At 39.5% G+C, this 130421-nt stretch overlaps 4 protein-coding genes across 6 annotated transcripts; 3 read left to right on the forward strand and 1 right to left on the reverse strand.

The window, feature by feature from the left end:
* The first annotated feature begins 32488 nt into the window (after positions 1–32488).
* Positions 32489–38368, forward strand: pex10 (peroxisomal biogenesis factor 10). Its single transcript, XM_030056761.1, has 6 exons — positions 32489–32866; positions 34544–34624; positions 34856–35268; positions 36298–36470; positions 37409–37544; positions 37919–38368. The coding sequence occupies exons 1-6, from the start codon at positions 32755–32757 to the stop codon at positions 37985–37987; spliced, it is 984 nt and encodes a 327-aa protein (XP_029912621.1). The 5' UTR covers positions 32489–32754; the 3' UTR covers positions 37988–38368.
* Positions 38369–45178: 6810 nt separating this feature from the next.
* On the forward strand, positions 45179–71162 carry dennd2da (DENN/MADD domain containing 2Da). 2 transcript variants are annotated; one of them, XM_030056777.1, is made up of 17 exons: positions 45179–45342; positions 47221–47290; positions 47687–47779; positions 47933–48010; positions 58328–58375; positions 59028–59123; positions 60523–60695; positions 61156–61268; positions 62039–62108; positions 62196–62273; positions 64836–64976; positions 67742–67890; positions 68208–68379; positions 68892–68942; positions 69052–69133; positions 69296–69541; positions 70783–71162. In XM_030056777.1, exons 1-17 carry the CDS (start codon positions 45286–45288, stop codon positions 70830–70832), a joined length of 1767 nt encoding a protein of 588 aa, XP_029912637.1. In that variant the 5' UTR covers positions 45179–45285; the 3' UTR covers positions 70833–71162. The 2 variants fall into 2 exon arrangements, with proteins under 2 accessions (XP_029912637.1, XP_029912638.1); XM_030056778.1 differs by lacking the exons at positions 45179–45342; positions 47221–47290; positions 47687–47779; positions 47933–48010 and adding an exon at positions 53021–53290.
* Positions 71163–73480: 2318 nt separating this feature from the next.
* On the reverse strand, positions 73481–87790 carry dram2a (DNA-damage regulated autophagy modulator 2a). Its single transcript, XM_030056059.1, has 7 exons — positions 87660–87790; positions 85467–85534; positions 82750–82892; positions 81633–81810; positions 80256–80338; positions 80018–80110; positions 73481–74320 (listed from the first exon to the last, which is right to left on the reverse strand). The coding sequence occupies exons 1-7, from the start codon at positions 87788–87790 to the stop codon at positions 74198–74200; spliced, it is 819 nt and encodes a 272-aa protein (XP_029911919.1). The 3' UTR covers positions 73481–74197.
* Positions 87791–91504: 3714 nt separating this feature from the next.
* stk38a (serine/threonine kinase 38a) lies at positions 91505–120172 on the forward strand. Of its 2 annotated transcripts, none has more exons than XM_030055795.1 (14): positions 91505–91627; positions 98274–98410; positions 100760–100811; positions 101254–101376; positions 104101–104184; positions 107772–107895; positions 109107–109261; positions 110002–110113; positions 110400–110461; positions 112470–112587; positions 113620–113743; positions 114046–114141; positions 114568–114662; positions 114749–120172. In XM_030055795.1, the coding sequence occupies exons 2-14, from the start codon at positions 98280–98282 to the stop codon at positions 114886–114888; spliced, it is 1416 nt and encodes a 471-aa protein (XP_029911655.1). In that variant the 5' UTR covers positions 91505–91627; positions 98274–98279; the 3' UTR covers positions 114889–120172. The 2 variants fall into 2 exon arrangements, with proteins under 2 accessions (XP_029911655.1, XP_029911656.1); XM_030055796.1 differs by having other exon boundaries at positions 110002–110104.
* The last annotated feature ends 10249 nt before the right edge of the window (positions 120173–130421 follow it).

Here is a 130421-nt window from a genome sequence, read left to right on the forward strand (position 1 = left end):
TTTTTTTTTTTTTTAGGACCCAAGTAATCAAGCTACTCATGTTTCCTTGATTGCTTTCACGTTGTGCTTCATGTACCTCACAAATAAGCTTTGATGCAATCCAATAGATGAGGGAAGGACATTGATTGGGTCGCTGATTTTATTAGCTATGGCTTTGATTGAGCAGCCACATGTAACCAGTGTAAGGAGGGGGAAGAGAAGCATTAAGGAATATTGATTTATTCAACAAAGTGGCAAGGAGACTTTGCACTTGCACAAGCACAGACAGACAGACACATCCTCATTTTTAGCTCCACTCAGCAGCCACTGTCAACATAATTCATTTCAAATTCTTTCAAATTCTTCAAATTCTTTCCCTGCTGATTTATTATTATTATTGTTGTTGTTACTTTTCTTCTTCAGAAAAAAAATCACAAATTCCCATGAGATGATAAATGGTAGAGACATGAAATTTTGCCAATTTGTTTGGGAATTGTGTGCAAATGCTACCCAAGAAATCTGACCCCAGTTGGCCTGATGGGGAGCTATAATTAAATGTTAATATTTTGGCCTTTAAAAATTCATAAGTCTTACGCCATAAGTTCAATTTACACAAAATTTGGTAGAGACATCCACGAATCCTCACTCTATATATTTGCCTCAAGAACAAGATCCGCCATATTGGATTTTAAGCCATTTTGAATTTTTTGAAAATCATATAACATAAGTACACATAAGTACCCAAAACATACACTGAAAGTTCAATTCCAATGGACCACTAGAGGGCACTATAAATGCAAAAAAATGGGTGTGTCATAAGACAAATCAGATTATAAGTCAGAAATTGTTTGCCCTATCGCCACAAAACCTAGCTATAAATTTTAAAAAGTGCATAATACAAATATGACTATAAATCAGATATAGTTTTTCCAGTCGTTACAGGATACAGGAACTTGCAGGATATATCCACATCAGTGCTTGAAACATACCCTGAAAATTTCATTCAAACTGATAAATAGGGGGTGCAGTAAACATACAAATTAGGCATGGCATAACACAAATCAGATTATAAATCAGAAGTTGTTTGTCCAGTCATTACAAAACTAGCAGGATATGCCCACATCAGTTTTTATGGCTTGTGGCTATACCTTTTTACTCTCCTCATTATCCTTTATTTTCCTCACTCATAGTTTCACTCACTAGCTTTCAAATCAGCTTTCAAATCTCAACTTTTTCATTACTCTGTGGCTTTTCTATGCTATCTCTGCAATTGTCTGTACTGTTCATCACAAGTCTGATATGGACAGGATCACAATTGCAGGGTAGCAGAATATTAGTCATGGTGCTGTTATTTTACTCATCACACTAGGAATTTTTTCCACATCTGGAATGTTGGTTTGTGTGTAAAAAAAAGAGTTGGTCATTGAGAAACATTTGTGCAGATTTTACTCTGCTGATCTTGTATCCAAATAATGTGCTAAAATAATTTAATATGTTCAGTAGTGGAGGAAGAGAAAGTGAGATATTGTGAGTAAATAATTCAATGTCATCTGCATACAAGGAGATGTATCAGTGTTAAGTATTGTGGACTGGCTTGTGAAAAAGAGAGCATTAAGCTCCAGGGATAATGCAAAGAGTGACAGAGAGCGTGATCATCCCTGGTGAGACCACAGATAGTTACTCTACTCCCAACAAGGATGCATTGTCTGTAACCATGGAGACAGACCTTCAAAGGCTAGTAAATACTTGGGATGAGCCAACTGGTGTAACAAAACGAGTATGTGGTACAGATATTGTATGTGCTGTCATCCGATTATTCTGGGCTTGCATGCTGCCAGGGAATATTCTCTGTTGCCTTGTCCACAGCCACATGTGTGTGTGGGTGTGCATGCACGCAGAAACACACACACACACACACACACACACACACAAGGGTAGAAGAGCCTATTCGATTCATGCAGTCACATTCTGTAGTTGTAGGCACATAAAGGCAGTGGTGCAGCTGAGATCAAATGACTTTCCTCTGCTCATGTGGCAGATGTTGCACATCCTGTCCAGCCCAGAGGAAATAACTGCAGATAACCCTACATCTATCCTTTTTTCTTTCTTTCTCTCTCTCTCTCTCTCTGTCTGGCTTGCTTACCGTCTTTGTTATTCTCTTGCTGTTTTTTATATTTTGTTTAGCTTTACAGAAAATCAGGCCAAGTACAGTCTTGTTGCAACATTCAACCATCCTTCGGCTGCCAGAGCAAAGGTAGTTGTGGCTCAATTTACATCAGTTGATCCTGACATTCAGTTGACTGTCCCATCATTAAAATTCCTTCTTGTCTGATTCATGCTGTTACTTGACACCAGCCAAGGTTATTAGTGGTTATTAATGAGCAAGTACACCCGTATCTGTGTCTATATCTGCTAAACCAACAAAATTTTCTGTATCTGTATTGGGTAAACCTGAAAAATAGCCTCATAATTTAGTCTGATATCAATGTTGCTGACCACAACTGATTTCTGTTTTAATCAATCAATTAATCAGTCAGTCAGTCAGTCAGTCAGTCAATCAACCAGTTAATCAAAACAGTATCTTTTTTTTGCACTGATACTTGTGAACACAATATTATTTATAAATAGTAGTGAAACCTGCAACCAACCAAGTTGTACTGGAAATAAAATGCATTAGGTTTGGAGTTTACTTTCTTTCTTCCTTTCTTGCATACATGTATTCAAGACAACACACAATAGAAAACTCAAGCAATCTACTTCTGTCTCTGTTGTGGCTACTGCTCCTCTGATGGAGTGATACAGGAAGTACAGAAGTTACTGGATCTTTATGTATGTGGATACCAAGAAAAATATAGTTATCATCTATGTGCACTCTGTAGTTTTATGGGGATTTTAGTTTGGGAAAGTAACACTTGTGATGTTAAAATGTGTTTGTGTGGATTAAGAAGGTTATATTAAGAATATTAGCTGGGGGGAAGTCCACCTGAATGGCAGGAGGCTAACAGTTAGCATTTGGAGCATCCAGCCAGTATCCAGCACCCAGTAACAATGAGAGGAAGAGAGCACCACTACTGTCCTACAGAACAGCTGGGGTGGGGAGGTGAGAACCTAATATATTTTTTTTCAAAATGGGTGGACTATCCCCTTAATATCTCTCATATACCTGGGTCCCTGAGTGTCAGAAGAGTCTGAGGGTGAAGAACATGTGTTTTGTGATAAGAATCCCCAAATTCCTATTTGCTACACATCCATGCACTTCATCATACATGATTGCATGTAATGAGTGTTGTGCATTACAAATGGTCACATTTATAATGCACACATGGTCTCACATGGTCTCATCAAACTAATCACTTGTGTGTGTGTGTGTGTGTGTGTGTGTGTGTGTGTGTAGTCATCTGTCTGTATAAAAATATGATTCACCCCACCCATTCCCAAAGGACATCTCCCCTTACATTTCCTCTCATTACGTGTCCAAGGTAATTAGCGTCAATAGCACCTCTGGCTTGCTCCAGTGAAAGTACTGTCATTCACCAACTGCCACATGCTAAGCTAATGAATAATACAGCACAGTGTAATAGTAAAATATTCTTGTGTGTGCACTATATGAAACAGGTGGTGGTCTGGTGTGAGCCCAGATGGAGGTGACATGGATGTATAATGAAGATGATATGTACAGTTGAGCAGCATGTTGGGAGTTTGGTAGATGCAATAAAGATACAACATGAGTGGCTCCAGGGAAATTTGAAAGAGCCACAGTGAAGAGGAGTGCTGTTGTAAGGTTAGGAGAGGGGTTGAGGTGTGCACTGTTTGAATGAATGCAGATTTCACCTCTTTCCACATTTATCTCCCATTTACCAGCACTAACTTACATAACCAAGCTATTTTCATGAATGTTTTCAAATATGGGATTTTCAAGACCAATGCTTGTTCTGATATTTGTCGATACAATAAATTTGATAGCTAATGTTTTGACCAATCTTCAGTATCATCAACTCTGACAAATTTCTTGAATAAAAACTGAGAAAAATTGGTGTCTCCACCACAGTGCTTGTAACAACATTTATGGAACAATGAAACACGCACACCCCTCACCACTGCAGATATAAGATTGCATTAGTGAATTATCAGAGAATTCATTAAAGGGATAATTCATCCACTTTGAAACACTTGATAAAAATTTGTTGTTTAACAGTGTAGCATGTAAAACTAGTTACATGCACTGATCTACGGAAGTAATTTTTTTTTTTTTTTTTTTTTTTTTTGGAGTATCTGTACTTGAGCATTGTTGTAATAATTTTTTTTAGCAACTTGCAACTTTTACTCCTACAGTGCAAAGACAAATATTGTATTTTTGACTCCACTACATTTCTATCAGGGTTGTTGTTATGTGTTACTTTTAACCAGAGCTTTGAAGTCAGCTGTTGATTTTTTTTTTCTTTTCTAAAATGTGATTGGCTACGCACTATGTTCATTACAAGTGAGAACCCAATCACAGCACTCGTGAATTGGGTTTGATGTAAAAGCAGAAATACATCATCCACCTCTGTGAACAACCCCATTTCCTAACAATTACATTCCCATAGAACTAAACTGCAATCTTAATCACATTTAGAGGGAAACATCTTTTGTCATGGATTACATTTGTTTCTGACATATCATGAATATGTTTCTAATCAACATATCTTGTTCCAAAGCTGCATTCTCAACTACGTTTCTGATATTTGGTAAGATGGACTGCATTTCTACAGTGCTTTTCGAGTCTAGCAACAACTCAAAGCACTTTAATCTGCCTCACATTCACACACTGATGCTACCAATGCAAGGTCCAAGCTGCCCATCAGGGGCAGTTAGGGGTTCCATGTCTTGTTCAAGGACATGCTCGCTGGAGGAGCTGGGGATCAAACCAGGAACCTTCCATTTACCAGACGACTGCACTACCTCCTGAGCCACACAGCCCCACACAACTCCTCATGTTCTTGACATGACTACAAGAGCCCCCTGCACAGCCCCCGAGTCCCCATCCATCACCATCACCATAATGCATGGTGAAAAAAAACCCACTCATACTAGATTTAAGATATTTTGATACTTTAGAGCCCTCTGATAATTTTTATACTATTTCATACTATTTGAAGATCCACTGAACATACACACACACACACACACACACACACACACACACACACACACACGCAAAGTTTTCTTAATCCTTTTTATCATTTCCAGTTAGAAAAAAAATAAAAATAAAAATAAAGGCACAATTCTGTGTCTCATCTTAACCCAATTAACCATGTCCATGCACGCTCCATCATCTTCTCATCACAATACAGATCAAACAGCAAGGCACTGAGTTCATTAACCCCAGACCTCTTTAACTTTGACTAATGGGAGGGAAGTCTGAGATACGAATGGGAGTGCATCCCTCAGGAAATCAGCTCTCCATCACGGCGAGCCCAGTGCCAAAGCAGAAGACAGGACGACTTAATTAAGGCTCTCACATTTACGTAAAATGTTGAGTAGTTCTGAGCAGAGCCAAGCCCTTGCTACTCTGCATGATTCTGATGAGGATTTATAGAGCTAGAGCTGCACTGCCCCCTGCTGGTGTATGGACTGTAGGAATGTAGTGGAGCAGAAGGCAATCCAGCAGCTTCCTTACATTGTTACTTGCAGTGGTTCTGGTTAGATTGATATGGGGCCAATGTTGGTCTTTAATGAAGGCTTTGATATAGTCAGTGTGGTCTATCTCAGCAGAATAACAACAACAATAATAATGTTATTATCTTAATCATTATTATTATTATTATTGTTATTATTATTATTATTATTGTTGTTATTATTATTAGCAGCAGCAGCAGCAGTAGTAGTAGTAGTAGTACAATAATTGTTATTATTATTATTACTGTTGTTATTATTAGTAGTAGTAACTTTATTTGCACAGCACCTTTCATCTGTAAACTGCAGCTCAAAGTCAGTCTCAAGTATTGCATTAAAAACATAACACTGAGAGAAAACAGCAATATAAAATGTTTAATTAATGAAAGAAAAAGGAAAAAACAAAATAAATGATTTAGAATAAATAGAATAAATAAATGGAAATAATAATAGAAAAAAATCCAATAAAAAGCAGAGTAATGTGAAAAAACATAGATAAAAATGTAGATTAACTAGCACTGTGTTTAAATGGAGAATTTTGGGTGTTTCATGGTGTAAGTTATCTCCATCCTGGCAAGAGCCAAATTGTGGGTGTATCAATTAATAGGCCACCCTTTTTGTAATTTTTGTAATTTAAAAAAAAAAAAAAAAAAAATCAAAATGTAAAAACGTGTAAAAAGTGTCACTGAGATTTCCAACTCTTTATGTTTTAGTCATGTTTGGATCTGAGTTTACAATGTTAAAAGGTAAAAATGACAGCTGTTTACAAAAAGCAATTGTTTATCCCTCTCATATATCCAGTGGCCTACTAGTAAGAGGATATATTATCTTTCAGAGGATGATTATCATTACAGCCATTATTATCAACAGAAGTCAGCTGACTGATCCAAAGTCCTGCTCCCCAGAGCGCGAACTCAGCCAATCACTGGCCCATGAACAAACACCACTTCTGCTCCACAGATGTAAATGAAGTTTCTGTAGATGTTGAGATGTTTTCAGGGGTTTCTGCTGTTGCTTTTTAAAAATACATGGTGAAACATTGTGCCTGGGATCCATGCAACAGAGATACACGGCATCCCAGCAGACTGAACAAAACTAAAACCCAAGCAGGAATGGGCCACATGCCCCCTCTGAACACAACTATGTGTCCGACAACATGACCAAATGAATATTAATTAAGATTAACGCACAGTTTGCACCCAGGTGAGTTATTGTGTTGGATTCATAAAATGTCACTTTCTTGATCAAACTAGAGGTTGACGTTACAGTTGGAGGCCAACTTTCCTTACAAAGTGGTTTCCTGGACAACTAGTCTGTGCCATATCATTGGTCCCACAGACCATTATTCTGAAACCCAAGAGTCTGAAAAATGCCCCATTGGGCCGAAAGCTCATTAGCCCAATGGTCTATTATTCCAAAAACAAAGTCTCAATGCTCCAAAGGCCCATTGCTTCGTAGGCCCATTGCTCCACAAATACACACTCTGGAGCTGTTGGAGTTCAGTAACTGCCGGTGTTATACTGTGTTTTGCATCCCTGCTGAGAAATCCATTCACCCCTTTACCCTAACCCATCCTAACATGCAGCACTCACCAACACACCCACAGAATGAAAGTGACCGAAAAAAAAAAAAAAAATATTTCAAACAGTTGAACAGTTACATGTCATCCAGATTATTATATTATGGATGATGTTATTGGGATGGGGCTATTCCCTCTTGCATTGGGACTCGCATAATATTTGTGCTTCAAGTTTTGTTTCAAGTTTTTCTAACTTTAAACTCTGCATATAGCTTTCCATGCAAATGAATAACATTCTGGAGGTCTCCTCATTAAATTGGGAACCTTTATCCCAGAATATATATACCAGTTATCACTTAATTTCACCTTCTCTGTGGCTGAACATATCAACCTTGTCTGACCCAGCAGCAGTTTAGCTTATGCTTTTAGTGTCCTTATAACAGCCTATCCTCCTGTCATAAAAACTACATTATTATTATAATGTAAACTGTGAAGTTATGGCATAAATGTAGGTTTGAGCCTGGAAGGGAGGAGAAATCTCAAATGTACTAAGAATAAGGTGGGTAGAATTTGCATGCCCCCACTGCATTGCCTATGCAACAATCCCAAGATAAAGCAAAATATCATTTTCATGTCTTTCCATGTGTTTTTCTTCCTCCCAAATACACACACACACACACACACACACACACACACACACACACAGCCAGAGATGCAGCATATGGCTTCTAATTGCCTTTGCAAGCTCATGAGACTCATCTTGCTTGGAAAGCTGAAATCAGTCTACAAATGGGAACGTGGGATTTAGGTAAACACAGCTTTTGTTCTCCAGCCGTTCCTCACTCCCACTCTTTGATTCTCTACATCCACCGAGAAGTCCTTGCTGGTTGGAACATGCCATTTAGCAGGTCTGCAATGCTTCATAATTCAGAGGAATTCCAAGTGCTAAGCCGCCTGATGTTCATAATAAATAAATTGTGTTCATAATAATAAATTGTGTAGAGTAGGTGGGACTAGTGATTAAGGGGCTAATTCCAGGTAACCTGCTGAGGCCTTGTTGCAGAATATCTTCTGCTGCATACTGTATGAGTCACATGGACTACTGTAGCTTAATCTGGCAACTGTTGCAGAGCACGTCGCCAAATGTGTGAGTGAGAAGTTGATGTTCAATTGGGATTTTTTTATATGTAAAGTTACCTTTAGGGCAGCAGCCAGACTTCCTCTCCCCCACAAAATCCTCCTTCAAAATAACAATATCTCCAAAATAAGTCTGACAGTATTATGTATTGGAACTGGTTCTCTTGGTGGGCCCAGCCCAGGGTAGACCAGCAGGCAATGTGGGAGCAGTGGCGGATACAGAACATGGCTAATGGGTGGGCCTAAAAAATTCTGGATGGGCCTGTTATTTCATTTTGTTTATTTTTTTAGATAGACATGCATAAAATGATATGATGAAAGAAAAAAAAACCTCTCGGTAAACGAGCCGAGAGGTTGTAAACGAGCATAAAATAAACGTTGGAAAAAGGACATTAAAACATTTATTTAGTTAGTTCGTTATTTTTTGGTCTTGAATCTGATAGGGTGGGCAAGCTGTCAATCTGGGTCGGCCTACGCCCATCCAGGCCCACCCGTAGATCCGCCTCAGTGTGGGAGTACAGAAAATGGGGGAAAAAAATCTCTAATGTCCCTTGTACAGGGATGAGGTTATATTTGAGGCAGAGAGCTGGCTTCATGAAAGAGATTACTACCACAACTGTCATACATTGTTTATCAAATGATTCCCCTTCCGGAAGTTTCCTTGGTTGAACAGGTCTATAGTGTAGTAAATACTGATTTTGAAAAGTTTGTAAAGTTTGTAAAGTTTTGTGACTGTTCTTCTGCTATGTGCAGTACTGTTTTTTTTTTTACTTTTTTTTTTTTTCACCCCAAAGCAATTACGCTTTGGGCACTCAAATGGCCAGCAGCAGCCATAAGCATGATAATGTGGCTGAAACATGCCTTTCCTTCAAGTTTTCAGCGCACACAAAAAAAACTCAAAACTCCCACACTGCAGATGCTTTCTAAGCCACCCATGGAGCCAATCAAATCATTCCCTCTGGCAAGACCCTGATTTGCCCTCAGCATTCTGAATAAATACCCATAATCCTTATCTGTAAAAGAGTGTGCCTAGAGGAGTAAATGCAAGTTCTAGTAAGGTATGTCGCAGGTGCACCAAACACATAGGACAACATAGATGTTGAGAGGTTAGAAAGTGATCCAACAAACAAACAAACAAGTAAATAAATAAAGGGGAAAAATATTAGTTGTTTATGTAGAAGAAAAAAATGCCAAAATAAAAAATTAGTAAATAAATGACTCACTAAATAAACTAAAATGCAAATAAATGTAGACATAAATAAATCTATAGGTGATATGTGGCAAAGTCATATTTATGCATTTAATTAGTATTTATATATTTCCTTATTTATTCATTTCTGTATTTATTTAATTCCCTTTTATTTCTGTATTTATTTATTTACACAATTTTGGTGATGACTGCTTCTGAATAAGAATTAGAGATGTGAGAGGTGAGAAATGCTTTGATGAACTGGGTTAAACTGTATATCTCAATCCAAAACCCACCACTCCATAACCTGACGCACACACCAGCACCCAGCGAGTGAAGGAGCACACCGAGCAGGAGAACGAGAGAGCTGATCACGTTTTCTATCAAATTTATCCTGTGGTGCCATATTAGAATTAAATTGTTTTCATTATTACTCACAACTGTGTTATTCTAAACTGCATGTCTTAAACAGAGGGAACACAGCATGTTGCTCTCCAGAGTAACCAGAGAGATGTCCCTCAGCAGAGTGCATACCTCCACCAACACTATGCAGCTCTCAACATGTGACATTTCCATATCACACAGAAGACCAAATTAACTTTTAATCTATTCTCACTTTTCATACTTTTAATTGAGGGTAATATTTTCTGTTAAATAAATTCAAACATTAAACAGTTATGTGTGTATGTGTATGTGTATGTGTGTGTGTGTGTGTGTGTGTGTGTGTGTGTGTGCGCGCGGTTGATTTAGGGAGCGTTTCTGTGCCAGGCCACGCCCACTACCATGTCCCATTTTGACCAGTCATCATGAAAATGGGATGTGTGACAGCTTCAGCGCTACAAGTGAAACCACAAAGCACCCAGCACAGCATATAACTCCACCAATGCACCTGTGAAGATATGCCAGTTACTCATGTTGGGTATTCACCAACGCTAGGCACCCCCACTGCCACAGCCCCCTTTGGCCAGTTGGTGTGAAAAGTTAATCAGGTCTTCTTTGCCCATGACCAACCTTTCTGCAAAGTTTCATGCAAATCTGTTTATAATGAGAGACAACCTGAGAAACAAACAGACATAGACAACGGGGCGAGAGCATCAGCCCTGTCCAGCTCCACTGGCAGAGGCGATGATGATGTGTGACAGGTGCAGGCAGACTGGAGGGAAGTTCCTCCCTGTAACCAGATGCTGTGGCCATTCCCCAGTCTGCCCTCATCTAGTGTGATTGCATCACTCACACTGAATCTTGCTCTAGTTTAAATGCTTGCTATATTTTAAATTGGAGTGTCATTTGTTTAGGCAGTATGAGAGTGTGAGACTGAACCTGAAAGTGTGAGTCTCATGCCAAAAGCGTGAGAGCTGGCAACTCTGCACTTAGACAGAACCATTTGCAACCAAGACGTGTGAGTTTTGTACTGTGAGGGCCCTGTCACAGGAAGCTGTGGCAAAGAGCTCAGTTTCCTATCACTAAAGCCAGCAGTGAGGTTGTGCAAGGTATAGTTACAAATGATGGCTATCAACATTTTGCTGAAAAATACTAAACCTGTCCTTTAAGCAACAATATCCACAGCTATCCTTGGATTGGATGAGCCTACATCCTTCAAATCTCACACTCAAGTTTGACAGATATGGCTTCTAAAGGCCAGTAGGGATATTTTCACATCAAAACTAAATATACTATAGATAGATAGATAGATAGATAGATAGATAGATAGATAGATAGATAGATAGATAGATAGATAGATAGACACATTTTTTTCCAGGGTGAAAAACCCCTAGAAACAAAAATTCAGCCATGGGACATTAAATGTGTCCTCTGAAACCCAGCAAAATATATGTTCATTAACTTTGATGAAGTATTAACTTCATCATATTGATCATATCTGTTTTTCCTTAAAAAAGCAAGTATCAGCTCCAGATACCAGTCCAACCCCAGTGCTGTTATGGTGGCTGTAGTACACAATTTGTCATGTACCAACTTTTGTTATTTGGCTGCAAAGTATTTACAGTTACTTACAAGTGAAGAGTTATCTACTGCCACCTTGAGCATCAACACAGCAACCTAATCTTAACTCAGAGAGTTGGCCTGCGCAGTGAACTGGTCATGACAGAGGAAAGGACTGAGCAAACTGTCCTGAAAAAGCCAACATTTCCCTATGTACAGGTCTTAAGCTGCATATACACAAGCAGATCTTGCATACACCAATACATATGCTTTATTGTCATTTTTTAGTAATGACACACACACACACACACACACACACCCAGAGGATGCGCCAGTAAACACTTACCAACATGAATGACGTTGGCAGACAGGAAGTGGCAGCAGGGAAGGCTGGCTGTGCTCACAAAAGAGTCACCATCTGTCAGCACCGTAATCCTGGACTTTAGCGATGGGTTGGGGGAGTCAGTTACCATGGCAGTTCTAGCGGTGCCAGATTCCATGACTGATAATGTAAAATGATGAACAAGTAGAGGGTGTTTGTATAATTCCAACAGCTTTGCAAACCTCAGTTACAGCCCTCACACACCAAAAAGCTTTTCAGTGCAGTCCAATCCAAAAATTCAAATGCAAACAGGGATAAAAATAAAGAAATGTGATAAACTGTTCAAAATGTTCAGAATTTTTTTTTTCACTGATGGAAACAGATGAGGTGAGGGGGGATGGGTCTAAACATCCAGACAGAGTTGCCAAAAAGTTCCAAAAATTATAATTCAGTGGTGGTGGGAAGCTGCAGGGGTCCTTTCAGCAGAGCTGGCAGCCTCAACACATGTGGTTTCCCAGTGGCTCCGTGTCCCAGTTGAAAACAATGTTCCTCACAAGCAGGACAACACGTATAGAAACTACAGTCCAATCCAGTAATTAAAAGTAACCAAAACTAAAAAAAAAAAAAAAAAAAAAAGTTGGTGGTTCTGGGTCCTGGTTTGAAACCAAAGGCAGTCATATACAGGCCAAGATCACCTAAAGAAGAAGAAATAAGAAGTTATATGCATACATACATGCATATATATGGGGGGGGGGGGGGGGGGGGGGTTGTATAGGTCCACATGGTGGTGAAATATCCTCATTAGTTTGTCTGTGCTCCCCTGTGCTGCTAATCCACAATATTCAAAAACAGTTCCCAAAATAACACTTTTAGCACATAAATGAATGTGAACAAATCAGATTATGTTAATTTAAGAAAGAATATGTCCCAGTACCCATTTTTACATGATATTGCAATTATTTGTGGATGTACAATTTGGTGTTTTTTGTTTTTTGTTTTTTCTAGACTACTATGCCGAAGTTTCCTGCAGATGCTACCTGCTCCAATTTCCAATCCAAACAGGAAAATAACACAAAAAAAGCTGTGTAATTCCCTCAAAAATGGGTACCAGGACTTGTTTTTAGTATTTGCATAATCTGGTTTGTGTTGTTTCATGTGTTAAAAGTGTTAATTTGGGAACTGTTTTGCAGTGAATGGAGAGTAGAAGTCTGGATTAGCAGCCCAGAGGAGCACAGAGCAGTTAAAGAGGATATTTCACAACCATTGGAGAGGAGGAGAAAAGGCCTGACAACAGCAATGTGGCTGATGCCAGCCTAGGGCTGGGCGATATGGACCAAAAGTCATATCCCGATATATTTTGGCTGAATATCGATATACGATATATATCCCGATATTTTTTCCGCAATGTGAGAGCAAATGTTCAGTTAAGTCAAAGCCAAATATGACATGACGGGGCTGGAGCCTTTTCGGATTGTGGATGGCTTGTGGCTGAGGCTTCTGCAGTGTTCCTGGTAGTATCTGGGGGGCAGGAGCTGCTACAGGAACGTCCTCTCGCTCGGCCCTCTCACCTGCCGTGTCTCCACTGAGAGGGCCGAGTAGGAGGAAGGTTCCTGTAAAGTCAACGGGCAGTTGCGCGACCAAGACCGGGGCATCAAAATGCGTGTTGTTAAAAAAGCCTGTTGTTAGCGTTAGCTAACATCCGCTAAAACTAACGTTAGCGCCCCTAAAAATGCCGACTAAAAGCAGAGCCTGTCTACGACGAGCCTTGCCACTCTCCATGAACCCCCATTGTATCAAACTTGGTTGCAGTTCCACCGTAATTCCACTGGGGGTGATCGCGGGCGAGTGCAGAATGAATGGGGTTCTATGGAGCTAAACGGCTAAATTTGTCTCTTACTCCTGTTTATGCTTGAAAAATCGCAAATACTGTTGTAGTTTCTGAAAGTCCAGTATGGATTATAGGTTAAAAGTGAAATTAGCGAGAACTTATATCCTTTCAGTTTCCTACAGTTTGGGCTGTTGTTGGCCATAACACGCTAGCATTTGCTAATGAATGCTGATTGGTCAGTGACGGACTTGCGGCTGTTTACGACGAGGGATCCCACTTGATGGCACCTGAAGACCAAGAGAAACGGGAAACACCACTCTTAAGGAGGACTTTTCCATCAAAGCTGATATTTGTGTACAGAGAATGTCTAATATAGCACAGACGGGCTCTCTGAGTGTCTCCGTCTGCTCTCCGGAGACGGGCTCTGGAAATCGCCGTAAAGCAGCACCTCTCAATGTGTGACGTCATCACACTTTTTGAACGGCTTTTTAGAACAGATAGGTGAACTTAAAAAATCCAATATTCAGCTGAGTGTATTTTTTAGCCCCCCCTTTTGAAAACAGTATTCAAATTACTTGACAAAAAATTATTTCCAGAGAAAAGTGGATTTTTAGGGGTGTGTCCCCATAGACTCCCATTCATTCTGCACTCGCCCGCGAGCGCCCTCACATGGACAGAGACGTGTTTCCAAGAACCGGAAGTTAGACGAGAGTGGCACTTCTCCCTGTATTAGAGATTCTCTGCTAAAAGTGTGTTGTTAGTGTTAGCTAACGTTAGATAGCACATTAGCGTTAGCTTGGTAGTGTTGGCCGTGTTGCTAGGGGCGCCTAGCGCCCGGCTGTTTGCTTTCTGTTGACAGCACATCGCGCCGTGAGTAAATCCAATCAGCACCAAGTAAACCCCAAGCCCCACCCGGGAGTTTTTCGGGGCTGCTCAGAGTCCCTACCCCGAGGCGGGGCCGTTTTTAGCCCCTGTAAAAGTTAAGGAACTCTCTCCTTCGGGGTAGTTCCTGCGGTGGAGACACGCGACAGCGGCCCCAGCCCCATGAAATTACTCCGAGAGTGCCGGAGTGTTTGTTCCTGCCCCGCCCCTCCTCTGTGCACGACAGAGGAGGGGCGGGGGCGCGCGGAGCAGTGCAGAGAGCTCCAGGTCAGCAGCGCAGCAGAGCAAGGATCACAGCGCAAATTTGAACTATATCGATATATGCGATATAGTCTGATTCCATATCACATTTAAAAATATATCGATATGATTTTTATATCGATATATCGCCCAGCCCTATGCCAGCCAGTGCTGTACCTAGATTGGCACTTGCTGTACCAATCTAGTTACAGCAAGCACAGACAACTGTAATCTGGCTTCTTTTTCTTGATCCACTTGTTCTTAAGCCAGAACCGGAGCTTACAGAATACAGAGAAAACTGAACCATTGTCACTGACTGCTTGAAGACAGAAAAAGAGTGCTTTGGTCATCGGGGGCAGCGCTGAGCACTTGCTGAACAGAGTAGAATATATAGCGGCCAGTGGGGATTAATGCTATAAAACGATCATCACAGTTGATACTGTTATTGTCACACAGCCCTGTATTTATAATGACGACATAATAATAAACTGAAATCAGTGGTTGTAAAATGATGTGAATGTCAGATGATTTCCACCAGCACTGAGGCTCTGTGCTGCTGACTTGTTGAATAAAATGAAACATTTCTTTCCTAAATGGTTCCAGATTTTATCAATCTAAACACACAGAAATGTGGATCTTCCTAACCAGCGTCTGCTCATTTTCAGGGCACCCCTAAGGTACACAGGGGAGAACAAAATAGATGAGTGAAAAAAAAGAGAAACAATTTTGCATCTGGTCTATTTGATTTTTCCGCTACGCGCATGAGTGGGGACCCTGATAGCAAAAGCATTTAGATCACGTGATGCTAAATCTCTCCACTGAAAGCTAAAAAAATTAAAATAAGTATATTTATTCATGCATATGTGCATGGAGGCCCAGGGGACATGAAACATGTGTGATAGAGAAGCTAGCCACAATATTACTTGCCAGCTTTATTTTATTTTGTCCTCCACATTCTGGATGTTGATAACAGGAACACGATTATAAAAAGTACTTTGAGTAAAACTATCTTACATGTACCCTCAGTGATCATATATGCATTTTAGTTTGTGAAAACAACACTACTGAAGTGATTTTAAACCTTCTGGTTATGGCGGTTATTTTTCAGAGTGTTAGCTGGGGGGAAGTCCACCTCAGTGGCAGGAGGCTAACAGTTAGCATTTGGAGCATCCAGCCAGTATCCAGCACTCAGTAACAATGAGAGGAAGACAACACCACTACTGTCAAGCATGACAGCTGGGGGGGAAGAAAAACCTATGGTATCCCTTTAAAAGATTCAGATTGTGTAAAAATGCAAAGCAGCAGGTTGAGGCAAGTGTAAAGGGATAATGAAGAGAGAATATAGAGAGCAGTGGCAAAATATATATGCTAGTGCCTAATTTAAGTGATTGAAAGATCATGTACTAATAATGTAAAGAGTTAAGAGACTCCGAGGCATTACTGTGTAGCACTTTTTTAGAAAATCTTTGGCTGTGCACATTACAGTCGACAGAAAATGCCGCATGACTCCGACGCTCACTTCACCTCCTCTGCCTAAGCTTCCATTGTTTACCTACCTGGTCGGCGTCTGTCACATATCCCACAGACATTGGCGCGTGTGACGATTACTTCTCAGCTTCAAAGGTCCCTTTTAAATCAGCCTCTAAAGTTGAAGGCTTTAGGATTACATGTATGTATGTATAACGTGCCACCCAGCTACAAGGAATGAACAGCGTGTGTGTTACGTGAAGAGGCAGAGTGAGGTTAGGTGGAAGTGGTGGGCCGGCAGGACATGTCAGGAACTGTTGTTTAAAGGTTGGCCGTCATGATGCCTAAGCAGCAGGCCTGGGCATGCTGCTGTTCCCGTCACACACTCCACCTGGACAAAGGGAGAGGTGTATGGTAGGGCTGGGGGTTGAGTGTGTGACTACACAACTGGAATGTCAAGTAATGATCCCAACACCAACAATGCGCCTCGAGTCTTTTGCCCCTTCATTTCTGTGAAACGCAGAGATTTCTCCACAGCAAAGAGCAAGCGGCTCTGTGGTTCCAGTCACTCAGTCACTCCCACAGAACAAATGGCAAAATCAATACATTTATTCTTTAAAATATATAATAAATCCAAACCATGTTTTTCGCATATAAATAGCGACTGGTGGAGGATGGGGTCTGCTTTCCAGAATATTTCTGGATTTTCTATGTTTTTCTATTATTTTATATATTTATGTCTATATCACCATATATTAATGATTATGATTTATGATTGCCCTAAAATTTTATGCTTGTTAGGTCTCAAAAACCCAATTTTAAACCATCATTAAGCACTAAAACTCCCTATTCAAGCCCAGACTAACAAAAGTGTCCTCGTCTCTTATTCAGTGGTAGAAGAAACACTGGCATACACTGAATTAAAAAAAAAAAAAAAAGACACAGTAAACAAATAAAGTCATTCATATGCCAAGACACTTTCATGCCAGTGTTCCAGTCTGTTTTGATGAATCTGTGATCAAGGAGGAACTTCCATCACATCAGATGTGAACAACACAACTGGCTGATATCTGATGTTTATTCAAAGGCCATAACCAGCAGACCAATCCATGTGCAATGCTGATGATTCCAGCTTAGCTTCAAAATGAGACAGCTACTATATGAGTAATCCGGCAGCTCGTTTCTGCTTCTCTCATGAGCTTGCCGGCATGTAAGTAAATCTAAATGAAATTAGCTCTTATCAAATTACTCCTGATGTGATGATCATTTTGTGAAAATAGTGGCCTCATTACTAGTTCAGCAACAGCTTTGTGCTCCACCCCGTGTGCTGGGGCTACCTTTATCATGACCAGATCTTGAACTTGACTATAATCAAAGGTAATTACACTAAACTGAAACAAAAAACAAGTTCCTGAAGGCAGTAACATTTAACTGTATGAGGTTAACAGCCATTTTATTGTTAAATAGAGCGAGTTACAGACAAGCCCAGACATGGTAATGCACTATCTTCTGTTTCACAACACACTCCCTGACGAGAAACACCGAAGGCAAGCAAAAAGCCTGTCACATTAGCTGTGTGAATGAAATACGGCGAGGCGTGGACGCAGTGGGAGAAAGACATTACATCAGGCGGATCGCAGTGACTTGACCTCACTGCCGTAAAAGAGTGTGGATTGTAAGGAGCACAAGTCAACGCTCATGACTAAAAACTACAGCGCTGCAAATGACGGCGTTAGTAATGCATTAGCAGCGGTGCTGTCAGGTAGTGAGTCAGTGTCTTTCAGTGCTGTGGAGAGTGTGTGAGAGCCTTGTGGTTTGGACTGCTGTGTGTTGTGACTAGCTGCTCCCACTGAGGCAGCTAAATGAGGGCAGTCAATCTCCTGTAGACATGGCTGCTTTTTGTGTGAATGACATAGTCTGAGTGTGTGTCAGAGAGAGATAGTCGGAGAGAGAAAGTGAGTAGAGACAAGCATTCATGCCATACACACACTTACTATAAGTTGCTTTTGACAAAAGCCTCTGCCAAATAACATTAAAGGGATAGTTCAACTGTTTTGAAAAATGTGATATTATGACACTTTCCCCTAGCTGTTCTGTAGGACAGTAGTGGTGCTCTCTTCCTCTTGTTGTTACTGAGTGCTGGATACTGGCTGGATGCTCCAAATGCTAACTGTTAGCCTCCTGCCATTGAGAGGGACATTCTGAAATTCCAAAATGGGTGAACTATCGATTTAATATAATGTAATACGTAGGGCTCTAGTTTCCCGGCGTAGCACAGGGTGGCGCAGTGAGGCGAACCCCGTGCAGAGCTGGTTTCGAGCAGCGCAACCCGAGGGCCACACGGTTTGGTTGTTTGGCAGACCGAGGTGAACTGAGATGGGAGTGGCGGTGCAGCAGGGGGAGGTGTCGACAGATTCAGCTTGGCGCAGTGACAGTTTCGTGCCAAAAGGCTTCGCCGAGGTGCGCTCAAAGCTCGCCATCTGAAACCACGTCTACTTTCAGTGCAAGGTGGAGCGCAGCTGGTGTAGTGGAAGTTTGGCTGACCAGCGTGCAGTGCACACACGTCACCAAAAACTCACAATCAGCACAAACGGTGCCAATCTCCTTTGATCTGACATCAGTTGTGACGGGACAGTTGATATGGAGATAAATTTATGTGCTGATTGAGATAGTAACATTGAATAGTGGTTTTGTGGGTATTTATTGCATTGTTAATGTGCCTGACATTCTGGAAACCTGCCTGTGAGGTTTTGGTGATGTGTTCACACTGCGTGCCGGTCAGCCAAACCTCCACTACACCGGCTCCACTCCGCCTGCGGCCGTAGACCTCCATGACAATTGTGTAAACTTTCATTACGTCTTCGCACAGCACATTTTAAAGGCGAGGACAGGGGCTCATTTGATTGGTTTAAAGTGAATCGGCTGTGTCAAACCCACTCCACGCCTTCTCTCCTCCCTTGCGCCGGTAGGAGGGATGGCAGAGTACTTGCGCCACCGAGCACGGCGTGCCAAACTTGCAAAATCCACCTGGCCACACCCAGTTGGCGAAGCGCAGCTGTGCTGTGCCCCTGCCTTGCCTAGTCTGCGAAACTAGAGCCCATAGACATATATGCAGGTATTGGTGCATTATAGTGTGTGCAACTAGATTTTCTCAACTTTAGAGCTCATATTTATGTATTATTATATTGTACATGTTTTCACCGTAAATAATTGCTATTTACATCAGGCAGATTGTGGTCTATAGTTAGACTGTTCCAATCAAAGACATTAAGTTTAAATTGCTATTGGTGATTATTTAATATTGTATGACATCTTCGCAATCTAAATCATGAATAGTTATTACAGATATGGGCAAATATATACAATTGTAAAGTACATGTTTAGCTAAATAAGATATATCTGTAGTTAATATAGAAACTGAGAAAAAGAATGTGCTCTCAAGTAAATACTCATGTGTTTGTGTCTTTGTCTTTGTGTGTGCATGCGCATCAAGAGAGCTTGTGCACATACAGTATCATTGTCAGTAGCCAGATGTTGCAGGCCACTGCACATAGGAAAACCAACACAATGCCGGCCTGTGACTGCCTGCTTGACAGAGCACACTCACCCTGAGGTCCATGCAGTCGAGGCTTTCACCAGTACTACACTGGAGTCTAACAACAGCATGTAATTATAGGCTTAGGCTTGAGGCAAGTTCAGTCAAAGTAAATATAATAAAACAGCTTCCTGTTATTCAGCAAAGCATCACCACCTCAACATTAACAGACATCAAAGACTAATTTTAGACTTTTTATACAAGGACTAATTTCATACTTTGATCATTTTCTGCCCAGAGTAACTTTTCATCTGACTGTTTTTTTTTTGTTTTTTTTTTGCCAATGAGAGGTAACAAAATTACCAATTTATATAGATATAACAACACATAAAAAACAGTGTCTTCAGTGTCATTCACTAATAAGTCCTGCAGCCTGTCTTGGCCAAGACACCCTTGTTAAAGAGATTTCTTTTTTTATCTGAATGAGTCTTTCCAGGTTAAATAAAGGTTAAATAAAATATTTAAAAATATGATGGTTTTCTCCATTACTCGTGGATCCATATATTCATCTCAGTATATTCATCTCAATCCTAACCCATTCCCAAATACATCAGGTGAATCTTGTCATGGAAATACCAGAAGCTGTCTGTCATCTCCTCTCTGTGCAGTGGGCACTTATCTGCATTGTGCACCATTGCATCAAGGCACATGAAAATAGGGCCCATAAGACTGTTTTATGGTTATAAGACAAGTGTCAACAGAGGTCTTACAAAAATATCAGGTGATATTGAATCATCTACGCTCAAACAAAGTATCAGAGTATCAGTCTGTGGCACACGGAGCCAGGGTAGAGAAAGTGCTTCCCCCCAGGAGTTATTTTACTTACCTCATCAATATTATATTTCCATTCAACCCAAAAAAAACATCAGTCACCCAGCTGTTTCCATTTACATTCCAACAACGGAACGACGGTACTCTCATCCAACCAAGGAAAATGGACAACAATAACAGCATCTGACCTTACAAATCTTTGAGAGGGACATGATGATACGTTTTTCTGTCTTTCAAACATCATTTTTGGTTTCCCGGTGGCTCACTATGTAAAGCGCATACCACTTCTTCTAGATCAGGTCCTGCTGCATGTCATCCCCTCTCTCTGGCCTCTTATGTCTCTTTCCACTGTGACTGTCTAATAAAAAAGAAACACATATGGTGTCTGGTTTCATGGCATTTCCTATACACATCAGTTGAAAAACCATGCGAACAAGGAAAAAAATTAGTTGTATCAGGCAATGGAAATTTCACATTGACCACACATGTATGCAAAGGTCAGAGTTGAGCAAACGTGAACTCTGATCTTTGCCAATTGGCACATCCAACCAATAGCACCAATAGAAACACATCTCTCCTTGGCTGTCAAAACAATGGAGTTGTCATGGTCTAGATCAGTGGTCCCCAACCACCAGTCCGCGGCCCAATGCTGGTTCCCAAGACATTCCAGACCAGGCCATGCAGCATGGAAAAAAAAAAAAAAAAAACACTCGCCTGCACAAGAACTTAATAAGCTGAGACTATGCAACAGGCTATGGTCATTGTTTTATGTTCTGCACAGCCTATATGCACGCAGTTGTTAGATCACGTGTAATTTAGTGCCTGACTGTAACTTTTTCTCTCATCACACCCACATGTAGCCTTATATCGCTGCTGTACAGCCCAGTTCATCTCAGTTGACTCAGTCTTGGAGAGCGATTCACCGTTAGAGAAGAGAACGTGAGCATAAAAAAAAGTTATGAGCCAAAAGCAAACCTCCTTGGAGAGTTTTTTGGAAGGGGTAAGCAATTATCCAACCAAACCAAATACACAGCCTCAATGTTGGTGGAAATCTTCTGAAATTGCCTTCATTTTACACCCACAGATTTCACATCAGCTTATAATTATGTTCCCATTATAAAATTATTGATCAATATTGATCAATATTTGGAATGAAATGTACTGATCATTTTATAGAATTTAGCCCCATTGACCATCCAATATTCTACTCTGTTTAGCAAGTGCTCAACACTGCTCCCGATGGACAAAAGACTGTACTGCACTCTTTTTTTCTATCTCACAGCAGTCAGTGATCGTGGTTCAGCTTTCTTTCTCTACAGGCTTTGCTAAAATTCTCCACTGAAACTCAGAAAGAAGTGAGAGAATGAATGAATGAATGAATGAAGGCTTTATTTCGAACATGGAAAAAAATGGAAACAATGATCTGACAGCATATTCATGCATATGTGTATAATATCCAGTGAAAAAGTCTCATTACAATCAATTGGACTATGTATGTATGTGTTCTACAGTAAATATGGAATCTGTCAAACTGCATCATGTCCACTGCATCAGAGGAGGATGACACTGACAGTAGATTAAAAAAAGACATTGGCAAATTGTCTATGTCTAAAATGAGAGTTTACAAAGTACAGAGAGAGAGAAATGATCTGTAGGCCTAATCTTACCTCAATCAGTATAACGTCTTATCAGTCCAACTAGTTTCAGTTTTATAGCTTATGCACACAGAAATGTGTTTCATTCAAAAAATTCCATTCTGTTGAACAAATACATGTACAGCCACACACACTTCCAATAGCAGCAACAAGAACCCAGTTTTCAGTTGGATTACATTGTTTTCAGTCTTGCAGGCCTTGTCCCAGGTAAAGTGCTAGGTTTCACTGCCAGTAAATCCCCTTTGACAGAGCTGAAAGAAGCTGAAAACCAACACCCTGCTGGAAAACAGGCAACCACAAAGAGTTTCAGAACCGGCTTTTCCCATCAAACCATGCTCTCTTTCATAGGCAGCAGGGTTAGGTGATACAGCTGATCAGCAGCAAGTCACTGAGTTAGCTTGTTGGAGTAGTGTGTGGACTGCAGAGGAGTCAAAAAGTTACAAATACAAACACAAACAGACAGACCCACACACACACTCACTGACTCTACACAGATGAAAAATGTTGAGACAAAATAAGAGCATTTGCTGGCCCTGCTTTTCTTTGTAATAAAGCCAAGCGTGTGTGTGTGTGTGTGTGTGTGTGTGTGTGTGTGTGCTACAGTTTTCTCATAATATTGACTTTATCAAATTTGAAGAGAACAGTATTCTCTAGCAGCATTTACCAGCTGAAAGCAGTATTGTCTTTGACATTTGAAAGAGCTTCCAGAATGGGTGTTTCCTGCTCGATACATCAGTGAAAAGACTGAACATGAGAGCGAGAGCAAAAGGGAAACTGGAAAGGTAGGCAGTGTTCAGTCCAACCTACTTGAAGGTGAGCAAACTGAAAATGTTCAGGGCTTACATACATGGACAAAATCTCTCCCTAGACAACTGTAAAATCGCTCCATGTAATTATTGGTTAAGATGAGATGATACTGTAACAATCCAAATGCTCATGTTGGGCTGTACAGTGCCTGGTGGAGTTTGTCTGTACTCCACTAACTGACACAACACCTGCACCAGAAAACCAGCCATCCTACACTGATTGTGAATACTGAAAACTAGTAGTAGATTAAGGTGGTTATTTTAAAGACCAAAATGACAGTTTGAAATTCAGTAAAGAAAAGACAAATATTCATTGTACTGTTGGCTCATTAACCACTATTTACATAAAACTATGTAGTTATTAGAGAAATGCCCACGTAAACAGTAGAAACTACCAAATGCTTTTCTTGTAAGTACATGAAACCTAAAGTCACAGATATTACAGGTAGCACAAGATAGATAAGGCTGTTATTTTTAAGACTGTTCAATGGCAGGAGGCTAACAGTTAGCATTTGGAGCAACCAGCCAGTATCCAGCACTCAGTGACAATGAGAGGAAGAGAGCACCACTACTGTCCTACACAACAGCTGGAGGGAAGGGACATAGTCTAATATCAAGTTTTTCAAAATGGGTGAACTAACCCTTTAAGTGGGACAATTTTGTACTATGTGTTCATTAGAACCCTTATAACAGTCTGAAAAGAATGTGTGCATGTTAATGTGTTCTGTAGCCTTTCTGTAAAATGGACCTTTATCACAGCAGCCATTTTGATATGAAATAGCAGGTAAACACAGGCATTACTAATGAGGTTAATAAGGTTTTGACCATTTAAGTGTATGGAAAGCTCTCCAGTGAGCCAGCCTGAACAGCAGCAGCAGGACCCGGGCTCTGTTAGGGTGAACTGCAGTGGAGTCTCAGTTAATACCACCTGTGCTCCAACTGCTGTCTCATGTCAGCATGGCTGCTGTGAAAAAGGTGCACAGCTCTCTGCAGTGGAGCATCCCTGCACAGTGCACGGCTGGTCTCAGTCCCACTCTCGCCTTAGACATCACCTGCTGTCACAAACATATTGAAACAAAACTGATCTGATGTGTCTGAGATGAAATGATAAAGCAATGGCACACAGAGAAAAGAAAAAATGAAAAGAAAAAATGGGTCAGTACCTATATGGAAAGGCAGTCAGCGCTTCTCAGCTGGCTCTCCCCAAGAGCTGAGCTACAACATGACCACCAGAGGGTAGGGGAGAGTGGGGTAAGTAGTGCCTATTTTTACTTAAGTGCCTTTAAAGCGAGGGGATTACAGTAATGCCTCCAACTAAAATATGCACATACAGTTGAGAACTGTTTTCAAAGTTTTCTATAATTGTTCAAACACAGCAATCAAAAAACCTTGATCATAGAAATTTTACTTTGGAGGACAAAAAAATGTTTTTTCAACTGAAATGTGCTTACCTCTCAAGCCATGTGTCTCCCTTCTTTGCAGGATGAGTGAAATGGATGCCTCTTCAAAAATATGTGGTCACATGACCAACTTCTTCTATGGTTTTCTAGATAACAGGGGTGGCACTACTTGCCCCTTGGCACAAATTACCCCACTCTCCCCTACAGTACATCCCACCCACTCACCACAATAACATGCTGCCATTTTACGTTTCTGCAAAACAACAAATAAGTTGAAATGTCAACGTTTCTGAACCAAAACTATGTTGTATATCAGTATTTAGATTTATAGGCATTGTGGTGGAGCCTGCGTTAGCATCACATGACTGTTAATGTTCAGACATGTAAAAAAAAACACTTTTGTTTGCTTTGTTAGTTTCATTAGCCACCAAAACGACTTGGTTAAGGTTAGTAAAAGGTTTGCCATCAAGGTTTAGATTAGGAAAAGGTCATGCTTCACTTTTCTGAAATGTTAGCTAACATGCATGAATATTAGCTAGCTAATGTTAGCTAGCTGAAAGCAAACATGGTCAGAGAATCTCTAACATGGGAGAAGTGGCACTCTCGTCTAACTTCCAGTTCTCGGAAACACGTCTCTGTCCATGTGAGGGCGCTCGCGGGCGAGTGCAGAATGAATGGGAGTCTATGGGGCTACACCCCTAAAAATCCACTTTTCTCTGGAAATAAGTTTTTGTCAAGTAATTTGAATACTGTTTTCAAAAGGGGGGGCTAAAAAAAATACACTCAGCTGAATATTGGATTTTTTAAGTTCACCTATCTGTTCTAAAAAGCCGTTCAAAAAGTGTGATGACGTCACACATTGAGAGGTGCTGCTTTACGGCGATTTCCAGAGCCCGTCTCCACAGAGCAGACGGAGACACTCAGAGAGCCTGCCTGTGCTATATTAGACATTCTCTGTACACAAATATCAGCTTTGATGGAAAAGTCCTCCTTAAGAGTGGGGTTTCCCGTTTCTCTTGGTCTTCAGGTGCCATCAAGTGGGATCCCTTGTCGTAAACAGCCGCAAGTCCGTCACTGACCAATCAGCATTCATTAGCAAATGCTAGTGTGTTATGGCCAACAACAGCCCAAACTGTAGGAAACTGAAAGGATATAAGTTCTCGCTAATTTCACTTTTAACCTATAATCCATACTGGACTTTCAGAAACTACAACAGTATTTGTGATTTTTCAACCATAAACAGGTAGTCCAGTCATTTTATGAAAAAACCTAGGACAAATTGCAAGAGAAGCAAACTCAACTGATTTTGTATCCTCAGTTTGTCCTGAGTGAGGGAAAAAAAGTCCCAAGAAATCCCATTGGTGGAAAGTTTTGAAAATCACCTGTTTATGACCACATATTATCAAAAAACACTGTTTTTAACACCCAGGGGAAAGGGGTCAAAATTTTACTTTCAGATATCACTATAAAAATTCACAAGTTGATTACACACACAAAGACAAGAAAAAAAGTCAATTACCAGTTTTTTGAATTATTCTGTTTACACATGCATATCACACATTATCTGATTTGATATGCGCTAATAAGGAATATGAGGAATAAATGCCAGAACAGATATTTAAACAGTAAATTAAAAGGTAAAACTATATATATAGTAACCTTTTAATTCACTGTTATATAGTAACCTTTTAATTCAAGGTTACTATATATATAGTAACCTTTTAATTCACTGTTTAAATGTCTCTTCTGGCATTTATTCCTTATATTCCTTATTAGCACATATCAAATCAGATAATGTGTGATATGCATGTGAAAACAGAATAATTCAAAGAACTTGTAATAGACTTTTTTTCTTGTCTTTGTGTGTGTAATCATCTTGTGAATTTTTATAGTGATATCTGAAAGTCAAATTTTGAACCCCTTTCCCCTGTGTGTTAAAAACAGTGTTTTTTGGTAATATGTGGTCATAAATAGGTGATTTTCAAAACTTTCCACCAATGGGATTTCTTGGGACTTTTTTCCCCTCACTCAGGACAAACTGAGGATACAAAATCAGTTGAGTTTGCTTCTCTTGCAATTTGTCCTAGGTTGACCCCAATTTTGGCCTAAAATTACTGGACTAAGGAGTAAGAGACAAATTTAGCTGTTTAGCTCCATAGAGCCCCATTCATTCTGCACTCGCCCGCGATCACCCCCAGTGGAATTACGGTGGAACTGCAACCAAGTTCGATACAACGGGGGTTCATGGAGAGTGGCAAGGCTCGTCGTAGACGGGCTCTGACATGGTTCTTGTGTGAAACTTGAAACCCGGGCTACATAAGCCTGTTTATTGCACCATTCACACACACACACACACACACACACACACACACCTGCCTGCTCACGCAGCAGATTTAATACGAAATCACAGAACTTGAAAACGTGACATTTCAAATGCTCCTTGGTTCACAGAAACATAAAATGCCAACTTTTTCCCTGGTGACTGGGCTGTTACATCACCTGCTGCCAGTTATTCTTATGTGTATATTGCATGTATAGTTTGTTATTAAAACAAAGAAAGGTTAAGAAATTCTGAGTGTTCAGATGCAAGGCTTTACTCAAACAGCAGCAACTTAACAGTCAAAAGCAAAGTTTTCTTACGGCTCATTTCCAAGTCAGATTTGGTTTTGGTCTGTGTGTGTTCGCACAGCCTGCACAGAGGAGCCGGGCAGGCCCATGACTTTGAAAAGGTCATGTAGCACTACAACCACATGCACAAGCTCAAATGTAGAAAGTCAGTTGGTGGAAAAAAAATGAATAAATCGCAACTCTGAAAGGTCAGGAAATATGTTCTGAAGTTATAGAGACACAGAGACAGGGGAGAGTTTAATGATATTCTCTCCATGACATATTTAAACAAAACACTCAACATCTCTGAGTGCAAATGTCATGATCAGACTTCCTGCCTCCTTCAGTCAGGCACGGCAGGTGATCAAGCACTTGACCAGTTGTTATTCCCTCTGCTCATGGTCTAGGCTGCTTTATTTTATTTAGCGTAATGAATGTTGGGCACACACACACACACACACACACACACACACACACACTGAGTCTGAATATCTTTGCTGACAGTTACTGTTACTGTCAGGAGGCAGTTGGTCCTTTGACAGTTCTCACAGACTCAAACACACACACACACAGCACACAGCACACACACACACACACACACACAGACTAAAAGCCTATTGACAGTATGATGCAAATTAATAACACAAAAGTTTGAAAAATGTTGGCTACCTAAATGAAACTGAGGAAGCAGCCTGCCTACTCTCAGTTGAATCTTGCTTGAGTTTGAAGGTGTGTAGCAGACCTTTTACAGCCTGAAATGCAATACATGTTGAGCAGTTAAAAAAAAATGAATTACATTTTAAAACGGATCAACAGTTGAACTATCTTCTTGTGCGGTCTAAGCTCTCTGTGCTGGTTCTCAGTTGGCTGGCAGGAGCCTGAAAGGTCCATGAAAAGTAGGACAGAGGAGTGGAGGAAAAGAAGCTCGCCATAATATTACTCGCCATCTATCTGTAGTACTCTAGAGAAAGTTGTTAGTTTGTCTTCCAAAATATGTGCATGTGTTCAATGAAGAAAAAGGAAAAAAAATAGCAAACACAAGCAACTGCACAGGCGCTGAAGACAAGTGATGTTAAACCTTCTTTACGTGGATTAAGGCAGTGTCCAGCACTCAGTAACAATGTAAGGAGGAAGAGCAGCACTACTGTCCATGTCTCAAGTCTCACAGGAAAATGAACGGGTGGTTGGAGACTCTGCGTCCCTGGAAGCAGCACGCTGTCGCATTACTGTTCGAAAAGCACCGATTAGGAGAATTAACAATTTTTAAGAATCTACAAATTAGGTTGGCTTCCTAATCCGGTTCATGATTTGTTTTTTTCCAATTTCTCCTATTGCATGTGAATGCACCATTTCTCTCTGTCGAATTTAAAAATGCAGAGACACCCACAGCCAGAGAGAGAAGTCTGAAGGAAAGATTGTTTTACAACTAAATCCAAATAACTTTTAAAACAAGGCACAAATGTTAGGTTTACCACCCGAAGGCTGGACAAAAAAAAAAAAAAGAGAGAGAGAGAAAAGGAAAAGGAAGCAAGTACTACAAGCACTACAAAGTCTAAAAAGTATGACAGGTTTTGGTAGTAATATAACATAAGTACGATGTGGTACACAGGTAAAGCCATGTAAAAACAGTGGTGTGATTCTAATTTTTTAATGAGTTACATGCAGTGCTGCATGTGTGCACAGTCCTATCAGCACCAAACAAAGCCCTGTTTGCTCTACAGGACGGCCTCAGAGAACGTCATATGGCACCAGGCCTATTCCCTGTCTTCACACAGTGTGTCTGGAAGGCAGGGCGTCTCTAGTGCTTGGACACCCAGACAGGCCACATTCTATTAGACTTTAATCAGGTTTATCATGCATCCACATGCTGGCAGGGTTCTGGGACATGCCACTCTGAAGTACCCTTTGAGTGTTCCCCCAAGAGAGGTACTGACCTTAATCATAATACTAGATGGTACACAGATGTTTTGTGATAACATGCAATTGAACAATAGCCTACATATCTGCTTAAAGGAATATTTCACCCATTTTTTTAAGTAGTGGTGCTCTCTTCCTCTCATTGTTACTGAATGCTGGATACTGGCTGGATGCTCCAGATGCTAACTGTTAGCCTCCTGCCATTGAGCTGGACTTCCCCCCCAGCTAACAGTCTGAAAAATAACAACCCTATCTATCTTGTATTACCTGTAATATCTGTGATTTTAGGTTTCATATATGTACAAGAAAAGCATTTGGTAGTTTCTGCTCTGTTTATGGGGGTATCTCTAAATAGTGGTTAATGAGGCAATGGTGCGATTTATATTTGTCTTTTCTTTACTGAATATCAAACTGTCATTTTGGTTGTTTTCTTGTCATTTTATTTAATAATGTGTGTAATTTTGTGCTTTTTATTTTATTATTCTTATTATTCTTATTATTTATTTTTCTTTTTCTTTTACACTTTTGAGTAATTTCTTGCTAATACACTCGTCACATGTTTTTGAAAGAAATCTAGACTGTTTGGTGAGGTCTCAAAGGGTTACGGATATCCCAAACAACCAACAGCTACTGTGAATATTTATTATGAGAAAAACTACGTAATACAAGTTAATTTTGTCATGATTATTGTTGTAATGCTATAATGCATACAATGGCGGTTGACTGATTACTTATTTATACTGACTGGTCGTCTATGGCAAACTCACACTATTGAATATCCTCAATTTCATCTATTTATTTCAGTGTTTATTTTATGAAGAAAATCCAATTGAGCAGAATTTGATTTTATTTTTTTATTTAATTTTTTTGTAATTTTGTGGTAATTTATGGTAATTTAATTTCTGTTTAATTTGCAAATGTGTAATGACAAATCAAATATATATTCATAATAAGTATAAATACTTGTTTGTTTGTTTTTTTAGTAATGTTTTACTCACTTTGTGTCAAGATTTTTTTCTCATTTATATATATCTATACTGTATTTATCTCTTTATCTTTCTGTCTCTATAGATGAAGAGATAGATTGATTGATATGGTATGTATGTATTTATTTTTTATATTTTATAACTTAGATATTTTTTAATTTAGATATGTTGAATACAGGCACAGCACATCACCTGTGTCAGCAGGTATTATCCACAGGTATCAGTGTTGTGCTGACACCATGCTGTGCTAATGTTTAGCAGGTAGTTGTCAGACCTCTGTGGCCAGCAGGTGGACAGGAACATTCTGTATACACACAGCCACTTAACTTGTGTCTTACCTTTCTGTATCCCAGAATCTGTGAAGTTTGGTCCAAGCAGCGAGCACTCCCCACACTATCCATGCTCAATCTGTAGCAACTTCCAAGTATCTTCAAACTTAAAAGGAGGTGGAGAAGGAAACCCCACCTCCTTGTCTCACAGTGCGAGCAAAGTTCAACTTCCTGGTCTGCCAGACGCTCACCTCCTTTAAGTTGTTTGCTCTGACTGTCCGAGGCTGGACAGCACCTGGGTACGGACGCTGGAAGCGGTGAATGACGGTGGAGGTACAAAGAGATGTGCACAGTAGCGGTTTTAGTACAGCTGGCAGGCTCAGGGAGCAGCACTGAGGAGACAAAGAAACTGGTTCTGCAACTTTTCAGGCTGGCTGCAGCTCCGTACCTGGGCTATGAATGAATGTACTTCACCCAGTTACAGAGGAGGAAAAGTGCCTTGTAGTAACTGACAAGGTAAAAGCAGCTGGATGTTTTCAAAATCTAATAAAATGTCTCTTTAAAATGAGTCCAAACAAATATTGTTATATAAACTGCTACATAATCAGGAACTGTATTGTGTTACACGGGCTGTCACCTCTTAAAATTATTTTCAAGTATCAGTCTAGTGTTGTTATTACAGTATTTATTACTTTATTTGACTTACAATTACATTGTCCAACAGCTATTACATCATGAGATGTTTGCAATCATTTTTATATCTTTTTTTTAAACCAATGATGCTGCTTTTTCTCTTGCAAAACTCATCTTGATCTCATTGATCCTCCTAGGAACAAAAGAAAATGACATCAACTTGAAAGGATGCATACTCTGGCTCTGAATTTAAGGGAGAGAATTTGCAAATTTAAATATGCATTCATCTGTAAACTCATGGGGAAAAAACAAGGACATGGAAAAGAAGGCCTGTAGCCTACCTTTTTATATTGACAACATATCAAAAATGCGGTAACATAAGGAAATCGTCCCAGTAAACGGTGAAGTGCAAAATAATATCAGGGGTATATGGCACAATGTAAGATTATAGAAGATGTTAAAAGAAGATATTGGAGAGGATGTTGGAGAAGGATTCAGTGTTTCTGCACCTTCAAATTATAAAGGATAGATAATGTTTTAATTGGCCTCTTGTACCTTTCTACAAGGTAATATTGAATTGTATTGAATTGTGTTTTTTCTCTCTGTTCTATATTTTTCTATATTATTTTTCCAGATCCTTTTATTGTGTGTTGTTAATTATTTATGTGACGCACCTTAGCTCCAAGTCAAATTCTTTGTTTGTGCAAACTTACTTGGCAATAAAGATCTTTTTGATTCTGATTTTGAAGTGCCAAAGAGGAGCTTAGTTTTTAATTTGCATTTATGGATGTAGATGTTAACTTTGTAAATCTTCCGTTTGCAATAAGGCATGAATCCTTCCCTTTGCCTTCATTTATTTATTTATCTATTTATTTAATAGAAGCAGTAGGTAGCTTAATTTTATTTTCCATTTTTATGTTTTTATAATACCTCCAACCAGGAGGCGGCGCTCTACAACTGCGTTAAGGTTGGTATCAACATTAATGTGGTCCAAAAACAACAACGCTTCCTGTGTTGTTTTGCCCCTGGATTTGCGTAAAGTTAACCAAAGAAACATACCGGAAATAAATGAATGTACCTTCAGAATTAATGCTCACAGTTTGTAACTTGTACATTTTGGCCAAAGCGTAGAATAAGCATTACCGTATTGATGCTCACAGCAAAAATTGTATGAAAAGACTCAGCCGTGGCGTTATTATGATGAATATGTAGCGAGACTCTGCTAAGTGTTAGTTCGTAGTAAAACAGCCTGTGTGTGTAGTCAGCCCTGTCACCCACATGGCAGGGGAACAGAATCACATAGAACTGAACAGGCACTGAGGCTGATATCCGTCAGGAAGTTTGGCCATCGAACAGATTCAAATGAGTCTTTATAATACAGCCGTCACCCTCAACATTTCGGCTATCTGATAGTAATTTGGTGATTGAGAACCTCCTCTATCAATATTTTCAGCAGTCGCGAAGCTATTAAATGGCATATCATTACATTTATAGTGTTGTGAATATGACATTTTGACAGTGATAGGTTACATATAAAAACACTAACTGTATTTTTTTACTATTTGTTTCATTTTTTACTATTTTTTTTTTTTTAAACTATTTGTTCTCCTTCCTCCTTAAAATTTTTTAACGTTCATTTCTCAAATTTGCAGTAAGAATGGCATTGTTACCAGGATGTTACAGGACTGCGACACCGGAAACAGCGCTACTCTATTTTGTTGTGCTTGACTTACTTATTTTGACAATTTTTTCTCGCACCTTTTCACGTTTTTGAGTTCTTTATTTAGCACAGAAACGATGTTGTGAAGCTCTGTCGACCTCTGTGAAATAGTTCTGGTAGTTGGACACCATTCCGTTTGAATTAGCATGCAGGTTCCGCTTGTCTGTAGCTAGCAGGTAACTTGGTTTAGCTAGCTAGCCAGGTCACGTTGATGTGGACTTGGGGCTTTGCTCAGCATGCCGCTCGTCCCTGCTAACCAGTCCCAGCTGATCCGGGCCACTCAGAAGGATGAACACTATCAAACCTTCCTGAGAAACAACGCCAACGAGGCTTTCCAGACATTTGCTGGTGAGTGTGCTCATTTGAGCCAACTCTATCTCAAATTCGGGTCGTTTTACTAGCTCAACCACCTGTTTAATGAAACTTGACACACACCTGGCGGCGCCACCATTCACGACGTGTTTCGGTGGAGGAGTAACACACCATGGATATAAAAGTTGAACATGTTCTGAGAAAAATAGCTTTGTGTATTAGATGCATACCGAATTCAAGACTGAATATTATCAATTCGTTAAAGGCTTTAACGACAGGTAACGCAACTTTTGCACCTTTGCCAGTAACCATAAGCAAAGCAACATTAAAGGGGCAATACGCGAATTTCCTTAAAAAATAAAATGAAATGAAATGAAATGAAATAACCACTTGTCTCAAGTAAGGTTATTCATCTCGTACGACAGCAGTCGATGTGATATTACTCCTGCAAGTCAGGACTGTTACCTGCCGGCGTGGCTGCTCCATATGGAAGACATGGATTATTGAACACACCCATCTCATACCTCCATATTTATGTCAAGCATCTCAGTAGCAATACCATGATGCCTTTAATGCTCAGGTTTTATTTTTCTCACAGTATAGAGGTGTTCATTCAATTTTATGTCAATAATTGTCATACTTAGTGGTGCTGTTGTACTGGACTGCATTTTATTGAGAGGCGTTTCTAATATTCTGTCCCACTCATGCATATAAATAGGGTGGACAAAAAATGAGAAACACGTCTAAACACAATAAGACTACTGCAAACTACAACTTCATTAATAAACATAGAATTAAATTGACACATTCTCCACATTGTCAGCAAAAACTGAACATGAAAAACTTTGTTAAAAGGTAGAATTTATGGCAGAGCTGTTGTAATGAAATGCATTAGATTGTACAGGTGGACTCGATAAAGTGGCCACTCAGGGTAGGTTCACGATTACATTTTTTATTGAACTTACCATAGCATAGGCTAATTGTTTTAGAAATTATGTATGACTGATATTTTTTACATTAACATAAAAAAATCCAATGTACCCTCTGCAGTACAAATTTACCTCTACGGGTGCACACACCCCCATTTGAGAACCACTGGACTATTGTACTACTCATGTTTCTTAATTGTGACACCACTGTGCATATTTAAAGGTAGTTATGACTGCAGTGATTTCAGTTAAGGAAAACTAATGACAGGTAACCAGCAAAATGATTCAGACAAGTTTTATTGTACTAGAAGGTTTGTTGTAACACTGTGTATGAATTATTTTTCTTCCAAAACTATGACATTAGCATCAATAGAGAGAGAAAACACAGTGGCCAGTGTGTTTCCTTCTCTTTCAGCCCCTTGCCCAGATACCAACCAAATAGTGCTTATTGCCAAGATAATGGCAATAGCAAAAATTGTAATGATAAGCTGCCCACATCCCAGACACAACACCACAGCCATGAAAACTGAGCCCCTAGTCTTTCTGAAAAAAGCTTGGGAAGGAGTGCATTGCAGCTGACCTATCAGTAATGTTGCTTTGCAGATGGTCATGACATTTTACCTAGCATGCAGCATGGTAGCTGTTGGCAAATCATAGCTACTGTTGATATGCATGAGAGCAAAAAGCACTGATTTTAAATAGAATGGGAATCCAGTTTTCCCATGGTTAGTTCCTTTTGCTATCCATAAGATAAAAAATTAATTGCACCTTTTCCACCCTGTAGGATCCAAGAGATGGCTGGATTGGAGGAAAGAGATAGAACTGGTGTCAGACCTTGCATATTATGGTTTGACTACATTCTCAGGTAGGCTATACCGTACCTTTCATGCAGACCAAGAGATATTTTAATTTACTTTGGAAAAAATTCCTTGTGGTCTTCATAAGCAGGCTGCTTATTGTCCTGTCACATTATGAACATGAAATTTGACCCCCATTTTATTAAATGCCTTAAATATTGCACCAAGTGTGTTTGATTACTGTTCTTACTATCAACCCCTGTGTGTAGCGTTTTCATGTGTACCATTGTATTCCGCAGGCTACCAAACCCTGGGTGAGGAATATGTCAACATTGTCCAAGTGGACCCCAGTAAACGTCGCATACCCTCCCGGGCCAGAAGAGGCCTCCTTGTGTTCTGTCACACCTTTGTACCTTACATCTTGGACAAGGTCCTGGTGTGCCTGGAGAACGAGCTGGAAGGCCAAGGGGAGAACCAGGGTGGAAGCAGTCGGCGGGAAGTAGCATCCAGTCCGTGGAGTCTAGGATTTTGGCTGAGGAGCTGCATCTCGAGGGTAGTGGGGTTGCTGTCAGAGCACCAGAGGAGAGCATGCCAGCCAGCAGTGTTTGCCCTCCAGCAGGGCCTGACCCTCCTCCGTCGAGTCCACGTAGCTCTGTTCTATATGAATGGGGCTTTCTACCACCTGTCCAAGAGGTCGGCTGGTGTTAGCTATGTACGTGGTCTTATGTTACATTGAAAATGTGTGTTTTTTCACATATCATAAACAGTCCCAGTGGAGACCAGATAGTTCCAGTTAGCTGTCTTGAGTTTAAGGGAATCAAAACATCAGACCAAAGAAAAAAAAGCCACAGCTTCCTTTAAGGAGGCATTCTCAAACATTCTGTTGTCATGAATTGTCATAAAGACCCACATTAGGACCACAGACCTCCATTTGATAGAAGTCCCATGGAGACACATGGGTCTTTTTGACCAACAAGGAACTGGTTCCATTCGGGTTCACAAACCTAATTACAATAGTGAGACCTGAAGTGGGAACCGTGATGACACAAGAGTGGGCGTGCATAGTTCAAAGACTGAGATGACTGAGAAGCTGAATTGAGCATGGAGTGGTGTTTAGATACAACAGCTTTAAATTTGAACACCACCTGAATTTCAGGAAATGAATAAAGGGGGTAGTAGAACAAGACATTTTAGTGAAGGCTGGGTTTACTAGAACCCAATACCAAATTATCAGAAGGTTAAAAAAAAAAAAAAAAGGCGCTGGGGTTCGGTAATATGGGTGAGTATTATGAACTCCTCAACAGTATCCTGCAGTGCTGAATTCAGCCGCAGCAGGAATCAGTGGCCAGCAACCTGTTGGCACCTCTGTCACAGTGGTTCTGCTCCAATCCAGTGCACATGTGGGCTTGTCCAATAGTTAGCACCTTGGTTACAAAAATCCCAAACAGAACTGGTTCAAGAGCCACAAATGTTTTGGTCAAAAAAAAAAAAAAAAAAATGTGGAAAATTTTTAGCGTTTGACTTAATATTGAAAAACTGCTTTGACAGGACGAGGGAAATGACAGTTGTGAGAATGTAATTTGAATAGGCATTCATGTACTTTGCATTTCTATTGAGTTAAGTCATAGTAAAATGAATTAGTTTTGCTGGAGAAATCTGGAACTCCTGACCCCTAAACCACCGTCTGAATTCTACCACTGCAGTGCACTGGAAGCTAACTGCCACTGTTGTCTTTCTCTAGCTGCAAGTATTAGGAGTGAATGGTGATGACCAGGCCATCAGAACCAGCTACAGGCTGCTAGGAGTTGTATCGCTCCTCCAGCTGGCCCTCACTGTGGCTCTGCAGGTTAACAACTTCAGACAGAAACAGAGAGCCAGGCAAGAGTGGAAACTCTACAGAAACCTCACCTCCAGGTACAGTATCAGGCCAGACTGAAAGAGGCAGCCGGCACTTTGGGTATTCTGCAGGAGTGTTTGTCCCAGGATTGCATTTGTTTTGGACAACATACAAAATTTAGAGCTGTAGCGTGTAAGGCTATTCATAGGGTATATTTGGTGCATCATCATCAAAGTGATAAAAGTGGGCATGGGATCATCTGTTTCTCTCATGAAAAGTAGATTACAGAGCAAAATTTATTGAGGTTATTTTTTTGCATGTTAGTTTTGCATCTTCTCAAGGAGAAACATCATTGCTCAGTTATCAGACCCTGGCTTAAGGGTCTGAAATTACTGCTTGTTAAGCATCAAATGCCAGTAAAACTGGTTTTGTCTGATTGACCACTAAATTTCTGAGACAGTATCATATGATCGCCATTATTACATGAACCCCTTGTGTTTTCCTGTTTGCTGGAAACCATATTTTCTCTATGACCTTGAGCCAATCAAACAAAAGCAAAACTGGCACTTGGAGCCTGCAACATTGACTCTACACAGTAGTAGCATCTGACAGTAGTAGCATCAGATCAGGTTTTTTTTCGGTCTGGATGATGGTTAACTAAAATAACATTAGTTCAAAAACTTAATTTTATTCCTGTGTGACATCACAACAGATGTGACACCAGCAACAAAAATTTACAGACCAATAAATAAATAAAATTCATTTTACAGTGAATGAGCAATTTTTAAAGTAACTCTTGTCTCTTTAGTATTACTTTAAGGTACATGTTGTTTTTTTGCCACGCCTTGGCAAGTGAAAAGTTGATTTGAGACACTAGTTATATGTGTCAGAAACAATCAAGAGCACTTGAAGAACATTGGACTGTTTTGATGAAGGCATTGTTATAAATGCACCTAGATGAAAATACATTGTTCAGCTTGTAATCATGATCAGCTGCTTGCCTTGTGATGTTCAGGTCCCAGCATGTAGACAGTGAATGTCCCAGGGCCGGTCGATGTATCCTTTGCTTGGAGGAGAGGCGGCACTCCACCTGCACCCCTTGTGGCCACCTCTTCTGCTGGGAGTGCATCACTGAGTGGTGCAACACCAAGGTGAGGCTGTAGCTGGCAAAGTGTATAGATCAAGTTCTGCCTTGATGTCACTCAAAATTGTGTCACTGATGAGACTACTGACTTCATTATCATTCAACCAGTACACAAGTGATCATTTTGACTTGAAGGACAATATTGGTGTCTTTTAAAGCCAATGTACTGCTGTCTACATCTAGTTTATACAGCGCAATGATTTTTCAATACATGGCATTTCTAATTGGGTCAGGGCAAAAATCACCTTCAACAAATTACTCCATGTCTCTACCCACTGTTGGCAACTGGTATATGTCAGTGACAATGGATTTCGGCTGCACTGTACTTAATTAGAGTAAACATAACATTGACATGTCCATTATGTACTTTGCTTATTTCAGACAGAGTGCCCCTTGTGCCGTGAGAAGTTCCAGCCTCACAGACTTGTGTACCTGAGGAACTACAACTAGGCCGACAAAACCAAATACCACAGATGTGACATAATTCAAAATGCAAAGTTTTCTTGGAGTGTAGTAGATTTTAGTACTGTGAAGGCAAGTCACCACTCACAAACCTAATTTTGCAGCAGTTACACAAAACTTTGTGCCAGTAACTGGGCCAACATTATTACAGAAATAATACAAGAGGGAAGTATTGAAATACTGCTTCCTGAAATAAACCATGGGCACAAAAAACACTTTCCTATTTTAATTACATTGATTAAGGAAAGGGTTTTTTTTTATTATTTAAAATGGAATATTGGATTGTATCAGTCTGCTTATGTAAAATACTGTTAACACCTACTGTAAATATAGAAGACTGCAGTAAAATACAGAAAATACCCAACAGTCTGTGTTTTTCTGTTTCTTGATTTATTGAAATATTCATGATTTACAACAGTTAGATTTTTAATGCAATATCTCAGTTTTGTGTATGAAATACTGTGAACATATAACCTGACAGAGAAATGGGCGGATGAGTCAGCATCATCGCGAAGGTGATGATTACAGTGAGAAGCTTTTCTGACCTCCCATTCTAAATCCATAGGCATTAATATGGAGCTGCTCCCCCTTTGCAGCTAGAACAGCTGCCCCAAACTGTTCCCACAAAGTTGGAAGCAGAAAATTGTCCAAAATGTCTTGGTGAGCTGAAGCATTAAGATTTCCCTTGACTGGAACTGAGGGGCCAAGGCCGAGCCCAGAAAAACAAGCCCATAGCGTTATTCCTCCTCCAGCAAACTGCACAGCTGGCACAGTGCAGTGAGCCAGGGAACGTTCTCCTGGCATTTGCCAAACCCAGACTCGTCCATCAGACCGCTACATAGAGAAGCGTGATTGGTCACTCTACAGAACACGTTTCCACCGCTCCAGAGTCCAGTGGTAGCTTTACACCACTCCATCTGATGTTTCGCAACATAAAGCTTGCATGCAGCTGCTTGGCCATGAAAACTCATGCCATGAAGCTCCTGGCACACTGTTTCTGTGCTGATGTTGATGCCAGAGGAGGTTTGGAGCTCTGCAATTACTGAGTCAGCAGAGCATTGGCCACTTTTATGCACTATGCGCCTCAGCGCTCAGCGACCCTGCTTTGTAACTATGTAGTGCTGCCACCTGGTGGCTGAGTTGCTGTGGTTCCTAAATGCTTCCGCTTTGCAATAATACCACTTACAGTAAATGGTGGAATATCTAGGAAGGAAGAAATTTCACAAACTTGTTGAAACGGTGGCATCCTATTACATCACTATTACAGCAGCACGCTGGAATTCAGTGAGCTCTTTAGAACGAGCCATTCTGTCACAAATGTTTGTGAAGGCAGACTGCATGACTCGGTGCTTGATTTTATACCCCTGTGGCAATGGGACTGAATGAAACATCTGAACTCGGTGATTAAGAGGTGTGGCCCAGTACTTTTGTCCATATAGTGTAGTTCATTCACTGTCAGGAATTGGTGTTCCACTTCATCCTCATTGCTTGCCCTCATAGCCCTTTGAAACCTGAGCAAATTCAGTTGGTTTCTTTCATAAATATAGGGGGAAAAGGCAATGAGCAAATTAGCAATAACCTGATAAGAAAAACATGAAAATGACCACTGTTCATACCAACACTGGTGGCTTCCATCATCACAGATTAAGGTGTGGAGCAAAAAAATCACAGTTGCAATGAAATGAAAAACTTAAAATCTATATGAAAAACTATTTCATATCAAAATCACATTACAGCTTTTTGGAAAACGGTGTTTCTTCAGCGCTGATGTCATGACAAACTAGTAGGTGGGGAAAAAAGTTGAATAAAAAATGGCATTTTTGAAATATTGACTGTATAAACAAAAAAATCAGTGCTTAGAGTTATTTTCTTTCCTTATTTTTCTTTCCTTTCTGTCTCAGTTGCAGCGGTGGCTGGCACTGGAGGGGTAGATCCAGATTATTTTCAAATGGTGGGGCACAGTGGGGAACAACAGTTAAATTGGGGGGAGACAACAGAGATGAAGGTTTCCTCCAACCTCTGTTCAGTTTTTAAGGCAAGCTCAGACCAAAGATTATCGATGAGACAAAACCATTTCAGGGAGCATTGCAGGGAGAAGTTGCAGTGGTGGGACCCGGCCCATCTCAGCTGGACTCAAGCCGGCTGGCGGTATCACATTTTGCACAAGCCCCCTGGGTATTGTGCTGAAGCACCCATGGACGGCTCCAGATCCTTGATTCTCTCGTTTTTTTATGTTTTCACCGTCTTTGATACTATAAATGCAAATGTAGCAAGTACATCACCACCACTATCCTCATTCATATTTTAAGAGACGACAAATGATATTCATCCACAAAAAACGCCTGAAAAGTACACAAGTATACAGTGTCGTTGCTATGGAAATGAAACAGCGTCTCACCTAGTCTCATCAGTGTAAACTGGCATGTTTTACAATGTTGCAGACTACATTCTTTTGCAAACAGTGGCAAGTTTCAACTTGTCTCATCCTGAATCTTTGGTCTGAACTGACCTTTAGACAACTAGTGGAAACAATCAGTCCTGCTTTTCTTAAATTGCTCAGTCACAGTGGTTTTCTGTCTTCATGGAGTTTTTGTTGGCTACATTAACTCTTTCACCTTGTAGGGAAGGTGAGTATGACCTTTTCATTTTGCACTGTCAAACTGAAATCCTGATGGACATGTCCTCTTGTTTATGATATTTTCATCAACTTCTGGCTTTACTGTGCAATTAGTATGCTCAACACAGCAGCCTCGGTCAGATTAAGTGCTATGCATTGTGTAAGAATAACAAATAAATACAGCATTGTCCATTTTCACATTTGCAATATTTATTATTACTATTATCTTTAATAATGATTATCCATACTCTCAACTCTGTGGCTGATATGGAGGGGACACCCTAAACTACCCTAAACTCTAATTCTACAATAAACACATCACAGATGAACCGTTACTGCTGTAGTTTTGTCATGAAGTGAACACTTCCTTGTTTGACTGCGTACAACAGATGTGCATGTGAACAGGCGGTTCTGGGGAGGGGCCAGCAGGGGCCAGTGCCCCCGTAACACTGAGTCTGGACCCCGCTGTGGCCCCCCCTCCGAACAAAGATTATACATTGTGATGCGGCTTTCACATAGCGTGCGGTTTGGGCCGCGCTCTGCGCTGGGTACAGCGCACATAGATCTATGACGGCGCAGACTTGCGCAGAGCAGCGTGCACACGCGGGCCATTTCTTCTTGTGGTTGTTGGCTCTGTACAGGACACTTTAGAGATGCTGTGTCAAACATAGGGGCGTCAGGGGGACGGTGCTGTTATTTCCTATTACTGACAAAGAAATGAGACAAATGAACTGGAGGGAAAACTGGTTCACTGCAGCCACAAAGAATAGAAGATATGTTACTTTTTTTAAAGTTAAATTTTTTTTTATTTATACATTAATTCTTTTTTTTTTTTTTTTTTTGTTATCGTTGGACAACAGGTACAGTAGCCCTAAATGGATCTTGAATTGGAGCATTTTAAATTAAAAGCTGAAACTGAAAAAACAAAATTGGAAAGGACAAGACACACAAGACACACACACACACACACACACACACACACACACACACACACACACACACACACCCCAGGTCCCGTCCCCGTATCAAGGAGCAGGCGCAGGCGGTATGGTATTAACGGCAACGACCGCAGTCTTCATGTCGGTGACCCTGACCAGAAGCCACGGAGCAGTTCTTGGCACATCATGGTGCGCATCTGGACAACAGCACGGTCCTTGCGACCAGATGTTCAGCAGGCCAATGGACCGTCTCCATGACAACCGTGATGCAGGCATTGGCTCCTCCTAGCAGAAGAGAGCGCCTGCATCCGTCAGCATCACCAGTCTGTGGACCCTCATAGTCCAGTAATTTTAGGCCAAAATTGGGGACAACCTAGGACAAATTGCAAGAGTTTTTTTCTCTTGCAATTTGTCCTAGGTTTTTTCCTAAAATGACTGGACTAATAGTCTCTGCGCAGGCTGCACCGACCACCGGAGACCGGCCTGAGGGGCGCACCTGCTGTGCAGCTAGCAGAGCCAGCTGGAGAGCCCGCCTGGGAAAGGCGAGACTCGCTTGGTCTTTGCTCAGTCTGAGAGCAGATCCAGCAGATGTGGACACCCCCCCGCTGAACTTGGAGAGCGGACACACACTGCCGAGCGGCCAGCCCTATACAGGCAGCCTAACCTGGTCTCAGACCAGCCGAAGACCAACTCCAGCATGTGCGACACACACCTGCTGCCGAGCCGGCTTTTTATGGCCTCTGCTGCTCCGGCCAGTGACGTCACCAGTCAACCAGATGATGACGACGCACGCGCAGCATAGACAACACCTGGGACAGTGCTCAGTACTTTACAGTCACCTGCACAGATACTTGTTTGTGACGGACGGCATGACGTCACAATGGTTACAGCTCTACATTCTGCATTGTTGATTGTTTTTTGTTTGTGTCCACGGACACTGAGTATGCAGGTAACACATCCGCTCAGTTAAAACAGGCTGTGGGGCTAGAGTTTGAAATTTGGTCTCAGCCTCAGTTGATGCTGAAATGACGATGAAATAGTCTGTGTGCGATTAAGATGAACATTGTTATGAGGTGATCCAGAATCAAATTGGAGACAAACAACTGTAACTGTAGAGTGTATGGACCTTTTGTTTTGCCACTTGTGCTCCTTGCTTGAGTTTGTAATGTTTCCAATGATGTGCAGTGTGTTTCCTGTCATTGTGTGTGTTGTTGTTGAGCCTTGCTTTGTTCTAGCACCTCCAGCAGGCCAAAATGTTGTAGCAGCTGTAGTGGTGGTTGAAATTTTCTCTTGGTGTGTTTTAATCAGGCGGTAACAGGAACCAAGTTCCATAATCCGAATGCAGCTCTGTTTACACAAAGGCGTTCATCATGAAAGGCACGCATGCACGGCGTGCACGTATGTGGCGCTGGTTGCTACGCGACTGAAACAGACGCTAGGAAGTAGTTTTCCGTTCTGGCGCAATTTTTCTCTGGTGGACAGCACAGCAGCTTCGGATGCACCGTGTAAAGAGGCAAATACATTTTTTAATTTATGAATTAGCTGAACTAATGCTTCTTAATAAATTATGTTACATGAACGAAGGCTGTATTTTTTTTCTCATTTCTTGTGATTTCACCTGTTACCTGTTGTGTGTGTGACTTCACATGGAATTTTATAATAAATGTATGACTATACTGCATTGTCTTTGCAAGAGTAGTGCATATCTAATGATGTCAATCATCTAGATTTCTAAAAATAAACGCAGACCAGTGCGCTCTTGCGCTCCGTGATCACATCCACAATGAATGGCTGAGCCAGCCGCGGTCTGTGCCGTGCGCGTGCTCTGTGAAGCCGCTTCAGAGCGTTGCACCGCTGGAAACGGCGCTCAGTTTTGTTGATCTACGGTGAAAACAGCGAGCTCGAAAAGTCAACCACCTGATGAGAGGCAGTCAGAAGCAAGAAGCGACTACCATGAACAATATTTTATTGTTACAAGGCAACAATAAGCTTTTAGAGTGTAAATATGATGATGATTTATTGATGAAGATGAGATGAAGACAGTGGTGTAATGAAGATGTGATGATGATGTTGATGAAAGTGCCTGATAAAGGTTTTAGAAGCAGGACTTTGTACTAAGTGAGGAGTTTGTCTGTACTAAGGTTACACTGAAAAATAGGATGTCTCCACTGTTTCTGTCTCTTATACTTGTGTCTCAAATATGATATTTTGAACCATTCAATTTGGTTACAATGGGTAATCACTAGTTTTATGGGGGAAAAAATCAGATATAATTTTGAGTCTTTGTCTTTTTTGCCCCGGGTTGAATGTGACCCTCTGACAAAACCCCTGGCCCCAGCCAGGCCCCTTCACCTGAGGGCCGCAGAGAACGTTGATATTTTTAAAAATAGGCTCAAGACCCACCTCTTTAATTTGGTTTTTAACCCATGCTCTTAATATGCTCCTTCTTTTAACCTGACTTTTATTTATTTAATGCTTTTTTTATACCCTATACCTTTTGTTTTGGCTCTTACCTAAATGTTCTTATATGTTTATACATGCTTATTTTAGCTTTTATTGATGTTCTTATATATTTTTACTTTATATGTTTTTATTTCTCTATATACTTTTTTATATTCTTATTTTATATGTTTTCATACTTTTATCCCATATATCCAGTGTTTCCTCAGTGGGGGCCCTCTGCGCTGGGGGCTGTTCTCGGCTGGGGCTGGGATGTCTCTTCTCGTGGGGCACACCGGCTGGGGTGGGTGGGGGCTCTGTGGCTCTGTGGCGGTGCCCCGCTGCAGTGCCGTGGGTCCTCTGCCTACATGTAGTTTGGTGGGCCCCTGAGCTGTGGCGTCCTGGCCTGGGCCGTGGGTAGCCCCCAGCGCAGATGGCAGCGCTTCCTGACCTGGTTTCTCTGTACTCAGCCAAACAAACATTATATGTGTGTGTGTGTGTGTGTGTGTGTGTGTGTGTGTGTGTGTGTGTGTGTGTGTGTGTGTGTACATGTGTGTGTGTCTGTGTGTGTGCGAGTGTGTGCGCGTGTGTGTGTGTGTGTGTATCTATGTGTGTATATAAGAGAGAATCGTGGGGTGGGGGTTTAGAGGTTGGGGTGGGGAGGGGGGCGGGGGGTGTTTTTAACATGTAAAGCACTTTATGCTACATGTCATGTATGAAAAGTGCTCTACAAATAAAGATTGATTGATTGATTGATTCAGTAAAATTGCTCTAGAACCGCCACTGGCAGAATAAAACATGCCACTCGATTAGCTGAGACCCTGTCTGTTTGTCATGATTGTGCTGTTGCAGTATCCAGCACTCAGTAAAGATGAGAGGAAGGTGGACAACATTACTGTCTACAAGTAAGCTAGGGGATAAGTGAAATAAAATCAAATTTTTCGAATGGGCGAACTATCCCTTTAATTTGTGTAGCTTGCATCAAAGCATTTAATCAGGCTTTATACACGTGCACACCCACTCCATGTGACTAAAAGAAGAAATTCCCCTTATGGGTTAAAGACTGAAGTCCAACTGCACACTTCCTCATACAAGTGCACTTGCTGTCTGAATGTTGTTACTGATAACACTGGCACAAGAGCTGTGAAAGAGGAAGAGAGAGTTACACACTGAGAAAAAGTGCAGTGGAGCACTTTGATGTGATATTTTGCATTGATGGATGAAATAATTCAAACTGTGCCAGAGCTCTTGCACACATAGACGTGTACACAGTAGTGGCATATATAGTAGGTATGAATATATTGCCTTCATCTTCTCAACCAAAACAAATGGAGGAGTCCTCGCATCTGGTGAGTTATTTCCGCATACCTACGTGTGGTTTGAGCTCGAGGTTGCACTGCTTTTTTGAATAGAATCAAGTGTGGTTAAATCGCTAGTCTCATCATGAATGTGATTGAATTGCCATTGCCATGTCATAGATTGATATGAGTGCTGAATTTAACTTAGCTGTGCTGAAATAACATCATCTATATCTTAAATGTGGAAGAAAAGAAAATGGCAAAAATGAAGGTGTCCGTTCGTGGAAAATTGTAGCAGAAACCTGAACTAAACTATTGAGAAACACTGGGCCTGTCGCTAGGTCTTTTCTCCCCTTCAGAATCAGATGGGAAATTAGGTAATTGGGTTCAGGAGTAATATTTACCTGTGAAGAAGTATAGATGAATTATAACAAAAACTACTTTTGATCTTGACAGGGTACTATCATTTCATAAGCCTGACTTTTACTTCCTGTGGTTAGAGTGTGCTAGAAAAAACGTGGGAAGGTAGTTTCACTTTTAACAAAAGCATAATAAACATGCTAAAATATATCTACATTTGCCAATTCACAGTATCTGATATAAATTCTGGAGTTTTTTAATTTCTTGACTTGAAATTCTCATATCAAGATACTAAATATCAGCATCACTTTGAAATCCTATCAAATTACACATTTAAAAAAACTGCTTGATCATCTCTGGTGGTGTGATTGTGGTACCTATTTTGTTTTGTTCAAGAATTTCTATATAAACTTTTCAAAATGTACTCTCCTACCCAACACTTTGGAATACATATAACCCCAACAAACTTTAAGATATCAACTTCAATTAAGCCTGAAGTAGACTGAACAATCCAGACAGTGGGGCTGCCATTCCTGATCCAGAGTTAACAGAGTAAAGATCTCTACACCACTGAGACTTTATGCACACATCCTGCTGCACTTGTTCTAAAAATCTGCATCGTGGATAATCATGGTCCACTATGTCAGATTTTCATTTTGAACTTTTTGAAAAAGCATGTGTTTGGTGGAATAAATGTCAATTAATTTTAATTTTGACTTGATTGTGGCTGTCACTTAGGGTGTGGACAGGGGGAGAAAGTTAAACGTGTATTAATCTACTGCACCTAATGCAAGGAAAACGAAAAACATGTAAAACGCGTGCAGAGGGGCAATCACGCCGAGACGCATCACACATTTCCAGGAGAGGAAAACGATGGAGAGGTCACTGAATCACTGAATCTCACTTTTTTTTCAGGAACCTTCTGAGAATAAACACCAAGCTTCCTGTTTAAGAAACGTAACTTCATCTAAGTTTTTCAAAACCATTTACACTTGTCTCACTGACCGCTGTTGTAACTGAGCAGGAGGCTGCGGCACATCGATATCAAGCTCAATACTGAAGTGACCTGAAGTGATGTCTCTACATCAGCGGATGCTGCTAAATAACCTGAAAATAGGGTCAAGATTCCAAAATAGCAAACTTTGAGAAACAAGCATATTGCAAATGCAGTGCAATGCAACATTTCCTTTCATTACAAAATCACTCTAACTGCCATATGGCCAATTGGTGCTGAACATATAAAACAAAAAACTAGAGCAAAACACGACTGTTCTCTGCAAAAGCCTAACAGTATCAGTATAAAGGAAGTGGTGTGGAAAGAATCACAGAAAACCCATGTCATAACCTCAGGTGGTATCAGTAAATTACACCATACTTTGTGTTGGAGATTGGTTAACAACAGATCTTCCAAATTTACAAGAGAACAAACAAATGTTTTATCTACAAAGTCGTAGACTGAAATATGAACATATAGTGCTGTAGTGACAGCACAAACAATACTTTTCATAGGTTTCAAGTCACTTACCTCTTCACAGACATTTCAGTCACTGCTCTGTCTTTTTCTCACAGCCAGTGGAAGGAGAGCTGTCTCCAATCAAGCAAAAAAGAAGTTTCAGCTTTTTATCTCCCCGTGTCAAAAGTAAGACGATGGTTTCCTTCCACTCTCTGGCTGGACGCTAAAATGTCCAACATTTCTGTTGCCTTATCATTAAAGAGATAGTGTACCCATTTTGAAAATGATGCTATTATTACAGTTCCCCTTTTATTTTTCAGAATGTTAGCTGGTGGTGGTGGTGGTGGTGGGGTGGGGGGGTCCATGTCAGTGGTAGGAGGCTAACAGTTAGCATTTGGATCCAGTATCCAGCACTCAGTAACAATGAGAGGGAGAGAGCACCACTACTGTCCCACAGAACAGCTGGGGGGGAAGTGAAAGTGAAATAATTTCTCATTTTTCAAAATGAGTGAACTGTCTCTTTAAAGACTGAAATACTTGCATTTAATTTAACTTATTTGGGTTGTTAATGTGAAATTTCAGCTGAAAGGCAGCACAGTTTGGAAGAGACTGGATTTCCAAAGCGAAGAGGGTTGAAGTCTTTCTCATCACTACGAGAGACATCCTGGAGAAAGGGTACTTCAAATCACTGATAACAATAGTTCTCTATTAAGAACAATTCAAAGCAGCTTGTTCATAATGAAGAGTACCAATCATTCCTAATCTTTATTGGTAAAGCAAACACTGCAGACTTATGCCCTTCATCTTTTTGCTTCATTGTAATCTCAGCCAGAGTCCGAGATGAAGATGGTACCTCACAGCAACAAAGTGGTCTGGTCCAGCTGAGGAAGACAGGAAGATTAGAAGGTAACATGGGTGTTATCTGGCTGTGATGAGGTGTGGCACTTAAACAAATCCAGTTTATCATTATAATGCAGAGAATAAATTATGCAAAAATGGCTGGAAATTAATCCCAGTCTAAAAATGATACCCCACCATGGAGCATTGAGGATAAAGGCTTCCTCTAAGTTGTAGGTTTAGCAACCTAAATTTACTGATTCATCACACTGAGCAAATAATACCATTTACCATACAGAACTGGAATGTGTATTGGAACTTTTGGTGTCAGATGATATTAGATGCAGCAACCTTTCAACAGCTTATCATTAAATGAACTGATTCCTCTGGAGAGTGAAGCATAGTGATCTGAGAGTGAAAAATTATGAGACCACCTGTGAAAATGGGATCTATATCTGTGAGATCGATTTTCTGGGTATTGTGCTTAGCATGTTTCATAACTCTGTAGGTTTTGGGACAAAAGCTGTTGCCACTCACGGAGAGCTGGACAGTACCCCATCTGTGCATATTGTAAAATAACCCTTTTTACTGCAGCCATTTTGACATGAAATAGCAGGGTAAACAATGTTGATACTACTAACATTAATTAAGATTATGTTTTATTACAGTATAGCAGAGCCTTCGCAGTGAGCCAGCATGAAAAACACAAGGGCTCTGGCTCTAGTAGACCCTTATAAATCATGGGTGTGTTTTGGGTGTGCAGTGAACCAATCAGATTGCCATCTCCCATTACCTTTAGAAGCCAAGTGTGCTTGCACCTTGGCAGATTGCTATTATGGAAATTAGCAAAGACACTTGTGTTGCACTTTGCACTGGGTGTAAGATAGGGCCTAAGGTCTTTGATTGTGAAACTCACACTGATACTGTCAAAGTTTTTAAAGCTTTTTAGCAGAATAAAGGAGAGGATGAGTCCCGGTCCTGATTATTTTGGAGGCAGGGTGATACAGCACAGTGGTATCTTCTCTCTCATAAAATTTTGTTATATGCAGACAATGTCCTATTTTATTTAACGAATCCTGAGGTATTGAAACCAGTGGTACAAGAAAGTTTAACCGAATACAGTGTTATATCAGGATATAAGATAAACAAGCATGTTGCTAAACGTAGCTGGGAGGAATATATCAAGACGTAATATACTCTTTCAATGGAGTGCTGAGATGCTAACATATTTAGGCCTTCAGATATCCAACATGCATTGAAAAGCTTTTTCTTTGAATTATGCTTACGGAAAAAAAAAACTGATTGAGAGCTTAACAGGTGGGTGAATCTTCCGCTGTCTTTAATAGGCTGAATTAATTGCATCAAGATCTTACAGCTAAATATAAACTTGATGAGAGACACTTCCCCAAGTTCCTGCAACTCAGATATAATATTTTAACAGAACAGGGAGGTAAACTTTTGCACATTACAGAACAAGCTTTGGATAATATGCTGATTAGCAAAAAAGAAAACAAAGGGTTTATATCACACACCTATGCTGGTATTAATGATCTGTTAGAGAAGGAAGGGCTTAAGGTAAGAGGAAAATGGGAGGTTGTCTTAAATCATAACTTTGAGGATGCTGATTGGATCAAACTATGATCAAACTACACTTTTCTTTTAACAGTAAAAAAGAAATATATTGACCCAGTATAATCTGAGACACAGTCTACCACCCCCCAGAAAGACTAGGTAAAATAAACCAAACAATCTCCCAATACTATCCAAGGTGTAAATCTGAAGTTGGCTCTCTTATTTACATGTTTTGCTCTTGTCTGCTATTATCTAACTACTGGGATACAATATTAAAAAAAAAAACATATCCAGGATAACTAAAATAAACATCCCATCTGAACCAAGGCTAACTCTACCAGAGGATACATTAAGTTTACCAGCGAAGGCCATGAAAATAAAATTTATAAAACCAGCTTTAGCAATAGCAAATAAATGTATAGCTCTTAAATGGAAGAATGATCACCCACCATTGCCCTCTCTCTGGCTGAGCGATCTGACCTCTTGTACCCCAAATGAGAGAATCATATACAATCTGAAACAAAGGTGTGATATCTTTGAGAGAATATGGCATAATCTGATTGGCTATCTAAATACAGCAGATATAGATGATTGAAGAGTCACACCAAGACAAGAAAATGGTGGTTTGTTTTTTCTTTCCATTAGCCATTTCCATAGTATTTATTGCATTTTTTTTCCTGGATGGTCCTACTAAGGTGGCCCTTAGGTACATAGCATATACCTATACGTCTCTATACGTATCTCTGTTAGTGTATTTTTATTTTTTAGTTGTGATCAACCGACTTTATTTAGGCTATTTACCAGTAATGGGAAATGAGGGAGGAAGGGGAGGGGGATTAGGTTAAAAGATGTGTTTATAATGTATCACTGCAATATTTGTCTTTATTACTGAAAAACCCAATAAATACATTGTTGAAAAAATTGCCAACAAAGATGACCTAACAAACAACTAAACAGCTTTCACAGGAAGTCTGACACCAGAATATCCTTCTTTACATGTGCAGCCACAGCTATAACACAGCATCCACGGTGCAACCTCAAGAGAAATTAATCTTAATTTCCTCCATGGGGAAGGAAGACAGTGTCCATTTGCCTGAGCTGACACAGTAAGCCTAAAGGTGCTTCAGTGCTGACATACTTGAGGCATACAGTAGTTCATCCTTCGTATTGTTTCAGAAGTAAAGTTAATACAGTGTTAAAAATGATGCTCACTTATTATAAAATATTAGTAGGCCTAAAAAGCAAACACTACACCTTAATGCAAGCAGAGGGAGTGGCCACAACAATAAACCAAGGAAGCTCAGAAAATGCAACGACTTAATTGATTAAAATGACTGTGACTAAAATTATTTGAAGTGCCTCTGACTAAGAGTTATGTAAAATAATTGACTAAAATCTGACTAAAACCAAATATATTTCAAGAGATGACTAATGGCATGTTCAGAACCATGTTTTCATGTCACAGACTTACGGCCACACATTTTTCGCGCAAGTTGAAAAATTTCAACTTACACAAATGACACCAATGTCACATGTTCGCACCATGGGTGGCATGGAATTTTGCATCATTCATGTCACCTGCCACAAATTTGTGTCTATTCGCATCTTTGCATTGACTTTGTATGTAATCGTGCCACATTGAAAACTTGCTTCAGGTTTGGTCTGAACACAGCAAAAGACTAAAACTGAAATTCAAATGCCTGTCAAAATTCACACTGATTTCAACAGATAAACCTTTATGAAATCAATATATTGTATTTGATTGATTTTAATTTAATTAAAATTGATTTAATCAATTATTTATTTATTTATTTTTAATTTTTTTTTTTTGTTTGTTTGTTTTGTTTAACTCATATGTGTCAGAGTGTGGGTCAGCAGTTCACCCCTAATGTCTTTAACTGGGCTATCACAAGGCTGTGTCCTTTCCCCTCTGCTGCTTGTTTTGTACCCAGGTGCCTGTCGGTGGAAGTTTGACACCAGGCATATCATTACGTTTGCGGAAGATTCTTTCATCTTGAGCCTTCTGCATGATGATTAAGTGGCTCATGGACCTGTTGTACAGGAATTTGATACCACAGGTGTCACTGTTCCTATCTACAGCTAAATGTCAAAAAGTCTAAGGAAATGGAAAATGGCTTTCGCTATGCCCCACCTTAGCCCACACAAACTGTGGTCAACGGTGAACCAGTGGAACTGGTAGGCCATAACAAATGCCTTGGCACTCCTCTGAAAAACAGGCTTAGCTGTGAGGCAAGTGTGGATGTTGTTTGTACATAGGGAAATCAATGTTTGCTTTCCCTCAGGAAACTGCACTGCTTTGGAGTGCGTAATGCTCTGATGTCTCTCTTTTACCTGTTTTGTATTGAGTCTGTTCTTATATTTAATTTAGTTGCTGACTTGGGAACATTTCTATTAAAAACAGAGGATGCTTTTCATTGTTAAATCTGCCAGTAAACACATAGGCAATTGGTTAGGCTCAGAGTCCCCTGAAGCCCCCCTCCACTCCTTGTTTAATGAATTTCAGCAACTCTCTCCCAAGTGCGGATACAAATCCCTCATGCCTGCTGCAATTGTAGTTTTAAAATAGCTTGTGATGGCTTTTTGTGTGTGTATGTGTGTGTGCGCACATGTGTGTGTGTGTGTGTGTGTGTGCGTGTGTGTGTGTGCCAAGGTTTATGTATGTTTTCTTTCCTGTTGCAACACAAACTGCCCTTTGAGGATTATAAAGACTACTACTAACAGGAAGAAGTAATAAAAAGAAGAATAGGCAGGACAACAATATGATGATTGCTCACAGCAATAACCCTGATAAAGAATTATAATTATTACGATAATTATATTAAATGTAACTTCCAGAAGCAAGCGCTCTGATAGGTTACTGAATGCTCTATATCCTTGTTGGTGACAGACTTCAACAGGTTGGATAAGTCCGGTCAAACACCAAACATGAGTTCCTGTGTAATCACCAGCTGAGGGAATTACATATGCTTGTAGAATTCTTGCTCTACTTTATTTACTGAGCTTTTGTGCCCAGGCCTTCTTCAGAACAAAGTGATCAATATAAGACAGACAAATACAGGCATTTGTAATGATGTCATCAAACCATTCAGCAAATTAACATCTTCTCTCAGACCTCCACTCCTGTATTATTTACTTGCACTTGTATTCTTATCAGTCTCTTTATTGGACATGATGGTCTAAAACTGTTCCTTTCTCTGAATATTTTCATATTTCCATATTTTCCATGAACATTCGAGGAGCATTCTTAAGGATTGCACTGGTTCACTCTTAAGTTTGTTTTAGAACCGACCGTCGAGTTTTCTTAGTTCTTAAGTAAAATTAAAATTGGGGTCAACGCTATTTTAAAGTCATATCAACCCGGTGAAAACGCGAGCGTTATTTTCTATTAGTCACAGTGAGGGCAAACGATATTTTCCATTAGGGTCAGATCCAATCTACCGTGTTTCCCGAAACACCTGAACGCAGCATAGAAGTGTGTGGGCGCGCTCCCTTGCAGTGCGGACGCGGAACCCGCATATTGTAGTTCCAGGTTTTTGCAGGTGCACGTGGGCTGTGTGTGAGCGAGAGCCGCGCAACCAGGATGCTGCGTGCAGGAATGGAGACGATAGAGCGCAGTTGTTGTGTTGTTCTTTATGGCGCTTTAAACATCTAAGAAGTCAGCCGGACACTGCGTGGAGAGTTCAGCAGCCATGAGTGGAGGGGTGACGAGGAGAATTCGAAAACCAACCGGCCTGACTGCCTTCAAGAACAGATGGAGTGAGTGTTGAACAGCCAAGACTATTAATACGTTCACATTTGATCGCCTTGATTGAGTCGACAGGCGAGCCCGGATCTGTGCGTTCAGTGTCGACGCTACTGTGAACACGTAAGCGAAATTGCTTTTAAAAATCCGACACTTCAGTCCTGCCTTGCTTATCGGGAAACGCAGGCACCTGATAGAGCCCGGTCTAATACGTTTTAAAAAACATTATTGTCCACTAACCCATCCGGCAAAAATTACTTAAGTCAATAAAATATTCGAAGTTGCTGACACCTCAGCGGTGGTAACTGTTAACTACTCTCAACGGTGTGTCCTGGCGGAAAAATAGTGAGACTGGCTGGCGGACCATTTTATTATTTTCAAATTGTTGAAATAAAGTGCGGCATTGTAAATTATACAAATAAATCTAACTTGTTATATACGTAACTGAAGAGTGGCCTCAAAAGTTGTAGGAACTGTACAGGGTGTGTGCTTTTACCAAGCATGGACAGCGTTGCATTTAAATGTTGTGATTCGCGTGTAGTTTGAATTTCTCTCCTAATGGTTAAGTATCTCTGCAAAACCACAGACCCGACCTTTGCTACATTTGCTGTCTGCTTGGATATGTGGCATAGGGTAATGGCAACTTTTTTTTTTGTCTGTTAAACCTCTCACCCTTTCCTATTGATTGTGTGAGTTGATTTTGATACCCTTAAATGGTGTGTACTAGCTAGGTCGAGCAACAGCTGTTTACAGCAGAGAATTGAAGGCTATCAGAGCCTGTAAGTCTGGGGTTTTACTGAGGAGATAAATTGGATATCTTTAAAGAGCTATGGATAATGATGCTTTAGCTCATTGTGGTCTTCATTACAATGACATTCAGTTTGAAACACTAACTTTATAATTATTCTTATATCAAACACACAGACTACCCATGTATTGCTGCTTGGTTTTTAACCATGTGTTCTATTTCTGTTTTATAGGCTTTTAGGTTATTTTATTATTTATTATGGTGACGTTATTTATTCTTACATAATGCTATTTTTCCCGAACGCTGTTTGACCTGGGTAACGAGCCTCATTCCCTCATGCTTTGAACATGTTTGAATGACAGTAAACTAAACTGAACTGAAAAGTCAGTGAGCTAACTATGAGCCAGAGAGCTCTATCTTATCAAGGTCATGGGACAAAGTGAAATTGAAAGGGTTACGTATTTATTTATTTATTTTGTCCTGGATTAAAGAGAACATGTAAGGGAGACTTAAATATCAGGCTTTGAAGAATGCAGAGTAAGTGACTTTTTCACTTTTTCAACACAGTTGCCTGACTGGTAGGCTGCTAGAGATGTTGGGACATGTTTAGTAGCCTCAGGGCTCAGCCTGTGCTAAAACATGACTGCTGTCAACGCCCACATCGTAGCTGACTACCGTAACATGACTAGGTTAGAGCACATAGGCCTAGTAAATGTTTGCTCTGTCGTGATATTATGTTTTAAATCCTCACTAAACATTATTTCAGACTCTGAATCTGTACATTCCCTGACACATCATATTGAAATGGTGTGACATAGTTTCTGTGTAGACTTGCTACCATGCACACAGGCAAGAAACTAAGGAAGTTTACTTGGGTCAAAGTTTTTTTTTCCTTTGTGGCAGCCACATGGGTACATAAAGGTGTGACATCCAGCTGTCAGATAAAAGAAGTGGAGCTACTTTTGACATTGAGAAGTGCAAATACGTTTCTCTGTCAACACAGGTTGGGCATTGGGCTCATATGTCTCCCAAGCTTTTGTGCTGGTTGTTTTGAACCAACCAGATGACCTAGAAAGTGAAACTTGGCCAGTATCCAGTGGGCTCACTCTTGACAAAGTCAACTGCACCTCTAGCTTGTCCAGGACAAGTTCATTTGCCTGTTGTATTCATGCCATTTGGGAATAAGTGTCAGAATAGCCTGAGTGTTCAATTTGACTTGGATACTTGGTTGCCCCTGATCATGTTGCGTTTTCCACATTAGCGTGTGTGTGTGTGTGTGTGTGTGTGTGTGTGTGTGTGTGTGTGTGTGTGTGTGTGTGGAGTGGGGGAGCAGCTAAAATGTTTTATTTTAGAACAAGGATAATAATGTTAAAATTGGCAACATTATAAATTCAATCATATATTAACACAAACACTTGCAAGAGTGTTCGTGCGAACACTTGTGTGCGAACACTTGAGTGTTTAAAAGAGCCTTTTAAATATAATTATTTAAATATATTAACTTTAATTATTAAAGCAAAATTGAACTTTGGTAGGGTGCTGGGTTTATAGTATAGGCAAAATATCCTCATTAGATGCTCTGTGCTGCCTTGGGCTACTTATCAAGAATACTGTATTTCTGTGTCTCCATGTTTTCTTTCAAAAGCTTGGGGGAAAATTTTTATAATCCAGATCCAATTTTTTTTTAAAAAAGAAATGCTTTCTTCATGCAGCACAAGCATTTAATATGGAACAAAAACCAAAATATTTCTTCATATAATGGGCAAAATTATTTCTAACAAGGGCTCTCGGCTTACTGAGAGTTAACTTGGGCTGCCAATCCCCTTATTTTCCACAATACAAACATTGGGTGGTTTAGGGCTGCAATAATGACTATTTTGATAATGGATTAATCTCTCAATTATTGTTTTGATTAATTCGTTTTTTTAAAGACTGTTTTATTCTCTTTCAGGAGCATTTTACTCCATAATAACATACAATGTTATTTCAAACAGCACACTTACTGACTCATAAAACAAAATACAAACACAAATGTATACTGCATACTATGAAGATCAAATAATTAAACTATAAATTCCACAGCATTGTTCAGTGAATATAACCTGATCCACCTTTTCAGTTTTGAAAAGAGCATCTGAACATGGGAACTGCAATGAAATGTATCTTTTACCAATAAGGTTTATGATTATATTGATCAAGTTTCTGTTATGAAGAAATAATTCTTTTCATATTATTTGAGCACAAAAAGAAATCAAATGAGTTGAATGCAAAAACAGGTTAATGCTGTGGTGCTCTCTCTGAAATAAATGACTTGACCAAATCACATAACCACAGTTAGATGCTATCATATAAAATCTCAGTTCTGTGCTTACAGTACTAAAATACAGAGATCTAGGCTACCTCATCATAGCCATTTTTAATAAAACTCAGTAGCAGTACATACGACCTAAATGACGGTGATTCAACTGTTGAAGGGGAATAGAATGCAGGATCTTCACAATAAACCTTGCTACTAGTTTACTTTGATCCGTCTCTTGATATAATGTGCAACACTTTACTCATAATAAGCAAATTTCAATTGGTGTCAGTTGAAATACCATTTCAGGGGTAAGGGTAAATTTGGATTTTGTTTTAATCTTGGGATATTGATATCAAAGCAAAACAGATAACCATAATCTATAAATTGGAGTTTAGTAATTTCAGACATTAGTATATGTCATTACTGGAGTGTGAGACAAGATGCTTCCTCTCTACGTCCAAAAAAGTGAACTACTGGAAATGTCAGATGGCTAAAGATTGTTGATTGATTGGTTGTGCTGTCATGCACAGTCATGTGGTTGACAAAGTGCAGTCAGCTGTATGTGTGTTTAACAAAGATGCATTGAAGTGGCCAGCTGTAAATGTAATCTGGAGAAATCGTACCTGGCTATTACCTGGATAAGAGACACAGACTGCCTTCATCATCACTACATGTGAAAACAATATTCATTGACAGAGATTTGCTGACAGACATTCCTTATGGCTGTTGTTTGTGTATTATGTTTCATCTTTCATCTTGTATGTGTCGTTCTACATGCATAGACTAGATATGCGTGTTTCCAAAGAAATACTGTACACAGGAATCTGGCTCATATGTTTTAGATTTGTGGATATCTTGGATTTCTTCTGCCACCCAAAAGAATGCATTCGTTTATGAATTCATTCATTGTGCTATTTCAAAATGTTTCCCACATACTATGAAAAATGGTATGTTGATGTATGGTATAAACAAAAATTACAAATGTATTATCTCATAAAGAATAAGTACAGAATAGAGCCTTATGTTAAGTGTAATTTAAATAAGACAAAGATCCTTTTATGCACAGTTGTGGTCAGGAACATTATTATATTATTGGTCATGCCACTCCAGAGGAGGGTAGACTTTGTTTGCTGTGAGTTAGGTCAAATTGAGAATGGGGTTCAGTTTTTGATTTATTATAAATGCACTTTTTTATTGAAGTGTCCTCCATTTCTGTTGATTTCTTTAGGCTGGATTATTAAGAAATACTTGAGTTGTGCTTCAGGGAGGGAACTTTCTTGTAGCTGATTTTATTTGCCAAGCTTGGAAGAGAGGACAGCATATTTTGTTTTAGTAATTATGTAATGAAGTTGTTTTTACCATTGCAACTGTATTTCTGATGTCTTGTGGGTTCGGCACCTTGTCTGCAGGACACGAAAATAAAACTGTCAGTCAGTAAATCTTTGACACAATTAGCCTATTTAGTAGAGCATAGGTAGTCTCTTACCTTGGTTTGTATAAAGGGATGCAACAAAAATTGATGAAAATTGCAAAAATATAATAGTCCAAGCACCTCCCAGCAATTAAAACCTTCCCTTTTGCTGTAAAGCTGAAGTGAACAGTTTGTCCCTCCCATATGCCTTTAATGCAGCATCAGTACTTCCATTCTGTCACAGAAGCAGAGACAAACAAAAGAGTAAGTTCTTGTTTCAGACTCCGAGGTAAACAAATGAGTGAGCACAGTAGACTGTACTGTTACTTTAATGATTAATATGATGCACCTGTCTTGTTAAAACTAACCTGCAGTGTAAATCAGCCAGCAGGACATATGGTGATGGCAGCTGCTCTACCACTGACAGTCGTGGTCAGTACAAATACAGAACTGAAACTGAACTTTTTATGCCTAATAGTGAAAATGAAATGAAGTAGAAAACACCGTTTCAAAGGCAAAGAGTCTCTCAGAGTTGTATAATAATTATATGTCATAAATTATTTATATGTAATTTTTTTTTCTCCTTTGCCAAGGTGAACAGCCCAAAAATGACTTGGTCTCTGATGTCAGCGGGAAGGAGGGTAAGTACACTGAGGAGGATTCCTGACATATCATACACCTGTTTATTGTTGAGCTCAAATGTAATTCATATTTTCTCAAATCATAGCTAAAAAGACTTTGGTTTTCCAAATAAAATATTTCAGAATTCTAATCTTTCTTTCTGAGCATGGGAGAACTTTGTTAAAACCCTTTAATTTAATTTAATTTAATTTATATATTTTTACAAATTTTGGGGATAATTTTGTGGTAATATTGTGGTAATTTGCTTGTAGGTTAATTTTAAATATATTTTTTCACTTTTATACTTTTTATTTTGCCAATTTTAATATTTTCTGAGTAATAATTACAATAAAAATGAAGTAAAAATAAACTAATTTAAGAGAGAGGGAAATAAGTACAGATGAAACTGAGGAAAATTAACAATACAACCCTTTTTTTTCTAAAAGTAAAGTTATCATTTGTTAAATGTATATCCTGAGTCGACTTTTCCTAAAGCAACAAAAACACAACGAAACTCACACAATGTGTACTGTGTAATCTGATCACCCCTCAGAGACGATGAACGTTCACACACTCCCACACTTAGATAAGAGAAAAGGAGAAAGAATAGACCAGCTTGTTAACGTGGTTGCAAATGAGTACTAGTACCGTCTGCTGCTGGCTCCCCAACAGGCAGCATCCTATCTGCTGAAGACAGAGGAAGAGAACGAGGAGGCCTCAAGAGGTTTAGTAACATGTGGTCGTCTCTCCGGCGGCGCAAAAACGATCGTAAGAACTATTTTACTTCACCACACCACACAAGGGTCATTCTGTATCTCCTGCTCTCAGTTGATACTTGCTTTTCTCATTGACGGTTGCTTTAAATTGCTGGATATTTTCACACAGACCAAAGGAAAATGAAAGCACTTCATTTTACAGCCCGCAAATTGTTTCACTATTTTGTAATTATGAGCTAAACACAAGATAGTGACAAAGTAAAGATTGTGGGAATAAAAGGGTAATACTTTCAATTAGTTATCATGTAACTACTGCTGTAACTACCCCATACCAAAAAATAATTACAGGGGAACAAATCATTTTCCTGGAGCTTATAGCCTGTAGTTATGTGGTAACTACAGGCAACAAGGGCTGCAAAATAGAGATGCTTTTGTCATATCTTGTTCACAGTAAGTACAGGGAAAGTACAAGGTTGCCCCACAGTAAATACAGCTTACCAGAGAATCACATTTCTACCTGATTGGCTTTGGAGTAGAAGGAGAGGAGACCCTGCAGCAGCTCTGGTGACATGTCTGTACCAATTTAGCATACACAGAGGACCTGAATATGGAAATAACACAGTAGACAACATAACAGAATATAAAATGTATTTGAAATGTAGACGAGTATGTAAAGTAATTTGTCAACTTTAAAGGATAAAATGCAAAATTCAAGACTTTGAAGAATTCCAGGCAAACAGTGAACAGTTTTGATGGATAAAATGTGTATCTTTGTATAAAAATTTGCAAACAAGCACAGAAATAATGGGTCAACTAAAGCAATTCTCTGCTGGAAAGCTGCCCTTCCCAAGCTTGTTATGGGAAAAGTAAATGTCTGATTGCTTCATTTCTGGTATCCTTAGATTCAAGAGAAGACACTGAATAAGTAGATGTGCATCATTTGTTTATTTGTTCAAAAATGCGGGAATGAACACAGACATAAAGAGGTTGTAGAGCAAGATATCCCTGTGAACAGCTGCTAGAAAACCTGTGAACATGGCATCAGTGCTTACGTCCACAGATGGTGTCCTTTGTTTCATGCTTGGTATGGCTAGACTCAGGAGAAAACACCAAACATTTTGGTGTATGATACGTTTGGCTCCTATAGAAGATAGATAGATAGGATAGATAATCTTTATTGTCCACAGATGTGGAAATTTGCCTTTGGCTTCACACGTTGGTTAAAACATATCACAGTAAATCACAGTATATGCATTAATAAAGACACAACATGCAGAGTACAGACAACAATAATAGACATGTTTTCATTGGCTAATATGTTTACTAGCCATTTCTGATTTGTAGTTATTGTTAATTTGGTTAACTTGCTAGCTAGTTGGTTCTTATGTGTTCTCATCTGTTCTCATCTGTTCTTATCTCATCTGGTTTCATCTGTTATGTGTTTTATCAAGGAGTGAAAGACCTTGCACCTCCAGAGCCACTGGGCCCTGTGGCAGTGGACAGCACAGCCAGGGAGCAACGCTATGCCAGTGGCCAGTACTTTTTTGAGTACCTAGTTGTGGTTAGCCTCAAGAAGACCAAGGAGGGAGACTACCAACCTCAGATCAAATACCAATTCCCCAAGGTCAGTTGAACCCAAACTCTAGTTCTAGTTTTGCAAGTTAAGTCCTTCTTCTTCTTCTTCTTCTTCTTCTTCTTCTTTTAATTGCAAGCAATATGGCAACTGGGAACATCTCAGCCATTTAGTTATGAGGAGAAAGGGAGAAATTGAAATCTGATGAGTTTAAATAATGTTGTTTTTTTCCTGTATTGTACAACACTAATTGTTAATCGCATATATGTAAGTGAATAACACACTGCATGCATCCAGTGAAGTTTCCTGTATTTTGTCATATCGCAACATATATATATAGTGCAGACAAATTGCAACAGTTTTGCAAAATCTAATTCTTTTAAAATGTTATAGGGATTGGTTTGCTTTGTATTAATAGTGTTTCAAGGAAATAAGTAGACAGCAAGAATATAGATAAAAGTGTGTGTGTGTGTGTGTGTGTGTGTGTGTGTGTGTGCGCACGTGCACTCAGAGAGATGGAATGGTAAAGTTCCAAAAGGAAGAGGAAGAGAAGACGCTCAAGGCAATCACTCTGTTTTGTTTCCCTGAGGGCATCAACTGGGCTCCTTTGACAGAATACCACAGGTAAAATCAAACCGCTGACAGTCACCTTGTCACTTTTTAGATGCAGCGCACCTCATTGAGCTAATGAGTAAATTTCTTTTGAAATTAATATTTAAACAACTAAAAGACAAAATTTCAGCTGTATATGTGAAAAGTTCTAATCAGGCTTTTGTTGTTACCTTAGCACTGAGACAGCACTAGTAAAAGTTGTAAATGACATCAGATTGAATATGGTCGACAAAAAACTTTCAGTATTAGTATGTTTAGACTAAAGTGCTCCATTTAATAGTCGAGCATGACATCCTTAACAGACTACTAGACTTGTGTTGGCCTCTGGCTCAGTTTTAGATTGGTTTAGGTCGTATCTTTGTCTTCACTGACCACTCCTCAATGAAGGCTAGCATAGCATGGGGTTACCTCAAGGATCTATTCTAGGACACAGCTTGTTCAGTCTCTGTGTGCTGCTGCTGCTGGGAAATATCATTAGAAAACATGGGATTAATTTTCACAGCTATGCCAACAATACACAATTGTACATTACTATATTACCTGATGATTTCAGCCCTCTTGACAAACTGGTCCAGTGCACTGATCATATCAACTTGTGGATGTCCCACAATTTCCTGCAGTTGGACAAAGATAAAACTGAGGTCTTAATTATTGGAGAAAAGGCCCAGAGAGAGAGGTGTGCCTTGACTTGCCGTAATAAATAAAGAGGAACTCAGAGGGTGCTTTGCATTTATGACACTTTGTGTCCTTGTTTAACCTGTGACTCTTTTGTCTGTACCCAGCGAGACCTTCTCCTTTGTCCTGACTGAGATTGATGGCAGCAGAAGAAATGGATACTGTAGGAGGTTACTGGTCAGTGTGTTGACTGATTTCTTATACTGTGTGGCACCATTTTGAATTTATTTATATAATGATTCTCTTGTTCTTTCTGATCTACAGCCCAATGGGAATGGAGCTCGTCCACCTGAGGCATACTGTATAATCAGCAGACTGGCTTGTTTTGGCCTCTTCTCCAAGGTGAGAGAGTTCAAGAGTAATTTCAACTGAACACATCTTAAAGTTGAAGTCTCTTTAAGGGTCTTCCAACTTTAAGTGTAAGGTAAAAGTAAAGAGCAGATTTATTTGCTTTAGCTTGCTGTACTGGGCTTAAATTTTTAGACCTGTTTAGAACTTCACTGTCTACTAGGAGCCAGTATCAAAATGAACACAGCTGTGAATTTCCGTGTTAACATGTGCCCTGCACATCACAAACAGCTGATTTGCTTATGCATCTTTCAGGAAACGGCATGCCATTTCCTTTCTGCAAACAGTATTGCTGCCACATGAAAATGTGGCAGCACTGATCTATGGATTAGCATCTTAGAAGTAGAACTGTGGAAGGAGCAAAATGTGCTATCACTGACAGAAAGAAGAAAGGGTATGACTTGTCTGTCTTATGTTTCCCTTTATCCTTGATACATCTGAAAAGGTGCTTCATTACTATTATCCTCTCTGACTTTTTTTCAGTTTGAGAGGGAAGCTTGTAAATACACTATATTACCAAAAGTATTCGCTCACCTGCCTTTACTCATACTATGAACTGAAGTGCCATCCCATTCCTAACCCATAGAGTTCAATATGATGTCGGTCCACCTTTTGCAGCTATTACAGCTTCAACTCTTCTGGGAAGACTGTCCACAAGGTTGAGGAGAGTGTTTATAGGAATTTTTGACCATTCTTCCAAAAGCGCATTGGTGAGGTCACACACTGATGTTGGTCGAGAAGGCCTGGCTCTCAGTCTCCGCTCTAATTCATCCCAAAGGTGTTCTATCGGGTTGAGGTCAGGACTCTGTGCAGGCCAGTCAAGTTCATCCACACCAGACTCTGTCATCCATGTCTTTATGGACCTTGCTTTGTGCACTGGTGCACAGTCATGTTGGAAGAGGAAGGGGCCCGCTCCAAACTGTTCCCACAAGGTTGGGAGCATGGAATTGTCCAAAATGTTTTGGTATCCTGAAGCATTCAAAGTTCCTTTCACTGGAACTAAGGGGCCAAGCCCAGCTCCTGAAAAACAACCCCACACCATAATTCCTCCTCCACCAAATTTCACAGTCGGCACAATGCAGTCTGAAATGTACCGTTCTCCTGGCAACCTCCAAACCCAGACTCGTCCATCAGATTGCCAGATGGAAAAGCGTGATTCATCACTCCAGAGAACGCGTCTCCACTGCTCTAGAGGCCAGTGGCGGCGTGCTTTACACCATTGCATCCGACGCTTTGCATTGCACTTGGTGATGTGTGGCTTGGCTGCAGCTGCTCGGCCATGGAAACCCATTCCATGAAGCTCTCTGCGTACTGTACTTGGGCTAATCTGAAGGTCACATGAAGTTTGTAGCTCTGTAGCAATTGACTGTGCAGAAAGTCGGCGACCTCTTTGCACTATGCGCTTCAGCATCCGCTGACCCCTCTCCGTCACTTTACGTGGCCTACCACTTGGTGGCTGAGTTGCTGTTGTTCCCAAACGCTTCCATTTTGTTATAATAGAGCTGACAGTTGACTGTGGAATATTTAGGAGCGAGGAAATTTCACGACTGGATTTGTTGCACAGGTGGCATCCTATGACAGTTCCACGCTGGAATTCACTGAGCTCCTGAGAGCGGCCCATTCTTTCACAAATGTCTTGTTTCACAGTCTGCATGCCTGAGTGCTTGATTTTATACACCTGTGGCCAGGCCAAGTGATTAGGACACCTGATTCTGATCATTTGAATGGGTGAGCGAATACTTTTGGTAATATAGTGTATATATAATTATATGCCCAGTCTCACCACTGTAAGCCATTAATCACTTATTAATGCCAAAAGAGCTTTTGCAATGGTGCAAAACATTAGTAGATAAAGCCTGTAATCTCTTTCAGAGGTGTTGAGTAAGACGCTGAGGAAGTTGAATCATACTGACAAACTGTAAAATATTGCAACTCTCTCCAAGAGTTGTGTATTAGACTTTCATCAAGTCACAGCTTCTTTCAATGTAGAGTCTCTTATCTTATCTTATTATCACCAAACCTGACACCTTTGTCGAAAAGGATGTCAACAAGGATGTCTGCAAAAATGACACCGATTGGCCACATGGTATTACAGCAATTTTGGCCTTTAACTTTACAACCGTAAAACACAGGAACAAACGTATGTTTTTCCTGGTTTCAGTGTGTCGACACATCTATTCAGGTAGGTCGTGGGTTCATTTCTGTCAACAAGGTTGACAGAAATTTTGAATTTTGCAATAACCTTTTGCCACTAAAAAATTTTTCACAGCATTATCAGACCAATCAATACATGGGATCCATGTTGTTTTCTGATCAGTTTAACCATATTGTTATGCAGTATTATGAATTTCATGTTCTGGCCAAGACACACCCACATGATTAAGGTTTTCACATGTTGGCCTACAACGCTTGAACAGTTTGTGCTGAAAGCCCACAATCACTGCTTGGGGCACTATTATTATTATTATTATTATTATTATCAGTAGTAATAGTAGTTTTATTAGTAGTGTTTAATATTACTGTTGCAGATTATGCTGTGTGCTCCTCTGTCTGCAGATTTTTGATGAGGTAGAAAAGCGGCGGCAGATCTCCATGGCCATGATCTACCCATTCATGCAGAAGCTGAGAGAGTCTTCATTCCCAGCTCCAGGCAACACTGTGGAGATTAAGAGTTTCATCCCTGAGTCTGGTACTGAGGTAAGACTGAGCCTCATGTTTCTACCAAAACTTCTGTCTCCTTGGCTTAAGAGAGCTCTCAAAGTTTAAGTGATGTTGTAGACTTCAAATCTGTTTTTTTTTTTTCTTTTTTCATTTACATTTTTACTAAATAAATAAATACAAACATAATGATAAGTTCATTTGTGCTGCCTGATTAATCTAGGACAGTGTTACAGCAATTACAAGCATTTTATATGCTTTATCAAACACAATCAGACTTCATGTCCATCAGCAGTTAAGTTATGATCTTTTTGAATCTGCTCATTTCATTCAGTTTCACAGCTTTGGTTTTTATGCAGTTTTGGAGTTTTATTATTTTTTGTCCTAACTTTTTATTCCAGCCTAAATAGGTGGTTAACTACTCCACCAATAAAAAGGCAAATACATTGACTTTGGTTAGGTTTGCATGGCTAAATGTTAACAGGTCCAGTCAGACAGTAGAAGGTTGCTGTTATCATGCAAGAATTGTATTCATGGAGAGGAGCAGGAGACTGAGTAACCATAGTCTCTCACACTGTAGGTGCAAGAAAAGGAAGCAAGAAAGCCCAGCTCAGAAGGAGAAAAGAGTAGAAAAGAATAGTGGAGAGGGTAACAAAGCTGTCCAGCCAGGCAGAGGTGATAAGCATGAACATGAATGAAAACACTGTTGTGCTGTGATTGTCATGATGTGGGCTTAAGTCTGGTTTTCACCACTATTCAAAGTAGCCCCTCTCTCCCATTTTTAAGGAAGATTGTGAAATAATAAAATAAACTTTTCAAAATACAAATGATGAGAAATTAAAAGCTAATTACAGGTAAAAAAAAAAAAAAAAAAAAAAAAGTGATGAAGCATATGTAAACACAATTGTTTGCTTGTTTAGAAACTGGTTCAGTGCAACTGCTTATGCAACTGGTTTGACAAAATATGCACATGCAAATGTAGGTACGTGCACATACACACACACATAATAGAAACTGTCTAGTCCAACCCGCTTACTTCATGAAATGAGGTATTGCATGTGGGTGTGTCAGTGTAGAGTTGTGTTTGAACCTGTCCCACATTACTAAACTTTTCCCTAAGGTCAAAATCCCACAAAGGTTTGTCTCATCATGCTGCATTCCATGTTTGATTCTGTTGTACAGGCAGCTCACACATTAGCCCACATCAGCTTTCATATAGGAACAAACAAAAAACATGCTTTGAAAAGCTCCTTGTCCACAGTGGCACTAAAGGCAGGGGTAATGAACTGAGACTGTGCTTGTAATTAGTCCATATGCTAGACTTCAGCAGAGATAAGATGAAAATATCGACAGGCAGCCAGCAGTTTACAGTTAAGTTGACTGTTTGACCAGGGAGCATGGAAAACACAATGGCACGCTAACAAGTATGGATTTACTTATAGTTCTTACACTGAGTTGGGTGCTTAACCCTAGAATACACACTGAAATTATTACCACTAGCAGCCACACAGCAGTGGACAAAAGTGTCTGGAGCTCAGAAACCTTACGACCCCCAACAGCTAAACTTGACAGGAAGGTTTGAATGTTTGCTCAGTTGGCCCATAACTGACCAGATTTTCCACCATTTTGAATATTACGCAACACAGTTTTTGCACTTCTTCAGTTTTTGACTTGTTTCCGCCAATATTTGTACTCAATGTAATCAGTCCAAGCTAAACAAAGCATATCTTCTGTTTTTTGATCATTTTGCAGCATGACTGTAATTAGCCACCTAAGCTGGCTGCTGATGTCACTAATAAAAATAGCAATTTCTCATGGACTGTGTCCTGTATTTATCAGGTTTTATACTTATGTTAGCAAAAATATATATATATATGTGCATCGATGGCCAAATGATGCCAGTGTAACAGCTACGTTTCACATTTTGGCCTTTACGTTTGACCTGTAAATCACTGGAACAAAATGTTTCCTAGATTCCTTGTGTCAAGATGCCGTGTAGGCAAGCCCCACCCATTTTTGTCAACAAGATTTTCCATCAGATTTGAATTTTATGTTAAACAGGTTTTTTTGTTTGTTTCTTTGTTGTTGTTATTGTTGTTGTTGTTGTTGTTGTTGTTTGGTGTGACTTAATCTTCCTCAGTTGTTTTTGTTTTAATGTCATAATTTTTACATATCATCATCATCATCATCATCATCAGACAAAGCTGCAGAAAGGGTACCCTTTATTTTCCAGTACATGTCCACAACATGACCATAATTATCTAATGAAAGTCGCTAATTAGACAAATGGCTCTAACTCATCAACTGCATGGCCCATCTTCAACAATTGCACTAATTGGCCAGATGGTGGCACTAAAACACCTCATTTTTATATTTTGCCGAAAGCCTTTGAATTGTGAGTTGTATTCTTTAAAGATTTTTATTTTTTATTTATTTTATTTTTTTTTAATTGTAGGATTCTGTGGCTCTATGCCTCTTTCTCTCATGTGGCATGTTGTGCTCAAAACTCTACCGTCACAGCTTGCAGCTATATTGATTAGTATTATCATTATTATTAGATTGGTATTTAATTACTCTGTGATATGATGCTGTCTTCTCCTGTGTTTGTGGTGTTTTTCAGCCATAGCACCCTTTGTTTCATTATTCCATGCTCTAACAGCTGTTTCATTTTTGGAATGAAAAATTTTGAATCTTGGCATTAAATTTGGTTATCAAGAGCTTCAATCCAAAAGCCATCTGCAACCCAGTGATGGCACACTGTTAACAGTGTTGACACAGTTGTGACAGTGGTGACTCTCCACTAGATCATCAGGCTGACTCGACCACTGGATTCGTGGCTAGAGCACGTCAACTTCATGACACTCTTCCGCTGCCTAACAGATGAGGAGGTGTTACTGGTGTTCGCTGCTGTCATCCTAGAGAGACGGATTATCTTCGTTGCTGATGAATTGGGGTATGACCTGCACACCTATGCACTTAAAGACATATACAAGCTATGTAGAAAAACTCAAATTTATCCATGTCTTATGACCTAGATTGGCTCTGGGATATTGAAAGCAAAAGTTGCAACCAATAAATACCAATACTTAACCATGTTACTTCATAATCCACCAAGCTGTTTGTGGTTCTTCATAGTTTTTAAGTTGTATTGCCTCATACTGGCTATACTAACAAAAGCAAAAAAAGAAATATCTGCTTGAAACTCAGGTGAAAATACATTTTTTTTATGAACTAAAAGGTTTTTATCAGAACTTTCCTGTCTCTCTACAGCACTTTATCCCAAGTCCTTCATGCAGTAGCAGCACTCCTCTACCCATTTACCTGGCAACACACCTTCATCTCAATCATTCCAGAAATCCTCATTGACATAGTGATGGCACCTACCCCCTACATGTTGGGGGTCCAGAAACATCTGCTGGATCTGGTCACCGACCAAAGTGATGTGAGTTATACTGAAGAACCCGACAAATCATTGTCTTCAGGGCAGAATGATCTTACACCTTAGAGCTAGTTTTTAGTGAATTTGTAAAAGGACAGGCTTTGGGGGATTTTAAAGGGTTAATTCACCAGTATTGCATTTTATTTGTATTAAGTATTCAAGGGGAAGTGTCTTGAATCCCAGGCGAGGAAAGGTTTACTCGCAGGCCTTCATGGTAAACTTATATGCCAAAAAACGTTCTCACGCCATCTCTGTTCCTTATTAAAAATTCTGGTTAAAAAGCTCACTCATCATCCATGGTAAGTAGACACCAAGTTCGGTTGCTGTTTTGAGCAGGACTCAATACCACCAGTTATTAAGCATAGACAAACATTTTGAACTTGACCGGATTAGCACTAAGATGAGGCGTGGCAGCCGTATTTTGCTCTAATGTGACTGGGACCTCAGAGACATTAGTAGGGGATTAATGTTTGATGAGTCTGTTCAGTCTTCTCTTTCTTCTCTCTTTAACACAGCTGCTTGTGGTGGATTTATCAAAGGACAAAAAGGAGACATTCATTGTTTCAGTAAGAGTGTGAAAATACTATAATGTTTGTGTTATCATGACTAACAACAAATACCATTCTAAAAATGTTTGAAAAGTTTTGTCCACCCTCAAATTGCTCCTGCTTCCAGGTTGGCGATGAGAAGTCTATTCTGCCCCCAAAGCTCCAAATTGAAATCCTGGAGGCACTGAGAGACAGAACAGAAGGAACAAGTAAGTACATGGGAAATAAAACACAAGTCTGTATTTTCCAAAGGGCAACCGCCACTGGACATGCTGTGCAGTTCAAAATATCATGAATAGATTCATTGTAGATGTGTCATCGATTTTTGTCTACACAAAATCTCTTTGAAACCAGTATTTCATTTGTTTCAGCTGTGGAGGAGTTTAACCGGGTGGTCTCCGAGGCCTTCCTGCCCTTCTTTGTGAAAACAGTCGGCCATTATAACTCATACGTCAAACGACGTGGTCCTGGAGAGCGGGGAGTGTTTGACAGGAGAAGTTTCTACAAGGCCATCAAGTCCAAGACTACTCGACATTTTGTGAAGAAGTTCATTCAGACTCAGATGTTTGACCTGTTCATCCAGGAGGTGGAGCAACAACAGTCTGGACCACAGCAAGGTGAGCACTGTGCACACAACTCTTAGATAAACATGCACAAATTTGCAATATCTGCAACCACATATGTGCATGCCATCCACGTGTTAATGCATTCACACACACACTCACACAATCTCACTTGACCTCCACAGCAAATTTCAGCTTCAGAGGTAGAAAGTTGAATGGATAGATTTCTGTGTACCAATGAACTGATGGACCAACAGAGCGAGATGGCAGGGCTAACCCACACCACCAAATAATCCACTCTGCTTAGTCCAAGAACGACTCCCACAAATTTCTATAAAAACTGTTCATGGCTTTATGGAGTTGTGGCTCAAGTATAGGAGGAGGGTCTAACCCATAGCAATGAAAGAGGACCTCTCTGCTGAGACCTCTGAGTGTGTTCAAGTACTGTGTACGTGTGTAGTTGGTACAGAGTATCTTTTCTCCTTGTAAGAGATTGATGTATTTTGTACATAGGTCCTGATATAAATGCATTTAATAAACTAAACTAAAAGTAATCAAACTTACAGATATGCCCTACGATCAGAGGTTTTCATGTTCTGGACCCCAGGCTGACTCTCGTTAACCCATGGATCTCCACTTGACGTGATTTTGTCCCATGGGCTTGCACATGAGAAGCTATTTTTTGGTTTATTTTAATTATGTCTAAACGTGATATGCCTATTTGATAAATACATTTAAAGTTGTGAGATTAAGACATAATGTTAAAATAATCACTCATACATATTTTTGTGTTGTAGCGATGTCTAGTGAATTAAGCACTCTTTTTTACATTAGTAAAAAAAAATTGAAGAAGATTAACAGAAAAAACATAGCTAAAATAAAATAAACAGCAAACATAACAGTGAAAAACAGTAAAATTACCAAACGTCAAAAATTAGGAAACAATTACAAAGACCAATTAGAACAAAAATGATGATGATGATGATGAATGCACAGTAAACATAACAATAAAAAACAGTTACAGGAATAAAGGAATAAAAATTACACGAGAATTACCAGAAAATTAGTCAAAAATTAGTAAACAGTTTGAAAAAAAATTAGCATTAACACTCTGTTTGCTCACTGATTTGATATGTAAGTTCCTCCAAAGTAACTTGTAGTTGTGCAGTTGTTCTAGCATCTTTCTCTTTGAAATCCCAACTTGACAACCTACACAAGCTATACATAGTGGTTACATAGACTGTGAATGTGTATGACTGTGCACACTAATGCATCCTACTGTTTTTTCACTGCAGGAATATTCCATGAAAAGATCCGTGAATACCAGGAAAAGAAGAAACCGTGAGAAGACAAAGAAACACTAGGTATCACTAGTTCATACACTTTATGATACCATGGTTGTATATAGGGGATTTAATCGAGAATTTAAGGTGTACATGTAAATGTTGCAAATGTTAAGTTTTATTTCATGTTCAGTTTTTGTTTTTTAATAATTGTGTGTAAAAGTGAATTCCTGCTACTGTATTTGATGATAATTTGATGGGTATGTTCAATGCTGCTGCTACTGTATGAATGATGTTGGCAAAAAGTGCTTTCAGTTCAGTTGTTCACAGCCTGTGACTAAAGTCTGAAAGAGGTACTGAATAAAATCATTTCAAATAAAGACTGAATTTTTAAGTCCACAGTATCTACTTTTTAATTTTGCCACTTCACAGTGTTTTGGACAATGTACTAATTTGTCCCACGTTCTGAAGTCAAGGGTAATTATTATCTTGGGCTCCAATCAGCACAGGATCACCCACTAATTTATGACCCGTGTAGATGTGGTGAAACAGGACATGCTCTGTGTTTTAGATACAGGACAGTCCCAGCTTCAGTGCAACTTGAAAGCCACAATAAAATCTCAAAACTAGGAGCATTATTGACTGTTGCTAATTGGCTAATAGCAACCATGACAACCAGGTAGACTCAACCATTCAATTAAGTTCCCTGTCTGTCAAAGAGAAACTGCTTTGTCTCAGCTGAATTGGGAGATTGTGACACCAGCTTCCCTGGAGATGAAATTTGTGCACAGCACCTCAGTTTATGTGGATGTCCAATCAGTGTCTGTGGTAAATGTAGTCCAGTTGAAGCAACAAAGTCCTCGCTGTGGGCCATATTGACTGAGAAATCTGAGTTCTCCTACTCATGGAGCGGTGCCAACAGAGCCTATATACATGTACCAGGATGCATTATGTGCAAGTTTCTGTTGCCCATTGGCCAAATCCTTCCAAAATGTGCCCAGCTGGCCTGGCTCTGTGTACAGAAAGTTAGAATTAGCATCTTAAAAACTTTATTCTTCCATGAGAAAAACGAAAAAACACCAGAAATTATATTTGATTAGTGTTAACGACAAAACAAACATGCTGCAGTGAGTGAGCAGGGATTGCAGAAAAGTGCATCTTAATCTAATCAATAATCAACCATGTTGTCTGTGTCGTCCGCTGTGCATGCTAAATATACACGAAACTCTCTGTCAAGTTTTTTAAAAAAAAAAAGTCCTTATCCATGAAATCATCTGCACTCATATAAAGATTTTTTTTCTACTTCTTTTAAAGATTTTTTGGGGGATTTCTGCTTTATTTGATGGTGACAGTGGAGAGAGGCAGGAGAGATGAGTGGTGTGTGCTCTATGACGTGAGCTACCAGGGCGCCCTCTGTTGTTGCTGTTAGTTTACAGCGAAGAGAACAAGGAAGTTGCTTTTGAGGAGGATATACAGAAGACCATGCCTCCTGGATCCATGAGCTGAATTTGCCCATAGATGTTCCACCTACACCACTGGATGTGTCAAAAGACGCAACTGGTGCAGGAAGTTAAGCAGAATTTGCTGCTGAGCTCCAAGAACAAAGGACAGGAAAAAAATGCAGGTGTTTTTTACACAATATACCTAACTCAGATAGATAGCTAGAAGGTTGTTCACCCACTTCTTAGATGTGCAGCATCTCAGTGAGCTCTGTTGAAGCTCACTCACTCACAGGATCACAACATATCTAAGACAGCAAAGGTGGAACAAAACATTAAAAAGTAGTGTGGGTGGAGCTGTAGTAGCTACTGGCTGTTATGCCCATAGACATTAAGAGGCTAGATTGCCCCCTCCCCCTTTTTTCACGGCAGACTTGGCGGCCATCTTAAAGCGGTCGACCGCCCAAACACAGAGTGGGACTCGGTCACAATAATAAAGCTGGTCGATGGAAAATGCCTCAACATTGTGCAGCCTACGATTGTAAAAACCAGCGTACTGCACAATCCAGACAACCGGGAATCACCTTTCACAGGTAAGACACATGTTTAGTTTAATTTGGTCATTATAACTTACCCATTATTACTTACCAGGGACCACCTGAGCCCCCCAAAAAGCTAGGGAAAACCCTGTACTCAGTGTACATTTTAAACAAAATCCCTCAAGCCATTCCCACAGCATAGACTGTTTAATGTATATTTTGGGTCTAATGTTAATGCTTGACTTTCTACTGAGCCATCGTTTGAATACTAAAGTGTGTGAGAACCTCAGACGAAGAACCATATTTTTTTCACATTTTAGATAATCATCAATATTACACTATGTAGACTATCACATTAATGTGTATATATTTACCTTGAGAATTTGCTTATATCAGAAAGAAAATGATCAACTGAGGCCCTCTGACAAAGAACCATATATGCATGTTTTCACATTTTAGATAATCAATATTTTCACATTTTTATAGAAACTCAGTGGGGTTTTAGAAAGATGAGTGCAGCTGCGGGAGTGAGAATCCAGGCATTGTAGACAGAGTACGCAGAGGAAATGGGCTGGAATAGTAACAGAACGGCTGCCTATGGTTCTGGTTCTCAGGCAACAAGGGTACAATGCCAGTTTATGATAATATTTTAATGTTACTGAAATACAATTATACTAACTAAGAGTATTTTATAGTATTGGAATAGTAATTTATAGAGAATTGTAGAACTTTTCAGTACAAGAAACAAAAGTGCTTCACATCAAAAATACAACTGCATAAGAAAAACAAGGTAACCAATATTAAAGTTAAAGACAAAATATAAATATTAAACAACATCAACTTTTGTTAAAAAAAAAAAAGAAAAGAAAAGAAAAGAAATAAAATGGGGAACTGAATCAGCAAGCCTGATTTCCTCTTGCAGAAGATTATTCTAAAGTCTACGAGTTCTAGTAGCAAAGGCCTGATGTCCTTTCATTTTGGGACAAAATAGTCTCTCACACAATAACTTTATGTTGTTTTTTACTTGTTTTATCCAAAAGCCCTATCATAAAGAATTACAAAGAATGTGCAAAAGAAGGCAACAAGTTCAGTCAAATGAAGAAAAAAAAAAACAAAATAACTGAAAACATGTCATTCTAAAATTTTAAAACCAGTTTCATTTCAACAACATTATACAGTAACGGCAGCAAACCTATCTGTATTGATCTACATCTGCAACACAGTTACAAGACAAAAGTTACAGAAAATATTAACAATGAGTAATGCAAGTTGATTGTGAAATTTGTGATGAGCAAAAGACTAGCATCACATTTTTATCCCACAGCATATCAGGTACAAAATACATGAAATCATTTTTTATGCACTGTTTCCATTTAAAATATTAACAGTCCTGAAGAACATTTGGCAAGTAAATGAAAGTGTTATGTTCACTGAAGACTGGAGTCCGACTCAGATGCTGCCAGCCAGCAGTGGTGAGCGCTCTCCCTGATGGACATGTCCTCTGACATCGTAGTGGTCGTAGTCATATAGATGGTTACTGTGCAGAACAGCCTGCACCCTGATGTGGAGTTTCTGAGGAGACATAACATGTAGCATTTATGACAGTTTTCACTCAAAACACACTGCAACAACTTGAGTGACTTGGCAGTTGTAAGTAAAGACTTGGAAGCATTCACACATGAGAACTCATCTGAAGCTGTTAAAGGACCATGCATTTTAATTTTGTATGTTTAGTGTAATATCTACAAAATGTATATACTAGCGTACAGTTATTATATGATTATATTTTAGAACTCCAATATAATTTTTCCAATCATATCCAGTTACTGGATTCCTTGCATCCCACTATGATATGAAAATGAACTTTCAATGAACTTCAAACTTTCTTCACAGCAGTATTCCATCACCATAATGAAGTCGTGCACATTAGCTTTCCTAAAAGCAGCAGCACTGAGGTGTTTCAATGAGCTGACACTGGCCAAAGGGAAACAGAAAACAGTTCTGAAGAAATGTTTCCTTTACCCAGCCAGTTATCAGTTCTGTGGGTTATAAATGATGGTGACTTTGTGTTTCTGTGGTCAACAAAGAATGTGTTTCAACCAAACATTCTATACTGAAAATGGAGGGATTTTGATTATAAGTTGTGAAAACTTGAGTGCCCCTACATGATTTGGAAAATGTTTTGTTACAATGGAAAATGTAGTTAAATTATAGTACCTGGGCCAATCATTCAAAATCACCCATGTAGTCCTTTGATGACCCTTTTTGATGATGAACCTGGAGCATTCCTTAACCAGGGACTTGCCAGAACCTGTGAGGTTCAGGAGCTGCCTTTTCTTTCTTTTTCTACTGCATGGGAAACTAACCATAAACAGCTGGGTGCTGAAGTCTTTTTGTTGTCTTACTTCATTTTTCCTCACTGTTTACCTGCGTGGGAGAAAAGCCGCCTTCCGGCCACTGTGACGAGGCCACTTTCCTGTCCTATCCACCAGGACAGCAGCAGCATTCCAACGTTACTGGAATGTTGTTTGTATATCTATGCTATCTACGTTAGCATAGATATACAAACAACATTGTGTTTCTGTAACTGTACTGCAGATGTACAGTACAGGCCAAAAGTTTGGACACACCTTCTCATTCAATGCGTTTTCTTTATTTTCATGACTATTTACATTGTAGATTCTCACTGAAGGAATCAAAACTATGAATGAACACATGTGGAGTTATGTACTTAACAAAAAAAGGTGAAATAACTGAAAACATGTTTTATATTCTAGTTTCTTCAAAATAGCCACCCTTTGCTCTGATTACTGCTTTGCACACTCTTGGCATTCTCTCGATGAGCTTCAAGAGGTAGTCACCTGAAATGGTTTTCCAACAGTCTTGAAGGAGTTCCCAGAGGTGTTTAGCACTTGTTGGCCCCTTTGCCTTCACTCTGCGGTCCAGCTCACCCCAAACCATCTGGATTGGGTTCAGGTCCGGTGACTGTGGAGGCCAGGTCATCTGCCGCAGCACTCCATCACTCTCCTTCTTGGTCAAATAGCCCTTACACAGCCTGGAGGTGTGTTTGGGGTCATTGTCCTGTTGAAAAATAAATGATGGTCCAACTAAACGCAAACCGGATGGGATGGCATGTCGCTGCAGGATGCTGTGGTAGCCATGCTGGTTCAGTGTGCCTTCAATTTTGAATAAATCCCCAACAGTGTCACCAGCAAAACACCCCCACACCATCACACCTCCTCCTCCATGCTTCACAGTGGGAACCAGGCATGTGGAATCCATCCGTTCACCTTTTCTGCGTCTCACAAAGACACGGTGGTTGGAACCAAAGATCTCAAATTTGGACTCATCAGACCAAAGCACAGATTTCCACTGGTCTAATGTCCATTCCTTGTGTTTCTTGGCCCAAACAAATCTCTTCTGCTTGTTGCCTCTCCTTAGCAGTGGTTTCCTAGCAGCTATTTGACCATGAAGGCCTGATTGGCGCAGTCTCCTCTTAACAGTTGTTCTAGAGATGGGTCTGCTGCTAGAACTCTGTGTGGCATTTATCTGCTCTCTGATCTGAGCTGCTGTTAACTTGCGATTTCTGAGGCTGGTGACTTGGATGAACTTGTCCTCAAAAGCAGAGGTGACTCTTGGTCTTCCTTTCCTGGGTCGGTCCTCATGTGTGCCAGTTTCGTTGTAGCGCTTGATGGTTTTTGCGACTCCACTTGGGGACACAGTTTTAGCAATTTTCCGGACTGACTGACCTTCATTTTTTAAAGTAATGATGGCCACTCGTTTTTCTTTAGTAGCTGATTGGTTCTTGCCATAATATGAATTTTAACAGTTGTCCAATAGGGCTGTCGGCTGTGTAGTAACCTGACTTCTGCACAACACAACTGATGGTCCCAACCCCATTGATAAAGCAAGAAATTCCACTAATTAACCCTGATAAGGCACACCTGTGAAGTGAAAACCATTTCAGGTGACTACCTCTTGAACCTCATCGAGAGAATGCCAAGAGTGTGCAAAGCAGTAATCAGAGCAAAGGGTGGCTATTTTGAAGAAACTAGAATATAAAACATGTTTTCAGTTATTTCACCTTTTTTTGTTAAGTACATAACTCCACGTGTTCATTCATAGTTTTGATTCCTTCAGTTAGAATCTACAATGTAAATAGTCATGAAAATAAAGAAAACGCATTGAATGAGAAGGTGTGTCCAAACTTTTGGCCTGTACTGTATATACCCCCAACTTTAATGTCCCACACTTTTTACAGGTCTTTAACACTAGTCCACATATTGCAGACAAAAATGTGGTTACTGGGGGAGAGTCATTGGTACAGACCCACTTTTACCCACTTTCACTTTATATATCAAAAGCATTCAATAGAATTATAGCTCCAGACCCACGCCTAGGCATCTTTGGTTCAATATTGATAACCCATCTGATTTTCTCAAATATTTAGGGCAGCCCATTTCCTTATGTACATTTTTGGCTGAACACCTTATATTACAATTCTCAGAGGTTAGTCCTCCGTCACAACAGAGATAAAGGGCTCTATCTTTCACACTGCGCTACCCGTTGCCACTACCCGCTACCCGTGAATTACGCATTCAGCAGCTTCCACTATCCCTAAACAGTATCTTGCGCCCACGCTACCCACTATACATTATGCTGACTCCGTTATTTGCGCCTGAAGGTGTGTCCAGGGTGTGTTTATGCGCTTTCCCTACAACTGCTATCTTGACCACACACGTTAGGGAAAGCGGATAGCGGGTCCTCAGAACCACCGCTATCCCATTTGGGCTTTTACAAGAGCACGCCCAGGCGGCTTCAATGTGCGTCCACTTGAACGTGCACATGCGGCTCCACCTCCCCAATTAACTCGCCTATAAAAAGCCACCTTGCTTTAGCCTCAGTTGAACCCCTGAGAAAATGGCAGAGACAGTACTAAATCGCAGCCTCCCTCTCTCCATCACGGGTTTCGGTTTGTGGATTTGGGATAGTGCAGCCTGCTCTTAAAGGCAATGGCACCTGGCACACTGATTGGTTTAACTGGCGTAACGCCCAAACCACACCTATGCATAATATAGCGGGTAGCGCAGGTTAGGATTTAGGAAGAGGCGTTCCCCCGTAAAAGTTGCTATCTTGTGCACCTCCCGCTATCCGCAAAACACCTGCGCTACCCGCTATATTATGCATAGGCATGTTTTGGGCATTACGCCAGTTAAACCAATCAGTGTGCCAGGTGCCATTGCCTTTAAGGGCAGGATGCGCTATCCTAAATCCTAAATCCTAAACCCGCGATGGAGAGAGGGAGGTAGATTTTCTCAGGGCTTCTACTAAGGCTAAAGCAAGTTGGCTTTATATACATATTATATATTAAATTATAGGCGAGTGAATTCGGGAGGTGGAGCCGCATGTGTCCAAGTGGACGTGTCACAAGGTTGTACTGATTGAGTAAAATCCCCGGGCCACACCACACACACACAAGAGGCAGAGGTGGAACTATGTGTAAACTAATTTATTGACAAGGTAGATTAGGCAAATAAAATATTAAAAAATAAAAATATAGCACAGCTGCTGGCTTATGATAAAACAATAAAACACACTGGCTTAAGTGTCCAATTAAAACAGTCTTTCCTCTAAACAGTCTATATGAGTAATATACTCAGTCTATTCCAGCGGCGTCCTGGTATCAGTCCGACCGTGTGTGTGGTGAGGCTCCGTCGGGGCGTGCATTGGGTGCTCTCGTAACAGCCCAAACTTTAGGGATATCCGCTATCCCTAAAGTGTGTGCACAAGATAGCAAATTTAGGGATAGCGCATGAAACACGCCCACGGACACACCTCCAGGCGCAAATGACGGAGTCAGCATAACGGATAGCGGGTAGAGTGGGCACAAGATACTGTTTAGGGATAGCGGAAGTTCCTAAATCCGCAATTTGCGGGTAGCGGGTAGTGGCAGCGGATAGCGGGTGGCACAAGATAGGGCCCTCAGTCTTCTTGAAAATGTGGCAACCCCTGTTTGATAAATGGACAACTGCCCACAATGAGGCTCAATTGAAACAACTGAAAATAGGAGGCAACTGCATCATAAATATCTGTTCTCCCAATTTCACTGTTTGTAAGTAGACCACACTTTGTAATATGTTGGTGTTGTTAATGATTCACTGTTTTTTTTCCTTCTTTTTTTTTTATCCCTGCACAGTTATCCTAGTCTTAGTTTTTGTTTTATTGTATCATTTTATTTCATGATATTTGTTCATGCTATTCTTGTTTCATGTTATTTTGCTTCCTTTATATTGTCTATTTCTGAAAATCAATTTAAAAAAATCACTAAATTGCATGAAATGAGCTCTCAAGACCCCAGAACTGGCTGTGAAGCGCTGAAAGAAGCGTAAGGAAGGAATGATTTGTTGGTGGTACCTCATTCACATGTTGAACTCACTGGAATGCCCACATCTAAAATCAGAATCAGAATCACAATCAGAAATACTTTACTGATTCCTGAGAGGGAACTGGGTAAAATAATTGGATAAATTATTTATTTATGAATCTAAAACCAACCATAAATAAACTGCAGCAGATAGTAGCCACTTAAAGACCCCATGAAATAGACTCTTATTTTCTTGATTTGATGTATTTCCTGTTGAAACAGGATGTTTGGGTGGCCCATGGTGCAGAGAAAGAATATTCACAAGGTCAAACCAACAGGATCCCGGGTTGGGAGAGAAACACACTTTTATTTTGAAGGAATAGGTGAATGAGAGAGGATGTTTAAAGATTTGTTTTTATTTGTTAAAATTTTAATTTACACCCACTAGTGCAGGATGATGTCACTATTTAAGATAAGATACAGGAAGCAGAGGTCATGTGAGGTCATTTCATGGGGACTTTAGGGATAAGTAGGCTGATTGTTTACTGATAATGGAGAAATCCTACCTCCTAATGGAAAAATGCAACTTTGATTTAGCCTTCTATGTGGTCTTTATTTTATGATAATATAGATTTATAACTGTGTATTCTTTTAATTTGATGAACAGACAAACAGTGAAGATTACTGTTTGTAGCTGGCCAAGCTAACATTAGCAGTTGCCATTTGTCATTGACTCTCATTAGTGAGTCATTTTGCTGGTGACAAATCAATGCTATCTATCTTTTTGGGCATCCATGGAAAGCACCATAATCTAACTTTTCATGACCTTGGACAGCCAATATGTTTCATCTCTGTTCATTTGGGACTGGACTTCTTTGAATGCTACCTGAGAGTCTCTAAAGTACCTGAAAGTCTCTGATGTAGGTGAGGAAGAACATGATGAAGGAGAAGGCCAGCGACCACTCAGACACTGTGCTCACCAGATGAGCTGTGTAACCCTGAGGACAAAACGGACACACATTCACAGGACGGTTCAGAGGCAGTGTTTTCTAATAAGACCACACAGTGCTGGGTGAACTACTCCAACAGGAGCACTCAGTGTCTGAGTGGAGTAGTAAAAACTGAATCAGTGAAAGAGTTCACCTTCTCTCCTGGCCTCCAGTGGCGCTTACTGGTCACATCCACACCTGGCAGGTCATCATACAGGATCACTGAGGACACAAACACTGTGCACGTGGGACAGGGACAGAGACAAGGGGATGGAGTGGCAGAGACGGGGAAAAACAAGGGAAAATGGTAAGAGATAAATAATTCAATGGATAGTTCACCCATTTTGAAAAATGTGATAGGACAGTAGTGCTCTCTTCCTCTCATTGTTAGAGTGCTGGATGCTCCAAATGCTAACTGTTAGCCTCTTGCCATTGAGCTGGACTTCCCCCCAGCTAACAATCTTCAAACTAACTGTCTTAAATAACTAATTAACTAACATCACTGTACAAGTGTTGCTTTCTGGAACCAAAATGCACACATTTGATAGTTTTGCTCAAATGACTGTTTAAAATTGTATTTTTCCTGTTATCAACATCCAGAAAGATCCAGTAACTTCTGTTCTTCCTGTATCAGTCCATGTCAGAGCAGCAGCAGCCACCACAGAGACACAAGTGAGTTTGCTGTCATTTGTTGTCTTCACTGAACACCTGCACATGTTGGAGGACAAACATAACAACGTGCTCTGAAGCACTAAAAGGTAACTGGCAGGTAATGTGGCTAGCTTCTTGTTTTCCTCCACTCCCCTCCATCCCAGGCTTCATGTGCCCGTCAGGCTCCTGCCAGCCACTGCTGCCACTGAGGACCAGCAAACAGAGCTCACTCCACACAAGAAAATACTTCTATCTTTGACATTTTCTTCTTTTTTTCAACAGTCAACAGTCGGTTTTTATGCCATTTAGGGCTGTAAAAATTCTACCCCATATCATCAAACTCTTAAGTTTTTAAGATATTTTTTTCAAGACTGTTAGCTGGGGGGAAGTCCACCTCAATGGCAGGAGGCTAACAGTTAGCATTTGGAGCATCCAGCCAGTATCCAGCACTCAGTGACAATGAGAGGAGGATAGCACCACTACTGTCCTACAGAACAGCTGGAGGGGAGTGAAATAATATCAAACGTTTCAAAATGGGTGGACTATCCATTTAATATTTCACAAAGGTTTATAATTACAAATGGAAAAATTGAAATGCAAACAAATGAGGTGGAACACTCCAGTGGACAGTGGTGTTCAGCTGCTGTAGACAAGGTGCAGTACTGGATTCACATCATAATGGAAGTGAAAGAAAGCAGTGACATCTCGTTGATACAACTTGGATGAATACTCATATCATAGAAGGTCCACATGTTGTTTCTTCTTGCCATCAGAGGATATTTTAACTAATGCTAACTAATTGATTAAATCACCTGTACACAAGTGAAAACCACTGGTCTTTTGTGTGTGCAGTGTTACAGATGTTTCTGATGGTGCTCACTGGTGATGATGCTGGCCATGGTCCAGAGCCCCACAGCAGTGCGAGCCCACACGATGTCCTTGCTCTGGAAGCGAGGCTGCATGTGGTAAGACATGGCCGTCTGGATCAGGATATAGAGCACGCCCGAGCCAAAGGTCAGCGTCGCCCCCAGGAGATGCACAGAGATGATGGCACTCTCCTAGGGAATGCCAAAGATACCACATGCTTTCTGTTTCCAATAGTGGCATTTTCTACAGTATAATACAAGATCCATGTGTAAGTTAGACAGTATTTCTTTTTTGTTAAAAATGCAATTGAGTCAGTGTCATCAACCTCTAATATGTTGGATAAAAGTAATTATCCACTGAAGAATTGATCAATACCACATCGTGTATGGGAAGCCATTAATTGGAACTGATGTGAGCATCTAAGCATATGCAATCAAAGCATAACAAAATTATACTGAGACCACATACAATTATGCAGAATTTTTGCAGTTATTGTCCTACATTTTTTATTGAGGTTTAGTGTCTGATGGTCTAAATGTGTTTTTAATACCCACTTTAGAAAAAAATCCTATAGAACGAGTCGCAATACAGAGCCATCAGAGTCTGAAACAACACTCTGATACTGATCATTATTGTATCACTACTACATTCCAACTTTTTGAATCCTTTTTCCTGATAAACAAACTTTCACTTGACGTCCACAGCAGCAGATATGAACCAGAACACAAACTGAATATAAACTGTGGTTTATCAAACTTACATTTACATTTTTATTGAACTTATTATTGTGTAGGCTAATTATTTTAGCAATTATGCATGACTTATGTTTTTTAAATAAACATTTTTTTTTTTAAATCTCACATATCCCCTGCAGTATTCTAATGTACCACCAGGGGTACGCACACCCCCATTTGAGAACCACTGCATTAATGTGTCATATATGATTCATGCAGGAATTCTTGATGGTAATGTTGGATTTTATTTCTTTGTTTAAAAATTTGTATCTGTAAGTCAGTCTGAGCTGAGTTTCATTTTCATGTAGATAAACCTGGGTTCAGGCTTGAGGCTGTTGGATTTTAATCAGAGCTGAATTTGAGCGGTGACTGTGCACTACAGATAGCACAGTTTACCTGAAAGTTGGCGACGATGCACATGCCCAGTGCGCTCAGACAGCCCAGAGTCAGAGCAGCAGAGTTGAATTGGTGCAGCCTGGTTTCACCTCCTACCGCCAGCGCTTCCACCTGCTTGTAGCGCACATAGACAGTAGCTAGACCTGCACACAAACACACATCATGACTGCATTATGAAAACTGTTGTCAAGAATAAGCTTCATCATTTTCATTGTGTTTGAGGAAGTTTCACAATCAAAAAGATTGCCTTCAGTGTACAAACATATAAAAGTGATTTTTTTTCCAACTACCATTGTCCTAAACTACCAATAGTATTGCTGCCACTAGCACTGTCACTGCTTTCACTGCTGTTACTGCTTGTCTTCTACTGTTACTGCAACTACTACAGGTGTTGCTAGTACTATTATTAGTGTTACTACAACTGCAACTCCAGCTGCTGCTACTACTACTGCACCAATATGTCTTGCTTCTCTTTTTTACCAGCTTATGAAACCCAATAGTGATGCAACTTTATCCAGCTTCTACATTTGCTTTAAGTGTCACAGTAATCTTTCAAGGGAAACTCCAGTTGAAGTTTTCAACATTTTAAATGATTTCCCAGCATAATATTGACTGTCTGTATTGTAAACAACTGAAGGAAATAAATACATAAGCTTTAATTTGCCTTTATAATTAACAGACAGGTAACACTTGTCATCTTAGTCGTTACACAGACAGAACAAACAGGAACTGTGTTTGTAACAATGTGAATACATTGTTCCTTGGTATCATTAGCAGTATGAACTGATATGTAAGGGATAATCAACCATGGTACCATGGTTCTCTGACTCCAGCCTTAAAACTGTTTAACACTCACCTAGTCATTGATTATCCCACTTATTCCATGGTCATTTACCAACAATGTGACAGAGAGAGGAGGAAACAATGTAAAAAATGTCACTGGTGTGTTTTCCTTCCCGTCATTAGTTTATCAAGTCAGTGTGCTGCCACAGTTTAGCCAAACTACATGTGTATTACACAGTTTGAACACACACCTTCTGGCCAATCAGAAAAGACTATTCACCCAGACCATAGTAGAAAGATTAGAAGTTGTGAATGAGCTCAATTGGCTGTTAGCCTAGCTGCTAAATTAATGCTACACTAGATGCCAATCAGTTGTTAACAAAGATGTGGATAACAAAATCATTGCCATTCATAAATTAGAGAAATGATAATTGACTGTGTAAAGAAAATGTGTCCCTGAGGACTGTATTTACTCCACCCAGTTTCAAGTCATCAAAACACAACAGTGCTGCTGCTTTTAGGAAAACTAATGTGGACGACTTTATTACAGTGATGAAACACTGATGTGAAGAAAGTTTGACATCTCTGAAAGTTAACTTTCATATCATCTAGTCATCTAATAGCTGGAGAAAAGTTAGGAAAAATGATATCACGTTCTAAAATACTACTGATGCTTTGGTATTTTGCTATATAATTTGTGTTTTGTAGATATAACATGTAAAATCAGTGGTATGGTCCTTTAAGCTGGCTTGGTTTGTTTACGGATGAATAAGACATTAAATGCTGTTATTACCATCAGAAAGTTAGATGATCTATATGGCCTACAATAATGCCATATGAACATGAAGCTTTCTCTCAATGTTACTATCACCTGTGGCAAGTTTTCACGCTCCTTTTAGAAAATGCTTTTTAATTTTATTTTTTTTGCCAGGCTTTGCTGCTCATCTTCAGCTTCATTTGGGAATACCAACACGGCTGATGACCCACTTCTGGTGGCTTCAGTCATAGTTTATTATTAAATTAGACATCCAGAGTATATTAGATCAGTCTGGAGTGAGCAGGTGAAGAATGGGGCAGTCATGAGAAGCTAGTATATCTATTCACGCCAATCTAGCTGTACAAGTAGGATTTCGTTTTGTGGGGCTGATTTCTCCCACGTGGTGTCATGATTTGTGGAAGTGTGTCAACACAGGCAGTAAACATGGCCCTAAAAAGAGAAACGAGTACAACCTAAATTATATGGAAAGACATCACACTGGCAAGGACTACTTAATACTACAGGTGGCAGTAAAATAGAACACCACAGCAAAAAGACAAAATAAGATACAAGGACCTTTAATGAACTGCTGAAAAAACAGGATCCAGTAATTTTCCCATAATATTCTTAATTGAACCCTGAAAAAAAATTAAGGAGTGCTGTGCGTGGATTAAGACATTTTGAACTAAGATGCACCTTAAACATTCTACTGGAGAAATTTTAATGGGTCCCTTACATAACTCCTGCAACAGCCAATTAAGAGCTACCTGAATTTGCATTTCAAATGAAAGATAACATTTTTAGTGCACTATTGAGGTATTTTTTAAATATTAAATATTTTTGCATATAAATCATTTAAATATTATAGCATTAAAACATTATAGCATTTCAGTTATTCCTGAAATGCTATTATGAAGGATATCAAGAATGTCTTGATTACCCCTTAATTAAAATAGATTGAAATTCCCCTAAAATATACTTTCATTATGTAAAGTCATCTTCCTTCATGAGTTATCCAATGAACGTAGTGTTTATTTAGTTAAAACTAATGGTTTTGTATTGCATAATGACTACAGTGAATAGTGGCTTATGTTCCCTGTTTATTTGGGGAGCTGCTGAAGTGTTAAAACATTATGAAAGAATAAAGCATGTGAAAGCCAAACAGCCACAGTCTTACCAAAAAAAGAAGAGATGCTCAGCATGAACCCAAAGAGACAGCGCTCAGGGACCTCAGCACTTGTATCACTGTCAACACACAGATAAACCAGAAAAATGAATAATACACAGGCTCTGAGAACCTTGCAGCCTTGCACAGCCATCATTTGATTTCATTACCATTGTTTACTTCATGAAACCCAGTCTGGGCTGTCTTATTCAAACCATTTGGAAAAGAGGTGGCAGCAACTGGCGTTGACAAAAATGCATAGCAGGTGACTGAATCAACCATCTGTCAGTCATTAGCTACCTGTCCAGTCAAATTAACAGCACCCAGCACCAGAGCTAAGCAAATGACAGAAACTGTTCAAATGAATGTGAACAAGCATATTGGTTAGGTTACTAACATTAATCTACGTCAGTGTCCTGTGGTATTTCTTCTTATGTCGTCATCACCTAAACTATGCCTGCAGTCTCTTAAAAGAAACTGATTGCTATGACCATTTTTTGGTTTCCAGTCAAACATGTGGTCAGATCACAGAATTTGAATTGAAGAAGAACAGACTTCCTTTTCAAATCAGCATAGCAGGATGATTTGAACAGCAGCCATTTTTATGCATTTACAAAGAAGGTAACTTTGGACATTTTGGAACGGTCAAATATTCTTTCCTTCAATCTGCCAATCATCACATCAAGTAGATGACTATTGATGTGACTGTTCCAACAGGAAAACCTACAACTTCACCAATAATTTACCTACATAAGGCACACTTACATTTCATATCATACATAAAGCATATTTTGCAATATAATCTACAATGGCTTCCCGTTTTTATGATTCAGTGCTTTTAAACAAACTCAAAGCAGCTTCGTTGACTATGAAGAGTCTATATGAATGAATTAAACACAAATACTGTGAATAGCTGTGTGAATAGTTTGCTTGTTTTTGATGGGACCATCTCAGTTTAAAAAAAAAAAAAAGACAATCCCTTGGTTAAGTCATTCTCAAGGAAGGCACTTTAAAAGTTTGAAAAGTTTGCTGTCCACCTGTCCACCATCATGTTTGAAATCAGAGGAGAGTCACATGCAGTCAGGACTGATGGTGGGATGTCCTCTCCTGACCAGCTTGTCAGTGAATTCTACTTGTACAAGCAAATAAGTGAAAAAAAAAAAAAAAAAGATTCTGAAAACTCAATATCACCTTGTGGAATAATTCTAAAGCCATCCTGCCTGCTCTTGCCCATTTTGCTAGACAGTGCACGTGCATTCCAGCCTCAAACTGGGGTTCAGAGTGTGTGTCAACCACACCAGGTGTCATCTGCAGGCCTAGACACAGGAGGACTACAATGACTCTGGTGTTCATGATTAGAGCCTCAAACTGACCAAACAACTGATCTGCATTTACGCTGTGGTCAATATAAGTTGGAGGTAGGAGTGAGGTCGTTTACAACTCCATGCATTCGGGCTACACCAGGTCAGGAAGACGTGGATGCCACTACAGTAGCTGCTTTGCTTGCTTTGTCAGAGCACTGAAAAAAAAAGATTTCTAGAGATACAGCCTGCATTAGAGAAGATATTGAGGAGGGCAGCTATCGATAACTAGTGACATCCATGACAACTGCACGGTTCAGTGTTATAGGTTACACAACTACTGTTGTTACTGTACATGTTGATCCAAAGTTTGTCATGCTGAAAATCTACTTTGAACACAGGGAAAATGTATAGAAGTACATATTTCTTGTGATTAGCCATGTTGACACCATGTCAGCCACATACCACATACCACATTGCCCAAGTTCCTGACTGGGAATTTTGAAATAAGAGGAAGGGTTTTTTTTTTTTGTTTTTTGTTTTTTTGTTTTTTTTGTTTGTTTGTTTGTTTTTTGGGGTGGGGGGGTGGGGGGGGGGGGGGTGGGGGGGGGAGTTCTGAGTTATAGTCGAATGCAGCATTATATATAGGTCATGTAAATTCACAGTTCTAGACATGGATTCTATCATGGATAAATAAGAACATTTGTATCAGAGTACCTGTTCACATGAGTCAGGGATGGAACCCGGTTTGTATCCAATGTCAAACTACTGTTTGTCTCTAGTCATGGCTGTGTGTAATCTTTTTCTGGTGGGGAGGCATATTTATCTCACTTTTCCTGAAAACATTTTGGCAATTGAAGACATTACACTTGTTTTAAAGAACACAAGACCAGGTTGTATTTACCTGATGTAGGGTATCAGAGGATCAGTGTGACCCAGCAGCACAGCAATGACGTAGTTTACAATGAAGGTGGCCGAAGACCAGGCAACCAGTGTGGCAGGGAGGAAACCAACTCCCTTCTGACACCACCACATATCCCCTGGGAAGGAAAGGCAGCAGGAAAAAAAAAATCTGGAAAACAAACACACAACCAAACAGAACAACAAGCAGTCATGCAACTTCCGTTGTGATTTTACAAGCACAACATTTCAAAAAACAGTCACACTGACAAAAGACAGATGACTGTATAACAAAATCATAATCAGAAATAGTTTTTTGATCCCCTAGGGGTAATTGGTCATACTTGGTAATAACTGCAATGAGCACTTTCCCATTGTGGGAATCTGTAGAAACAAATCTGTTATATTAATTGCATACTAGGGTAGTCAACCAGAAGTTAATATAATTGGCTTGTACGTGGAAACATTATCTTTGAAAGTGTGGATATGGAAAATGAATTATTATGAAACAGTTGCTTTGGTGACCTTGAGCAAGGCACCTACAGGGATAGGTGACAGGAGGCTAACAGTTAGCATTTGGAGCATCCAGCCAGTATCCAGCACTCAGTAACAATGAGAGGAAGAGAGCACCACTACTGTCCTACAGAACAGCTGGGGGGGAGTGAAATAATATCACATTTTCCAAAATGGATAAACTGTCCCTTTAAGCTCATAACTGCTGCTGTGTGTTCTTCAGTAGAAGACAATCGTTTTACTGGGCAGCTGCAGATATGAGTACATGGTACTGTATTAATGTGAAGCAGGTTCATGCTGAAAAAGAGCCCCTCCAGGAATAAAAGATATAACAAATAAATAAATAAGTAAAATACAAAATCAGCGGCATGCCACATTCAACAGATGGAAAGGACTTACAGTTGGATTTGAGGAAAGATCACGTCTCCCTTCAGTTCAGCTGCAGCAACAGTGTTGACTTCCCATAAGGAGAGAAGAGTTTAGGCATGTGGGTGTGAATGTTTTCTCCCACTGTATCACTCCCTTGATGGTTCAAAAGCGACGTGGTAACAGGATAAAGTGGCCCACCACAGCTCTGAGGCAGTTTAATGCAAGTGTGTTCAATGAGTTGCATTCAAAGACCAGCTTGCCCCTCTGCTTAATCCAAAGCCTTGTGACTCATGTCAGCTGACTCCCCTTAAGCATTATTTTGCTTTCATTTGCCAAGTTCAAGCAGCAATCAACTACAAACTATGCATACACACAAACGTGCGTGCATGTGTGTGTGTGTGTGTGTGTGCGCACGTGCACATAGATGCACATACCTCTGACATTTTTCTCAGTGATAAAACAGCTGCTTCAAAAATTAAATAAGGTTTCAGTGGGATCATGACTGGAATTCTACTACGCGGACAATGGACGGCCACACAAAGTCATGCCTTAATCACAAAAATATGACTCCAATGACACAAAGCATCTATTATGCTATTTATGAGTTATAAGCTTGTTTATTACAAAGCTGAGACAACTAATGACATGGTATCAAATGAAAAAACTATATGGAAACAAATATATAGTAACAAATTTCAGAAGAAAAATGTTTGATTTACTTTCCACTCATTCTTACATGTCATCTGCTAATTTTGTGAAGTTTATGAAAACAAGGATGAAATGAGAAATTTGAATTTTGTTTGACTGAAAGAGAGTTTTTAAAACAGGCATCAGTATTAGAGCCATGAGGCCCACCAGGCACATCAGGCACAGCACCCAGGGCCCCCACAACCAATCAAGTTGGGTCTCTTTTGTTATTGTTGTGCGTGCATGGACGTAATTTGGGGGGGAGACAGAGGGGACATGTCCCCTCCACTTTTTCAAATGGCAGTTTTGGTCCTCAAGCAGTTCAAGCCCCCCCGCCCCCCACCCCCGTACTCAAGTCAGTTGTGTCCCCCCCACCTCGGAAATCAAAATTTCATCCATGTGTGTGTGTGTGTGCGTGTGTGCGTGTGTGTGTGTGTGTGTGTGTGTGTGTGTGTGTCTTTATTTGTTTTGTTGTTGTTGTTTTTTTTTTTTGAAAGCTCATTTAAAGGCTTGTGAAAGGTGCTTGATTGCAGTCTGCATTTAAACACAAGAAATCCAAAGTGAATTTGTTGAGAGGGTGAAATGAAATCTTTTGGGTGGGTTGTTAGTACCATTGATCTAATCATTGTAGAACGCAAGGCCCTGAAATTATTCTTCCTAGGGCCCCCAAATGTCTTGGGATGGCACTGATCAGTATACATTTTTCTTAGGCACGCCTCTCTGTTCAATGGAAAACAGTAGGAGGGACATGCACACCCTCCAGTGCCGGCTTTACCTGTGTTGGCGCTCTAGACAAAATTACTCTCTTGCGCCCTTCCATGCCCCCAGTAGGTCCCTGAGGTCGGCAGATCAGGGCCTACTGGCAGTCCCACATACCAGGCTTAGAACCAAGGGTTCCTTTGAGTCCGTGGCTCCTAGATGGTGGAATGAGCTTCCACTGGACCTAAGAGCCGTGACCTCTGTCAACATTTTTAAGAAGCAGCTCAAAACACATCTGCTTAGACAGGCTTTCCCATTGGATTACGCCACTGTTGTATTTGTATTTCCTTGTATCGCCTTTGTACATTGTTTCTATTGTTTTTTATTGCATTTTTATTTTCTTAGCATCACCTTTTTATACTGTTTATATTTATATTGTTTTTATTGCCGTTTATTGTATTTTTATTTCCTTTGTATCGCATTTGTATATTGTTTTATTATCTCTGAGCATTTGTATTTTTAACTTGTAAAGCACATTGTGAGTTCTCTCTGGGAAAAGCGCTATATAAATAAATTTTACTTACTTTACTTACTTACTAAAACTGCCTCAGACTGAAAAAGTGTGAGCAAGACTTGGTGCCTGAAATGTCAGTGTTGTTTTGGCCTAAATGTGGCATTGAACAATTTTTTTTCTGAGCAGGGTGAATACAAAAATCTGATCTAATCAAATCAGATTTGGGTCATTTTCATATGTGGTCTTATTTACAGATCTGGTTCCTGGGACCAGTTTTGCAAAACGTATCCTCCAGGGTAAAAGTTATCCAAATGGATTAATCTGAAAACTTATTTTATTTTATTTTCATTTTTTGAAAAAGGTTACAACGTTTCTGACCCTGAAATCTTGACCTTGACTTTGTAATCCAAACCAACATTTAAAAAGCATTAAATGCTGTCTTTAGGTTTTTCAAAACTCAAGGCAAGAATGTTATACCAAAAAAACATGTTAGTTATAAGCAGTGCTGTCGTATAGGGGGAAAGGTGATGACAATTCTAAGGGCCCACAGCCCACTAGGGCCCACACACATTTAAAAAAGTGGCAAGTGGAGTCAGAGTGGACTGACACAATGGTTTCATGCACTTTTACAGAAATGAAACCTCAAAGAATACAGGGGTAATAAACCCAAAGAGATTCATAATACAAATAATAATTAGTTGATTTTATGATTTTTAATTACTACTGCACGTGTTGCATCAAACTAATAAACATTTCAGCATATCACTCGTGCCTGCGTTGTGCTTCACAGTATAGCATGGGGGGGGGTGTCTGATCAGCAGATAATTTTTTATCACTTTTATCTTGCATAGGGAAATTGGATGTGATCATCCAGACCATTCTGATCCAGATTTAAAGTTTTTGGGGGGGATGGGGATGCAGGGGGTGGGGGTGAGTGTCTGACTGTCCCTGGGCCACATTTGTAAGAAAAATGGAATACTGAAGGTGAGCGTTAACACCAGAAGATGGCAGTAAAACAACATTAAGGATGCCAGCTGCCGTAAAGCCCTAAAGAAGAAGAAGGGGGGCGAGGCGGAGGAGGAGGAAGAAAGAACGAAAGGAAGAAAAGAAAGAAAGATAGCCAGAAAGAAAGAAAAAGACGACAAGGTAAAAGAGGAGAAGAGAGAGAACAAACCGCAGCTCCTTTTAAGGTAAGGGAACAGTGAAACTCCACAGGAAATAGTCACAGTTTGAGTGAAAGGCTGGAATTGTAACAGTTTTATTGCTGTAGTGCTTAGATTGTTTAGTCCAACGGGTGCATTTGAAGACAGGTTTACCACATTATTTTGGCAAATCAGTAGCTAACGTTTGCTAGCTAACCTTTCCCTTTAGCTACTGAGTTAGTTATCGTCATCAAGACACCAAGAATAAAAAAGACTTCCGGTTTCAGTGTACAACACGAAAAGCTCATTGACGAGCCGGTGATGGAACGACATCGTGCGCAGTGGCTGTACTTTATTTTGAAGGGAAGACTTGTTTGTTTTGGTCTTGGCGTTGGCTGAATGTGACGGACTTGACGCAGCGATGAACTTTGATGGCTAACGTCAACTAGCTAACTTCACTGCGGTGACAACGTACGCTTGAGGCCAACTCTTGTTAACTCAGTCAGCACAATGTTAAGTTTATTATTGTACTTTTAGCGTTACTTGCTATCGATTACACACGGATATGCTGCCAGTGTTAACCACTAAAGTTAACAACTTTAAGCAGTGTGTGCTGGCTGTCACGAAGAAGTGGGAACTAGCACCAACCCCTAGCTTACTCGGTTGGGTAATTCGCTAACGTAATTAACACATTCTTCGCAGCCTGATACGTGCTGGTTATTCGTGTATGAGCGGAGGTCACAAAAAGTTAATGTTGCTTTGCTTTTCGGCAAACGTGGCTAACCTTACTCCAGACTTGAGTAACGTTAACCACACGGTAGGACTTAAACAATTTACGGATTGTTAGCATAACGAGCATTCAGCCTGCAAGGACCACTTCAGAGTTTGCTGTTTGCTCAACTTTCAGAATTGTTTAACCCCAATATTCACACAAACACACTTTGGCGGTTCAAATGCCAAATGGGATGTTAATAAAATAATATGTTGCTTAGTAGATCAATATAACGATAAAGAATATCAGTAATATAAAGTTTTAGTCAAACAAAATAACACTGTTCCAGTAATACAAGGGGAACACACGTGAAGTGAAGATTGGTCAGTGTCTGTCATTTCCTGTGTTTACCTAACTCCCAGCTAGCACAGTGGAAATGATTGTACACTTTTTCACAGAATTTGAGAAGCCACATTATTGCAACACTCTTTGAGAACATGTCTGAGTGTCTTGTGTTGATACAGTATGTATGTTTTTTTCCTTCTCAAATGTTCCCAACTATGTTTATTGAGATTGTATCCTGTAATTGTGGAGGGACAGCCATGTACATCAGCGTTTGCCAGTCACATTTTGGCTATATTTTTACTAATTTGGCTATGTAATACACAGATGCGCCTAGGGACATACATAAATAATATTTTAGACTTCATGGGATGGGTAAATGGCAATTACATGCAATTACTCTCCACTGGGCACATGGGCACATGCATAAGAATATTACAGCTAGAACCAACTGAACCATCTTGACTGAGCCATAAGCAAAGATTCATATGCAAGGATTTACATACAAAATCAATCCACTCATCTTTCCCATGGCATCCAAAACTCCAGTCCAATAAGCTTGACTTTTAGGAGTGGACAGGGTACAGATGTTAAATTGCAGACAAAAAGGAAAACAAACTTGTGGTTAATTTTGTACCTGCCGTTTCGGGAGATTTGGAAATTGTGTAGAATCAGAAGATGAAATAATTTCACAGGTACTGATGAAGGTTTTCCCTGGAGTCATTCATTCATTCATTCATTTAGATAAAAATGATAAAATGATAAAAATTTGTCTGCGCACAGCTCAGACAAATGGTCTGCAGCCTTTTTATTTTAAGAAGTGAACTGAATGAATGAATGAATTGGTAAGCATCTTCCAGTCTCCTGCCTGTATGAGAATAGCACATGAGGGGGAGGTGGAATGCTCTATGTTATTAAGATTCTGGCTCCAGCAGTTGAGAGCAGCCTCCATGCTGCACCACTGGCTCTGGGGAAAGCTGTCGTCCAGAACGCTGAATGGGTGCTCTTAACGGGACCACTGATCTGAATATTGCCTTTATATTTTTTCTGCTTGGAAAATGCTTTTAGATTAGCCCAACTTTCTTTATATTTACTTGTCCTACCTACTGGGAAGAAAAATATAAGGAAATCCTTGTACTTGCCTTCCTAAGTATGTTGGGGGAAAAGTCATGGTTACATTTATTATAAAAGCACCTTCCTGTCTAACCTTAAGTAAACTTATAATAACAGTTCATGGAATCATCATAGCTAAGATCCTGCAATATTCCTTCCGAAAATTAAATCTCTGCTCTGGTCCAGATATATAGTATTTACCCGTGTAGTTAATGTGCAGTTCTTATTTGTATAAGAAGAAGGTCATGCGTCCAAAAATCTGACAGCCAACACAGTTTACAGTAGCAGTTCTGGAAACATATTTCACTTCCAGATTACCTGGTGTCACAGTCTTCCAACCAAACTGGAATGCAGCATTTTTTTCCCCTCAAGTCCCAAGGTACACTATGAACAGAAGTCAAGAGTGCAGTCCAAAAGATTGGAAATTATTGGTAAGTTATTATATTTCATAGGTTAATGTAACACTGAGGTTAGGATTGCCTAACCTCAGTGTTACCTATGAAATGTAGAACATGGCCTGTATCAAGCATATATGCGAGTCACAAATTAGAGGCTGACCCATTTACAGAGCTTATAATTACAGTAAAAAATAGAAGCGTGTACAGCTTAGAATCTTAAACACGGCCCTGGGTGCATGGTTGCGGCACAGATCAAACAATAGCAGCACTCATCAGTCATCTTCTATTTATCGTGGGCTCAAATGAGCTTGTTAAGAGCACACCAAAGAGCTGATATTAGCCACAACTGTCGGAGGGCTCAGAACATGGGACGGGCAGTTAACCCGTTTACACTGAGCTCAGCTGGATATAAGGATATTTTTTATTGTATATGTGTGTGTTTGTGTGAAAGGGTATTACTGGACATCCTTACTCCAGGTTCAGATGAATTTACTACAACTGCATATGCAATGACATACTGTTTCATTACATATCCAGTTAACTGACTGAGCTTCTGTATTTTCTGTGAACTGGATGATGCTATATTTGATTCAGACAACATACATTTTTAATCATGTTTAAGGGCAGAATGAGTAGGTTTTGTCGGTTGCACTTTGTAAACACAACATTCAAAGTTGGCCTGTCCTCCCTGGCTAAGCCTACCACCAGCAGCAGCAGTTTTGTTTCGTCTACATCCTTGGAAAAAAGGGCCACCCGTACCTCCCTGTCCAACAGAAAGACGATCCTTTGTCTGCTTGGCGTTTCTCGCTAGATTTCCTTGTTTCCTCAGTATTTTTGTACCTTCCTACTGTATGTTGTGCTATATTGATCTGGCACTGTGCTGCACTGTGATTGGCTGGGAGCTACACACTCACTGCCCAAAGGCTAATGCCCAGAAGAGTCCTGAGCTCAGCAAAATTAAAAAAAAAAAAAAAAAAAAAAAATCCAGGCAGAGGGCAGGGTTGCTGCAGATACACACTGTTAGTGGCTTATAAGTGATGATGGAGAGGATTATTTTTGTATGAATCTATACATTGTTTTTTGTACAGAGAGCAGTATGAGATCCAGACCTGTCTTTATATAAAGAGAAAAAAAAACTTGATTTGTTTAGATCTGCTCACATTTGGCACATGCATACGTCATGTATGGTAATTGGGTCATTTTAATCAGTCGTAGGCATTGTAAAATTATGTACTCTTCTCTTAATTTTTGTTTTTCAAACAAACCGTCTACAGGAAATTTTAAAATTGCCATTTTTGCAGGCTGCTATATTTTCATAGTCTTATATGCTTTAAAAAAACAACAGAATGCAACACTCATTTGTGGTTATTAAGTACAATATAGAAACCAATGCGTAAAAACAGGGAAATGTCATTGCAGATAGTTCCAAATGACATTGTTATGGTACAAAGTAGGGCCGAAACAATTTGTTAACTAGTCAATTGACAGAAAATGGGTTAGAATGGGTTAGAATTTTGATAACCAATGAATCATTTTAATAGTTCATCAAGTAAATACAAACCTTTGGTAGTCGCAGCTTGACAAATGCTAAGGTTTGCTTGTTTTTCTGTGTTTTAAGGGTTGTTTTGGTTGCTGGTCAGAAAAAGCAAGCAATTTTAAAGTATTGCTTTTGGTTCTGGTAACTTCTGACATGACCTTGTCATTATTTTTATCATTTTACAGACAAAATAATCAGTTGATTAATCAAAAATATAATGAGTAATTAAAATAATTGATAGTTGCAGCCCTAGTACCAAATTACACTTTTCCATTTTGATGTGGCTATGACAGTTAACAATTATGGTTTGGCAGCTGCAAATATTGTATGTTTAATACAGTCTATCCTCTATATTTAAAAGAATCAAACATGACTCAAGTGCACTCCACTACCCTGTTATCTACATTATTTTTAAAGGCATCTGGGAGTGCAGCTTGAAAAAACATCTAAACCACAGTGTGTCCACCACTAGCGCTTGCACAAATCAGATTTCTTCACCATTTTGTCACAACTGTGTTGTCACAGTATTACAGTTTTTGTCATAGGTCTGTACAGCCAGCAGCTTCTTTTGACTTTTTACTCATCTTTTACAGGACCACAGTCACTTGATTTAATAGTCTCATTTTTCAATTTGCTCTTAAAATTGAATTACTGTGGCCTTATATAAACTGCAAGGCACAATTTAAGAAAGCTCAGGCAGTTTATGGTGTTTTCCTGGCAGACTGCTGCTTCCCACTGGTCCCATTTAGCTCATCTCTTACCCCCCAAGAGCACTATGTTCCTTTTTCCAGTCATGGAGAAAGTAGTGCTGCATGATATATCGTTTTAGCATCAATACTGCAATATGCCAATGTTCAGTACTCCCATTGCAGGATATGTGATGTTGAGTAATGTCACTTCATGCCACAACTTTTTTGCTGCTTGATACAAAAAGAAAAATTGTAAGGTTCTCATTTTCTATGACTGATCTACAAGAAAGGTCTGTCTCATATAACATCATTTTGACTGATTTTAAGGGTTTTTGGATGTTAGTTACACTTAGGGTGTGCATGTACAGTGATCACTATGTGCTCTGATGAAGGGGTGCACTTGTTCAGTTCAGTTGAGCACTGCCTGTTTTGGTTATTTGATAAACTACATACAGAATGCAAAGCCTGCGTGTCACCAGGCAGGCATTCAGTTAGTTGAGGTGGTTTCATGAGTGCCTGTATTCCCATCAGCAGCAGCACCTCATCCAAGTGCTGGTTAAAAGTTAAAAAGTTACTTATGCCCTGATGTAAAACGCTTCACACGCATGCAAAAATTGCAATATCCAGATCTATCTGTACTTATATCTTATCATCATATAGATAAATGAGAAGGAATTGCTCTTCATTAGAAAACTTTTTGATGCTCAAGCCAGTGTCATGAAAAATGGGTTTTTGGAAAGAGGTTATCCTGAAACTAACATTGAGCTAAACCACATAGACTGTCCTTTTATAACTCATCAAAACAATTGCTCAAACCAAATTAAACAAATACCGTAATCATGAAACACTGGCCCATTTTGCAAGTTGAACCTATGCTCAATGCAGCTTCTAATAACCCTCCTCTCATTCTCACGTGGCTTTCCATCAAGGGCAACTATAGATGTGGTCATTGTGCCCAGTGCAAGAACACTTCAAATTGTGAATCTTTCAGACACCCACTCACATGGAAGGAATACAAACGCAAACAGTTGATTAACTGAAATACTACCAATGTAATCTACAGGCTTATTTGCCCTTGTGGGAAGGCATATGTTGACCAAACAAAAAGAGCTCTGAAATTGAGAATCTCTGAACACAAGACTGCTATACGCACTGGTAACATTGACTGTGCCATGGCAAAACATTACATTGAAGCTAAGCATGGCTCTCCTGCATCCCTACTGTTTGTTGGATTGGAACTTGTTACCACCACCAGAGGGGGCAATATCCCTAAGTTATTGTCCCAAAGAGAAATGTATTGGATAAATCAAATGTGTTCTATGCAACCACAAGGCATAAATGATGATTTCTCTTTCAGACCTTATGATACAATGCAAGAATGTATGATCTACTATCTATATCCTTGGCTCTGTGCACTCTTAGCTGGTTGTGAGTTCTGGTGATTAATTGACAATTGACAACCAAGTTAGTACCTCGCCACCCTCACAGGTGGTGTTGATCTGCTTTTAACAGTTGGTTGTGTCTATGTAATGGCTATGGGTTTAAATACATGCTTGTGACTGTTTCTGACATTATGCTCTGATGAAGGCTTTGGCCGAAACGCGTCAGCATTAAAATCATTGAAACGTAATCTTGAGCCTGGTTTTGTTCTTTATTTTATTTTTGGAGTGCCACTTTTTCACCACTTTACAGGTGATCTTTATTTCCATATAGATCAATCTGTTTGTTGTTTGAGAGTGACATTTTGACCATCTTCAGCTGTTCCAGGAGCCACGCACAGTATGTGCCTCCATCACACAGATTATAATTGGACTATAATTGGTTGATCCCTACTCTGCATGAACATATAGTGACTATACTGTGAACAGTTTGTCAGTTCATTTTCTCTTGTCTGTTCCTCCAGGTAAGCATGGCGATGACAGGCCAGAGCTCGTATTCCTCTATGAGTAACCACACCAAAGAGCGTGTCACCATGGCCAAAGTGACCCTGGAAAACTTTTACAGTAACCTGATTGCCCAGCATGAAGAGAGAGAGATGAGGTAAGATACAGATCTTCCCACATAGTTTTGTCACATTTACTACAGCGCAGTGGTTATGTCTGTGGATGCTTGTCATGGTGTACGTGACTGTAGATGTTAGATTGGTCAAAGAGGAAAAGGAAGAGACAGAGAAAGAGTTGCCAACTGTCTTAACCCTCGCACCACCTTGGGGATTTTTGTTTTTTTCTCGTGTTTTCTGGTACATTCCAAATAAGCAACATCGTCTTTAAAAAAAACAAGCCCGGGGGTGCCCCGGTGGCTCACTGGTAAAGCGTGCGCACCATGCGGCTTAACTGGCTTAGTCCCGATCGCAGCGACCAGGGTTCGAATCCGACCTCAGGTCCTTTGCTGCCTTTCCTGCCTTTCCTGTCTATCTCTACTGTGACTGTCAAATAAAGCAGAAATGCCAAAAAAATAATCTTAAAAAAAAAACAAGCCCAACAAACATATCAAAAAGATGAGCTTTATACAGTTTCCTGTGTAATTTCATGTAGCTGTGTTGTTGCATATCTCTTGCTGTTGGGGCTATCTATCTATCTTTCTATCTATCTATCTATATATATACTATTGTAGTTTTAGGTAACAGGAACATTTTCACATTTTCTTTTGCAGTGGTTATTTTATTAACACCACCAGTTAGATTCAATAATAACAAGTACTGAGATCCTACTGTGAGATCATACTACATTTCTTTTCTTTCTTTTTTCTTTATTGTGTGTGAGGTGGGTTTTGTTCGGGGAAAAGTGGGAGGAGAGAAATGTTCAAAAATGAATTATATTGTACTCCCCCATCACTTCATAAAATGGAATTAAGAGAAAATGGAGATTGCTGCTTCTGACCTCCAGCAGAATAAATGTACCTTTGAGCCCTTAAACAGGAATTCTTGGGGACTTGCAAAATTGAAAATTGTCTAACCTAAAACTAAACATATCCCTCATTTCACTTCATACATATATATATATATATATATATATATACAGTGTGTGTGTGTGTGTGTGTGTGTGTGTGTGTGTGTGTGTGTGTGTGCGTGTGTGTGTGCGCGCGCGTGCGCGTGCATGCGTGTGTGTGTGTGTTTGTGCGCCACTGACTTCGGCACCAGAGACTGGGGTTCAAATCCTGGTCACTGGACTTGACTGTGCACTGGGATACAGGCATGCTGGAACAAAGAAGGACCTTCCCCAAACTGGTCCCACAAAGTTGGAAGCAGAGAATTGTCCAAAATGTCTTGTTAAGCTGAAGCATTAAGATTTCCTTTCACTGGAACTAAGAAAAAGAAGCCCATAGCGTAATCCCTCCTCCAGCAAACTTTACAGTTGGCACAGTGCAGTCAGCCAGGGAACGTTCTCCTGGCATTCGCCAAACCCAGACTCGTCCATCAGACTGTCTGATAGAGAAGTGTGATTGGTCACCCCACAGAACATGTTTAAAAAATATATATATATTTTTAACATGGTACAGTATGCTGCTGTTTTTGTATGCCTATATGTTTGTATTTATTTTGTATGAAGCACTGACCTTGAATTGGAGTTGAATAAGCTTCAGCCTATGCTTTGCTTTGTCTTACCTCTTTCATTGGTTGGGTAATGAGTCCAGTGGGCATTTCAAATGCTAATGAAAGCATCTAATGAGGAGCACTGTCAGGGCAACCACATCCTGCCTCAGTCTTGTCTGCTGCAGCACATTAACTAGCCATTTGAGTTGACCAATGTTTAAACACAAGGGACAAAGCAAGTTTATAGGTCTGTGGTTTCGACAGTGTGCTGTCCTTGCTTTGACAGGTGTTACTTTATTTCTCCACATTATAAACAAGTGTGTCTTTTCTGCAGTATGCTTCAGACATCCATTTACTATCACATTTTAGTGACAGGTTGAGAAGAAACAGAATGTAATGATTAGGTTGAATTGGAGCAATAGTTGACTATCTTTTCGACCAAATCAGCTCTGGTTCTTTAAATGAGGATCTTTTTCTGTGTCATAAGTCCACCACCAGCTCCTTTGTTTTACCAGTTGAGCTGAAGATGGCTGCTGTGGCAGTGTTTCTTCATGACATGTGACATTAAGGCCTGAAGTCTTGCAAGTAAGCAAATGAAGTAAACCAGAGACAGCATGCCCATATAAAAAGACATGTTTAAAAAAAAAAAAAAAAAAAGTAACCAGTCAAGTGACATTATTGACTAATTGCAGGATACAGTACATTGGGTGGTTGTGTGAAAAATGTCCTCTAGTTCAGCTAGTAAGGTTGAACACACTTTGGTCCTCAAAGCCAGTGTTTTGTTTTAGTTCTGTATTCTATAATTCTGTATTGCCACCTCAAGACTTATTGATCATTGCTCTTTTCACTTCTTTAAGGCAGCAGAAGTTGGAGAAGGTGATGGATCAAGAGGGCTTGGCTGATGAAGAGGTGAGTGTGAAGGTAGTGGTTTGTTTCAGACTAGATATGTGCTTAATGCATACAAAAATGGGTATTTGTCTAGGAGGATGAGATATGACCTTACGTCAACTCATTCAAACTCGACTATTGCTATTGCTATTACTAAATCAACCATCAGTCTTTGACTGTAACCCATATGTTTTTTTCACCTGTCTGTCATCTCAAGTAATTGGTAGTTTACTACCACAGTTCACGCAGATTGCAGTGCAAGATGGTTACTGTGGCTTTGCACAGGTATTTCTATGGCTTTAGTACAAATACCAGGTCAGCTCTGGTTTTTCCACAGCTTTTCTCCAAGGTTTTGAGGTTAGAAATCAGAATTAGAAATCAACCCAAGGTCAGATCCACCAACAACCCCGTATGAATATTTATGTGTAAAGACAGTTTTCTATGTGCTTTCTCTGCTTTCTAGAAGCGTGTCCGACGTTCTCAGCATGCAAGGAAAGAGACAGAGTTTCTTCGTCTGAAACGCACTCGACTGGGCTTGGAGGACTTTGAGTCGCTCAAAGTGATCGGCCGAGGAGCTTTTGGGGAGGTAAAAGCCATTTGACAAAAATACTTACATACTGTGATTCCCAAACATGTGCCATTGTGAGAGAACAGTTTTTCATTTCAACCAGGCACCGCAACAGCTCATCTCACTGATTTAACCCTTCCAGACCTGAAAAAATTAACTTGATTTCTTAGGAAACTTAAGATATTTAAAATGAAGTGACCATACATTTACATTTGCAAAAAAATTACCAGCAAATTACAAAATTTACCTTAAAATTGACACACAATTGCTGTTGGGAAAAAATCATGAGAAAATTACCAAAACAATGACCAAACATTAGTAAACAAATTACAAGAAAATTACCAAAACAATTATTGAAAATAGAATAGAATTTAAGTACTCTTTTGGACTCTGCGAAAAACAGAGAAATACTTAATTAGTTTTGCCACTGTTGCTACTGTTCTCAAGACAGAACCCTGAAAGAAGTCCCTATTTGTTCTGAAGAATGCAAAGAGTTTGGAAAGATATATTTTAAATTAACAGAGAATTAGAGTTTAATTATTTTTACATAATGATGATGATCATTCTGCACTTTTTGTGTTTTATTATGTTTTAGCTACTGGATCCATGTTTTTGACTTAATAATAGGGTGATGTGATTAGGTTAGGCTATAATTTAAGGGACACACCAAGGTCCACAGCAATATAAAGAAATAAGCAAACATCAACATGAACATCATAGATGAACGGATGGATTTAGTTTAACTTTTTCCTGCATCAACAGTTCCTAAAGCTTCCTAAAGCCCCTGACACAGTCAGTTGCAGCCAGAACTGAGGCATTGGCTGCGACTTAAAATGTGTTTTGGCTGCCTGTGGTTTGTAATTACTGAGGTGTTTCCTGTCTGAAAAAGTCCTGCTCACGGCCATGATGCGTGGACATGTGTTTTGGATTGGCACCCAGTCATCTTTGAAGTGCAGCACACAGATAGTCTGTTCACTAGTAACATTGCATTTGTCCCCTGTCATCCTCCATTTGTTATATATGACTTGGCCACAGATTACACCTATGAATGAGAAAGATGAGAATAATTAATTACATTTGAAGTGATGGTCACTCCGTATTTAAATACAGGAATAATTGAAATAGAACATAATGATATTACTGAGCTGTTGTTTGACTATAGGATAGGAATGAAAGGAATAAATAAGTTTTCATATCACTAAGACATCATTTGGTATCCATTCAAAGTGATGCACTGGGTGTTACATTTTTCCTTCCCCCACAGTGTTCAACAGGTGTTTTAAAAGGGATGAAAGACAGATACCCACACACACATAAGCCATGCTACACACTCAAAGAACACTGAATCATTTACACACTCATACCTTGTTCAGGTATCAGTTCATGGTGTTTCTAGTACTAAAATATATAGCCTACACAGAGATTTTGGCTGTTTAATTATGATGCAGTGTGATCTTAATTTAATTAAGCGTCAGGATTAGACATGACAAAGTAGCTGGTAAACAAAACGAAAACAAAACAATGATTGCAGTCAAAATATTTGCAAAATAAGTCCTACAGTCCTGATCACTACATTATGCAGTTACTGCAGTGACCCTAGTCTAGCCTGTTGTATCACGATAAGAAGAAATCATGTTCTATTGTGGTGCACCAGTTCTCTCTGTCTGACTTCTCTGTATGTGGCTGCAAGGGTTATATGGATTACTGATGTTTGTTGGTTGATTATATTAATACTCCAAGTTAGGGCTGTGGAATATAGACAAAATCTTCTATCATGATATGGGTCATTTCATATCTTGATAAAAATATATAATCACCATACAGTATGTTTTCTGTCAATTTGATGAAAAAAATGTCTGTACAAATCAACCACATTACTACTTTGTGATAATTACAAATGTAAGGCACTTTCTCTTTTCTCCTTTTAATTTGGAAGTAACATTCAACAGAACTGAGGTTTGCTTTTGCTTTTTTGCTTGCCTTCCACTGGCTCGCATTTGTTGCCTCTTCCTGTCCTGCCTCTCATGGTTCTTCTGTAAGTGGTAGAGGAGGTTTGTTGTGTTGGAGTCTGACGCAGGAATGCTTTCTGTTCCTGTCAGACTTCTTTTATTCAAACCACGTTCAAATGACAGAAGTTCTTTGGTACAAATTCCTCATGTAGTCCTAGTTGGGCTGAGTCCTCTTCTGTTTTGTCATAGTTTCATTCTGTGTCACGCTCCTCCACGTTTGTTGGTTATTTGAACCCATGTACAGTAATGGTGCATTCAAGACAACTACGAGCTCAGAATCAGTGATGTAAAGCACTGCTGTAATGCAGCTTTTGTGATAATGGAGATAGAAACGATAGATGAAATTGTCCAGTAGTAGACATTTTTCTCTTGTCCCATGACATATATCATATCACACAGCCCTACTCCAAGCAAGTCAGTAGCAATGAATATATCTGATTATCTCCTTTAAAACCAAATGTTATTGTAGAGATTATTGTTTACATTTATTAGGGTTGATATCTTTGTCTTATAAGGTTGAGGTGGAACACAAAAATGGGCATTGTTGGCAGGTCAGTAAGAGTAATGTAACTAACTAGTTGCATCCTGATGGTTTTTCCTGCACTGAAACACCAAAGTCTTGATACTCCTCCAAGATTACATGTTGTGGTCTTGAAGTGCCCCTATTTTTACTGATGCTTTGCATTGAGTCCCAGTATCAGGTTGACATGAGCAGTGCTATGTTTACTTCCAGGTCCGACTGGTGCAGAAGAAAGACACCGGCCATGTCTACGCCATGAAGATCCTTCGCAAAGCTGACATGCTGGAAAAAGAACAGGTGAGGAGAAGGCAAAAGGGTACAGGGAAAGGCAGCTCAATACAAACACATTGGTATAGTCCTAGTACTTTATTTTTGGTATTTGATATGTATATGATTTGTTTAGATTGAAGCTATTGCAGCGTCAACATTTTAGGAGATAGTCTCTTTATTTGCCATATAGATTTTGACATGTATTAGGAATTTGTCTTGATGAATTGGTATGGCACATGCACACATGTAAAGCACACTGACATACTGAATACACTAAAAGCAATGAGAGTTTATTAAAAAAAATGCACAATGATTTTGACATGTCATCGTTATTGGCTGATAAATGAAATATCCACATTGGACCAGTATGAAAATGCCTTCCAATATGATATACTCAGGGATGCAAACAGCGCGCCGAAAAGCGCATCTCGCTTTTTCGTGGCCATTTGGGTGACTTGTGTGAATCGTGCAGATCCGATGAGTTTTTTTTTTTTTCTTTATCGATCACAGAATTGCGGACGGAATCGTGTAATTAGCCAAATAAAACAATCTATTTTTAACGCGGAATTTGACATAATAACAACTGCACCGGCACAGCACTAGCCAAAAAGCAAAGAAACTTTCCAGCTACAGCAGCGCACTGACATAGATTGTCTAACAAAGTGAAGACTTGCTACTCCGCGCTATTTTCACTGGCTAACAGCTGCACACTGGCTTAGCTTGTCTATTCAGAGAAGAGGTATCACTTCGGCTTATTTTTCATATTCAATGTGTGTTATCACATGCATACTACTGCTCATTCATTGGTAGTTGAATTGTTAGGTCTGTTTGATAAGTAATTTACATTTTTAAAGTAAATAATAATTTAACATATTTTAAAAAAATTAAATTAAAAAATTAAAAAATGTCTGGAGTCACGCTTACTGGTAAACATCCACTTCTTCAAGATAATTTATTATGTTCTACAACTCATAAATATACATTAACACTACATACTGAGTGTTTGTGCAACACATCTCTGTACTACAAAACCCGTGGTAAAAGACTCTGAAACTATTGAGTAATCTGACGGTATGAAGTCGTTGGGAGCATTCTTATAAATGTGTTTTCAAAGAAACTCAGGTAACAGTCAAAGATTGTATTAAGCCCTCTTATGTCATTGTCAAAATAGTTAAGGTTACAGTATCATCAACAATCTTTCTTTAAAAAAGAAGAACCCCAAGTATGGGAATTAATTTCTCAAACTTAAATTATGAACTTTCAAATGACATAGCACATAACCTTGGACCTCATGGTCTGTGAAACATAGTTTTGACTGGATTGTGAGACAGTTCTGTATCACATAGGTAGCCTCATCAGAATAATTCAGCATGAAGAAAATCAGCTTTTATGATGTTCATGCATAGGGCTTTACACAAAAGTTTTGAGTCAGTTATGGCAAACTGGTTTATTCCAGAGCCAACAGTGCGGAATATCCTCAGAAAAATACAACTGCGTGAGGGCTTAGGAATCACCATCGATGAGCCCGTCTTCTGAAGACATGAAAAAGTCATGACAGGATGATTGAGTGCTCCCTCTTGTGGCCCAGTTAAATGTCACAGCTTCCCTTCAGTAAGGCCTGCTGGAGGTGACATTATCACCACTCTATGCAATTTCATTTCCAATTGATTACTCATGAATAACCCAGTATCAGAAATAACAGTCATGGCTCTATGGTTTTACCTTTGGGAGAAAGTTGCTTGTCTTCACAATACAGTGGTACTTTCAGAGCATTATTTGGAAATTTGTGTTAAATTTGACTCCCTGATTCATTTAAGCTCTACCTTTCAGGAAATGAAGGTGTCAATATTTTCTTTGATCTTATGACATCATCACAGGTTTTCTGAGTTGGAGACAGGCCTCCACAGGATGGATACTCAACAGTTTCAGGAGAGATGTAGAGTGAAGGTGAAAATGAATCTTTATAGAGGCTTCAGAATAAACTGGCCAGTAAAATAGAAAAAATATTTAAATGTTGCAGATTTACTTTTTTTTTTCTACTTTCCCAGAGGCAGACAAATTTAATAAAGGCCCATGGAGTCAGCCCTTTTTTATGTATTTGCATGCATTTTGAACTTTTAGCAAACAGGAGTATTAGGCTACCATAACTCAACTAAATGCCTGTGGATTCAGATAGCAGCTACGTGAGCCTTTAGACATCTTGTAATTGACCTTACCCTGAAACTTAAATTAGGTGCAGGTCCGAATAGATACTGCATGTGTGTAATATTGTCAAACAATATGGGGATGCATATGCACCCAAATGCACATACATATAGTATTGACAATTCTTTTTACTCTGGACATAATCTCTGACATAAGTCAACAACGTACATTTTGGTTGACATAAGCCATTACCCATACATAACAAGTAGGGATGGCGAAAATGGAAAATTTTCTTGGTCGACCGCCGGGCCTCATTAATCGGTTTATTTCGGTTAACCGAGAATATTATTTGACTGTCTGTAAAGTTTACAGACAGTCAAGAACGCGACCGTGTCCGTTCTGTACCACAGATCTCCCCTCAGGCCCAAAACCAACTCAGACAGAAGATAATATGGAACACCATTCATCCCAAAGTCAAATATTGTACATAGCCTACATGATATCCTACAAACATTATGTAATTTACGCATGTTGCTTACCGTGGTGTAGAAGAAATCTCTCCTCATGAAAAATATTGTCTCCAGATTCCTCGATGAGTCTGCTTGGTGGTTTTATGAGTCTTGCACACTTGCATGACATACTTTGTTCAAAACTCTACATGATCATCATAAGCTTGGCTCGTTTCTCCGGTCTTTCTCTACTGAGCTGAGCTCTGTGTTTAATGACGTAATCCAAGCCCGGCAGAGCGTCCTGTCGCCATGTTTACCGTATTAAACTGTATGTGGGTTCACGAGCAACTGCTTAGCTTTCAGGAACAGTTGGAATTTTTTCAACAGAACAAACTTTACAGAAGTTACGGTATTTACAATATGACATGCGCATTTGTGTCGGCAACGACACGTTCGGCCTTAAAATTAACCGACAAGATTATTCGGTTAAAGTTCAAACGGTCAACAAGCGGTCAAACGGCCACTGGTTAGCATCCCTAGTAACAAGTAATGTTAGCTAGAGAACCAACTTTGCAAACTGTAAGAGCATAGTTCACAAAAAACTTTGACATATTTTGGTGCAAGACCAAATGGCTGTGTAGCTACATTTACCAGGTTAGTTTGATATCTTTCAACCATGTGTGTGTGTGTGTGTGTGTGTGTGTGTGTGTGTGTGTGTGTGGTGTAGGTATTGCTAATGTTGTGGGGACATAAATCTGTTTACACAATCATGTTGTGGGGACTCGCCTCCCTTATGGGGACAAAAAGCAAGTCCCCATATGTGGAAATCATTAATTTTAGGGTGAAGACTTGATTTAAAGCTAAGATAACTTTAGGGTTAAGGTTAGGGTTAGGGTTATGGTTAGGATACATCTCCAGGAAATGAATGTAAGTCAATGTAATGTCCTCTGAAGTGATGGAAACACGACTGTGTGTGTGTGTGTGTGTGTGTGTGTGTGTGTGTGACTGGCTTTTTCTTAGGTTGGTCATATTCGTGCTGAGAGAGACATCCTGGTGGAGGCAGACAGCCTTTGGGTGGTCAAGATGTTCTACAGCTTCCAGGACAAAATGAACCTCTACCTTATCATGGAGTTCCTCCCAGGAGGTACAGCCTTGACTGCTCATAGAACAGCAGTCTCTTCAAGTCCCCATGAAATGACCTCACATGGCTTCTACGTCCTGTAAAATAGAGTATCTTAATAGTTATATCATCTTGCACTAGTGGGTATAAATTAATATTTCAACCAATAGCTCCTATCATCTTACAGTAAGTAGAAGAAATCTGCTGACATCATTCCCAGTCCCAATTCGCCCCCTAAACATTTACCATAGACACTAAACCACAGACCTGTGTTCCCGTGAGCTGCTGCCATCTTCGGGGACATTCGTATTACCAAATGAGCCAAATGAAGCGAGGGCAGGCAGCTGTTCAGTCTTCTGGATTTCCATCGAAACCAAGGCAGTTAAAGGGCTTGGCTTATAAGCAAGTGAAGTTTGCATTACAATGCCAACATGTGACAAAGCAGAGAGCATTGCTCAGGAGGAGCCAGGTAGTTTTAGGTGTATGGTTTCATATTAACTAGCTGTAGCCTATGTTGCTTTTGCCTAAAATGTAATTGTAAAAGATAATGTCAATGAAATCAGAATTTACCACATTTTGTCATGAAGTAATTAACTGTCTATTTACACTGGACTGTCTGAAAATTACAAAATTATCGTAAAGCGGAAAACATGGTTAAACCATGGGAAAATACAAATCTAAACATTGTGATATTTTCCCCATGAGACAATACAAAGCTGATTTTTAAAAGTCAACCTCTCATTGTCCAATATAGCCATTCATTTGAATTAGGCAAAGCTGATTATTATCATTCTTTTTATTTATTGATTCAGTCTTTTTTTCATTTATGTGTCCAGTCTCAGCCATAGGGTTTTGATCAGAACAAACAAACACAAACAATATTAAGAAAATACATAATCTTAAGTTTGTGTATGTGCCAGTGATGCAACACAGGAATACTCTTTATGGATTATGGGCAGCACTTCATATCTCCAATAAAACTTAAAACAACTCTAGTAACAGCTGGCTGGTGATGCAGTGTAAATAGTGAGCGATGACCCCGACCTGTTGCTGCAGTTCAGAATTGCCCGTCCTTGGTTTCCCCTGATAGCAAACATTCTGTGTGGAGGATACAGCTCCATAGTGCCAGTATTTACTACTGGACATGATGATAATTGACTTCCATCTGATGTCATTGGATACATCTCTATATAATAACTGCTCGTTTCTTTGTGGGCTTTGCTGTTATCATGCAGGAGACATGATGACCCTGTTGATGAAAAAGGACACTCTGACAGAAGAAGCCACCCAATTCTACATAGCAGAGACGGTACTAGCCATTGACTCCATTCACCAGCTAGGCTTCATCCATAGAGACATCAAGCCAGACAACCTGTTGCTGGATTCCAGGGTGAGGATGAGTTGTGGACACATTTAACATTAGATTAGATCTTGGTTGGTCAGTTTCTTGACAATTACCTCCACCAACATAGTTGGACAGGGTTTAGGTTTTCACCCCATTCTGTCTGTTGTTTTATAAAGATACAGTATCTCAAAAAGTTATGATTGTATTTGCACAAAATTTTGTGGAAAAGGTTAGTCATGCACCAGTAAACAGCCAGTTAATGTTTCATGCTGATTGATCAAAATAGGCATTGCGGTGGGTGTCGCCATCACAGAAAGGCTGATAACTTCTCTGAAGTTGTTGTATTCCAATTTGCCTAAAGGTTTACCGTCAACACAACCTCAGCTGTAATAGTGCTGACTGTGACTGTGGACATAAACTCAATGAAAAGATTTTGCATGATTTAAAAAAAAAAAAAAAAAAAAAAAAAAAGTTCTCTTGTTGCATCCTATTAAGCAGCACTAGAGCTGACAGAAGCCAAAAATCCATTGTGTGATGGAGAGACAGTGAATGGGTGGAAGTCTGGATGTGGTTATGCTGCCTTGCAGGTCACTGCTGCCCTTCATGATGACTTAAAATATTTTTTGGCCCTTATCCCAATAAAAGTTGCCCATCCCTGATATACAGTAATGGGAGGATTGCATTGTATTACACAAAGCATGATATTTAACAGTCAGAGCATCCCTCCATGGTTGGTTGAACCACACAGCGAACTTCAGTTTACATGGTTTGTGTTGTATTTCCAGGGCCATGTGAAGTTGTCCGACTTCGGTCTGTGCACTGGGCTGAAGAGGGCTCACCGCACAGAGTTTTACAAGAACCTCAACCACAGCCTCCCCAGTGATCTCAGTAAGCAAAGTCAGGCAAACCATTCCAATCATTTCTCTTCATACTAATCCCATTTACATTGCAGTTTGACCTGTAACTTAGAAGTGATCTCGGAAACCTTTTCTGTTTTCTGTTTTGTGATTGAATATTTCATCGAGTTAACTGTCAAGTTTTGTAACTACCATACAGTGATATGTTTCCATTTTTGTGAAGTTGCAGGATATGTACAAATGAGTCTCTGAGAGAGTAAGCTGTTAAATGCATATGTAGGGTTAGGCTATTGGCATGCTAATGTGTAGCTGGCTTGTCGACACAGCTTTCCAGAATATGAACTCCAAGAGGAAAGCAGAGACCTGGAAGAGGAACAGGAGACAGCTGGTAGGTCTGAAATCTGACAGTAGAGCTAGAGCAACATATTTGACATATTCTTATGTTATGATCATTTTGGTTAAATGGCATAGTAGTTGGGTGTTTATCTAAGTACTTGTGTAACTGTTGAATTTGCAAACCTCAACATTGAAAGGATGTACAACCTACAAGCTTTTAGTTAAGTTTTGCGAGCGTGGTAATATTTAGATATTTTCATTTTTATTTTGTTAAAATATTTTTCTTCCTCAAGAAAATTAGGCAGCCTTACACCCAGTACCACAATCCGAAAAGGTTTTAGAGGTTTTTCTGTTTAATGACACAACAGCATAAAAATGGCCTTGGAGATTCTGAAATGTAACATATCTGACCATCACAACCCCCAGAAATGTCATGTTTTTTCTCACCTATATGAGTCTCCATTGTTGTTATGGCTCTGTTATAATATAATTTATGTCATCTTTTATTTTATTTCACTTATCTTTTATTTAGCCAGGAAGGTCCCATTGAAATATACGGTCTCTTCTTCCAGGAAGTCCTGGTCAAGATGCTAACAAAAAACAAAAAATTACACATAGAAAAAAAAAATCACTTACACAAAACAATGGTAGGTGTTAAGAGTAATATCATAATCCATAACACAGTTCACGTCAGGCAGTACCAGAGGCCTGTATCACGAAGCAGGATTAAGGCATTAGCGAGATAACTTAAGGCTTCGGACTCCGGATTTTCTGTATCACAAAGCTGGTTCACCTCTCATCGGGATAGGAAACCTGTCCTGAACCTGTCCTGAACAGGCTAACTTTCAGGATAGGATTGAATCCTACATAAAGCACCGCCCCCTGGCCAATCAGCTGTTTGCCAAAACGTAGCCTGCCCAATCATTGAGAATCCCATTTAAGAAGGAGCCGAAATCGTGAGGCGGGCATTACAGCGTGAAAGGATTTTCCTAGACCGATTTTGCCGACAACTATCTGTATGAGAGAGAGGATGTAATACTGATGTGAAGCAGCACTTCAGCCTGGCTAAAAGCTGCTTGGTAAAAAAAAAAAAAAAAAAAGAGCTGACATTCTGTAGGAGAGGAATACAGAAATGAGAGATCAATTAAAAGTATTTTTAGAGGCATTTCACAACATTTTAGGTGCAGTGCAGTGACTTCATGGTTTCAGCGTCAGATGTGGACTACTTAAGCCACTGATGTGTAACTTAAGCATTTATGCAGTCGGCAATACATTGCCAAGCACTCTGCCTTCTCTTGGCGGCAGCCACGGTGTTCCATTTAGGATGTAAATGTTGTTTTTCCTCCTCACACTTTTCCAGTATAATACGCTGCTCCTCTGCCGTGAAATACACTGTGCGTTTTTCCTTGCTGCTCATGTTTGTGATTGATCTGCTGCCTCGGAACCCGCCCCTTATACATGCGCGTTCACGGCTCTTGATGAGGTAAACCCGGATCGAATGAGCGAGTTGATAACCTGCGTTGTAATACCAGTTATCCCTGATTACCATGATCTCGATTAGTGTAGCCAGATAGGTCTGAGCAATCCAGGGAAAACAGCTTGCTTTGTGATACAGGCCTCAGGTCAAGGCTGTCTGAAACAAGAGATTTCTTTTAACAACATGTTTGATTTTCTACATTTTTTGCCTAACTATTAGTTGGTATATCACCATGTCTCCATTGTGGTTGTAGGACAATTAGTTCAGATATCAGCATATCATAGCTGTCGTTTATAATATGCATAAATGTCCATTGTGGTTGGATGTTTTCATCGGTAGGTGAAAGTGTGAGATATGGCTAAAAATTTGCAGACAGTATACAACAATCAACACAAATAAATTCTTGCATACATAAAGTATTTAATTTATGTTTTTATTCATGACTACATGCCATAAATTTGCTTCAAAATTTCTTGACAGTTGGGTGCGAGAACCGCCGGTGTCAAAGAAATGAACTCTTGATGCTTTCTCTGCATCTTTCCTCTTTCTGTGTTCATGTCATCCCCTCTCTCCTCACCACCAGGCCTTCTCTACAGTGGGAACACCAGATTACATTGCTCCTGAGGTCTTCATGCAGAATGGGTACAACAAACTCTGTGATTGGTGGAGCCTGGGGGTCATCATGTATGAGATGCTTATAGGTAATAGCTCAAAGATTAGATGGGAGAGTTATCAACTTATTTAGACACATTTTAAGAAGTCAAAATATCAAGGCAACATGATCTGAGAGCTCTTAGGCCTCTCAGCAGAAAATGGTTGATAATAAATTAATAGTTACATCTGATATGTATTTCAATGGATGTTTTGTGTCTGAACAGCAACATCTCAGCATTATACTATAATTATTAGTTGTCTCCTGAGAGTCTAGTACAACTAAAATCCTCAGTGACATTGCATGCTCTGCTACATTTCATCAAGAAAGAAGGGCTTTAAATACATTAAAGAGTTTAAAAAATATACATTGGAGGTTTGGCAACATTTTTCATTTTAATTAACCGAATTATTATTCATTTGTTTGGCCAACTTGAACTTTTTGCCCATCAAACTCTGAAAAGAAAATTAAAATGACAAAGAAAAGACAGAAGAATAAATTGACAAAGAACATATTTAAAATAATACTACAGTAATAAAATACAAAAATTGCTCAAATGTACCAGTTAAAAAAAAGTTAAGTAGCGTGGCGATGATGATGGATCTCTCAAATGATTGCCATAGTCAGCCCTGACTTAATGGGCAGGTAGGGGGAGTGGTGGTAGTTTTCAGTAGGTTTGTTAAATGCTGTCCCATACGAGTGTGTGTTTTGAGGTGAAGGTTTTTAAAGGCATCCCCAGTCTTCCAGTGAAGGTACTATTACGACACAGGGGAAGATAGTCCCAGCAACATACTCCTTGCAACCTGATGACTTTCAGACTTTTTGCTGCTGATTTGTTAAAATCTCATATTCTTTTAACTTAGACATTTTTTTGGTCCAACATATAACCATAGACATTCTGTTGACACGGTTCATCTTCGGTGTGACATTTATTGGCTTAGTGTAACACTGGTAAAAATGACAAATATTTTGTGGTATTGAAGTTCAAAATTTTGGATTTCATGACAACACTGAACAACAAAGCTGAACCCAATTCAGCTTTTTGTCTTGACGTCCATGCTATGGTATATTTTGCATCCAGGCTATCCCCCATTCTGCTCAGAGACTCCCCAGGAGACCTATAGGAAAGTAATGAACTGGCGTGAAACACTGACCTTTCCTCCTGAAGTGCCTATCTCAGAGAAGGCCAAAGACCTCATCCTCAGGTAGGACTTCATCACTACCAATTTCTGTCTGTTCAGCCTCCAGTCTTATATCATTCAGCGCTGAAAAACATGACCTAAAGGGTTGCAACAATTTGCCAGTCAGTATTTATACTGACTAGAGATGACTGACTGATTTATACTGACTACTGATGGACAGCAGGTCCATCATTTTTATTCTATTAGATGATTTAATTACACTGATAAAAATAATTGTCGTATAAATTAATGATAGAATTGTTTGTTGTAGCCCTATAAAAAATCTCTGTTTAACTGGTGTATGTAAAATTAAATGTGTAATGTAGGTTTTGCTGTGAGGAGGAGCACAGAATTGGTGCCACCAGTGTGGAGGAGATCAAATCCAATGCCTTCTTTGAGGGAGTGGACTATGATCATATCAGGTTTGGATGACTGATCACTTATTCATATTAATTTTAAGGTGTTGCAGTTATGTTATGCAGTTCTGCTAGAACTGCATTCAGCAAATAATAAAGCTCAGCTGATATGGACAATACAAATATGGTATGATTTTGAAAATGGTAGGTGATAGTGTAAATATGTGTACAGGCTAGTAAATGGAATGGTCCTTTTAATTTTGGTAGTTAAATTGGTCTTAAAGTGAATTCCAACTTATATTTTTTTTCAAAGGTCTTAAAATAGATTTTTTTTTTTTTAAACTTGCAGATCATCTGTGGCAAGGAACAGTTTCTTTTTTGCTGGAAGATGCACTTATTTTGATAAATCTATTGTTCTGATTCTCAGAAAGCATAGTTGAGGTACCAACCTGTCTGAGCCTTTCATAAAACTGAACTAACCTTTTCCACCAGAGAGAGACCTGCTGCCATTCCCATAGAGATCAAAAGCATTGATGACACGTCTAACTTTGACGAATTCCCTGACTCAGATATCCTTCAACCAACAGGTATGTTGCCCAATCATAAAATATGTCAGATTTCATATTTTGTCATTATCTTGTCCTGTGACTTAAAATGCCATCAATGCTTTAAGCCACTCCAGTGGTGTCAAACCAGACTGAGGCGGACCTGAAGAACAAGGACTGGGTCTTCATCAACTACACTTACAAGCGCTTTGAAGGCCTTACTGCTCGAGGGGCCATACCATCCTACATGAAGTCAGGAAAGAGATGAATACCTTCTTCAGCCCAGAATACCACCACAAAATCAAATAGTGCTCCCCTAAACCCTTTTTCTGAAGACCTGCACCCCTGAACAGGTAGCAATGAGTTCCACCCTGTGAAACCAAGCATTGCTCCTGCTCTATCCTGCTGAAATGACAAGGATTCTTGTCACAGAGGCCATGGTATTCATGTTGTGGAGCTTCATTTTCCAAACAATTCCAATGCAAATGAATAAAGGGGCTCTCTGTTTTTTTGCTGTCCATCACACCACAACGTTTTACTTCTACACATTGGGAGGATCTACCACCAAAGAGGATTTTCTGCCTTTGTTGCAGCTCTTCACTTTGACTCAACCAAGGTTCAATCTATATTCTATGGTCTAATTTGTCAGTACTTGTGAATAAAGTGATTCCGACTCTTTCCACCTCTCTTTCACATAAGTGGACTACACTGGGACTTCTTAACTTTGACTCCGGTTACCAGCATTTTTCTCTTGTTCCTCTCCATAAACCAGCATTAAGTCTTACACTAGGCTGTTGTACCAGCAAGGAACTAGAATCCAGTGTGCCTTGCTGTTTTACCAAGGGCTCTTCTACTTCCAACCCAGGACTGTTTGGTTCTTCTTCACTAAGTATTTAATTCAATTTACATGTTAAGTTGGAATTGAATTAAAACATTTCATTTGTGTGTCACAGAAGTGACATTCAAGTGCTCTTCAGGGATTCTGTCCAATGTTTGTTTTTTTCCCCCTCCTGGAGCTTACTTCTGAGGCACTTTCAATGTGCTGCTGGCTTGGCCTAAGTTTGCCTGTTTTATCAAGATGGCTCTGAACCAAAGACAATGTGAGCTGAACTAATCATAACTCAAGTCATGTTTCTACTTGGTCTTTGTGTAATGTCACTTCTTGTAACTTTGATAACTAAGTAGTTTTGTAGATTGATTTATGCAATTGTTTGTGAATGGCAAGATAATCACCATTTTAGAATGCTAAGTTTTGTGGAGCTTGTAGGCACCAGAAATTAAGATTCAGCCTATAATTTGACATTGACCTTCTTTGGCTCTGTGGCACTTTGTGGTGAGAAATCAATCGAAGACCATACAGTAGTTGGACCGGACAGCAGAGTTTCACCTGCTACTTATTTTGTATCAGTTTTTAGAGTGCTCCTACTATAACTGATTTGAGTATATTTATTGGACTTGTAAAAGTGTCTCCCCCCTAACCATCCACAGCTGATAAGGGATTTTGAATATGATATTTTTAGACTCACGTCAACATTGGTTTGACCATTTCCATTCTAAAAGTAGAGGTGTTCAGTGTTTCCTCCTGAATTGTATTCTTGTTAGGCTGCAATAGCCCATGACACAGTATGTACCATCATGGGATGCACAAACTCTCAAGTGAAATTCAGACTAATGAAATTCTTTGTTTTAAAGCAGAATGACACATCCCACCTGTACAATGGTAGGGGAAATACTTTGATATAAGACGTCTTTATATGGAAGAAAAAAAGATCATTTAAATTGATGAATTATGAAACTTACAGTTCATTGCAGAATTTACAGTCACCTTTCTCTCTCTTCTCTCCTTTTTATGTTCATGTTAGAGCCACCTTTAATCACAGGTGGATAGCGTGACTGAAAATTGACACTTAATAAAATAAGTATCCATCAGCTTGCAGATATATCAGTCTAACCCTAGTCCGTACATATTATGAATCTGTTATGGATCTTGATCAGATTTTCCGACCGAAATAGCCTCATGAGAATAGAAAAACCTTTTTTCTAAAAAGACAAGAACATTTATGAATCCATGACAAGAAACCATGAACCATGAGACCTGCTGTTGAACAGTAGTCTTGTTAAAACTGAAAGGAGAAAGAAAGAATAATGGACAGCTCCATGCTATGCTCATGGCAGTTGTTGAATTTGTGGGTCAGCAACTTCCTCTTGGACTGTTTAGTCTATGTTGGGTAGTAGGAATCCTTTAATGAATTTGTCCAAAAGATAGCTTAAAGGTTAAGTGTGTATCAGTTAGAATGTCCTCATTTCTCAAGGACATGCAACACCTTACAACTGTAACTACAGGGCTGAGCTTTTCCAGCAAACAATGTCCCAAATGCTGTCATTTAAAATGAATGTAAATGGAGATGTATTGAGAAAGAGGTCTTATAATACCACAATAATTCTGAAATGCTGTTATTTGAATGTAGGCTGGATTGTGCAACTGTGTTTTTGTTTATTTTTTTCTTCTTTTTGTGCTGAGACATGAAGTGTTTAAAAAAAAAAAAAAGGTATGTTTCCAGGCTTTTTCTTTAATTGTCGGTCATTACGGCCAATGCATTGTATATTCAGGTAGTGTATAGACGGTGCTGAAATTGTAACACATGAATTTTTAGATAACAAGCAATGGTGCTGTTTTCCTGTGGCAGATGTCTCACTTCTTGGACTGCTTTATGTTATAGTGATCCTTCTGCATGCTTTTATCAAATAGCAGACAAGTTCGCAAAGAGTGAACAACTACCTGGAATAACCATTTTTCTTTTATTTACACCCCTTTGTGTGTGTGATCTGTAGAGCTGTTACTGAGGATGTCAGTAATGCTCAGTAAAAATGATGGAAACTTGGATTGTTTTATAGCCCTTACAGAGGTGAAAGGATGAGTGTCACTCACATTTTTCTGAATGCTATACGTCTATCCCATGTACTACATTATCTGGGGACCAGAACTGAAAAAGACATTGAATCATTAAAGGGGATACAGGAAAATGGATGCACATTATTTGAAAAAGGTGTCTTATTGTGGCACATTCCTGTGGTACTGTTATTCTGCTATGGCATGAGTTATTCTGCACTTGATACGGTGTTTCCACATGTAGAACATTTGAATGAATGGTAATTCAACCACAGAACTTGAATGAAGTAGTACGGACGTTGAATTGTTTGCTGTGGTCATTTGGCTATTCAGAATAAAATGGCCTTAGTGGTTAGTTGCTACAGTGTCAAGACACATACATAAAGTGTGTCACTCCTTTAAGAAGATATGTTGTGCAGTAGCTCATTGCAAAAAGTAGTAAGAGATGTTAGTAGTTCCCATCAACAGGAATACCCAAGTTTGCCTGGCTCAGCAGCCACAGTTGTTTGCAGTAGCTCTGATTTACATAAATATGACAATCCTCTGATAATCCTGCTATGCTGATTTGAATAGGAAAGTCCTTTCTACTCCAATTCAAGTTCTTTGAATTCAGTCTTTTAAAGTTCACAAGAAATCTATGAAATTCCTAGCTGGATGTGTCCACATACTTTCTGTTTTAACACTTGCATGGGAGACTGTTAACGGTCCAGTTGATTCATTTTCTGTTGTTTCAGGTCTTGGCAGTGGTTATGATTTAAAATGGCAGGTAACCTTAAAACAACATATTACCCATAAAACATCTTGACCCTAAGACCGTTGGCCATGCAGACAATTTTTAACCATCAAGGTCCATGGAGAGCATGGAATCCATGGGGTCAGAATTTTTGGAATTTACCATGTCTTTAGGCGGGAATTCCAATAAGTGTTTTTGACAAGCGGTCATCTTTTTGGCACAAAATGTCCTGATTCACCGGTCTGCAGAGGCGCAGATGGGTTGAGTTGACTGAGGTGTGTAGTGTAAGACATTGTGTTTATTTGAGTGTTTACAATTCTGCAACCCTAAAACTCGGAGGTACGGCCAAAATCTTACAAAGTAATAATATTAATTAATAAATAACGTTTTCCCCCCATTTTGGAAAAAAAATGTTACTGTAGTCATGAAAATGAAATGTGCTGAGGTTGACAAAGCCATAGGGTCACTATGCACTTTAAAAGTACTTTGACTTTTGATCTATAATGCACCCACTTTGAAGTTGATGGCATGCTGAGTCCTAAACACAGAATTACATAGATGGTCTTTACTGCTAGCACAACTCCAAAAAATTTGTCCGTTATGAGTTCAATATTAAACTTTTTTTTTTTCTTTTGCCAGAAGGGAAGGCCCGAGAAACTTGAATGTCACTTTCTTTTTACTGACTTAGTGACTTTTTTCACAAGTAATCTACTGGAGCCTCCTAGTGGCAGTGATGCTGATGGGTCTGTTTGGTTGCCTGTACATTCTTCGACAAAATTTTTGCACAAAGTATCAATGACAGTCAACAGGCTAGACCTCTTCTGAAAGGTTAGGATGTCCATTGCAAGATGCCCATGTCTGATTTTAGATCAGATGGATATTATTTGTGAGAAATGTCCCATTTTGACCAGAACATGTATCAAAGCTATGGCTAATTCAGACTTTTGACCTCTTGTAACAAACAAATTGTCATCGCCTTTATTCAGTGTTAGACATTTCTGGGATTATGACCAGCCCTCTGTCTCATGATGACTGGCTGCGATCAGACTGGGGCCTGGAAAGGCACAGCACATTATATGAAAATAAAGCTCTTGACAAGAAAATCTGCAGAATTTGAACCAATTGTGGACAGAAGAAGGTCCAAGAACAACACAGGACATAAGACAAAGTTCAGTCAGTGGGCTCTCACCGAGAACACTGGAAAAAACTCAAACAAATGCCTCAGACATTCTACTTCTTACCAAGTACACTGTTGCTTTTACACTGATAAAACTTATCAGGGCTGATGATCAAGTTTTGGATTGGAACAACTGACAGCCAGTATGTCTAGTGTATTGAAATTAGACTTTTTTTTTTTAAATGTATTAAGATTTTCTCTAGATCTTTTGTCAGGATGGAAACACCCCTGAAACCCAGACTAACTGAAAGCAGATTTACAAATACTCATTGAACAAATTAAATGAAACCTAAAATAACTAAAAAATGTAATTTTCAGGTTTTGTATTCTCTTTTATGCAACTGGACATGTAGCAGTGTCTGACAGGTGATACCTACAGCGAAGCCCTGTATCAGCTTGGCGTATCTGCAAAGTGAGTCTAACCCTATCAACATTTATACCAGTTCATGGTTTCTTAAAATGAATGTTGAATGAAAAGCAATATCCTGGATTTTGCGCAATCTTTAAAAACTGTGTGAGACAGACTGGAAATACTGTATAGTGGAAAACTCAAAATAGTGTCGGCATGGTACTTTTTAAACTGCATGTTGTATGTATGCGCTGGTTGAGGTTTGATATGATATGACTTTTGGTTGAGAACACATTTATAAGCCCTGTTGATGGGACTAGATCTTACACTGATGGTAGCAATACTCACTTGCGCTATTATGGTGGTCGATTTAAACAGCACAAAATAAAACACTCATACTGGATGTCTTGTCTGTTATGTTATAGACCACAGTCACCATTTTTGAAGTGATGGTTTGACTTCTTACCCATATAGTTTTATTAGCTCCTCCACGCAAGTGGAGTACAAGTTTGGTCCATTAACTTCTTCCCTGTTGTAAGAACAAGGAGTTATTGCGACAGGAGTCACTGGGAGTGTGCTGCCCCAAAATGAGTAGAGCAGAAAAACTGTGGTCAGGGGCAATAGAAGCTGAGTAATTTTTTTTGTTTTTAAGGATGCACAACAACCTGCGGTGTCATTTCTGAGCACATTTTTCAGCCAGCTGGCTTCCAGAATGACAGAACTATTTGGTACCCAGTGAAGCTCACATTCCTGCAAGTATGAAGGAGTCAATGGACCAGACTTGGTGGATGTGTGACACACACACACACACACACACAGGAGAGGCAGAATCAAAACAAGAAGTGCAGTGGACCAAACCACTATGTGGCATGAAAGAGGGTGTGTCAGTCTTTCTGAACTTAAAACACATTGTTTTCCATCTGTAATTACTACAAGTGCTTCCAAATATACTCTGTTTAATAGTTTTGTTTCCAATGCTGAATGAAGTTAGCCCTATGATGTCCTAACACTAATACCTAATACTTTGTTGACAAGACGTCATGATTATGCTTTTTCTCTTTTGCATATGAATAGACTTTTTTTCCCCAAACCTAAGTTGGTCTCCTTTTTTCATGTCTTTCAGCAGTGCTGCTTTGATGATCCACAGCTTATTTTGGAGTAGGATTTTCATAGCCTGAACTGAATTACTTTAAGTCGTAGCTTTATTTGGCATTGAAGTGTCACTGTCTCAATTTACAAACCATTAATCCTCATTGTAAATTATAATGGAAAGATAAGATCTACCCATTTAATAAATTTGCTAAAATATCATGCCACTACACCTTGTACTAGTCTAAACTACAGTCTAGATTAGTACAAGGCACAGCGCTGTGTCAGTGTGAGACACCTTCACACCAGTCAGGTTAAAGAAATGGTAAACCCAATCGAAAATGTGGATTTTCTTATTTGGTATTATTGTTGAGTTCTATATTCATCATCCCACAAGATTTTAGGGTTTCAAAAAGGCAACAGCTGTAGTAAAATGGCGTTTTAGTGTCTGCATTCTCTGCAGTAATCCATTCCTGCAGAGCTGGGTGGGCTTCCGTTCCCCTCAGCATAACAGTATTGTCTCCACTCTGGTAAGACCCACCAGTTGTCTAGCAGCATGAAAATATCACACCTGTTCTTTCACAGAGCTTTTCAGACAAACAGAGCAGAGGTGGCACCACAGCTCCAAAGGGTTTTGAGCTTTTTAAACTACAGGGGCTTTTGAGTCACACTCCCCCAAGACAGTTTGGTTACTTTCAGTGCACTCAAGATGCTTAAACAGTACCATGGAAAAGCTGATCATGAGCTGTGCAGAAATGAACCCATAAGGTACTTTATGTACCACCAACTTTTGCAAAATATGGCTCATACTGCTATAAAGGATAAATAGCAAGCAGCAGGACAGCTCTAAAAGGATTTCTAAACTATTTTTACTACTTGTATGATCAGAAACATTTCAGACAGTATATAACAGAAACATAAACTGTGAGAAAACAACGCTCAACCCTTTATCACAAAGCTTCTGCTGATGTCATAGCTCTGAACTCAAGAATTCTTCATTTATTCATTCATTCATTCATTCATTTCCCCATTGTGGAAAAGTCAAAGACGCAATCATGAACCAAACAAAGGCTCTCAGGCCTCTGCCCTCACATGCTCCTGGCTCACTGCCTCTGATTTTAGACAGGCCTGCGTCTCAGAATCACTCAATTTTGTATGTATAATATATACAATTGGAGGAAATGAGTGTAATAAATAAATGAATGCACTGACAAGGAAAAGCGGTTGGAGGTTGGCTGTTCATTAGGGTCTTGCAATCCAAACATGATTTTAATATATCACTGATTCTGCTTTTGAAATTGGCTGCTCATCCCCTGTTGCAGGCAAGAGTTAAGGCTGGAAAATGTCAACAGGCCACTTTAATCAACATGTTATCACGTCAGTAATGATACAGATACGCCATCACCATGTCATTCATTCAGTACCAAACTCTTGAATTTCACTTCATATTTAGCATTCTTCTCAAAAAGCCATCAAACACATTGATGGATCTATTGTGCCTAAACACACACACAGTGTGATTGAGAGTGGCTCTTGAACAGGGTTCAGATGGAAAAATACAAAAATGTAATAACCACCCAACCCCATCTCTTGCTCCCTCTGCCTCTGCCTCTCCCTCACCCTCTCTCTCTCTCACACTCACTCACACACACACACACACACACACACACACACACACACACACACACACACACAGAGGTGTTTAACGAGCAGCCTGTGGGTCAGTTGATTTACAGTCCTTGTACATGCTGGGTTCAACACTAACCATTTCCATTCAAGTGGACAGACACAAGCCCTCAGACTGCAAATGGACACATCAGTCATTTAATCCTGCTGCTGTCTGCTACTCCAGGCAGACGTGTAGTGATACATTTTCAAAAAGAAGCTAAATGTCAGTATGACCTCCAGCCAGTGATCATTATAATGCAAACCACCACCACCACTAGAAGCAAAGAAAAAAAAAATCAATTATATTCACAGGAAAACATATACGGTATGTATGTTTTTTTTCTGTTAACCTGTTCAAATCCACATAATCGGCAGGGCACTGGATTAAGGTTTGGGGAGCTTCCACAAGGTCCAGTCCAGAGGTCTAAAGTGTTGCACGCATGTAGGCAACATAATGTTTAAGGTAATGTGGTGATTTGAGTTCTAACATTGAGCATGGCCTAGTTATTAATACTCAAGACCCCAAAAACTATTATTTCCTTCATGTGTGAGCTGATCTAGTGTACGTTGTGTTTTACCTCCATACTAAATACACACATTTTCAGAAACTGAGAAATGAGTCCCCATACATGCACTCTGCCCTTACAGTTCTTCTGCTACTAGCTTTTTCATTTGGGCATGCCAATGGCCAAATAAAAAGCAAACTAGTGGTTTTGAAGAGGCTAAAAGTCCCCATCCTCACATTACTCACATTTTGATACCACTGACTATAGAAATTTATATTTGGCTAAAAAAAAAAAAGGAAAAAAGTGGGGTTGGTTGGGTTGAGCTGATCAAATCGTTGTAATCACTTAAAAAAGGACTTAATAGATGCTAACGTTTTGGATATGTGAAATACAGATCCGAGGCTTTTATCATAGTTTTTAAACTTTATCAATAATAATAAAAAAAATGCGATGAGATGACAACTGGACCACAAATACATTCCAATAGACACCTTAAATCTTTTTAAAGACTGAAGATGCCTTGAAAGCCAAAATTCCAATGAGCAAACAGGACTGATTTTGCATTAATTTTATACCCTGCTGGATGTAAATCCAAATGAATTCTGGGTCCCCACACATCATAAATTTGAATAATTGAGTCTCTTGTCTCTGTTCACATCTGCAGAGATGGGTCAAGTTAAATCTTCCCTGGTTCAATTTCATGAAATTGTTCTTTTCATTCTTTATTGATCAGGGAGGCATAAATTCTCCAGTCTCAGATTTAGATGCCAAAGCTTGTGTGGTTTATTAGCTAATGATCTTATGGGTGGAATTGAATAGCGCAGGGGGGTCAGGGTTCAGCCGGTGATGTGGTCACAGAGGTCATCCTCAGGTTCAGGTTTAGGTCAAATGTTGGATGAAGGAAATGATATGCAAATGTTGACAATGAGCCAGTAAATCAGGCTCAGCTGCCATTTCCAGTCCAGCTCTCAGTGTAATTGTTTTAGCACAGTTAGTGTAGAAAACAACATCAAGGCATCCTCACACTTAGAACATCCTTTTGTAAAGGGATAGTTCACCCATTTTGGAAAGCGCTGGCTAGTGTTTGGATGCTATCACATTTTCCAGAATGGGTGAACTATCCCTTTAAACAAAGGTGTAAAATGGCCAGAGTCAGTGTTCAGTGTAAGAAAACCAAACATATAATTAAACATATAATTTTCATTAGCTATTTTCTCTTCTGTGATCAAGTATTTCTGATTCTGATTCTGATATAAAAATGATAGAGATGAATGAATATAATGGCATATTTAAATAACTTGCAATACCTGTTTGTAATAATTCACAGTGTATTTTCTTTTCTTACTAGTGTTTGGTTTTAACAGTTCTAGTAAAGAAGCAAACTGATGAGATAAGGCATGAAATCTGGGTTTTACTTTTGAGGATTTAGCTATGCAGATATAAAAATATCCCATTAAGCTTACTATATGTACTATTATCAGATTTTCCACCTTGTCTCCATAGTAACATGTGGCAATCTTATGGAATGACTTTGAAAACTGTGGTTAAATCCTCCCAGAACTTTGCAATAATATGACATTCCAGGAAAAGTGGATATAAAGGCTTTATGTCAGTGTTAAAGAAAGAGCATGTGAAATCAGTTTGTAAAGTTTGTGGAATTGTGGGATGCAGAGAGTGCACAAGGCAACAGTCACACTACTGGCAGTGTCAGATAAACCTGAGGGATGGTGGCACGGTTACGTCATTAATGGCATCTGGACTGCACGCCATGAAATGAAAAAGCCTGAAGGAGGAATTGATATAAAGCAGCTCGAAAAACAAAGCCATGTTCACGCACTTCTTGTGATGAAAGCACATTCTTCACATTTTGGAGCTCACCTCTCCCAACATTTGGAAAGAATTGTACGAGACAAAAATAGCTCCCGCTCAGAAAACAATGTTCAGTAAGAAGATGAGGGGTTTTCAAACTGGTCCATGTTCAGCAGCCCCGAGCTGACCGTCATGAAGGCCCAGAGCCCACGCCGAGGGACTCTGCCCTCGGAAAGATATGTTGTTTTGTGTTCATTATAGAATTATCTAGTTGTCGTAAGTGTCAAATAAATTCGAAGTGTTGAGATTAAAACATATTTTTCATTGTAGCAATGTCTAGTGAATTAACCTTTTGAAACCTGAGCGTAATTTGCTTTCTTTCAAAAATCTGGATGAGAAAAATGGCAATTACCACATTGGGAAAAAAAATATTGGAACAGGAATACATTCGTATCTGTTTTTTTTTTTGTTTGTTTTTGTTTTTGTTTTAAATGCATTTTTTTTTTAAAGAAGTAGTTTTAAAAAAATAGAATTTTTAATTTAATTGAAAAGCAATTACTTGAAAATTGAAAAATTATATATATATATATATATATATATTTTTTTTTTTTTTCATTTTTATTATGTTGCAGCCTGATGTGAAAGAATTGAAGAAGTGTGTGTGTGTGTGTGTGTGTGTGTGTGTGTGTGTGTGTGCGTGCGTGTGTAAACTATATACTGGCATCTGTGGTTGCCAGAACTTCACTGTAAAAAAATATGGTGACAATGTATTTGACATTATGGGACACTGCTCTGAGACCCGTCGATTTCACGGTCCACTGAACTGGGCACAGCAAATGTACTTTAATATATCTGTTGCAGTGATATTCTATTTTGGATTTTATAGTCTTTTACTGTTGCTACTTGACAGTTTTTTACTGTACCTTTTTTTTTTTTTTTTACAGTGATATTGTACTGTAACAATGAGAGGAAAATAGCACCACTACTGTCCTTTTTTTTCTTTTTTTTTTTTTTAAATTGGTGAGCTGTCTCTTTAAAAGATTGTCCACTCATTAACTGGCTTTTTGGTCAGATATATTTTCTTTGCAGTGGACTCATTTTATCCATGGAATGCAGGTGCAGCTCTGATGCCCTGACAAGGCCAGGGGACACTTGCATGAATTAATTGGCAAAGCTATCCTTATCGTTAAAACAACAAAGTCATTAGCAGTAAAGACTTGTGTTAAGACAGACGCCTGGGAAATGTGGGAGGAAACCAAAGAGCTGATTGTCATCTCTGTCAGGCTCTCATGCACTGGCCCAACCACTGCCACAATCACATCAGCAGACACCGTGGCTGTTCCATGCAAGCTGCCATCGACTGTACACACACGTGTGGTGTTGCTCCTCCTGTGTTGAGTTGCTGCTGCATTGCTGTGATGTGCTCAAGTGCTCTGCTTACCACCTCTGTTTAACACAATTAAAATACACAAAACACAAATGAGGCACATGCAATTAACATGCAGTTAATGCCTGCTTTATGTACACAGTGCCGTCCTGTACCAGATCACCAACCTTCATCCAGCCAAAAAAAAACAAAAAAAAAAACAAGACAAGACAAGTGCAAGAATTAGTTCCTCTAATCCCCAGATCCAGAGAAAAAAGCGGAGCTGGAAAGGTCCGGTGGGAGCCAGTTGGCTCTTGCAGAGATTAGCCAGATACTAAATCAAACAGGCTCAGGATTTCTCCAGGCTAACCTAAAGCAGCAGTTTTATTTGCAGGGGAGATAAAAGACAATACAAACAGGATTACGCAAGGAAAACAAAGCTCTGTCAAATTTATCCACACCAGTAAAAAACAAGCTTTTCAATTCACCAACCTGATGTGCACTCTATAAATAATGTACATAAAGTCATGTATACATCCAGTCAGAAAACACAGCTTTTGTCATGGGGGCAGGACTTGGTTGTCGAGGCTTTTTCTATTAAAGCGCCACCTCAAAAATCGAAATCTCATTAATGACTGCCATGATGGAAGTGGTGTGGCTAATCACGGTATGTATGACACATAGGCATGAACATATCTGTGTGGGTATGTTATAAATGATATAATGATTAGCTCTGTTTTTGGCCATGTTACAGACCAGTAGCTTCATACTCAATCCCAGCTTTGCATTCAATGTAAAACTTAAAGGAATAGTTCACTGATTTTGAAAAAAGTGATATTATTTCACTCCCCCCAGCTGTTGTGGAGGACAGTAGTGGTGCTCTCTTCCTCTCATTGTTACTGAGTGCTGGATACTGGCTGGATGCTCCAAATGCTAACTAGTCCAGTCATTTTATGAAAAAACCTAGGACAAATTGCAAGAGAAGCAAACTCAACTGATTTTGTATCCTCAGTTTGTCCTGAGTGAGGGGAAAAAAAGTCCCATGAAATCCCATTGGTGGAAGGTTTTGAAAATCACCTATTTATGACCACATATTACCAAAAAACACTGTTTTTAACACACAGGGGAAAGGGGTTCAAAATTTTACTTTCAGATATCACTATAAAAATTCACAAATTGATTACACACACAAAGACGAGAAAAAAAGCCAATTACCAGTTCTTTGAATTATTCTGTTTACACATGAATATCATATCACACATTATCTGATTTGATATGCACTAATAAGGAATATAAGGAATAAATGCCAGAACAGATATTTAAACAGTGAATTAAAAGGTCACTATATATATAGTAACCTTTTAATTCACTGTTATATAGTAACCTTTTAATTCAAGGTTACTATATATATGAGTTTGCTTCTCTTGCAATTTGTCCTAGGTTGACCCCAATTTTGGCCTAAAATTACTGGACTAAACTGTTAGCCTCCTGCCTCCTGCTCCTAACATTCTGAAAAATAACTGTCTAAAAAAAACTGAAAGCATTAGTTTTGTTTCTCCAGCGGACCACTGCCTTTTGGTGGAAATGCTCAGAATGGACCAAAATTAGGTTTGCGAACTGGAAGGGAACCAGTTTAATGTTAACTGAAAAGGTTTATTTTTCCATGTTGAGCTGCTTAGTCAAAATGAATGATTGTTTGAAACAATGATTGTGATGTATATTTGAAAGTGCTGCTTCACACAGCAAGCCTGGCTCACTGTGAAGCACCGAGCACACATGGTGCCTAACACAAGCTTTTATTGATGTATATTAAAGTCTCAGATATTTATGGACATTTAGACACATGACAGCTGTTGCCGCTGAGGTGGACTTGCCATTTTGGCCTATAAAATCAGGCATAAAAAATGTATATGCAGTATTTCAATGTGAATACTCATAATTTATAGAACGGTCTATGTTTTCCAACACACACAAATTGTTAAATCATAAAAAATGAAAAGCCTGCATCTTCATATAGGCCAATGTAGTGTTTCTGAAATATTTTTGAAAGGCTATCGGAGACTAAAGGGTGTGTCACTGAGCTTTCAGAGGCTTCGCAGTGCGTGGATGTATTCTGGTTTACTGCACTTCTCATTTTGCTAAATCCCACTGAGCAGCTCTTTAAGTGGCCAGTGTGCAGCTCCTCATTTAATGTCTCAGGACAAATGTGGCTCCTGAGGCACCACCAGCTGAGGACCCCCGGCTGAGGACCCCCGGCTCAGGCTAAGGGTGTGGCTGGCATTGTGGGCTGTGGTGAGGCCGTACGGCTCACTGTGTGACACCAGGGGGCAGTCTAAAATTAATTACCCACTTCACAGCTATGTGTACTTCAACAATGTATTCGGCTCAGGTTGTCTTGTAAAGAAATATGAGACACTAACAGATTAAACAAACAAATACTGCCTCTTCAAGGTGCAAACTCTTACAATTTTTTTATTTCTATTGTTTGTTTTTGTTTTTTGTTTTTGTTTTTTTGTTTTTTTGTTTTGTTTTGTTTTTGTAAATCTCTGGTCATTTTCTCATCATTTTCTTGTAATGCCTTGCTATTTGTCAGATCATTTCTTGCTGGTTTGCTCATTACCCTTTCCCCTGTGTTTTAGAAAGAAATCAAGTGAATTTGCTCTGGCATTAAAAGGGTTAACTAAATCACAGACAGTGTTCAAAGTAGGTGACAGTCAGTTCCAGGTGCGGTCATTGTATTTAGGGTTAATGGCACTCAGTGTGGTTTACTTCTACTACTGCTGTTACTTATACTACCAATCCTACATCTACTACTACTTGTCATAATAAACTATACATCCTCATGCTTTCTTTGATGTGTCACTGTAGGTCAGGGGATCCGCAGACACTTCCAGTGTCTTGTCAGTAAAACTGTGTTATAAACCATCAACTCAGAGGTGAACAGCACTGACCCAACCACATCTATATATTTTTCATAAAAGATAAATATATTGTAATCAGTCTCACTCCGGGGCTTATATTTCATATCTCATCCCATTACCTCATAATAACTCGTCAGTCCCAGTAAGGCAGAGAAAAGGTACAGCAGTTTCCAGTAGTGACACATAGAGGGCAGCGCTGCCCTCCACATGCTGCTGTGTGTTCACCATGCCGCTGTTGGGACGTGTTTCCATATTGCTGTTAGACATAACTTTCCAGGCTTGGGACAAAGAGCTGTAAATGTGCCGGGACACCATGTACTGAACTGTGTGTACCGCTGATGAACATTCACAGAGTACAGATGCAACTGATGTTCAACCAAACCCTGATACCAGCCCAAGCCTCAGCCGCCGCACACCCCAGCAGATATGTTGATTTAGCTTATTCAGATCAGTTTGTATAATATATTGTGATAGTTGTGTCACATCTGACAGATTTCTATTGAAAACACTTACATTTAAGGCAAAGAGTTTAAGAAGCACAAGTCCACAAAGAATGGGACAAATACATTTACATCTCAACAGAATGACACAGCAGTAAGAATAGCGACACCTATTTTGGAAAAAAAAAAAAAAAAAGCTGTTTTATGTATCCCTCAAATAACATGTTTGTTATGTGCTTTATATAAGACAAGTCAGTTTTATTTATATAGCTCTTTCATCACAGAACTGTCCCAAAGGACTTCAAAACAAGTAACAACATCAAAATCACAAAAAAGAATTACTAAAATGGAATTAAAAATATAACCTAAAATACGGTTAAAAAAAACTGTTTAAGACAGTATAAGAATGTTAATGAAGAGATTGTATGAAATATGGCAAAAGATACTATAGTGTAATAAAAGCAAAAATGGATTGTAATAAAGTGCAGGCAGGTGAATTTTAAGAAGTGCTGTAAAACTGTCAGCAGATGTTGCCCTCCTGACTGGGAGCGGTCACTGCTTCCATAAAAAAAAAGAAACAAGAGAGGGGCTTATTATGAAAGGAAAACATACATGAAAACTAACTGCATTTACAGTGGTGGAAAAAGGTTTTCGGACACCCCATGCATTTGTGAAATATTGCATTAAGAATCACTCTTAGGTCTTCAAGTGCAATTTCTTTTAGTGCAGTCACAGGCAAAATACTAAACAAATCCTAAAAAAGCCATTAAAAACTTCAAATTGATTGGTTCCATAAAAATACATAAGAAATTTTGAGTATTGGGTCATTTTGGTACCAGTGATGAAGGTCGTT

The sequence above is a fragment of the Myripristis murdjan genome, chromosome 7 (assembly GCF_902150065.1).
Source record: "Myripristis murdjan chromosome 7, fMyrMur1.1, whole genome shotgun sequence".
NCBI lineage: Eukaryota > Metazoa > Chordata > Actinopteri > Holocentriformes > Holocentridae > Myripristis > Myripristis murdjan.

Coding starts and splice junctions, on each gene's coding strand:
- dennd2da (XM_030056777.1), top strand. CDS start 45,286: ATGAATATATTGCCTTCATCTTCTCAACCAAAACAAATGGAGGAGTCC. Junction 62,109..62,195: donor GATACTGTAGGAGGTTACTG/GTCAGTGTGTTG, acceptor TCTGATCTACAG/CCCAATGGGAATGGAGCTCG. Junction 69,542..70,782: donor ACAGTCTGGACCACAGCAAG/GTGAGCACTGTG, acceptor TTTTCACTGCAG/GAATATTCCATGAAAAGATC.
- stk38a (XM_030055795.1), top strand. CDS start 98,280: ATGGCGATGACAGGCCAGAGCTCGTATTCCTCTATGAGTAACCACACC. Junction 110,114..110,399: donor CAGTGATCTCAGTAAGCAAA/GTCAGGCAAACC, acceptor TTGTCGACACAG/CTTTCCAGAATATGAACTCC. Junction 114,142..114,567: donor GTGGACTATGATCATATCAG/GTTTGGATGACT, acceptor CTTTTCCACCAG/AGAGAGACCTGCTGCCATTC.
- dram2a (XM_030056059.1), bottom strand. CDS start 87,790: ATGTGGTGGTGTCAGAAGGGAGTTGGTTTCCTCCCTGCCACACTGGTT. Junction 85,535..87,659: donor CCTCTGATACCCTACATCAG/GTAAATACAACC, acceptor GTGTGTTGACAG/TGATACAAGTGCTGAGGTCC. Junction 80,339..81,632: donor CATGGCCAGCATCATCACCA/GTGAGCACCATC, acceptor CCACGTGCACAG/TGTTTGTGTCCTCAGTGATC.
- pex10 (XM_030056761.1), top strand. CDS start 32,755: ATGCCGCTCGTCCCTGCTAACCAGTCCCAGCTGATCCGGGCCACTCAG. Junction 35,269..36,297: donor GGTCGGCTGGTGTTAGCTAT/GTACGTGGTCTT, acceptor GTCTTTCTCTAG/CTGCAAGTATTAGGAGTGAA. Junction 36,471..37,408: donor TACAGAAACCTCACCTCCAG/GTACAGTATCAG, acceptor TGTGATGTTCAG/GTCCCAGCATGTAGACAGTG.